This window comes from Quercus lobata, chromosome 4, assembly GCF_001633185.2.
Source record: "Quercus lobata isolate SW786 chromosome 4, ValleyOak3.0 Primary Assembly, whole genome shotgun sequence".
Classification (NCBI taxonomy): domain Eukaryota; kingdom Viridiplantae; phylum Streptophyta; class Magnoliopsida; order Fagales; family Fagaceae; genus Quercus; species Quercus lobata.
Window position 1 is genome coordinate 46349232 of NC_044907.1, and position 112943 is coordinate 46462174.

General features: G+C 35.5%; 6 protein-coding genes and 2 long non-coding RNA genes across 16 annotated transcripts; all 8 read right to left on the reverse strand.

The window, feature by feature from the left end:
* Window positions 1-22779: 22779 nt before the first annotated feature.
* Window positions 22780-25207, reverse strand: LOC115983880 (exopolygalacturonase-like). Of its 2 annotated transcripts, XM_031106731.1 has the most exons (5): window positions 25059-25207; window positions 24532-24840; window positions 23425-23940; window positions 23052-23300; window positions 22780-23007 (listed from the first exon to the last, which is right to left on the reverse strand). In XM_031106731.1, exons 1-4 carry the CDS (start codon window positions 25176-25178, stop codon window positions 23064-23066), a joined length of 1182 nt encoding a protein of 393 aa, XP_030962591.1. In that variant the 5' UTR covers window positions 25179-25207; the 3' UTR covers window positions 22780-23007; window positions 23052-23063. The 2 variants fall into 2 exon arrangements, with proteins under 2 accessions (XP_030962591.1, XP_030962590.1); XM_031106730.1 differs by having other exon boundaries at window positions 22780-23300.
* Window positions 25208-39881: 14674 nt separating this feature from the next.
* Window positions 39882-42309, reverse strand: LOC115983879 (exopolygalacturonase-like). The gene is made up of 4 exons (XM_031106729.1): window positions 42161-42309; window positions 41634-41942; window positions 40525-41040; window positions 39882-40400 (listed from the first exon to the last, which is right to left on the reverse strand). Exons 1-4 carry the CDS (start codon window positions 42278-42280, stop codon window positions 40164-40166), a joined length of 1182 nt encoding a protein of 393 aa, XP_030962589.1. The 5' UTR covers window positions 42281-42309; the 3' UTR covers window positions 39882-40163.
* A 1237-nt stretch (window positions 42310-43546) lies between these two features.
* LOC115985334 (probable ATP-dependent helicase PF08_0048) lies at window positions 43547-44464 on the reverse strand. The gene is made up of 2 exons (XM_031108287.1): window positions 44458-44464; window positions 43547-44250 (listed from the first exon to the last, which is right to left on the reverse strand). Exons 1-2 carry the CDS (start codon window positions 44462-44464, stop codon window positions 43547-43549), a joined length of 711 nt encoding a protein of 236 aa, XP_030964147.1.
* A 12363-nt stretch (window positions 44465-56827) lies between these two features.
* LOC115983878 (exopolygalacturonase-like) lies at window positions 56828-59230 on the reverse strand. 2 transcript variants are annotated; one of them, XM_031106727.1, is made up of 5 exons: window positions 59079-59230; window positions 58552-58860; window positions 57446-57961; window positions 57073-57321; window positions 56828-57028 (listed from the first exon to the last, which is right to left on the reverse strand). In XM_031106727.1, the coding sequence occupies exons 1-4, from the start codon at window positions 59196-59198 to the stop codon at window positions 57085-57087; spliced, it is 1182 nt and encodes a 393-aa protein (XP_030962587.1). In that variant the 5' UTR covers window positions 59199-59230; the 3' UTR covers window positions 56828-57028; window positions 57073-57084. The 2 variants fall into 2 exon arrangements, with proteins under 2 accessions (XP_030962587.1, XP_030962586.1); XM_031106726.1 differs by having other exon boundaries at window positions 56828-57321.
* Window positions 59231-67808: 8578 nt separating this feature from the next.
* On the reverse strand, window positions 67809-72058 carry LOC115983409. Of its 3 annotated transcripts, XR_004090051.1 has the most exons (6): window positions 71869-72058; window positions 71676-71782; window positions 70524-70613; window positions 70060-70197; window positions 69209-69964; window positions 67809-68284 (listed from the first exon to the last, which is right to left on the reverse strand). It is a non-coding gene; the product is annotated as an uncharacterized LOC115983409 (long non-coding RNA). The 3 variants fall into 3 exon arrangements; XR_004090049.1 differs by having other exon boundaries at window positions 67810-68284; window positions 69209-70197; XR_004090050.1 differs by lacking the exon at window positions 70524-70613 and having other exon boundaries at window positions 67811-68284; window positions 69209-70197.
* A 4457-nt stretch (window positions 72059-76515) lies between these two features.
* LOC115987754 (exopolygalacturonase-like) lies at window positions 76516-78919 on the reverse strand. 2 transcript variants are annotated; one of them, XM_031111352.1, is made up of 5 exons: window positions 78768-78919; window positions 78241-78549; window positions 77134-77649; window positions 76761-77009; window positions 76516-76716 (listed from the first exon to the last, which is right to left on the reverse strand). In XM_031111352.1, the coding sequence occupies exons 1-4, from the start codon at window positions 78885-78887 to the stop codon at window positions 76773-76775; spliced, it is 1182 nt and encodes a 393-aa protein (XP_030967212.1). In that variant the 5' UTR covers window positions 78888-78919; the 3' UTR covers window positions 76516-76716; window positions 76761-76772. The 2 variants fall into 2 exon arrangements, with proteins under 2 accessions (XP_030967212.1, XP_030967211.1); XM_031111351.1 differs by having other exon boundaries at window positions 76516-77009.
* Window positions 78920-87495: 8576 nt separating this feature from the next.
* LOC115983407 lies at window positions 87496-91745 on the reverse strand. Of its 3 annotated transcripts, XR_004090048.1 has the most exons (6): window positions 91556-91745; window positions 91363-91469; window positions 90211-90300; window positions 89747-89884; window positions 88896-89651; window positions 87496-87971 (listed from the first exon to the last, which is right to left on the reverse strand). It is a non-coding gene; the product is annotated as an uncharacterized LOC115983407 (long non-coding RNA). The 3 variants fall into 3 exon arrangements; XR_004090046.1 differs by having other exon boundaries at window positions 87497-87971; window positions 88896-89884; XR_004090047.1 differs by lacking the exon at window positions 90211-90300 and having other exon boundaries at window positions 87498-87971; window positions 88896-89884.
* A 2312-nt stretch (window positions 91746-94057) lies between these two features.
* LOC115987688 (exopolygalacturonase-like) lies at window positions 94058-96461 on the reverse strand. 2 transcript variants are annotated; one of them, XM_031111281.1, is made up of 5 exons: window positions 96310-96461; window positions 95783-96091; window positions 94676-95191; window positions 94303-94551; window positions 94058-94258 (listed from the first exon to the last, which is right to left on the reverse strand). In XM_031111281.1, the coding sequence occupies exons 1-4, from the start codon at window positions 96427-96429 to the stop codon at window positions 94315-94317; spliced, it is 1182 nt and encodes a 393-aa protein (XP_030967141.1). In that variant the 5' UTR covers window positions 96430-96461; the 3' UTR covers window positions 94058-94258; window positions 94303-94314. The 2 variants fall into 2 exon arrangements, with proteins under 2 accessions (XP_030967141.1, XP_030967140.1); XM_031111280.1 differs by having other exon boundaries at window positions 94058-94551.
* Between the last annotated feature and the right edge of the window lie 16482 nt (window positions 96462-112943).

The window sequence follows — 112943 nt, forward strand, 5'->3', positions numbered from 1 at the left end:
CTTGGCTTCCACAATGGTAGGTGACTCCCAATAAGCTTCTTCTTCCCTTAGCATTAGTTCCTTGGGATCTACATCCATATAATCTGTAGCTTCTTCTTTAACCTCCATAACTATGGGCTTGTTGGTCACAAGAGCATCCAGGCACTCTATGCCATCCATCCATTCATCAAATAGCTCATCCTTGTCTCTGTTGCCCAAATCAATGGGTTGAGGGAGATGCTCTGGCTCATTTCCTTCAATTCTCTCCCCATTATATTCAGCATTCTCAAGTGTCATGATTCTGAGACTGTGGACCATTAGTTTTTGGTTTAGAGCAGCCAGCCTGGCATCTATGTCATCATCCTTTATAGTATGTAAGGTTAGTGTACTTGGTTTTGACTCATAATACGACCCCAATTCTAGAACCTCTCTTCCATGGTTGTCATACCTAGGGCCAAACCTTAAGCTGACATTGGTGACATCACTCCAATCTGAAAGATGCCCATAGGGATATTCTTTATGATGCATCTGGTTGGCTTGTGCATTTTCCTCTCTTGCATCCTCTAACACATTTATTAACCTATATTGATTACTATTAGTATCGCTCCACCTGTTTGTTTCAGTATCATCTTTAATATCTTGATCATAGTAGTCCACATCACTGTTATATTCCTCATAGAATAGGCCTGTGTCTTCATCTTCTTTATCATTAGGGGGTTCACCCCAATCATCTCCGCTGTATGGGCTATCATAACTTCCGTTACTATTGTCATCACCATTGGTGCTGCTATCATCATCACTATGTCCATTATCAATGTTGCTATTATCACTACTACTATCACTCTTGTCTTCACTTCCATCTTCATAATCACTAAGGGCTGCTCCCCCTTCCTCATCTTCATCATTAGCTCTTAGTTCATATAGGCTCTTTAATGTATGCTGGCAAGCCTCCCAATATTCTTCTTCTTCTATGTGGTAGATATGATCTCCAAGGAGCGTAGTCATGACATAAGGATCCATGTGATCAGCCCAATTAGTAGGGACCCGGGTTGTATCTTCCTTCTTCAATTCCAGATCGTTATTGTGACAATCGAGTAGTATCTCGAAACTGAGCACCATTTTCTTTGTTATAGGATCGAATTTTGGTTCTAGGAATCCCCAATAGTGTTGACTTTCTCCAGCTTTTACAAACTTCCCATTCAGTGTAGGAGTGTAGGGCTTCAGAGGTTTTAGAGGATAAGGGAGTCCTTTTGCTTTGGCTTTGGCTCAGGCCATCTTTCTCATTTTCATCTCTAACAAATCATCATCAGTGGGCTTATAGCCTAGCCCAAAAGGTGGTGTGGTAGTAGGAATTGCCAAGTCTTGAACGGTTGGTTTCTTCACAGCTCTCCCTAGATTCATCCTGGGAAGGTAGTTCCTCCTTCTTATCATTGCTACGACATTGCTGTTACCATAAGGAGTAAAGTCCATTAGGATCTGTTCAACTTCTTCTTCTTCTCTCTTTTCAAAGCCAAGCTTCTCAATCTCAAAGCCATCCAAGGTTAACGGCTCCTTCTTAGAATCAATGCCATAAACAAGTTTAGGCACAATCAAAGTATATCTATAGATGGTCACAATAGCCCTTTCATGTGGAAAACGAACCTTTTGATATAGGGAAGAAGGCACAGCTTTTGTGTCATTGATCCATGGTCGCCTAAGGAGCATATTAAAGCATGAAGCTATATTAAGGACCTGAAAATCCACCTTCTTGACCATCAGTCTGATAGTAAGCTCAAATGTTATGGTTCCCAAGACTTCTCTTCTACTGTTGTCGTATGCCCTCACATGTTAATCTGTAGGCACACAGTCTTCAATGCTCAGGCGAAGGCAGCTTGTAGTCTTCAAAGGACAGACATTCAAGGCACTTCCATCATCTATTAAAACCATTGGTATCATTTTCCCCATGGAATCCACAGTAATATGCAATGGATCATTGTGGTGCTTCCCCTTCTTGATTAGATCCTTGTTGGAATAGAAAATAGTGAGTTCCCTATTTATGGACCCAATCATAACATTCAAATCTTAGGAGATTGTGGTTGTTGGGACTTGGATTTGGTTGAGCAAGTCTACTAGGTTTTATCGATGTTTGTACAAGGCCATGAGTAAACCCTATAAGGATATGTTGGCTTGTGTCTTCTCCAGTTACTTGAGGACTTCATCTTCTTCGGCAAGTGCTTGTTGAGTGGACCTGTTCAGTGCTTCAACTGGGTTGTCGGTCTCTAAATGTAGGGGTTTGAAGTGTCTCCCCCCTTGTAATGTGGGCAATTTTGGTTGAATCATGGGATCAATGTCTCGAGGTTTGAAGTGCCTCCCCTCATTTATGGATGTTTGGTTGTTTTCTTGGGAATCAATGTCTCGGGGTTTGAAGTGTCTCCCCCCATTTGTAGATGTTTGGTTGTTTTCTTAGGGTCTAAAGTTTCTTCCCCCATTTGTGGGTGTTTGGTTGTTCTCTTGGGGTTTGAAGTGTCTCCTCCCATTTGTTGATGTTTGGTTGTTTTCTTGTTCTGGTACTTCATTCCATATGTCATATTTTGTGACAGTAGCAATTGTTCTATCATTAATTCTTCCCACGTCATCATGAAACACTCGGGTAGGTCATAGATCAAGTCGGATGAGTTTTTCTTATTATCTTCTTTGGTCATCAAGCAATTAACCTTTGGTCCTTTCCCAAAATTATGATTGGGCAAGGGATTGTTAGTGATGCTAGGCCTTGTAGGCAGCGCAATCACTTTATTGTCTATTAGGCCTTGAATTGCATGACGAAGGGAGAAACAACGGTCAGTGTCATGACCAGGTACTTGGTGGTAGGAACATCTTTTATTCATATCAAATCCTGAGGGCAAGGGGTTTGGAATTGTTCTTGGGTCTAAGGGTTTCAGTAACCCTTTTGCCTTTAGCTTATCAAACACTTGGCCCATGGGTAGGTACAACTCATGAAATTCTCTCTTAGGTCTAGGCCCTCGGGGTACTTGCACAGGTGCAATGCGTGCAATCAATTGATAAGGATCATTTTTATGAATATTGGAAACCTTTACAGTCTTAGAATTAGATCCTAGATTCTTTCTAAACCTTGGAAGGTCATCAATCTTTATAGTACCATTGTTCATAGCATCTTCAATTTGAGTTTCGGCAGCAATTGAAGCTTTAAAATTAGGGAAATACTGTGCAAACAAATATTTTTGGTATACAGGCAATAAGTTCTTTACAACCATGGCTAATTGTTCTTCTTCACTCGGCCTACTCATCATCTATGCAGCCTTGGCTCTCCATTTGGTAAAGAAAGTAGAGAAGGATTCTTTCGGCTCTTGCTTGGTAGTCTCAAGGTCTCTTGTTGTGATGTCCACTTCTATATTGTACTTGTATTGCTGGTGAAACTCTAGGTAGATGTCCTCCCAACCTCTTGCTCTTGCATCATCTAGGTTGAGGAACCATCTAAGAGTAGCTCCGGTTAATGTGTTTTGGAACATATGAGCAAATACTTCCTCAGTTGCACCTAAGGGCTGCATAGCTCTCATATACATCTTCAGATGAGACTTTGGGTAGCCAGTCCCATCAAACTTGTCTAGATTTGGCATCTTGAACTTGGGTGGCAACCTTGCATTAAGGAATAGGGAAAGAGAATCATAATCCACAAGTTCCTCCATCTTGCGAGCTCTTCTAATAATCTCCTCCATTTTATTCATCCTTTCATTGATCTTCTTCTCATTCTCTATGGCTGGTGGATCATGATCAATATTATCCCCTTTTTGATTACTTTTCAAATTCTGAAGCTGTTGCATTATACAGTTCACTTAATCTGACTAGCTACCATAGTGTTAAGTAGCTTTTGGGTGTTCATGGGTTCTTCTGTGTTTGGGTGTTCTCCATAGTGTTAAGTACCTCTTCTGTCATGTTACTAGGAACTTCAAACTTCTTGTTACTTGAATTGTCTTGGAGGTCAAAGATGGGGTTGTGATGTTGTAGCAGTGGAGTTTCTTCTATACTTGAAGGCTTCAGTATTGTGATGGGAGTGATAGGCTTGGAGCTGGAGCTATTGGCTTAAGTGTGGGGCTTTAGTTCTCTTTGTAGCCTTCCTTCAAATCTTGACTAGATTCTCCCTTAATGACAAGCTTGGTTGGGTTAGTTAAAGCTAAGACCCCATCCACATCCATCAGTCAATCAAAACAAACACACACAACATGCAATGCAATTTTAACCGAGACTGACCTAAGGATAAGTTCTAAGTTATTATGTTGTAGGGTGGGTTTGTTGTTTCATTGTTTCCCATAGCTAGGACGTTACACCTCCCAACTTGTAATGTAATGAACATTGCATTGGTCCAAGCAGCATGGTTTGTCTATTATAGTAAATAGGAAATGATCCAATGACTTTGGGCCATGAGTTGGTGAGTTCGCCACTGGGTACTCGAATCTAGTGAAGACCGGTGATCCATGGTTACTACCACCACAAAATTTTTGAAAGGGGTGCATACATTGTTGTTTGGATGGCACACATTATGACAGTTAGGGAAAGATTTTAACACCCAAAACAAACAACAAAATATCATACACCACAATATTATGCAACATCCCATCAAACATAAATAAACAAACAACAACTATATCATGCAAGACCATGCAAAACAAAGGTACATATTTGGTCACTTAAGTCTAATACGAAGCTTAGCCCTTGACATCCCTAGCAGAGTCGCCATTGTGAAAGATGTGTCCCTTAAAAAATAGATTCGGGTACCTTTTTAGGGCACCTCTCCTTTTGGGTAAGTGGTATGAAGTCTCCACTTATTTTTCTTTATACAAAAAAACTAGTCGGAAACCCGTGCAATGCACGGGAACTTACCTATTTATAATAGACTAAAATAATTTTATAAAATTTTAAATTGATTATGAAACTATACTATTGCGTGAATTGCTCCTATCTTTTTGAGTTACAATTTGATGAATAAGCCATTGCTTGAACATGCAATGGGTTGCAAAAAATCTAGCTAACAAATTTAGATATTGAAAAAAAATAACTAAAAAATTCTAATGTTAAAAACTTAAAATGTCCGAAAGGAAAAAAAAAAAAAATCAGAAAATTTACTGGCACTGCATAGAAATTATTGAAACAAAACAAAATATATATGACTACCAAATAGAGAAATATAAGAGAAAAATAGGTTACCTTCAAGAGAATAATCCATGGTTATAACAGTTGAAATTTGCTAAACTATTTCAAATATTGCAAAACATTGAACCCAAAAATTTAGATGGTCAAACTTTCAAAAGACAATCCAATTCTTCCTAATTGATGAAAAATTTGGTTCAAACATTGTCAAACACTTTGAAGGTGCAAATAATATAGGCTTCCAACATAATCTTTAATTAATAAACAAAGAAGCATGACACCATAAGAGAAAACATAAGATAACATATCGTGCATATACCTTACTCCACAGCTGTGAAAAAATATTCACACAAAAGGAATTGAAAACTTGTACAACAAATGCAATAAGCTACTTCTGATGTGAGACAACCTAGCATACGTCTCCATAAGGTAAAGCTTAAGGTTATATAATCTAAAATAATATAGACTATAACATCTTTGAACCACACAAAAAGTTAGCAAACTTACTACAATACTTGTAGTTATACTATATATTGTAAAGTACTACTCCATCACCAATGAAAGTCATGTAAAATCTCATGGGGCCTGGAAGAACAGACAGCCGCAAGATCACCTCCACCAGACACAAAACAAAAGCAAAAAAAACTTATTCACAAAAAAAGAGAAAAAGTAATAGCAAGCGTACCAAAGAAATTGAAGTTTAGGGTTTTCTCTCTTAGTAGAGATGGACAAAAGAGATTGCTTTAGGGTTTTCAAAGATCTTGTCTCTTATATATATACACACACATATATATATATATATATATATGAGACTCCTGTTAGTACTTTCTCACTATTTAGTTTTAAAAATTAAAATTTTTTAAAATTAAAATGATGATGTGGAAAATTGTGGGAGTTTTAAAGGTTTCGGTTATATATATATAGTTTAGTTTTAAAAATTAAAATTTTTTAAAATTAAAATGATGATGTGGAAAATTGTGGGAGTTTCAAAGGTTTTATAAAATTTTAAATTGATTATGAAACTATACTATTGCGTGAATTGCTCCTATCTTTTTGAGTTACAATTTGATGAATAAGCCATTGCTTGAACATGCAATGGGTTGCAAAAAATCTAGCTAACAAATTTAGATATTGAAAAAAAATAACTAAAAAATTCTAATGTTAAAAACTTAAAATGTCCGAAAGGAAAAAAAAAATCAGAAAATTTACTGGCATTGCATAGAAATTATTGAAACAAAACAAAATATATATGACTACCAAATAGAGAAATATAAGAGAAAAATAGGTTACCTTCAAGAGAATAATCCATGGTTATAACAGTTGAAATTTGCTAAACTATTTCAAATATTGCAAAACATTGAACCCAAAAATTTAGATGGTCAAACTTTCAAAAGACAATCCAATTCTTCCTAATTGATGAAAAATTTGGTTCAAACATTGTCAAACACTTTGAAGGTGCAAATAATATAGGCTTCCAACATAATCTTTAATTAATAAACAAAGAAGCATGACACCATAAGAGAAAACATAAGATAACATATCGTGCATATACCTTACTCCACAGCTGTGAAAAAATATTCACACAAAAGGAATTGAAAACTTGTACAACAAATGCAATAAGCTACTTCTGATGTGAGACAACCTAGCATACGTCTCCATAAGGTAAAGCTTAAGGTTATATAATCTAAAATAATATAGACTATAACATCTTTGAACCACACAAAAAGTTAGCAAACTTACTACAATACTTGTAGTTATACTATATATTGTAAAGTACTACTCCATCACCAATGAAAGTCATGTAAAATCTCATGGGGCCTGGAAGAATAGACAGCCGCAAGATCACCTCCACCAGACACAAAACAAAAGCAAAAAAAACTTATTCACAAAAAAAGAGAAAAAGTAATAGCAAGCGTACCAAAGAAATTGAAGTTTAGGGTTTTCTCTCTTAGTAGAGACGGACAAAAGAGATTGCTTTAGGGTTTTCAAAGATCTTGTCTCTTATATATATACACACATATATATATATATATATATATATGAGACTCCTGTTAGTACTTTCTCACTATTTAGTTTTAAAAATTAAAATTTTTTAAAATTAAAATGATGATGTGGAAAATTGTGGGAGTTTTAAAGGTTTCGGTTATATATATATATATAGATAAGAAAAAAAAATACTAATTAATAAATACATGACTGAATAGTTCCAGTCATTGATTGAATAAAAATTACATATATGGAAAATTGAAAAGTTACATTACTTTGGGTCCTAGTTACAATCTACCAAATATTTACATGGCTTGTTGTCCTAGTTACATTCTACCAAAAAAAAAAAAAAAAATGAAGACAAGGCTAGATCTACTAAACCAAAAACCTAAATCTGGAGGCTAGGTTACGGAATAAGAAGGTGTTAGGCACCCATACCGCCCAAAAAAAGTCTGATCTTCTAGACTTTAGTGACCAATGTACTATGCTATGCATGTCATGCATGATATGTTGAACATGTGAATGAAAAATTAAATCACACAAATTTATGTATGGATGAAATCTCTTCTTTTGTTAAAAAAATCAGATTTGTTTTTATTATTAAAAAATGATTTTGATTTGTCAAAATATCAGATCTAGTTTATGGGATGTAAAAAAAAAAAAGGATTTGTGATGACAAAAATTCAGATCTATTTTGTTATATATAAAAAAAAAAAAAAGTGATTTTTGATGACAAAAATTCAAATCTGTTTTATTATATATATATTTTTTTAAATTTCTAAGAAGAAAACATCACTCATAGTCTAAAATTATGCAATCATGAATTAAAATAAACACAAACACAGTAATACATAATCTCTTTCTTATTTCAACAATTTGCATGTATTAAGAAAATCATATTTGAGAAAAATTTAGATCTGCATCTCATAAAGATGCAGATCTCTTTTTGTTTGAGAAAACTGAGATCTACATCTTAAGAAAGATGCAAATCAGTTTTTGTATTGAGTAAAAATTCAGATCTACATCTTATAAAGATGCAGATCTGTTTTGTTTTAAGAAAAATTCAAATCTATATCTAATAAAGATTCAGACCTATTTTGTTTTAAGAAAAAAATCAGATCTACATCATATAAAGATGCAGATCTATTTTGGAGATGTAGATCTGTCTTGTTTTAAGAAAATAATTGTTCACATGCAAATTTATTGAAATTCAAGAAAAAGATTATAACAATCATATAGAAAATATCATGCTTCACACAAAAGGACAATTAACAATTCATAGATATTTGAAAAAGAAAGATATATAAAATGCATCATCACATCACAAGAGAAGGGTAAAGGAAACAACCTCTTGCATGAGCACACTTTGTTTTTAAGAGGATGTTTTAGGGTTCAAAGAAATTTATTCAATTCTCTTTGAACCTAAAAACCCTAATTTTGTAACAACACTCAGAGAGAGGATACAAAATATGTGTGGTTTAAGAGTAAAAAACGTATGCCTCTCAGAGCATAAAAAAAAGATGCTGAATTATGAGGTTCAGTCTCTATTTATAGAGGCCAGAAGACTCTAAAAAATAGATACGGATGATTAGGGTTTGAATCCAGATGCATCCTTTTGCAAAAAGGTCGAAAAGGGTGTGCCTTATCATCACCTGAAAACTGTTGGGCCAAAGCCCATCACATGAAAATTTGGCCTTATGGCTCTGTGTTCGAGTGCCGTTTGGACTCCTTTTCTAAGATTTTTTGGCTAGTCCTTGTACCTAGACATGTTTTCATCCTTCGTCTATGAATTTTCATCTCTTTTTTGGATAATTCCGGCTTTTTTAAGAACAATTATCTTGTGGATAAATCCCTTAAAATAAATCTTGATAATGTTCAAATTATCCCCAATTTTGTTGTTATCTAATCATCCCTTTTATAACTATGCATGCATCCCAATTTTAAAACACTAATTATCAACCAATCACAAAATTATATAATTAATTTTAATTGTTTGATCAATCGGAATTAATTTAAATTAATAATGTGCGGTCGATTCTTCCTAGACACAATGCATGTTGACCATGCAAACTTGATCATGCGATATCTTTCAATCTGATGGTCCCATTCAGAAACCGGAAACACCGTTGTGACCGTAAGAATCTCAAGATCGTTTTCATGATAATTCGTGCATACAATGCAGGAAAAAAAATTAATGCATGTGATGCAAGAATTATATTTTTTGTATATGGATGGTCACTCCAGTCATCTTCCTTGATTAAATCATGGGTGCAAAATCGAGTGTCTCCACTAAGTATAGCAATAGGGGTCACCCACGTATTGGTACTTGCAGGGTAGAAAGATGATTCATGATCTGTTGGATCCTTTAAAAGGCATCCTCTATTCAGTTCCGCAAGTGAACTTAGTGCCTTTTTTCAACAGTTTGGATAAACCACTTGTGACCAAAGCTAATCCTGGCACAAACCTCCTGATGTAGGAGACCCTCCCTAGGAAACTTTTGAGCTCTCTAATCGTTGTAGGCCTTTCCATTGTTGCGATTGCTGTGGCTTTGGTTGGATCTACACTTATGCCTCTGTGATGTATTAGGAACCCAAGGAATTTTCCAGCAGATACTCTGAAGGCACACTTCATGAGGTTCATGTGTAGTTTGTACTTTCTGCACCTTTCAAAAACTTGTTCCAGTATCTAGAAGTGTCCTGCCTTGGTCTTTGACTTTACCGCAATATCATCCACATAATCTTCCATTTCCCTATGCATCATATCATGGAAGATGGCTGTCATGGTTCTTTGGTATGTGGCCCTTGCATTTTTAAGGCCAAAGGGCATCACAGTGTAATAAAAATTTTCAATTGGGGTCCTGAATGCTGTCTTCTTTGCTTCTTTGACAGTCATGCGGATTTGGTTATACCCACTATATCCATCCATAAATGAAAACATGGAGTTTCCCACAACTGAATCCACAAGGAGGTCAACGTTACACAGGGGGACCTCATCTGTTGGACATGCTTTGTTTAGATTGCAAAAATCCACACAACATTGAAATTGGCCATTCTATTTCTTCACAGGTACTACATTGGAAAGCCATTTGGGGTGCTGGATGGGCTTGATAAAACCACCTGCCAGCAGCTTCTTGACTTCCTGAGTTATTTGAGCTTCTAAATCAGTGTGAAAGACCCTGGCTAGCTGAAGTACTGGCTTGACTCCCGGGTCTACATTAAGAGAATGGACCGCTAGTCCTGGATCCATACTAGGCATCTCATCATACATCCATGCGAATACATCCACATATTTCTTGAGTAACACCACTAACTGCTCCTTTTCTTGTGCTGTTAACTGACTGCTAATAAGGACAGGCTTCTGGGATCCTAGCTCAGGCCCCAGTTTTATCTCTTTTAATTCCTTCTCTGGCGGGATTTTTGCTTCCTTGACTGGGTCCTTTAAGATTTCTTCTTGAGCCATCATGCAATCCGGTGATCCAGGACCCTCCTGCATGATGCATTCAAGCCTTGTGCACCTTCATAAATGATAAATTAACCTTCCTCCGGGTTCTCATACTACCACGCATTCCCGGGATCCTGAGGAGCTAGTCTCCTTCTTTTGCCTCTTTCTATCCAAAAGGTTCTTCAGATCATGGGCACCCCTCTCCTTCTTCTTCTTCCAAGACAGGTGCTCCTAGGGTTTCCAGCGTGGGGCTCTTGTCATCCAGTTCTAACTCGTCATAACACATTGTTTCCACAAATTTCACTTCTCCTTGGTTGAAAGGGTTCAGGTTGGCAGGGATCCTTACAGGCCTCTCATTCAATCTTTCTTTAACACATTGATGGCACGTGGAGGGAATAAGGCAATGCTTGTGGAGCCATGGGCATCCCAATAGAATATGGTAAGAAACCTCTGAGTTAATCACATGAAATCTGGTCAGGCCTACTATTAGGCCTACCCTTAAGGCCAACTGCACATATCCCTTAGTTGATTCTGCTAACCCTCCAAATCCTATTATCTCCATGGGAGCCCCCAGGATCCTCCTTTCAGTCAGGCCCATGGCCTCTAGTGTACTTAAGGCTATGAGGTTGAGTGATAACCTTGTGTCAACTAATGCTCTTCTAATTTGGACACCGTTTATGGTGACCATTAAATAAAGAGGTCTGCGATGGTCTAGATACTCAACTTCCATGTCCTCATCAGTGAAGGTTATTATGTTGGTTGTCTCTAAGTAAGCTCGGTTGGCATAGGATTCTGTTGTGAAATATTCTAATACTCCTGAATCTGCTACTATACTCATGAAAGATTCTGTGGCCATCCTTCTCGCCTCTGGCCCAAATCCCAATTGAATGAATAGTGTTTTAAATTTAGGGATTTTCTGAAGGGTCCTAACTATGTTTGGATGAAAGGATCCTTTAGAATCTTCTGCTTCCGCTGGGTTCCCACAGATCACCACAGCCACCACTCCCTTCCTCTTGTGATTGGGTAAAGGGTTCCTTTGCACCTCGGGTTCCTTCTGAGTGAGCTCCAAGGTTCCCTTCCTAAGTTTCTTGTGAAAAAGCCTACGAAGGGTCTAGCAATCCTTAGTAGAATGCATGACATAATTATGAGTTCTGCAAAACAGCGAATTCTTTCTTTCTTTCTTCCAATCCATTTATCCAAAACATAGTTCAATTCTTTTGCAGTACATGGGATCACAGGTGGTTCCTTGACCATTTTTCCTTTAGGTCTCTTCCTTTTTTCTCCTACTGACGCTGTCATGGCTTGGGGTACTAGCACTCTCTTTGTCCTTATAGTTAATGCGATCCTCTTAGTTCTTTGTAGTAGGTCAGCAAACTGGGTTATATATAGATTTTCAAGATAAAGCCTGTAATCAATGAGCATATTGGATATGCAGGTTTCCAAGAGCTCTTTTTCTTCATGGACTTCATAGCAGTCCAGAGAAATGTCTTCAAACCTTTTGATGAATTGGACAGGATCCTCTCTAGGCCTTTGCCTTACCATTTGAAGGCTTTGGAAGGTGACCTTGTCTTCACCTGGATAGTATTTTACACAAATCCTCTCCATCATCTCGTCCCAGGTCTTGATGGACCCAGGCCTCAAGGTGGTGTACCACGTATATGCTCTGTTCACCGGGGGGGGGGGGGGGGGGGGTGTTATCCCTGATTTCTTAGGTCCTGCCTTCTTTGAGGAGGAGGATCTCTTGTTACAAATCTATCAGCACTTCCACCATTCAAGCCACAGGGTATAGCCCCTGCCTTGTGTGCCTCTGTCCTGAGATGACCTCTTGCTCTTCCAGAGGAACTTCGTTCCTTTGTCTGGAGGCCACTTCATTTTCTTCTACGGGCTTAGATGTCGCAGATGGCACATTGGTACCTTTGCTGTTCCTTGGTCTTAGAGCCATGCTCTCTGTAAAGGGACTATTTCTTCCCTCTCCTTTACCCAATCTCTAGCAGAGTCACCAAAATGTGTGGGTCCTTTTTGGACAATGCCTAAGCCCAAGTAGAAACAAGGACCTCGGGCCTTTTACTTGTTGTTTTAAGGGATTGGGCTTGGTTCACCATAGCTAAATGGGCTGATTGCGAACCAGATGGTGCATAGAACATAAATCCTACAACATATACATGCTAGCAAAAAAGAAATATATGCATTGAACAGTAAGAAACAGTAAAGGGGCAATGTGGTAAAGAAAGACACAAAATAAAAGGTTAAGGGTCCTTAAGACAATATGAAATATTCCATTACTTTCTTAATTGTGTAATACATTATGCTCACTAGGACCTGTTACAAGGTCCAAATAAGTTCAAAAACCACAGACTTAGATGGCTCTTCAGGCCTCTAAGGCTTGCAAAGTTTAAATCCTTTTGAATCCGAGCGTGTTCTCTAGTGGCTGTTTGAGGATACCAAGCGATATTTTCCTCTCTTTTTTTTTTTTTTTTTTTTTTTTTTCCTTTTTTTGAATTCTAACAAAGTTTTCTCAATGATTCTATTCTAATTCACTGTTGCTGAATGCCTTTCACTATTGATTGCTTCCCTTTTTTATAGTGTCATCCTAGAGTTCTTGGGGTACCACTGATTCCCCCCATTTGCTCCCTCAGGTACTAGAACCAATGTAGTGCCAGCAACATTGGTGGCGGGCCCCTTCCTCATTTCTCATAATTTTCTTCTTTTGGTGTTTCTTCCCTAAAAGTCTCTTGCTGACTTTCCATTTTGGGGTGTCCTTTGAAAGCTAACCTTTAGTCCTTCTTCCTTCAAGGCTTCTAAACTTCACATTTTCAGACTGAGCTTTTGGCTGCATTTCCCTTTGTCATTTTTTCCAAGTGAGCTGATTTCTTCTTGCTAGGTTGAAAGTTTCCCAGCCACTTCTCCTCATGGTTCTTCTTTCTGGGTTTCTCGAGGTACTAGTCCTTTATTCATCAATTGTTGGTTCCCAAGCCTTTTAATTCCTTTTTGCATCATTGGGTGGCTGATAAGGACATATAAGTTCTGGTTCCCTGTATTTCTTGGCACTCCCTTTGAACTATCTTAATCCAACCCTGGCTTTAATGCACGTCCCGAGGATCCCGAGTTTCTGGTAGTCCCCAGGTATCCTGGCCTAGTTCCTACCACTGGGCTCTTTAGCGATTTTCTAACCTTGGCGAGCTGGGCTTTTCTTCTTCCCTTCATTTCATGAGTTCTAAGGCTTGCCCATTTGTGGGTTTAGGTTCCTCCTTAAAATCCTTAATGGATTTGGGCCTACCATCTTTTTCTTTATTGTAGGCTCATGTATTTTATTTTCATGGAGTTCAATTCTCTGTGCCATTTTGGGCCTTGGTGCAACATTTTAACTTTTTAGACCTCAACACTAAATTTAAAAAAAAAAAAAAGAAAAAGAAAAAGAAAAAGAAAGGTAGTAGTATTATGGTTGTATTATGGAATGATGTCTTATGGAATGATGTAGTGTTTTTGTATTAAAACCTGGTAGGTAGTAGTATTATGGTTGTCTTATGGAACAATGTCAAGTATTTTGAATGGTTAGGTATTAGGAGTTATGTGTTATGAATGCTTATGTTTAATCACGATAATGTAATACTTGGAAGTATATGAGCGTTTTTCTCTTTTTGGTTATGAATGCTAATGTTACGTACTTTGAGATTATTTTTTGGGTTTTGTTTTATTGATTTGAGTATTTTTCAAACTAGTAACTAACCCGTAAAATAAAAATTACTTATATTTATCTAATTGATGGTAAAAATTCGGACTTAAATGTTTCAATGCTCAAACCATTAGTTCTATAATTCCCCATAATTCAAACATTGGTTTATGAAATATTTTTAGAATTTGGACATTCGGGCATCCTTAACTCTCTCTCTCTCTCTCTAAATATATAGATTCATTTTTCATGTATTTGCAAACTTGAAGACAACTTCACCAAACACCTTCCTAATAATTAAAATTGTCACCAATCATATGTTTTCATTCATTTCAATTTTGTTGGACCCTTTTGTTTTGAAAAGGTTCCTTAAGTCTAAGCCCAATACAATCTTGTGGGTCTGTTCAAGGGTTAGAGGAGTTGTGAGATACTGAGGGATGGAATTGAGCTCAGTCCCACTATGGCCAATTAGGTAGTTCTAAGGATCCAATATGTGCACAAGTAGGTCCAAGAAATCAACAATATAGAAATATATTTGCAGAAATCACCTTGGATTGAAGTACAGCCCCCAAGTAATAATACAAATAAGGGGTACTATTTTTCTGGGAACTTGACCTAAGTTCTATACTCTCTCTATTATTGCCAATTTTCTCACCCTGCTCTTTGCTTTTCTTTCTTCTACTATTTCTCTTTTTCGTACTTTGCTTTTTTTCTTGTTCCTCTTCTACGGTTGATTCCTCTCCGTTTATGCTAATCTTGGTTTGCCTAAAATTACTATTTTCTCCCTTCTTCTTGATCTTGTCGTTTTCCCTTGGACCAAGGCCCTGGGTGCTTATGTTCTCATCTTTGTTCTTGTTTCTTTTTCCTAGGAACCCTTGTCTAAAAGTATTTTGACATGGAAGCTAACTTTCCATGTCAAAATATTACTAATATGTTAAGATTATGCTATTCCTTTTTATTTGTTTAACAGAGTAACAACTTTCCTATTATACATCCAGTGATAAAATTAAGTATATATGTTAAGATTATGCTATTCCTTTTTATTTGTTTAACAGAGTAACAACTTTCCTATTACTTGAACAACTTGGACTTTAATTAAAAAAAGAAAAAGTAAGAGACCAAGCACAATAGATTAATAGGTTTCCAGATATTTAGTTTTCCAAAAATTGGTGATCTCTTTTAACAGTTTGCATTTTGAATTTCTCAACTCCAATTATTTTCCTTGTTCATGCCCTTCAGTTGTTATTTGTATAATATAAACCTAAATGGTCAAAGCTTATTACTTAAAATTAGGACTCAGATTCATTACTTGAAATTAGAAGCTTTTGTTTCTCAAAAAAAGAAAAAGAAAAAGAAAACTAGAAGCTTTATAATGTAGTATCTATAAAAATGTATACTCATAACATTCTCAATTTTCATCAATCTAGTATTCCCAAAATAAGGCTACACTGAACAAGAGGCAATCTAACATAGGCAAATGAATTGCAATCTACACTTACAACCGAGTACAAAATTAGAATCACATATATTACAGCACTTGCAATTCATGTTGATATAAGAGTCTTAGGATGCTCAGGGATTATAAAACTATAACTTGTATATAGAAAAATTATATCTCTCATAATCTGAAATAAATCAAAAAATTAAGTAAATAAGAAAAAGTTTTGAAGAAAAGAAATTGGTGCATAATTATTAACCGTATTTTATGCTATAATTAAATGAATTCAAATTTTAGGTGCAAACAGGAACTAAATCTAACAAAAATCTACCAAACAGGGGAAAAAAAATTCTAACCAAAAAACAATAATCAACAAAACAAAACCCAAGAAATTAAAATTAAGAACAGAAATTCCAATGATTTGCCTTTCCACCTACAAACCCAAAAAAAAAGAAAAGCTAAAAAAAACCCATTAATTTTTTATTACACAGATTGGAATTGAAATCAATCAATGAAAAATGAAATCTACAACTAAATCAAAGAGAGAGTTAAAAAAAAAAAAAAAAAAAAAAAAAAAAAAAAAAAAAAAAAAAAAAAAACCTAAATTTGTACTTGATAAACGCGGAGTGAAACAATTGGAAACCCTTCACCAGGAATGCTCATTCAAGAAGTGTAAAGAAATTGAAGAGACCAAACCTACACTTTGCTTTCTACCTTGATTGAAAAATTAATGAAAACCAAACGAACAATACAAATACCCCAACCATAAACCAAATCCCATTTAATAACCTTAATCAAAATCAAATGTAACCCAAATGCCTAAATTGAACCTATACAACCAAACACCCAAACATAAATCATAGTTATCGCGTAATTTTAAAAATAAAATAAAGAAAACCTTGTAACAGTTCCAGTTGCGTGATGGTGGTGGCTGCCCTGAGATTTATCTCTCTTTCAATCTCTATTACTCTTCGTCTACGGTCTCAGAGTTTTCTTTCTCCCCAGTCCCCACTCCGTGTCTTCTTTGTTTACCGTTCAGCCTAGGTTTTGGGTCTGCAAAATCATGTTCTAAAACTTTTTGATTTCTTATGTCCAATTGATGTTGTGTTTACCGTTCTGCCTCTTTCTCTATTTCTTTCTCCATGTCCTAGGCCTCATTGCCTCTAACTATTTCTATCTCCGTGTACATCGTATTTTAACCGGTTAATTTATATATATATATATATATATATATATAATGAGAGGCTTTCAAATGGTGTCGTAGCATTGCCGAACAACATAATTTATTACTTTTTAACTTATACATGGCAGAATTTTAGATGGGCATTTTTTCTACATAATAGCACCTCCTTAATTGCAGGAAAAGCCTTCTATTATTATATATAGTATATATGATATGATTAGATATAGTTTGTAACACGTGCAATGCACGGTATTTTATTAATGTTAATTTATATGTTATATTTTTGGTTTAAGTTATTTAAACTACACCCTAAAAAAAAAGTTATTTAGACTAATAAAATAAATAAGTAATGACAAAAAAAAAAAATAGTAATATTATATATTAAGTCATCAACAAAAAAACATATTTATATATATAATGTTGGATTAATTTATGCTTCTAGTTTCACCGCAATTATAAACTATTTAATATTGAAAATTGTACCAATCAATTCATCGTTTTTGTGAATTGATAATATCTCACTATTTATTGATTACATATACTAGTGTGTAGCTCCATGCATATGCATGAATACAATTAAAAACAATCACAATTATACATATTTTTTTAGAAGAGGTTCAAATTATACATGCTATTAGCTTACATTTTATTAAATCATATATTTCTAAAATATATAATGATTTCTCATTATATATATATATATATATATATATGATCTAGACTCTTCAGTTTTTTTACACAAAAATGAACTTGCCACAAAAATTAAAAATTAAAAATTAAATGGAACATGTGGCGTAAAATTGAGAATCTAATTAAAATCTAATTGGATTTTCTCTCTACTTAACCTACTAATATATACTAACTTGTAATCCCATGCATATGCATGGATATACTTAAAGATATACAATAAGATGCATAATATAATTTATATATATATATATATATATATTTATATAATTTAAATACTATTGATAGTCATATTTTGTTATCTGTTTAAAAAAATTTGTAACAGTATTATTAGGTATAAAATGTAAATTGTCCATTTAAAAAAAAAATATTATTGTGAAGCACTTTTTTTTTAAAATTTTTTTACCATTCATTTATTCTAGACTCTTTTGTTTTTGTATTTAACAAGTCACTTGGATGAATATTTATAATGTGGTCCTATATTTGATTCTAAAATTAAGAAATAAAACTCTTTAAGAATAAATAATTTAGGACACATGGCGCAAAATTGGAACTCTAATTTGAAATTCTAATTTGAGTTTCTTTCAGTTTCACCTATTATTATTACTATATATATAATATGTCCCACTATTGAAGCATAAAAAATTAACATATAGTAAAATCTTCAATAAATTTAGGGTGATATGGACTAATAAATTTATGTGTTATGTTCCAATTTGATTAAGAATGAAAAAATGGACCACCGCACACTCTTGGTGCGATGGTTACTCTACAAGTACTTATACTTGTGGAGTGTGGGGGGCTAGACTCTTTTGTTTTTGTACTTAATAAGTCACCTGGATGAATATTTATAATATGGTCCTATATTTGATTTTAAAATTAAGAAATAAAACTCTTCAAGAATAAATAATTTAGGACACATGGCGCAAAATTGGAACTCTAATTTGACATTCTAATTTGAGTTTCTCTCAGCTTCACATATTATATATATATATATATATATATATATAATATGTCCCATTACTGAAGCCTAAAAAATTAACATATAGTAAAATCTTCAACAAATTTAGGGTGATATGGACTAATAAATTTATGTCGCAAATTCCAATTTGATTAAGAATGAAAAAAATGAACCACCGCACACCCTTGGTGCGATGGTTACTCTACAAGTACTTATACTTGTGAAGTGTGGGGGCAAGGGCCGGGGTTCAAATCTCTAGGAGGGAGTTTCACACACATATATATTTAGATTAAGCTAGAGTAAAATTCTATCTTGTAAAAAAAAAAAAAAATGAAAAACCAAACCCAATAATTTTTAAAAAATTAAAAGATCCTCAGTAGACCACAACTCATTCTTGACCAAAGTAATCGCTACACCAATTAATACATAGAGTCATAGACGAATAACAAATACAAAGATATGGGTCCGTTTGGATACAACTTATTATTACTGAAACTGAAAGTTGCTGAAATTGAAAACTGAAAACACTGTAGCAAAATAATTTTTAAATGTGTGAATAGTGCTGTGGACCCATTTTTAATGAAAAAGTTGCTAAAAAGTGATGTTTGTGGGTTTCGTGAACAGTAAATGGGACCCACTGCTGTGCACTCCACTGCTTATTTTGTTGTGAACAGTGCATGAGTGGATGAAAAGTGTATAGTGAACAGGTTGAAAAGTCAAAAACAACGGCAGGCAAAAAAAAAAAAAAAAAAGAAACACAAAAACGCAAATGCAGGAATAAGCAGGAATAAGTTGAATCCAAACTCTCACATAAACAAAGCCTTTTGGGAAGCACTTCTAGTATGGATATAATTGGTGCTAGAAATGACTAATAGTGGTTTTAGACAATAAATAACTTTAGAAAATTTTATTTAAGTTATTTACAATACATCCAAACAAAGAACCATGAGCATAGGAAATCTAAGGTGATAGTTATCACAAATAAAACAATTGCAAAGTTACATATATTGAGATTAGAAAGTTAATTACATGTATAATGAAGTGATATATTCAAACTTGAAGGAAAAAAAGTCTACATCAATCAATCTCAATCAAATTGTCTTAACTTCTTTGCTTCAGCTTCCTTCATAATACTGGGAACATAGAGAGCAATGTCATTAGTCATTTCTATAATATTGTTTTTATATATATTCAACTAATAGCAAATATGTTTCAAAAAAAAAAAAATGTAATTTCACTTGAAATTTTAAACACGTTACTCTTTTCCAGATGTCAATATCTATTAGTTAGTTGCTCACCATATTTTGGTTTTTCCCCCCTTTTTTGAGTTTTATATTTTATTTAGTTTTAAACACGTTACTCTTTTCCAGATGTCAATATCTATTAGTTAGTTGCTCACCATATTTTATTTATTTTATCTATAATGTTGTCTTTTTGACTTCTTTGAGTATCCATACAATTGTCTATTTGAATATCTCTTCTATATTTTGCCATAAATATATATGTTCACCAATAGTAATAGGTCATAATGAGGAATTAAAATTATTTTTTTTAAGAATAATTGATTTAATTAATTATGCTATTATATAACCGGCCTATGATTTGTCTATTCAAATCTCTCTTCTATATTTTGCTATAAATAAATATATTTCTACTAATAGTGTTTTAATTATGGTATTAGACTTTCATCATACCGCTAAATAACTTTATATTATAAAAAAAAAAAAACTATAAATAAATTGAAATGTGCCACAGAGCATTATTAGTCCATGTCACCCTAGCTTTATTGAGGATTTTGCTGTATGTCAATGTTTTGTGCTTGAGTAAAGGGACACGTGTCATTGTAGTGTGCATCTACACGTGGGAAGGAAGAAGAGAATTTATAAGTGGCTGGGTTTCATCTACACGCAAAGAGGAAAAAGAGAGTTTGTGGGTAAAAATAGGCTTTGATCTAGCCTTTGATCCACATGTGGTGGGGAGGGTCAGACCATTAGGCATTGATCTGCCTTTAAGCTTTGATATACACGTGTGTGGGGAGGGTCAAACCCTTTAGCCTTTGATCTACAGGTGGGTGGGAAGCTTAAACCTAGGTCATAACGTTCAGGATTGGGCCTTTTGTAAATTTGATCCATTTTTAAAAGATAGTGATTTTATTTTAGAGAATTATATTTGGTCTAATTTTCAAGCTCAGCCAATATTGGATATAGCAGTAAAAATAATTTACTCTAATCTATTAGGTAACAGTTAAAAAAATTTAACGAAAAGAGGTTAAAAAGACTAAATAGAAGCTTAGAGTGCCACATAATAGGCATTGTTTTTAAACCCGAACCGAACCCTCTAGTTCGCACCGGGTTAACCAGGATGATGCTTATGTGGGAAATGACATGGCTAAAATGTGGTACTTTGCTCATGTGGGAAATGACATGGCTTGGACACATGTCATTTCTATGTGCGTCGTAGTAACTTATGGGCTTGCCATGTGGCGTGATTTCATTTGTTGATTGTCTGCGGTTGACACATCATCAAATGGAAATTAACTGGATCACAAATATTTCATCATGATCAATCGGACGAATGCGAATACATCATAATATTTTGATGTCTACAGCAACATCTGTAATAGCTAGCCGAAGCGAGGAGCTAAGGTTCCTAAACCAGCTATGTGTACGAGACCATCGTATAAGTATATAATGTCTTGTAGCATCCTTTAATAGTAGACTTATTGAGTTGGGCTTAGTCTCGTAGTGTTTTTTTATAGTTTGGGTTTTTGCCCAATAAAGTCTTTGTGTGGGTGTGTATATTCCTCACTAAATTGAAAATGTTTCTCCATGAATAATGTCAAACTTGAATCTTGATTGCTTAACTATCCAGTTAATATTTGATTAAATTGATTAAATTATTACTAAGTTGTTGTAAGGATTTAGCCTCGTTTCTTAATATTGTGTTAGAATTGGCCTGTTGGTTGCTATTGCGTTTTGCAAATTGAAGCTTTGTTATTTTCAATCACAATCATTAGTAGTAGCTGAAGTTATGTTTGCCTTGGAATGACGTAACATTCATATTCACAATACATGATATAATAATAATAGATTTCAATAATATTTAAATAGTACGTAAGAAGTACTATTTTTTTGGATATTAAAATAATTTTATTTAAAATGTAAAGGGTGTACAAGAGATTATATCAATGGGGATACCATTATATTTAAAATATTTTTCTTATTTTTCAATTTTATTTATGTAAACTTTATGCATATGCACAGGCCAAGATTGACTAGTTATGATTAATTCGTACTCAATTATCTTTTACCAATGCCAAAAAAAAAAAAAAAAAAAAACCATAAATGTAAATATTTGTCATTTTGAATGAAAATTTTTTAATTTAGGTTTTTTTTTTTTAAAGTAGTAGTTTTAATTTTATAATTTTATAGTTAATAGTAGGAGGATTTGAACCGTGATTCCCTTAATAAATGACAGCATGTTATGTCATTGAACTACAAAATTATTGATAAAAGACAATAGTTAATGCAACAAACCACTTAGGTACCTGAAATCATTTAATTTCGCTGTTAATCATTTGTTAGATTATGCAGATTAATCATCCGAAATTGCTTCATTTTATGCTTTGTTTGTTTCGATGGAAAATATTGTGTAAAGATAGTTTTTCTTATTTTCTAGTGTTTGGTAGTATTAGACTAAATGAGTCATAGGAAAATGATCTTTAGTCAACATAAAAAGCATAACTTATTTTAAGACCACTAATTTTTTTTTGGAAAACAACTCTATCTCACAGCAAGCTAAATAAGGGAAGTTATGAGATTGTTTTCCAACTCATTTAAGGTTGCTACCAAACATAGGAAAACGAGATAGTTTTATGGAAAAGGTTTTTTGAAAAATGACTTATTTTCTAGAAAACATTATTGCTAAAATAAACAGAGCGTTAGTAAGAAAATTAAGTAAGTTTACTAAAATATTTATGTAATTGGTTTTATTTCCTACCTTAATTTCTGCGTTGGTGGTATGATCAACTTCAATAATATGTGTTATATTTTCAAAAATAAAAGTGATTAAAGTTTAGTTGTTATAGAAATCTATATTAAAAATATACAATATTTAGAGAAACAAATTTGAATATATGGTGCCCGTTTTGTGAGTTTTACATCTTACCGTTGTCGAAAAGTATGAGAGCAAGTTAATTTGGCATTAAAAACATGCATGCAGATGAATTGAATGTTACCATGACATGAACACAAGCATTTATTTGGTGAAGAATAAAAAAAATTTACAAAGAGTTTAATAACAATTTTTGTTTTATTCCAAAATATCCCAGCTACAGTAACAGAACAAATACTATCTACAATAGCACTCCAGATCATAGTAGCTTTTAGTAAAAGCCTGAACTCAAACAACTCTAAAAATAACTATCCAACATTCCACAATTTCATTTAAATAAAGAAAAAGGGAACATGATAGACTGAAGTAAATGAAATTCTACTTAATATAGAACTCCTATAACCTATTTGCAAATAGTATTTCCTTATTCCGCATTAGTTACAATAGCTTGGGAGACATTTTATTATTGTTTAGTGGTACAAGCAGGAGGATTCTGCTTGCCCGAAACGGCGGGCTTGACATTAACACAGGTGGAACTAGCAGATCCTCCAGCACCTTTGTATGCGAGATCAATGTCAGCAACCACCACTTGTTGACATGGTACACCGCTACTACAAATAAGCTTCATAGCTTCCTTTGTTGAAGAAGTGCCTCTAATGTTCTTGAAGCTAACATTGCTGATCTTAACTTTCGAGGGAGACTGAAAGCGAAACAAACAAACAAAAACCCACCCAAGAATTTGATATTAGTATCTGTAATTTGATTTTCTTTTTTTAACTTTTAACATCAAAATGAGTGTATATATTTGTGATGTTCATAATAACCTTGCTTGAGCATTGACCATTTGGGCAGTAGCCTTGATCAATGAGGATAGGATTGGCAACATTGTTCATGACAATATTCTCGAAATGTATATCAGAAGCAGTTCCAGGTGTGGAAGCAGGCCATGTTTTGATTCTAACACCATTCGTTGTACTGCTAAGGGTGCCACCAATTACTCTAATTCCTGAAACTGGTTCTTCATTTTGGTACTTTCCAAGACTTCCAACGCTGATACCATGGCCAGGTCCACAAGTTACTTGGTTAATAGTAACATCTTGGGTTCCATCACCAATGGAGATGCAATCGTCACCTGTTCCAACTTTGGCATTGGTGATGGTGATGCTAGATGAATGTCCGATGTGGATTCCATCGGTGTTAGGGCTATTTCCGGGTGCAGTGATGGTAACATCTTGGATTTGTAAGCTCTTACATCCGTAAACGTTTATGTGGAAAGATTTGCTGTCTTTCGATTGAATGTCACTGACTATTGAATTTGTGACAAAATCGAACCTTATACTCTGTTTATGTTTAAAAGTTAGATAAATCAAAACATCAAATATGAACGCCATAGTTTCATTTAAATATTCTCCTAAAAATATTTTCATTCAAATATATTATAGCAAAATGCTGACGCCTCTTTGAACTACTATATTAAAAAAAATTACAAATATATATCAATGAATGTTGTTGGTACTACTTCAACAATATTATATAAAAAATTCTTTCTAGACTGAACAATTTGTCACAAATTGATCTTATATGTGAGTATGATTGGTGAGCTATCACTTTCACCTTTAACCACCACTTTTTCTCCATTACACACAGTTGCACAAGTTAGGGTCATGGCTCAAAAGTTGTGTCCATATTCCGTATATGGACTTTCTCATATATAAATTTTAAATTTTCCTTTTTGGTGAGTTGTGACACCTCACTATATAAAGCTTACGTCAAATTATTAATAATTTGATAATATCCTTAACATCATTAGATGAATAAGTGCTTGAATTAGTATTTCGTGATGGTTAAAGTTCTTAAAGTTGTAGTGTCTGTATATATCTACATAAAAATAATGGAAATTTAAATGCTAATTATTAAGATTGAAATCTTACGGTAGGAAGCATTTTGCAGTCGGACTCTTGGTCACAATTATTTTTTTGCCATGCCGTTTGTCCTTTGCCATCAAAAACTCCACCACCTGACACAGTGAGACTGTCGATATGTTGAAAAGTAACCCAAAAGTCTTTACCCTTGAAGGAGGCAACGTCTGATGGGGCCTCTAGGGTACCCTGAAGGTTAAACTCAATAGCACCTTTGCATGGACCTAACAAAGTCACTAGACCTAGTTTGTATGTCCCTGTTGAAATCACAACTTTACTTCCTGCTACTGCGCACGCAGCTGTCCAAGCTTTCGTCAAAGCCTAATAAACACATTATGAAAAATCAAAATCAGTATATTACAATCATTTTTCATGTTAATGTTTTATCATCTGGTCAAGACACCAAATAGTTTTTAGTATAAGCATAGATTGAACCTAAGTTCTTTTATTTGAAATTAAAAGACTTTACTGGTTAAGTTAACTAGAACCCACTTTACATGTTAATTAGGTATAGTTAACTGCGCTACACATATTTATACCTGGGTGATATCGGCATTAGGCTGTCCTCCATATGATTTAATGTCAAAGACTTGCACGGCATTGGTGGATGCCAAAAACAATAGCAAGGAAATTGTTACAATGCTCAAATTCTCTCCCATTTATTGTTCTTTATCTCTCTGCTATTAACAATTTGTTGTATGGTATGATGGTTTCCCTATTTGGTTTGAAGCTATTTATACTGCAGTACCTGAGCTCATCACCATTAAAGCCATCCAACTGATATTAACTAATTTTATGCATGGTTGCGAAGAAATCTCCTTTTTACACTTCAACTTCTATACTATTATTAGCTTTCATGCTTCCTCCTTCACTAATTAATTAATAGTTTATCGTTATAATCAAACCGTTGATGTCCAGTTAAGAATTAATCAATTTTAGAAACCATGGAAGGATAAATTTTTAACAACTTTATGACTTGAATTATGCTAATAACTCTAAAGGATTATAACATGTCTTTTTCTTGGTCCATTATTCTATAAGATAAGATTATTACTACTATATATCACCCTAACTTCTTAGCCTTCAAATGGCAAGCTCTTAGCTACCTGAAATCTGTTCATTTTCTCCTTGATGCAAATTGAATACTTGCCGTTAGAGAGGGAGGAAAAAGTCTAGAAAAATAACCACCTCCGAAAACTATCCAAATTTAGTATAGGTAGCATGCCTGTCTTCAGTGTAAAATAGGAAATAAAGAAAACACTATATAGGAGAAGCTGAACTCACCTTTTCAATTATTACATTTATCATCATTACTATAATTAGTTTACAGATCCTTGTCAATTATTATATACTAGCCAGTAACCCGTGTAATGCACGAAAAAGTTAGACATAATCCTCTTTGTCTAAATAAGAAATTTGATAATTATGATAACTAACGAACATTTATTATAATCGTAATGCCAAGAATATTGTAGTTGTCACCTTTTGAGTATTTTTAAAGAAAATATTTAGGGTCTAAATTCTCTCTTCTCTATTGCGACTATCGAATTACAAACAAAAGAAATCAACAAATACTTTCAATGGTCTTTCTTTGAATTTAGAAGTTTGAAATTGGAAACGTTTTTTGGTTCTTAATGTGGAGACTAAGATTGTCTATCTATGGGTTTCTAGCATGTAGAAAACAAAAGCTCTGCCGACTTACCCTTCTTAATTATCCAACTGTGAAAAAGTCTTGCAGTTGATCATTACATGTTAGGCTTATTACACATAGTACTTGATGGAACGTAGCAATTATTTCACCATTATTTTGTTGTCATATCATTGTACCATGTTACTCACAAGAAAGAAGAAAACATTAAATGTTATTTGTTTTTGGCTTTTCTAAAGGGAGCTCATTTTATTTGCTTGGCTAGTACAAATTATCAAGTTGTATAATGAGTTTTGTTTTCTTTCTTTTTGTAGGTTAAGACTATTAGGTGATCTATAAAAGAACTAGCAATGGGTTGAGGGAGATGCTCTGGCTCATTTCCTTCCATTCTCTACTCATTATATTTAGCATTCTCAAGTGTCATGATTTTGAGACTGTGGACCATTAGTTTTTGGTTTAGGGCAGCCAAATTGGCATCTATGTCACCATCCTCTACAGTATGTAAGGTTAGTGTACTTGGTTCTAACTCATTATATGACCCCAATTCTAGAACCTCTCTTCCATGGTTGTCATACCTAGGGCCAAACCTTGAGCTGACATTGGTGATATCACTCCAATCTGAAAGATGCCCATAGGTATATTCTTTATGATGCATCTGGTTGGCTTGTGCATTTTCCTCTCTTGCATCCTCTTACACATTTATCAACCTATATTGATTACTATTAGTATCGCTCCACCTGTTATTTTCAGTATCATCTTTAATATCTTGATCATAGTAGTCCATATCACTGTCATATTCCTCATAGAATAGGTCTGCGTCTTCATCTTCTCTATCATTAGGGAGTTCACCCCAATCATCTCTGTTGTATGGGCTATCATAACTTCCGTTACTGTTGTCATCACCATTGGTGCTGCTATCATCATCACCATGTCCATTATCATTGTTGCTGTTGTCACTACTACTATCACTCTTGTCTTCACTTCCATCTTCATAATCGCTAAGGGCTGCTCCCTCTTCCTCATCTTCATCATTAGCTTTTAGTTCATACTGGCTCATCAATGTATGTTGGCAGGCCTCCCAATATCCTTCTTCTTCTATGTGGTAGCGTAGTCATGGCAAAAGGATCCATGTGATCAGCCCAATTAGTAGGGACCTAAGTTGTATCTTCCTTCTTTAATTCTGTAGCATTATTTTGACAATCAAGTAGTATCTCGAAACCGGGCACCATTTTCTTTGTTATAGGATCGAATTTTGGTTCTGGGAATCCCCAATAACGTTGACTTTCTCCAGCTTTTACAAACTTCCTATTCAGTGTTGGAGTGTAGGGCTTCAGAGGTTTTAGAGGACAAGGGAGTCATTTTGCTTTGGCTTTGGCTCAAGCCATCTTTCTCATTTCCATCTCTAACAAATCATCATTAGTGGGCTTATAGCCTAGCCCAAAAGGTGGTGTGGCAATAGGAATTGCCAAGTCTTGAACGGTTGGTTTCTTCACAACTCTCCCTAGATTCATCCTAGGAAGGTAGTTCATCCTTCTTATCATTGCTACGACATTGTTGTTACCATAAGGAGCAAAGTTCATTGGGATCTTTTCAACTTCTTCTTCTTCTCTCTTTTCAAAGCCAAGCTTCTCGATCTCAAAGCCATCCAAGGTCAATGGCTCCTTCTTAAAATCAATGCCATAAACGGGTTTAGGCACAGACAAAGTATCTCTATAGATGGTCACAATAGCCCCTTCATGTGGAAACCGAACCTTTTGATATAGGGAAGAGGGCATAGCTTTTGTGTCATGGATCCATGGTCGCCTAAGGAGCATATTAAAGCATGAAGCTATATTAAGGACCTGAAAATCCACCTTCAATGCTCAGGCGAAGGCAGCTTGTAGTCTTTAAAGGACAGACATTCAAGGCACTTCCATCATCTATTAAAACCATTGGTATCATTTTCCCCATGGAATCCACAGTGATATGCAATGGATCATTGTGGTGCTTCTCCTTCCTGATTAGATCCTTGTTGGAATAGGAAATAGTGAGTTCCTTATTTATGGACCCAATCATAGCATTCAAATCTTAGGAGGTTGTGGTTGTTGGGACTTGGATTTGGTTGAGCAAGTCTACTAGGTTTTATCGATGTTTGTATGAGGCCATGAGTAAGCCCCATAAGGATATGTTGGCTTGTGTCTACTCTAGTTACTTGAGGACTTCATCTTCTTCGGCAAGTGTTTGTTGAGTGGACCAATTCAGTGCTTCAAGCGGGTTGTCGGTCTCTAAATGAGTGTCTTCCCCCCTTGTGATGTGGGCAATTTTGGCTGAATCATGGGAATCAATATCACGAGGTTTGAAGTGTCTCCCCTCATTTGTGGATGTTTGTTTGTTTTCTTGGGAATCAATGTCTCGGGGTTTGAAGTGTCTCCCCCCATTTGTAAATTTTTGCTTGTTTTCTTGGGGTTTGAAGTTTCCTCCCCCATTTGTGGGTGTTTGGTTGTTCTCTTGGGGTTTGAAGTGTCTCCTCCCATTTGTTGATTTTTGGTTGTTTTCTTGTTCTGGTACTTCATTCCATATGTTATATTTTGTGACAGTAGCTGCTGTTCTATCATTAATTCTTCCCACGTCTTCATGAAACACTCGGGTAGGTCATAGATCAAGTTGGACGAGTTTTTCTTATTATCCTCTTTGGTCATCAAGCAATTAACCCTTGGTCCTTTCCCAAAATTGTGATTGGACAAGGGATTGTTAGCGATGCTAGGCCTTGTAGGCGGTGCAATCAGTTTATTGTCTATTAGGTCTTGAATTGCATGACAAAGGGAAAACAACGGTCAGTGTCATGACCAGGTACTTGGTGGTAGGAAGATCTTTTATTCATATCAAATCCTGAGGGCAAGGGGTTTGGAATTGGTCTTCTGTCTAAGGGTTTCAGTAACCCTTTTGCCTTTAGCTTATCAAACACTTGGCCCATGGGTAGGTACAACTCATGAAATTCTCTCTTAGGTCTAGGCCCTCGGGGTACTTGCACAGGTGCAATGCATGCAATCAATTGATAAGGATCATTTTTATGAATATTGGTAACCTCTACAGTCTTAGAATTAGATCTTAGATTCTTTCTAAACCTTGGAAGGTCATAAGTCTTTATAGTACCATTGTTCATAGCATCTTCAATTTGAGTTCCGGCAGCAATTGAAGCTTTAAAATTAGGGAAATACTGTGCTAACAAATATTTATTGTATACAGGCAATAAGTTCTTTACAACCATGGCGAATTGTTCTTCTTCACTCGGCCTACTCATCATCTATACAGCCTTGTCTCTCCATTTGGTAATGAAAGTAGAGAAGGATTCTTTCAACTCTTGCTTCGTAGTCTCAAGGTCTCTTCTTGTGATATCCTCTTCTATATTGTACTTGTATTGCTTGTTAAACTCTCGGTAGATGTCCTCCCAACTTCTAGCTCTTGCATCATCTAGGTTGAGGAACCATCTAAGAGTTGCTCCGGTCAATGTGTTTTGGAACATATGAGCAAGTACTTCCTCGGTCGCACCTAAGGGCTGCATAGCTCTCATGTACATCTTCAGATGAGACTTTGGGCAGCCGGTCCCATCAAACTTGTCTAGATTTGGCATCTTGAACTTGGGTGGCAACCTTGCATTAAGGAATAGGGAAAGAGAATCGTAATCCACAAGTTCCTCCATCTTGTGGGCTCTTCTAATCATCTCCTCCATTTTATTCATCCTTTCATTGATCTTCTTTTCATTCTCTATGGCTGGTGGATCATGATCAATATTATCACCTTCTTGATTACTTTTCAAATTCTGAAGTTGTTGCATTATACGGTTCACTGAATCTGACTAGCTACCATAGTGTTAAGTAGCTTTTGGGTGTTCATGGGTTCTTCTGTGTTTGGGTGTTCTCCCTCTTCTGCCATGTTACTAGGAACTTCAAACTTCTTGTAACTTGAATTGTCTTGGAGGTCAATGATGGGGTTATGATATTGTAGCAGTGGAGTTTCTTCTATACTTGAAGGCTTTAATATTTTGATGGGAGTGACAGGCTTGGAGCTAGAGCTACTGGCTTAAGTGTCGGGCTTTAGTTCTCTTTGTAGCCTTCCTTCAAATCATGACTAGATTCTCCCTTAATGATAGGCTTGGTTGGGTTAGTCAAAGCTAAGACCCCATCCACATCCATCAGTCAATCAAAACAAAAACACACAACATGCAATGCAATTTTAACCGGGACTGACCTAAGGAGAAGTTCTATGTCATTATGTTGTAGGGTGGGTTTGCTGTTTCATTGTTTCCCATAACTAGGACGTTACACCTCCCAACTTGTAATGTAATGAACATTGCGTTGGTCCAAGCAACATGGTTTGTCTATTATAGTAAATAGGAAATGATCCAATGACTTTGGGCCATGAGTTGGTTAGTTCGCCACTGGGTACTTGAATCTAGTGAAGACCGGTGATCCATGGTTACTACCACAGCAAAATTGGTGAAAGGGGTGCATACGTTGTTGGTTATACCCACTACATCTATCCATAAATGAAAACATGGAGTTTCCCATAGTTGAATCCATAAGGTGGTCAACGTTAGGCAGGGGAAACTCATCTTTTGGACATGCTTTGTTTAGATTGCAAAAATTCACACAATATAGAATTTGGCCTTTCTATTTCTTCACAGTCACTACATTGGAAAGCCATTTGGGGTGCTGGATGGGCTTGATAAAACCACCTGCTAGCAGCTTCTTGACTTCCTAAGTTATTTGAGCTTCTAAATCAGTGTGAAAGACCCTGGCTGGCTGAACTACTGGCTTGACTCCCGAGTCTACATTGAGAGAATGGACCATCAGTCCTGGATCCATACCAGGCATCTCATTATACATCCATGCGAATACATCCACATATTTCTTGAGTAATGCCATTAACTGCTCCTTTTCTTGTGTTGTCAACTGACTGCTAATAAGGACAGGCTTCTGGGATCCCAGCTGAGGCCCCAGTTTTATCTCTTCTAATTCCTTCTCGGGCGGGATTTTTGCTTCCTTGACTGGGTCCTTTAAGATTTTTTCTTGAGCCATCACGCAATCCAGTGGTCCAGGACCCTCCTGCATGATGCATTCAGGCCCTGTGCACCTTCATAAATGATTAATTAACCTTCCTCTGAGTTCTCGTACTACCACGCATTCCCAGGATCCTGAGGAGCTGGTCTCTTTCTTTTGCCTCTTTCTATCCAAAAGGTTCCTCAGGTCATGGGCTCCCCTCTCCTTTTTCTTCTTCCAAGACAGGTGCTTCTAGGGTCCCCAGCGTGGGGCTCTCGTCATCCAGTTCAAACTCCTCATAACACATTGTTTCCATAAATTTCACTTCTCCTTGGCTGAAAGGGTTCGGGTTGGCAGGGATCCTTACAGGCCTTTCATTCAATCTTTCTTTAACACATTGATGGTATGTGGAGGGAATAAGGCAATGCTTGTGGAGCCATGGGTGTCCCAATAGAATAGGGTAAGAAACCTCTGAGTTAATCATATGAAATCTGGTCAGGCCTACTATTAGGCCTACCCTTAAGGCCAACTGCACATATCCCTTAGTTGATTCTGCTAACCCTCCAAATTCTATTATCTCCATGGGAGCCCCCAAGATCCTCCTGTCAGTCAGGCCCAAGGCCTCTAGTGTACTTAAGGCTATGAGGTTGAGTGATAACCCTGTGTCTACTAATGCTCTTCTAATTTGGACACCATTTATGGTGACCATTAAATAAAGAGGTCTGTGATGGTCTAGATACTTAACTTCCATGTCCTCATCAGTGAAAGTTATTACATTGGTTGTCTCTAAGTAAGCTCGGTTGGTATAGGATTCTGCTATGAAACATTCTAAGACTCCTGAATCTGCTACTATACTCGTGAAAGATTTTGAGGCCATCCCTCTCGCCTTTGGCCCAAATCCCAATTGATTGAATAGTGTTTTGAATTTAGAGCTTTTCTGAAGGCTCCTAACTGTGTTCGGATGAAAAGATCCTTTAGATTCTTCTGCTTCTATTGGCTTCCCACAGATCACCACAGCCACCACTCCCTTTCCCTTGTGATTGGGTAAAGGGTTCCTTTGCACCTCGGGTTCCTTTTGAGTGAGCTGCGGGGTTCCATTCCGAAGTTTCTCGTGAAAAAGCCTACGAAGGGTTCAACAATCCTTAGTAGAATGCATGACATAATTATGAGTTCCGCAAAACAACGGATTCTTTCTTTCTTTCTTCCAATCCATTTATCCAAAACATGGTTCAATTCTTTTGCAGTACATGGGATCACATGTGGTTCCTTGACAATTTTTCCTTCTGGTCTCTTCCTTTTTACTCCTACTGACATTGTCATGACTTGGGGTACTAGCACTCTCTTTGTCCTTAAGGTTAATGCGATCCTTTTAGTTCTTTGTAGTAGGTAAGCAAACTGGGTTATATATAGATTTTCGAGATTAAGCCTATAATCAAAGAGCATATTGGATATGCAGGTTTCCAAGAGCTCTTTTTCTTCATGGTCTCCATAGCAGTCCAGAGAAACATCTTCAAACCTTTTGATGAATTGAACAGGATCCTCTCGAGTCCTTTGCCTTACCATTTGAAGGCTTTGGAAGGTGACCTTGTCTTCACCTGGATAGTACTTTACACAAAACCTCTCCATCATCTCGTCCCAGGTCTTGATGGACACAGGCCTCAAGGTGGTGCACCACATATATGCCCTGTCCACGGGGGGGCGTTATCCCTGATTTCTTGGGTCCTGCCTTCTTTGAGGAGGAGGATCTCTTGTTACAAATCTTTCAGCACTTCTGCCATTCGAGCCACAGGGTCTAGGCCCTGCCTTATGTGCCTCTATCCTGAGACAACCTCCTACTCTTCTAGAGGTACTTCGTTCCTTTGTCTGGAGGCCACTTCAGTTTCTTCTACGGGCTCAGATGTCGCAAGTGGCACATTGGTACCTTGCTGTTCCTTGGTCTTGGAGACATGCTCTGCGAAGGGACTACTTCTTCCCTCCCCTTTACCCAATCTCCAACGGAGTCACCAAAATGTGCGGGTCCTTTTTGGACAATGCCTAAGCCCAAGTAGAAACAAGGACCTCGGGCCTTTTACTTGTTGTTTTAAAGGACTGGGCATGGTTCACCATAGCTAAATGGGCTGATTACGACCAAATGGTGCACAGAACATGAATCCTACAACACATACATGCTAGCAAACAAGAAATATATGCATTGAACAGCAAGAAATAGTAAAGGGGCAATGTGGTAAAGAAAGACACAAAATAAAATGTTAAGGGTCCTTAAGACAATATGAAATATTCCATTACTTTCTTAATTGTGTAATACATTATACTCACTAGGACGTGTTACAAGGTCCAAATAAGTTCAAAAATCACAGACATAGATGGCTTTTCAGGCCTCTAAGACTTGCAAAGTTTCAATCCCTTTGAATCCGAACGTGTTCTCTAATGGCTGTTCGAGGATACCAAGCGATATTTCCCTCTTTTTTTTTTTTTTTTTTTTTTTTTTTTTTTTTCTTTTTTTGAATTCTAACAGAGCTTTCTCAATGATTCTATTCTTATTCACTGTTGCTGAATGCCTTTCATTGTTGACCACTTCCCTTTTTTATAGTGTCATCCTAGAGTTCTTGGGGTACCACTGATTCCCCCTCATTTGCTCCCCCAGGTACTAGAACCAATGTGGTGCCAGCAACATTGGTGGCCAGTCCCTTCCTCATTTCTCATAATTTTCTTCTTTTGGTGTTTCTTCCCCAAAGTCTCTTGCTGACTTTCCATTCTGGGGTGTCCTTCGAAAGCTATCCTTTGGTCCTTCTTCCTTCAAGGCTTCGAAACTTCACATTTTTAGACTCAACTTTTGGCTGCCTTTTCCTTTGTCATTTTTCCCAAGTGAGCTGATTTCTTCTTACTAGGTTGAAAGGTTCCTAGCCACTTCTCCTCATGGTTCTTCTTTCTGGGTTTCTCGAGGTACCGGCCCTTTATTCATGAATTGTTGGTTCCCAAGCCTTCTAATTCCTTTTTGCATCATTGGGTGGCTGATAAGGACATATATGTTCTCGCTCCCTGTGTTTCTTGGCACTCCCTTTGAACTATCTTAATCCAACCCTGGCTTTGATGCACGTCCCAGGTATCCCGACCCAGTTCTTACCACTGGGCTACCTAGCGATTTTCTAACCATGGCGGCTGGGCTTTTCTTCTTCCCTTCGTTTCACGAGTTCTAAGGCTTGCCCATTCGTGGGTTTGGGTTCCTCCTTAAAACCCTTAATGGATTTGGGCCTACCATCTTTTTCTTTATTGCAGGCTCAAGTATTTTATTTTTATGGAATTCAATTCTCTGTGCCATTTTGGGCCTTGATGCAACATTGTAACTTTTTAGACCTTAGCTCTAAATTTTCTTTAAAAAAAGAAAAAAAAAAGAAAAAAGAAAAAGAAAGTATTATGGAATGATGCAGTGTTTTTGTATTAAAACCTGGAAGGTAGTAGTATTATGGTTGTGTTATGGAACAATGTCAAGTATTTTGAATGGTTAGGTACTAGGAGTTATGTGTTATTAATGCTTATGTATAATCATGATAATGTAATACTTGGAAGTATATGAGTGTTTTTCTCTGTTTGGTTATGAATGCTAATGTAACGTACTTTGAGATTATTTTTTGGGTTTTGTTTTATTGATTCGAGTATTTTTCAAACTAGTAACTAACCCGTAAAATAAATATTACTTATATTTATCTAATTGATGGTGAAAATTTGGACTTAAATGTTTCAATGCTCAAACCAATTGTTCTATAATTCCCCATAATTCGAACATTGGTTTATGAAATATTTTTAGAATTTGGACATTCGGGCATCCTTAACTCTCTCTCTCTCTCTCTCTCTCTCTCTCTCTCTCTAAATATATAGATTTATTTTTCTTGTATTTGCAAACTTCAAGACAACTTCACCAAACACATTCCTAATAATTAAAATTGTCACCAATCATTTGTTTTCTTTCATTTCAATTTTGTAGGACCCTTTTGTTTTGAAAAGGTTCCTTAAGCCTAAACCCAATACATTCTTGTGGGTCTGTTAAAAGGTTGGAGGAGTTGTGAGATACTGAGGGAGGAAATTGAGCTCGATCCCACTATGGCCAATTAGGTAGTTCTAAGGATCCAACATGTGCACAAGTAGGTCCAAGAAATGGAACAATATTGAAATATATTTGCAGGAATCACCTTGGATTGAAGTACAGCCCCCAAGTAATACTACAAATAAAGGGTACTATTTTTTTGGGAACTTGACTTAAGTTCTATACTCTCTCTATTATTGCCAATTTTCTCCCCTGCTCTTTGCTTTTCTTTCTTCTACTATTTCTCTTTTTTGTACTTTTCTTTTTTCTTGTTCCTCTTCTACGGTTGATTCCTCTTCTTTTATGCTAATATTGGTTGGCCTAAAATTACTATTTTCTCCCTTCTTCTTGATCTTGTCGTTTTCCCTTGGACCAAGGCCCTGGGTGCTTATGTTCTCATCTTTGTTCTTGTTTCTTTTTCCTAGGAACCCATGTCTAAAAGTATTTTGACATGGAAGTTAACTTTCCATGTCAAAATATTAACTAATATGTTAAGATTATGCTATTCCTTTGTATTTGTTTAACAGAGTAACAACTTTCCTATTATACATCCAGTGATAAAATTAAGTATATATGTTAAGATTATGCTATTCCTTTTTATTTTTTTAACAGAGTAACAACTTTCCTATTACTTGAACAACTTGGACTTTAATTAAAAAAAGAAAAAGTAAGAGACCAAGCACAATAGATTAATAGGTTTCCTGATATTTAGTTTTCCAAAAATTGGTGATCTCCAATAATGGTTTGCATTTTGAATTTCTCAACTCCAATTATTTTCCTTGTTCATGCCCTTCAGTTGTTATTTGTATAATATAAACCTAAATGCTCAAAGCTTATTACTTAAAATTAGGACTCATATTCATTACATGAAATTAGAAGCTTTTGTTTCTCAAAAAAAGAAAAAGAAAAAGAAATTAGAAGCTTTTTAATGTAGTACCTATAAAAATGTATACTCATAACATTCTTAATTTTCATCAATCTAGTATTCCCAAAATAAGGCTACACTGAACAGGAGGCAATCTAACATAGGCAAATGAATTGCAATCTACACTTACGACCGAGTACAAAATTAGAATCACATATATTACAACACTTGCAATTCATGTTGATATAAGAGTCTTAGGATGCGCACGGATATAAAACCATAACCTATATATAGAAAAATTATATCACTCATAATCTGAAATAAATCAATAAATTAAGTAAATAAGAAAAAGGGATGAAGAAAAGAAATTGGTGCATAATTCTTAACCGTATTTTATGCTATAATTAAATGAATTCAAATTTTAGGCGCAAATAGGAACTAAATCTAACAAAAATCTACCAAACAGGGAAAAAAAAATTCTAACGAAAAAACAATAAACAACAAAACAAAACCCAAGAAATTAAAATTAAGAACAAAAATTCCAATGATTTGCCTTTCCACCTACAATCCCAAAAAAAAGAAAAGCTAAAAAAAACTCATTAATTTTTTATTACACAGATTGGAATTGAAATCAATCAATGACAAATGAAATTTACAAATAAATCCAAGAGACAGTTAAAAACAAAAACCTAAATTTGTACTTAATAAACGTGGAGTGAAACGATTGGAAACTCTTCACTAAGAATGCTCATTCAAAAAGTGTAAAGAAATTGAAGTGACCAAAACTAAACTTTGCTTTCTACCTTGATTGAAAAATTAATGAAAACCAAACGAACAATACAAATACCCCAACCATAAACCAAATCCAATTTAATGACCTTAATCAAAATCAAATGTAACCCAAATGCCTAAATTGAACCTATACTACCAAACACCCAAACATAAATCACAGTTATTGCGTAATTTTAAAAATAAAATAAAGAAAACCTTTACTTGTAACAGTTCTGGTTGCGTGACGGTGATGGTTGCCCTGAGATTTATCTCTCTTTCAATCTCTATTACTCTTCGTCTACGGTCTCAAAGTTTTCTTTCTCCCCAGTCCCCACTCCGTGTCTTCTTTGTTTACCATTCTGCCTAAGTTTTGGGCCTGCAAAATTGTGTTCTGAAACTTTTCGATTTCTTATGTCCAATTGATGTTGTGTTTACCGTTCTACCTCTTTCTCTATTTCTTTCTACGTGTCGCAGGCCTCATTGCCTCTAACTATTTCTATCTCTGTGTACATCGTATTTTAACCGGTTAAGTTATATATATATATATATATATATATGTAATGAGAGGCTTTTAAACAGTGTCGTAGCTTTGCCAAACAACATAATTTATTACTTTTTAACTTGTACATGGCAGAATTTTAGATGGGCATTTTTTTTGCATTACAACACCTCCCTAATTGAAGGAAAAGCCTTCTATTATTATATATAGTATATATGATATGATTAGATATAGTTTTTAACCCGTGCAATACACGGTATTTTATTAATGTCAATTTATATGTTATGTATTTGGTTTGGGCATGGGCCTTTTGTAAATTTGATCTATTTTTAAAAGATAGTGATTTTATTTTAGAGAATTATATTTGGTCTAATTTTCAAGCTCAACCAATATTGGATATAGCAGTAAAAATAATTTACTTTAATCTACTAGGTAACAGTTAAAAAAATTTAACAAAAAGAGGTTAAAAAGACTAAATAGAAGCTTGGAGTGCCACATAAAAGGCATTGTTTTTAAACCCGAACCGAACCCTCTAGTTCGCTCCGGGTTAACTAGGATGATGCTCATGTGGGAAATGACATGGCTAAAATGTGGTACTTTGCTCATGTGGGAAATGACATGGCTTGGACACATGTAATTTCTATGTGCGTCGTAGTAACTCATGGGCTTGCCATGTGGTGTGATTTCATTTGTTGATTGTCTGCTGTTGACACATCATCAAAAGGAAATTAACTGGATCACAAATATTTCATCATGATCAATTAGACGTATGCAAATACATCATAAAATTTTTATGTCTACAGCAGCATCTGCAATAATTAGCTGAAGCGAGGAGCTAAGGTTCCTAAACCAGCTACATGTACGAGACCGTCGTATAAGTATATAATGTATTGTAGCATCCTTTAATAGTAGATTTATTGAGTTGGGCTTTGTCTCGTAGTGTTCTTTATAGTTTGGGTTTTTGCCCAATAAAGTCTTTGTGTGGGTGTGTATATTCCTCACTACATTGAAAATGTTTCTCCATGAATAATGTCAAACTTGAATCTTGATTGCTTAACTATCCAGTTAATATTTGATTAAATTGATTAAATTATTACAAAGTTGTTGTAAGGATCTAGCCTCGTTTCTTATTATTGTGTTAGAAGTGGCCCGTTGGTTGCTATTGCATTTTGCAAATTGAAGCTTTTTTATTTTCAATCACAATCATTAGTAGTAGCTGAGAAAATAGTTATGTTTGCCTTGGAATGACGTAACATTCATATTTACAATACATGATATAATAACCATAGATTTCAATAATATTTAAATAGTACGTAAGTAGTACTATTTTTTTGGATATTAAAATAATATTATTTAAAATGTAAAGGGTGTACAAGAGATTATATCAATGGGGATACCATTATATTTAAAATATTTTTCTTTTTTTTCAATTTTATTTATGTAAACTTTATGCATATGCACAGGCCTAGATTGATTAGTTTTGATTAATTCTTACTCAATTATCTTTTACCAACACCAAAAAAAAAAAAAAAAAAAACCATAAATGTAAATATTTGTCATTTTGAATGAACAATTTTTAATTTAGGTTTTTTTTTTTTAAAGTAGTAGTTTTAATTTTATAATTTTATAGTTAATAGTAGGAGGATTTGAACCGTGATTCCCTTAATAAATGACAGCATGTTATGTCATTGAACTACAAAATTATTGATAAAAGACAATAGTTAATGCAACAAACCACTTAGGTACCTGAAATCATTTAATTTCGCTGTTAATCATTTGTTAGATTATGCAGATTAATCATCCGAAATTGCTTCATTTTATGCTTTGTTTGTTTCGATGGAAAATATTGTGTAAAGATAGTTTTTCTTATTTTCTAGTGTTTGGTAGTATTAGACTAAATGAGTCATAGAAAAATGATCTTTAGTCAACATAAAGAGCATAACTTATTTTAAGACCACTAATTTTTTTTTGGAAAACAACTCTATCTCACAGCAAGCTAAATAAGGGAAGTTATGAGATTGTTTTCCAACTCATTTAAGGTTGCTACCAAACATAGGAAAACGAGATAGTTTTATGGAAAAGGTTTTTTGAAAAATAACTTATTTTCTAGAAAACATTATTGCTAAAATAAACAGAGCGTTAGTAAGAAAATTAAGTAAGTTTACTAAAATATTTGTGTAATTGGTTTTATTTCCTACCTTAATTTCTGCGTTGGTGGTATGATCAACTTCAATAATATGTGTTATATTTTCAAAAATAAAAGTGATTAAAGTTTAGTTGTTATAGAAATCTATATTAAAAATATACAGTATTTAGAAAAACAAATTTGAACATATGGTGCCTGTTTTGTGAGTTTTACATCTTACCATTGTCGAAAAGTATGAGAGCAAGTTAATTTGGTATTAAAAACTTGCATGCAGATGAATTGAATGTTACCACGACATGAACATAAGCATTTATTTGGTGAAGAATAAATAAAATTTACAAAGAGTTTAATAACAATTTTTGTTTGATTCCAAAATATCCCAGCTACAGTAACAGAACAAATACTATCTACAATAGCACTCCAGATCATAGTAGCTTGAACAAAAACAACTCTAAAAATAACTATCCAACATTCCACAATTTCATTTAAATAAAGAAAAAGGGAACATGATAGACTGAAGTAAATGAAATTCTACTTAATATAGAACTCCTATAACCTATTTGCAAATAGTATTTCCTTATTCCGCATTAGTTACAATAGCTTGGGAGACATTTTATTATTTTTTAGTGGTACAAGCAGGAGGATTCTGCTTGCCCGAAACGGCGGGCTTGACATTAACACAGGTGGAACTAGCAGATCCTCCAGCGCCTTTGTATGCGAGATCAATGTTAGCAACCACCACTTGTTGACATGGTACACCGCTACTACAAATAAGCTTCATAGCTTCCTTTGTTGAAGAAGTGCCTCTAATGTTCTTGAAGCTAACATTGCTGATCTTAACTTTCGAGGGAGACTGAAAGCGAAACAAACAAACAAAAACCCACCCAAGAATTTGACATTAGTATCTGTAATTTGATTTTCTTTTTTTAAATTTTAACATCAAAATGAGTGTATATGTTTGTGATGTTCATAATAACCTTGCTTGAGCATTGACCATTTGGGCAGTAGCCTTGATCAATGAGGATAGGATTGGCAACATTGTTCATGACAATATTCTCGAAATGTATATCAGAAGCAGTTCCAGGTGTGGAAGCAGGCCATGTTTTGATTCTAACACCATTCGTTGTACTGCTAAGGGTGCCACCAATTACTCTAATTCCTGAAACTGGTTCTTCATTTTGGTACTTTCCAAGACTTCCAACGCTGATACCATGGCCAGGTCCACAAGTTACTTGGTTAATAGTAACATCTTGGGTTCCATCACCAATGGAGATGCAATCGTCACCTGTTCCAACTTTGGCATTGGTGATGGTGATGCTAGATGAATGTCCGATGTGGATTCCATCGGTGTTAGGGCTATTTCCGGGTGCAGTGATGGTAACATCTTGGATTTGTAAGCTCTTACATCCGTAAACGTTTATGTGGAAAGATTTGCTGTCTTTCGATTGAATGTCACTGACTATTGAATTTGTGACAAAATCGAACCTTATACTCTGTTTATGTTTAAAAGTTAGATAAATCAAAACATCAAATATGAACGCCATAGTTTCATTTAAATATTCTCCTAAAAATATTTTCAATTCAAATATATTATAGCAAAATGCTGACGCCTCTTTGAACTACTATAGTTAAAAAAAATTACAAATATATATCAATGAATGTTGTTGGTACTACTTCAACAATATTATATTAAAAATTCTTTCTAGACTGAACAATTTGTAACAAATTGATCTTATATGTGAGTATGATTGGTGAGCTATCACTTTCACCTTTAACCACCACTTTTTCTCCATTACACACAGTTGCACTAGTTAGGGTCATGGCTCAAAAGTTGTGTCCATATTCCGTATATGGACTTTCTCATATATAAATTTTAAATTTTCGTTTTTGGTGAGTTGTGACACCTCACTATATAAAGCTTACGTCAAATTATTAATAATTTGATAATATCCTTAACATCATTAGATGAATAAGTGATTGAATTAGTATTTCGTGATGGTTAAAGTTCTTAAAGTTGTAGTGTCTATATATATCTACATAAAAATAATGGAAATTTAAATGCTAGTTATTAAGATTGAAATCTTACGGTAGGAAGCATTTTGCAGTCGGACGCTTGGTCACAATTATTTTTTTGCCATGCCGTTTGTCCTTTGCCATCAAAAACTCCACCACCTGACACAGTGAGACTGTCGATATGTTGAAAAGTAACCCAAAAGTCTTTACCCTTGAAGGAGGCAACGTCTGATGGGGCCTCTAGGGTACCCTGAAGGTTAAACTCAATAGCACCTTTGCATGGACCTAACAAAGTCACTAGACCTAGTTTGTATGTCCCTGTTGAAATCACAACTTTACTTCCTGCTACTGCGCACGCAGCTGTCCAAGCTTTCGTCAAAGCCTAATAAACACATTATGAAAAATCAAAATCAGTATATTACAATCATTTTTCATGTTAATGTTTTATCATCTGGTAAGGACACCAAATAGTTTTTAGTATAAGCATAGATTGAACCTAAGTTCTTTTATTTGAAATTAAAAGACTTTATTGGTTAAGTTAACTAGAACCCACTTTACATGTTAATTAGGTATAGTTAACTGCGCTACACATATTTATACCTGGGTGATATCGGCATTAGGCTGTCCTCCATATGATTTAATGTCAAAGACTTGCACGGCATTGGTGGATGCCAAAAACAATAGCGAGGAAATTGTTACAATGCTCAAATTCTCTCCCATTTATTGTTCTTTATCTCTCTGCTATTAACAATTTGTTGTATGGTATGATGGTTTCCCTATTTGGTTTGAAGCTATTTATATTGCAGTACCTGAGCTCATCACCATTAAAGCCATCCAACTGATATTAACTAATTTTATGAATGGTTGCGAAGAATTAATCGATTTTAGAAACCATGGAAGGATAAATTTTTAACAACCTTATGATTGAATTATGCTAATAACTCTAAAGGATTATAACATGTCTTTTTCTTGGTCCATTATTCTATACGATAAGATTATTACTACTATATATCACCCTAACTTCTTAGCCTTAAATGGCAAGCTCTTAGCTACCTGAAATCTGTTCATTTTCTCCTTGATGCAAATTGAATACTTGCCGTTAGAGAGGAAGGAAAAAGTCTAGAAAAATAACCACCTCCGAAAACTATCCAAATTTAGTATAGGTAGCATGCCTGTCTTCAGTGTAAAATAGGAAATAAAGAAAACACTATATAGGAGAAGCTGAACTCACCTTTTCAATTATTACATTTATCATCATTACTATAATTAGTTTACAGATCCTTGTCAATTATTATATACTAGCCAGTAACCCGTGCAATGCACGAAAAAGTTAGACATAATCCTCATTGTCTAAATAAGAAATTTGATAATTATGATAACTAACGAACATTTATTATAATCGTAATGCCAAGAATATTGTAGTTGTCACCTTTTGAGTATTTTTAAAGAAAATATTTAGGGTCTAAATTCTCTCTTCTCTATTGCGACTATCGAATTACAAACAAAAGAAATCAACAAATACTTTCAATGGTCTTTCTTTGAATTTAGAAGTTTGAAATTGGAAACGTTTTTTGGTTCTTAATGTGGAGACTAAGATTGTCTATCTATGGGTTTCTAGCATGTAGAATACAAAAGCTCTGCCGACTTACCCATCTTAATTATCCAATCGCGAAAAAATCTTGCAGTTGATCATTACATGTTAGGCTTATTACACACAGTACTTGATGGAACGTAGCAATTATTTCACCATTATTTTGTTGTCATATCATTGTACCATGTTATTCACAAGAAAGAAGAAAAAATTAATTGTTAATTGTTTTTGGCTTTTCTAAAGGGAGCTCATTTTATTTGTTTTGCTAGTACAAATTATCAAGTTGTATAATGAGTTTTGTTTTCTTTCTTTTTGTAGGTTAAGACTATTAGGTGATCTATAAAAGAACTAGCAATGGGTTGAGGGAGATGCCCTGGCTCATTTCCTTCCATTCTCTACTCATTATATTCAGCATTCTCAAGTGTCATGATTCTGAGACAGTGGACCATTAGTTTTTGGTTTAGGGCAGCCAAACTGGCATCTATGTCACCATCCTCTACAGTATGTAAGGTTAGTGTACTTGGTTCTGACTCATAATACGACCCCAATTCTAGAACCTCTCTTCCATGGTTGTCATACCTAGGGCCAAACCTTGAGCTGACATTGGTGATATCACTCCAATCTGAAAGATGCCCATAGGGATATTCTTTATGATGCATCTGGTTGGCTTGTGCATTTTCCTCTCTTCCATACTCTAACACATTTAACAACCTATATTGATTACTATTAGTATCGCTCCACCTGTTAGTTTCAGTATCATCTTTAATATCTTGATCATAGTAGTCCATATCACTGTCATATTCCTCATAGAATAGGTCTGCGTCTTCATCTTCTCTATCATTAGGGGGTTCACCCCAATCATCTCCGTTGCATGGTCTATCATAACTTCCGTTACTGTTGTCATCACCATTGGTGCTGCTATCATCATCACCATGTCCATTATCATTGTTGCTTTTGTCACTACTACTATCACTATTGTCTTCACTTCCATCTTCATAATCACTAAGGGCCGCTCCCCCTTCCTCATCTTCATCATTTGCTCTTAGTTCATACGGGCTCTTCAATGTATGCTGGCAGGCCTCCCAATATCCTTCTTCTTCTATGTGGTAGCGTAGTCATGGCAAAAGGATCCATGTGATCAGCCCAATTAGTAGGGACCTAAGTTGTATCTTCCTTCTTTAATTCTGGAGTGTTATTGTGACAATCAAGTAGCATCTCGAAACCGAGCACCATTTTCTTTGTTATAGGATCGAATTTTGGTTCTGGGAATCCCTAATAACGTTGACTTTCTCCATCTTTTACAAACTTCCCATTCAGTGTAGGAGTGTAGGGCTTCAGAGGTTTTAGAGGACAAGGGAGTCATTTTGCTTTGGCTTTGGCTCAGGCCATCTTTCTCATTTCCATCTCTAACAAATCATCATTAGTGGGCTTATAGCCTAGCCCAAAAGGTGGTGTGGCAGTAGGAATTGCCAAGTCTTGAACGGTTGGTTTCTTCACAGCTCTCCCTAGATTCATCCTAGGAAGGTAGTTCATCCTTCTTATCATTACTACGACATTGTTGTTACCATAAGGAGCAAAGTCCATTGGGATCTTTTCAACTTCTTCTTCTTCTCTCTTTTCAAAGCAAAGCTTCTCGATCTCAAAGCCATCCAAGGTCAATGGCTCCTTCTTAGAATCAATGCCATAAACGGGTTTAGGCACAGACAAAGTATCTCTATAGATGGTCATAATAGCCCTTTCATGTGGAAACCGAACCTTTTGATATAGGGAAGAAGGCACAGCTTTTGTGTCATGGATCCATGGTCGCCTAAGGAGCATATTAAAGCATGACGCTATATTAAGGACCTGAAAATCCACCTTCTTGACCATCGGTCTGATGGTAAGCTCTAATGTTATGGTTCCCAAGACTTCTGTTCTACTGTTGTCGTATGCCCTCACATGTTAATCTGTAGGCACAAAGTCTTCAATGCTCAGGCAAAGGCAGCTTGTAGTCTTTAAAGGACAGACATTCAAGGCACTTCCATCATCTATTAAAACCATTGGTATCATTTTCCCCATGGAATCCACAGTGATATGCAACGGATCATTGTGGTGCTTCTCCTTCCTGATTAGATCCTTGTTGGAATAGGAAATAGTGAGTTACCTATTTATGGACCCAATCATAGCATTCAAATCTTAGGAGGTTGTGGTTGTTGGGACTTGGATTTGGTTGAGCAAGTCTACTAGGTTTTATCGATGTTTGTATGAGGCCATGAGTAAGCCCTATAAGGATATGTTGCCTTGTGTCTTCTCTAGTTACTTGAGGACTTCATCTTCTTTGGCAAGTGTTTGTTGAGTGGACCTATTCAGTGCTTCAAGCGGGTTGTCGGTCTCTAAATGTAGGGGTTTAAAGTGGCTCCCCCCTTGTGATATGGACAATTTTGGCTGAATCATGGGAATCAATATCACGAGGTTTGAAGTGTCTCCCCCCATTTGTAAATGTTTGGTTGTTTTCTTGGGGTTTGAAGTTTCTTCCCCCATTTGTGGGTGTTTGGTTGTTCTTTTGGGGTTTGAAGTGTCTCCTCCCATTTGTTGACGTTTGGTCGTTTTCTTGTTCTGGTACTTCATTCCATATGTCATATTTTGTGACAGTAGCAGCTGTTCTATCATTAATTCTTCCCACGTCATCATGGAACACTCGGGTAGGTCATAGATCAAGTTGGACGGGTTTTTCTTATTATCCTCTTTGGCAATCAAGCGATTAACCCTTGGTCCTTTCCTAAAATTGTGATTGGGCAAGGGATTGTTAGTGATGCTAGGCCTTGTAGGCGGTGCAATCACTTTATTGTCTATTAGGTCTTGAATTGCATGACGAAGGGCGAAACAACAGTCAATGTCATGACCAGGTACTTGGTGGTAGGAACATCTTTTATTCATATCAAATCCTGAGGGCAAGGGGTTTGGAATTGGTCTTGGGTCTAAGGGTTTCGGTAACCCTTTTGCCTTTAGCTTATCAAACACTTGGCCCATGGGTAGGTATAACTCATGAAATTCTCTCTTAGGTCTAGGCCCTCGGGGTACTTGCACAGGTGCAATGCGTGCAATCAATTGATAAGTATCATTTTTATGAATATTGGAAACCTCTACAGTCTTAGAATTAGATCCTAGATTCTTTCTAAACCTTGGAAGGTCATCAGTCTTTATAGTACCATTGTTCATAGCATCTTCAATTTGAGTTCCAGCAGCAATTGAAGCTTTAAAATTAGGGAAATACTGTGCTAACAAATATTTATGGTATACAGGCAATAAGTTCTTTACAACCATGGCGAATTGTTCTTCTTCACTCGGCCTACTCATCATCTATACAGCCTTGTCTCTCCATTTGGTAATGAAAGTAGAGAAGGATTCTTTCGGCTCTTGCTTCGTAGTCTCAAGGTCTCTTCTTGTGATATCCACTTCTATATTGTACTTGTATTGCTTGTGAAACTCTTAGTAGATGTCCTCCCAACTTCTTGCTCTTGCATCATCTAGGTTAAGGAACCATCTAAGAGTAGCTCCAATCAATGTGTTTTGGAACATATGAGCAAGTACTTCCTCGGTCGCTCCTAAGGGCTGCATAGCTCTCATATACATCTTCAAATGAGACTTTGGGCAGCCGGTCCCATCAAACTTGTCTAGATTTGGCATCTTGAACTTGGGTGGCAACCTTGCATTAAGGAATAGGGAAAGAGAATCGTAATCCACAAGTTCCTCCATCTTGCGGGCTCTTCTAATCATCTCCTCCATTTTATTCATCCTTTCATTGATCTTCTTCTCATTCTCTATGGCTGGTGGATCATGATCAATATTATCACCTTCTTGATTACTTTTCAAATTCTGAAGCTGTTGCATTATACGATTCACTGAATCTGACTAGCTACCATAGTGTTAAGTAGCTCTTGGGTGTTCACGGGTTCTTCTGTGTTTGGGTGTTCTCCCACTTCTGCCATATTACTAGGAACTTCAAACTTCTTGTAACTTGAATTGTCTTGGAGGTCAATGATGGGGTTGTGATGTTGTAGCAGTGAAGTTTCTTCAATACTTGAAGGCTTTATTATTGTGATAGGAGTGACAGGCATGGAGCTGGAGCTACTGGCTTAAGTGTCGGGCTTTAGTTCTCTTTGTAGCCTTCCTTTAAATCATGACAAGATTCTCCCTTAATGATAGGCTTGGTTGGGTTAGTCAAAGCTAAGACCCCATCCACATCCATCAGTCAATCAAAACAAACACACACAACATGCAATGCAATTTTAACCAGGACTGACCTAAGGATAAGTTCTAAGTCGTTATGTTGTCGGGTGGGTTTGTTGTTTCATTGTTTCCCATAGCTAGGACGTTACACCTCCCAACTTGTAATGCAATGAACATTGTGTTGGTCCAAGCAGCATGGTTCGTCTATTATAGTAAATAGGAAATGATCCAATGACTTTGGGCTATGAGTTGGTTAGTTCACCACTAGGTACTTGAACCTAGTGAAGACCGGTGATCCATGGTTACTACCACCGCAAAATTGGTGAAAGGGGTGCATACATTGTTGGTTATACCCACTACATCTATCCACAAATGAAAACATGGAGTTTCCCATAGTTGAATCCATACGGAGGTCAACGTTAGGCAGGGGGAACTCATCTTTTGGACATGCTTTGTTTAGATTGCAAAAATTCACTCAATATCAAATTTGGCCTTTCTATTTCTTCATGGTTACTACATTGGAAAGCCATTTGGGGTGCTGGATGGGCTTGATAAAAACACCTACTAGCAGCTTCTTGACTTCCTGAGTTATTTGAGCTTCTAAATTAGTGTGAAAGACCCTGGCTGGATGAACTACTGGCTTGACTCCCAGGTCTACATTGAGAGAATGGACCACCATTCTTGGATCCATACCAGGCATCTAATCATACATCCATGCGAATACATCCACATATTTCTTGAGTAATGCCATTAACTGCTCCTTTTCTTGTACTGCCAACTGACTGCTAATAAGGACAGGCTTCTGGGATCCCAGCTCAGCCCCCAGTTTTATCTCTTCTAATTCCTTCCCGGGCTGGATTTTTGCTTCCTTGACTGGGTCCTTTAAGATTTCTTCTTGAGCCATCATGCAATCTGGTGGTCCAGGACCCTCTTGCATGATGCATTAAGGCCCTGTGCACCTTCATAAATGATTAATTAACCTTCCTCCGAGTTCTCGTACTACCACGCATTCCCAGGATCCTGAGGAGCTGGTCTCTTTCTTTTGCCTCTTTCTATCCAAAAGGTTCCTCAGGTCATGGGCACCCCTCTCCTTTTTCTTCTTCCAAGACAAGTGCTTCTAGGGTCCCTAGCGTGGGGCACTCGTCATCCAGTTCAAGCTCCTCATAACACATTTTTTCCATAAATTTCACTTCTCCTTGGCTGAAAGGGTTCGGGTTGGCAGGGATCCTTACAGGCCTCCCATTCAATCTTTCTTTAACACATTGGTGGTACGTGGAGGGAATAAGGCAATGCTTGTGGAGCCATGGGTGTCCCAATAGAATAGGGTAAGAAACCTCTGAGTTAATCACATGAAATCTGGTCAGGCCTACTATTAGGCCTACCCTTAAGGCCAACTGCACATATCCCTTAGTTGATTCTGCTAACCCTCCAAATCCTATTATCTCCATGGGAGCCCCCAGGATCCTTCTGTCAGTCAAGCCCATGGCCTCTAGTGTACTTAAGGCTATGAGGTTGAGTGATAACCCTGTGTCTACTAATGCTCTTCTAATTTGGACACCGTTTATGGTGACCATTAAATAAAGAGGTTTGCGATGGTCTAGATACTCAACTTTCATGTCCGCATCAGTGAAGGTTATTACATTGGTTGTCTCAAGTAAGCTCGGTTGGCATAGGATTCTGCTGTGAAACATTCTAAAACTCTTGAATCAGCTACTGTACTCATGAAAGATTTTGCGGCCATCCTTCTCGCCTCTGGCCCAAATCCCAATTGATTGAATAGTGTTTTGAATTTAGGGCTTTTCTGAAGGGTCCTAACTGTGTTCGGAAGAAAAGATCCTTTAGATTCTTATGCTTCCGTTGGGTTCCCACAAATCACCACAGCCACCACTCCTTTCCCCTTGTGATTGGGTAAAGGGTTCCTTTGCACCTCGGGTTCCTTTGCACCTCGGGTTCCTTTTGAGTGAGCTCCGGGGTTCCCTTCCTAAGTTTCTTGTGAAAAAGCCTACGAAGGGTCCATCAATCCTTAGTAGAATGCATGACATAATTATGAGTTCAGCAAAACAACGGATTCTTTCTTTCTTTCTTCCAATCCATTTATCCAAAACATAGTTCAATTCTTTTGCAGTACATGGGATCACAGGTGGTTCCTCGACCATTTTTCCTTTAGGTCTCTTCCTTTTTTCTCCTACTGACGCTGTCATGACTTGGGGTACTAGCACTCTCTTTGTCCTTATGGTTAATGCGATCCTCTTAGTTCTTTGTAGTAGGTAAGCAAACTGGGTTATATATAGATTTTCGAGATTAAGCTTGTAATCAAAGAGCATATTGGATATGCAGGTTTCCAAGAGCTCTTTTTCTTCATTGTCTCCATAGCAGTCCAGAGAAACGTCTTCAAACCTTTTGATGAATTGAACAGGATCCCCTCGAGGCCTTTGCCTTACCATTTGAAGTCTTTGGAAGGTGATCTTATCTTCACCTCGATAGTACTTTACACAAAACATCTCCATCATCTCGTCTAGGTCTTGATGGACCCAGGCCTCAAGGTGGTGCACCACATATATGCCCTGTCCACCGGGGGGGGGGGGGCGTTATCCCTGATTTCTTGGGTCCTGCCCTCTTTGAGGAGGATGATCTCTGGTTACAAATATTTCAGCACTTCTGCCTTTCGAGCCACAAGGTCAAGCCCCTGCCTTGTATGCCTCTGTCCTAAGACGACCTCCTGCTCTTCCAGAGGTACTTCGTTCCTTTGTCTGGAGGCCACTTCATTTTCTTCTATGGGCTCAGATGCCACAGGTGGCACATTGGTACCTTTGCTGTTCCTTGGTCTTGGAGCCATGCTCTGCGAAAGGACTACTTCTGCCCTCTCCTTTACCCAATCTCCAATGGAGTCACCAAAATGTGTGGGTCCTTTTTGGACAATGCCTAAGCCCAAGTGGAAACAAGGACCTCAGGCCTTTTACTTGTTGTTTTAAGGGAATGGGCATGGTTCACCATAGCTAAATGGGCTGATTACGAACCAGATGGTGCACAGAACATGAATCCTACAACACATACATGCTAGCAAACAAGAAATATATGCATTGAACAGCAAGAAACAGTAAAGGGGAAATGTGGTAAAGAAAGACACAAAATAAAATGTTAAGGGTCCTTAAGACGATATGAAATATTCCATTACTTTCTTAATTGTGTAATACATTATACTCACTACGACGTGTTACAAGGTCCAAATAAGTTCAAAAATCACAGACTTAGATGGCTCTTTATGCCTTTAAGACTTGCAAAGTTTGAATACCTTTGAATCCAAGCGTGTTCTCTAATGGCTGTTTGAGGATACCAAGCGATATTTCCCTCTCCCTTTTTTTCTTTTTTTGAATTCTAACAGAGCTTTCTCAATGATTCTATTCTAATTCACTGTTGCTGAATGCCTTTCATTGTTGACTGCTTCCCTTTTTTATAGTGTCATCCTAGAGTTCTTGGGGTACCACTGATTCCCCCTCATTTGCTCCCTCAGGTACTAGAACCAATGTGGTGCCATCAACATTGGTGGCCAGTCCCTTCCTCATTTCTCATAATTTTCTTTTTTTGGTGTTTCTTCCCCAAAGTCTCTTGCTGACTTTCCATTCTGGGGTGTCCTTCGAAAGCTATCCTTTGGTCCTTCTTCCTTCAAGGCTTCTAAACTTCACCTTTTTAGACTCAGCTTTTGGCTGCCTTTCCCTTTGTCATTTTTCCCAAGTGAGCTGACTTCTTCTTGCTAGGTTGAAAGGTTCCCAGCCACTTCTCCTCATGGTTCTTCTTTCTGGGTTTCTCGAGGTACAAGACTTTTATTCATGAATTGTTGGTTCCCAAGCCTTCTAATTCCTTTTTGCATGATTGGGTGGCTGATAAGGACATATATGTTCTCGTTCCCTGTGTTTCTTGGCACTCCCTTTGAACTATCTTAATCTAACCCTGGCCTTGATGCCCGTCCCGAGGATCCCGAGCATCTGGTATTCCCCAGGTATCCCGACACAGTTCTTACCACTGGGCTCCCTAGCGATTTTCTAACCATGGCAGGCTGGGCTTTTCTTCTTCCCTTCGTTTCATGAGTTCTAAGGCTTGCCCATTCGTGGGTTTGGGTTCCTCCTTAAAACCCTTAATGGATTTGGGCCTACCATCTTTTTCTTTATTGCAGGCTCAAGTATTTTATTTTTATGGAATTCAATTCTCTGTGCCATTTTGGGCCTTGATGCAACATTGTAACTTTTTAGACCTTAGCTCTAAATTTTCTTTAAAAAAAGAAAATAAAAAGAAAAAAGAAAAAGAAAGTATTATGGATATGTATTATGGAATGATGCAGAGTTTTTGTATTAAAACCTGGAAGGTAGTAGTATTATGGTTGTGTTATGGAACAATGTCAAGTATTTTGAATGGTTAGGTACTAGGAGTTATGTGTTATTAATGCTTATGTTTAATCATGATAATGTAATACTTGGAAGTATATGAGTGTTTTTCTCTGTTTGGTTACGAATGCTAATGTAACGTACTTTGAGATTATTTTTTGGGTTTTGTTTTATTGATTCGAGTATTTTTCAAACTAGTAACTAACCCGTAAAATAAATATTACTTATATTTATCTAATTGATGGTGAAAATTCGGACTTAAATGTTTCAATGCTCAAACCATTAGTTCTATAATTCCCCATAATTCGAACATTGGTTTATGAAATATTTTTAGAATTTGGACATTCTGTCATCCTTAACTCTCTCTCTCTCTCTATCTCTCTCTCTCTCTCTCTCTCTCTAAATATATAGATTTATTTTTCTTGTATTTGCAAACTTGAAGACAACTTCACCAAACACATTCCTAATAATTAAAATTGTCACCAATCATTTGTTTTCTTTCATTTCAATTTTGGAGGACCCTTTTGTTTTGAAAAGGTTCCTTAAGCTAAACCCAATACATTCTTGTGGGTCTGTTAAAAGGTTGGAGGAGTTGTGAGATACTGAGGGAGGAAATTGAGCTCGATCCCACTATGGCCAATTAGGTAGTTCTAAGGATCCAACATGTGCACAAGTAGGTCCAAGAAATGGAACAATATTGAAATATATTTGACTAAGTTCTATACTCTCTCTATTATTGCCAATTTTCTCCCCTGCTCTTTGCTTTTCTTTCTTCTACTATTTCTCTTTTTTGTACTTTTCTTTTTTCTTGTTCCTCTTCTACGGTTGATTCCTCTTCTTTTATGCTAATATTGGTTGGCCTAAAATTACTATTTTCTCCCTTCTTCTTGATCTTGTCGTTTTCCCTTGGACCAAGGCCCTGGGTGCTTATGTTCTCATCTTTGTTCTTGTTTCTTTTTCCTAGGAACCCATGTCTAAAAGTATTTTGACATGGAAGTTAACTTTCCATGTCAAAATATTAACTAATATGTTAAGATTATGCTATTCCTTTGTATTTGTTTAACAGAGTAACAACTTTCCTATTATACATCCAGTGATAAAATTAAGTATATATGTTAAGATTATGCTATTCCTTTTTATTTTTTTAACAGAGTAACAACTTTCCTATTACTTGAACAACTTGGACTTTAATTAAAAAAAGAAAAAGTAAGAGACCAAGCACAATAGATTAATAGGTTTCCTGATATTTAGTTTTCCAAAAATTGGTGATCTCCTTTAATGGTTTGCATTTTGAATTTCTCAACTCCAATTATTTTCCTTGTTCATGCCCTTCAGTTGTTATTTGTATAATATAAACCTAAATGATCAAAGCTTATTACTTAAAATTAGGACTCATATTCATTACTTGAAATTAGAAGCTTTTGTTTCTCAAAAAAAGAAAAAGAAAAGAAAAATTAGAAGCTTTTTAATGTAGTACCTATAAAAATGTATACTCATAACATTCTTAATTTTCCTCAATCTAGTATTCCCAAAATAAGGCTACATTGAACAGGAGGCAATCTAACATAGGCAAATGAATTGCAATCTACACTTACGACCGAGTACAAAATTAGAATCACATATATTACAACACTTGCAATTCATGTTGATATAAGAGTCTTAGGATGCGCAGGGATTATAAAACCATAACCTATATATAGAAAAATTATATCTCTCACAATCTGAAATAAATCAATAAATTAAGTAAATAAGAAAAAGGCATGAAGAAAAGAAATTGGTGCATAATTCTTAACCGTATTTTATGCTATAATTAAATGAATTCAAAATTTAGGTGCAAATAGGAACTAAATCTAACAAAAATCTACCAAACAGGGAAAAAAAATTCTAACCAAAAAACAATAACCAACAAAACAAAACCCAAGAAATTAAAATTAAGAACAGAAATTCCAATGATTTGCCTTTCCACCTACAAACCCAAAAAAAAGAAAAGCTAAAAAAAACCCATTAATTTTTTATTACACAGATTGGAATTGAAATCAATCAATGACAAATGAAATCTACAACTAAATCCAAGAGAGAGTTAAAAACAAAAACCTAAATTTGTACTTAATAAACATGGAGTGAAACGATTGGAAACTCTTCACCAAGAATGCTCAATCAAGAAGTGTAAAGAAATTGAAGAGACCAAAACTACACTTTGCTTTCTACCTTGATTGAAAAATTAATGAAAACCAAACGAACAATACAAATACCCCAACCATAAACCAAATCCAATTTAATAACCTTAATCAAAATCAAATGTAACCCAAATGCCTAAATTGAATGTATACTACCAAACACCCAAACATAAATCATAGTTATCGCGTAATTTTAAAAATAAAATAAAGAAAACCTTTACTTGTAACAGTTCCAGTTGCGTGACGGTGGTGGCTGCCCTGAGATTTATATCTCTTTCAATCTCTATTACTCTTCGTCTACGGTCTCAAAGTTTTCTTTCTCCCCAGTCCCCACTCCATGTCTTCTTTGTTTACCATTCTGCCTTGGTTTTGGGCCTCCAAATTGTGTTCTGAAACTATTCGATTTCTTATGTCCAATTGATGTTGTGTTTACCGTTCTGCCTCTGTGTACATCGTATTTTAACCGGTTAATTTATATAAAGAGAGGCTTTTAAACGATGTCATAGCATTGCCAAACAACATAATTTATTACTTTTTAACTTATACATGGCAGAATTTTAGATGGGCATTTATTCTACATAACAACACCTCCTTAATTGCTGGAAAAGCCTTCTATTATTATATATAGTATATATGATATGATTAGGTGTAGTTTTTAACCCGTGCAATGCATGGTATTTTATTAATGTCAATTTATATGTTATGTATTTGGTTTGGGCATGGGCCTTTTGTAAATTTGATCTATTTTTAAAAGATATTGATTTTATTTTAGAGAATTATATTTGGTCTAATTTTCAAGCTCAGCCAATATTGGATATAGCAGTAAAAATAATTTACTTTAATCTACTAGGTAACAGTTAAAAAAATTTAACGAAAAGAGGTTAAAAAGACTAAATAGAAGCTTGGAGTGCCACATAATAGGCATTGTTTTTAAACCCGAACCGAACCCTCTAGTTCGCGTCGAGTTAACCAGGATGATGCTCATGTGGGAAATGACATGGCTAAAATGTGGTGCTTTGCTCATGTGGGAAATGACATGGCTTGGACACATGTCATTTCTATGTGCGTCATAGTAACTCATGGGCTTGCCATGTGGCGTGATTTCATTTGTTGATTGTCTGCAATTGACACATCATCAAATGGAAATTAAATGGATCACAAATATTTCATCATGATCAATCAGACATATGCAAATACATCATAAAATTTTGATGTCTACAGCAGCATCTGCAATAATTAGCTACATGTACGAGACCATCGTATAAGTATATAATGTATTGTAGCATCCTTTAATAGTAGACTTATTGAGTTGGGCTTAGTCTCGTAGAGTTCTTTACAGTTTGGGTTTTTGCACAATAAAGTCTTTGTGTGGGTGTGTATATTCCTCACTACATTGAAAATGTTTCTCCATGAATAATGTCAAACTTGAACCTTGATTGCTTAACTATCCAGTTAATATTTAATTAAATTGATTAAATTATTATTAAGTTGTTGTAAGGATCTAGCCTCGTTTCTTAATATTGTGTTAGAAGTGGCCCGTTGGTTGCTATTGCATTTTGCAAATTGAAGCTTTGTTATTTTCAATCACAATCATTAGTAGTAGCTGAGAAAATAGTTATGTTTGCCTTGGAATGACATAACATTCATATTTAAAATACATGATATAATAACAATAGATTTCAATAATATTTAAATAGTACGTAAGTAGTACTATTTTTTTGGATATTAAAATAATATTATTTAAAATGTAAAGGGTGTACAAGAGATTATATCAATGGGGATACCATTATATTTAAAATATTTTTCTTATTTTTCAATTTTATTTATGTAAAATTTATGCATATGCACAGGCCTAGATTGATTAGTTATGATTAATTCGTACTCAATTATCTTTTACCAACGCCAAAAAAAAAAAAAAAAAAAAAACCATAAATGTAAATATTTGTCATTTTGAATGAAAATTTTTTAATTTAGGTTTTTTTTTTTTTTTTAAAGTAGTAGTTTTAATTTTATAATTTTATAGTTTATAGTAGGAGGATTTGAACCGTGATTCCCTTAATAAATGACAGCATGTTATGTCATTGAACTACAAAATTATTGATAAAAGACAATAGTTAATGCAACAAACCACTTAGGTACTTGAAATCATTTAATTTCGCTGTTAATCATTTGTTAGATTATGTAGATTAATCATCCGAAATTGCTTCATTTTATGCTTTGTTTGTTTCGATGGAAAATATTGTGTAAAGATATTTTTTCTTATTTTCTAGTGTTTGGTAGTATTAGACTAAATGAGTCATAGGAAAATGATCTTTAGTCAACATAAAAAGCATAACTTATTTTAAGACCACTAATTTTTTTTTGGAAAACAACTCTATCTCACAGCAAGCTAAATAAGGGAAGTTATGAGATTATTTTCCAACTCATTTAAGGTTGCTACCAAACATAGGAAAACGAGATAGTTTTATGGAAAAGGTTTTTTGAAAAATGACTTATTTTCTAGAAAACATTATTGCTAAAACAAACAGAGCGTTAGTAAGAAAATTTAGTAAGTTTACTAAAATATTTATGTAATTGGTTTTATTTCCTACCTTAATTTCTGCGTTGGTGGTATGATCAACTTCAATAATATGTGTTATATTTTGAAAAATAAAAGTGATTAAAATTTAGTTGTTATAGAAATCTATATTAAAAATATACAATATTTAGAGAAACAAATTTGAATATATGGTGCCCGTTTTGTGAGTTTTACATCTTACCGTTGTCGAAAAGTATGAGAGCAAGGTAATTTGGCATTAAAAACATGCATGCAGATGAATTGAATGTTACCATGACATGAACACAAGCATTTATTTGGTGAAGAATAAAAAAAATTTACAAAGAGTTTAATAACAATTTTTGTTTTATTCCAAAATATCCCAGCTACAGTAACGGAACAAATACTATCTACAATAGCACTCCAGATCATAGTAGCTTTTAGTAAAAGCCTGAACTCAAACAACTCTAAAAATAACTATCCAACATTCCACAATTTCATTTAAATAAAGAAAAAGGGAACATGATAGACTGAAGTAAATGAAATTCTACTTAATATAGAACTCCTATAACCTATTTGCAAATAGTATTTCCTTATTCCGCATTAGTTACAATAGCTTGGGAGACATTTTATTATTGTTTAGTGGTACAAGCAGGAGGATTCTGCTTGCCCGAAACGGCGGGCTTGACATTAACACAGGTGGAACTAGCAGATCCTCCAGCACCTTTGTATGCGAGATCAATGTCAGCAACCACCACTTGTTGACATGGTACACCGCTACTACAAATAAGCTTCATAGCTTCCTTTGTTGAAGAAGTGCCTCTAATGTTCTTGAAGCTAACATTGCTGATCTTAACTTTCGAGGGAGACTGAAAGCGAAACAAACAAACAAAAACCCACCCAAGAATTTGATATTAGTATCTGTAATTTGATTTTCTTTTTTTAACTTTTAACATCAAAATGAGTGTATATATTTGTGATGTTCATAATAACCTTGCTTGAGCATTGACCATTTGGGCAGTAGCCTTGATCAATAAGGATAGGATTGGCAACATTGTTCATGACAATATTCTCGAAATGTATATCAGAAGCAGTTCCAGGTGTGGAAGCAGGCCATGTTTTGATTCTAACACCATTCGTTGTACTGCTAAGGGTGCCGCCAATTACTCTAATTCCTGAAACTGGTTGTTCATTTTGGTACTTTCCAAGACTTCCAATGCTGATACCATGGCCAGGCCCACAAGTTACTTGGTTAATAGTAACATCTTGGGTTCCATCACCAATGGAGATGCAATCGTCACCTGTTCCAACTTTGGCATTGGTGATGGTGATGCTAGATGAATGTCCGATGTGGATTCCGTCGGTGTTAGGGCTATTTCCGGGTGCAGTGATGGTAACATCTTGGATTTTTAAGCTCTTACATCCGTAAACGTTTATGTGGAAAGATTTGCTGTCTTTCGATTGAATGTCACTAACTATTGAATTTGTGACAAAATCGAACCTTATACTCTGTTTATGTTTAAAAGTTAGATAAATCAAAAAATCCAATATGAACGCCATAGTTTCATTTAAATATTCTCCTAAAAATATTTTCATTCAAATATATTATAGCAAAATGCTGACGCCTCTTCGAACTACTATATTAAAAAAAATTACAAATATATATCAATGAATGTTGTTGGTACTACTTCAACAATATTATATAAAAAATTCTTTCTAGACTGAACAATTTGTCACAATTGATCTTATATGTGAGTATGATTGGTGAGCTATCACTTTCACCTTTAACCACCACTTTTTCTCCATTACACACAGTTGCACAAGTTAGGGTCATGGCTCAAAAGTTGTGTCCATATTCCGTATATGGACTTTCTCATATATATATTTTAAATTTTCCTTTTTGGTGAGTTGTGACACCTCACTATATAAAGCTTACGTCAAATTATTAATAATTTGATAATATCCTTAACATCATTAGATGAATAAGTGCTTGAATTAGTATTTCGTGATGGTTAAAGTTCTTAAAGTTGTAGTGTCTGTATATATCTACATAAAAATAATGGAAATTTAAATGCTAATTATTAAGATTGAAATCTTACGGTAGGAAGCATTTTGCAGTCCGACTCTTGGTCACAATTATTTTTTTGCCATGCCGTTAGTCCTTTGCCATCAAAAACTCCACCACCTGACACAGTGAGACTGTCGATATGTTGAAAAGTAACCCAAAAGTCTTTACCCTTGAAGGAGGCAACGTCTGATGGGGCCTCTAGGGTACCCTGAAGGTTAAACTCAATAGCACCTTTGCATGGACCTAACAAAGTCACTAGACCTAGTTTGTATGTCCCTGTTGAAATCATAACTTTACTTCCTGCTACTGCGCACGCAGCTGTCCAAGCTTTCGTCAAAGCCTAATAAACACATTATGAAAAATCAAAATCAGTATATTACCATCATTTTTCATGTTAATGTTTTATCATCTGGTCAAGACACCAAAGAGTTTTTAGTATAAGCATAGATTGAACCTAAGTTCTATTATTTGAAATTAAAAGACTTTACTGGTTAAGTTAACTAGAACCCACTTTACATGTTAATTAGGTATATTTAACTGCGCTACACATATTTATACCTGGGTGATATCGGCATTAGGCTGTCCTCCATATGATTTAATGTCAAAGACTTGCACGGCATTGGTGGATGCCAAAAACAATAGCAAGGAAATTGTTACAATGCTCAAGTTCTCTCCCATTTATTGTTCTTTATCTCTCTGCTATTAACAATTTGTTGTATGGTATGATGGTTTCCCTATTTGGTTTGAAGCTATTTATACTGCAGTACCTGACCTCATCACCATTAAAGCCATCCAACTGATATTAACTAATTTTATGCATGGTTGCGAAGAAATCTCCTTTTTACACTTCAACTTCTATACTATTATTAGCTTTCATGCTTCTCCTTCACTAATTAATTAATAGTTTATCGTTATAATCAAACCGTTGATGTCCAGTTAAGAATTAATCAATTTTAGAAACCATGGAAGGATAAATTTTTAACAACTTTATGGTTGAATTATGCTAATAACTCTAAAGGATTATAACATGACTTTTTCTTGGTCCATTATTCTATAAGATAAGATTATTACTACTATATATCACCCTAACTTCTTAGCTTTAAATGGCAAGCTCTTAGCTACCTGAAATCTGCTCATTTTCTCCTTGATGCAAATTGAATACTTGCCGTTAGAGAGGGAGGGAAAAGTCTAGAAAAATAACCACCTCCGAAAACTATCCAAATTTAGTATAGGTAGCATGCCTGTCTTCAGTGTAAAATAGGAAATAAAGAAAACACTATATAGGAGAAGCTGAACTCACCTTTTCAATTATTACATTTATCATCATTACTACAATTAGTTTACAGATCCTTGTCAATTATTATATACTAGCCAGTAACCCGTGCAATGCACGAAAAAGTTAGACATAATCCTCATTGTCTAAATAAGAAATTTGATAATTATGATAACTAACGAACATTTATTATAATCGTAATGCCAAGAATATTGTAGTTGTCACCTTTTGAGTATTTTTAAAGAAAATATTTAGGGTCTAAATTCTCTCTTCTCTATTGCGACTATCGAATTACAAACAAAAGAAATCAACAAATACTTTCAATGGTCTTTCTTTGAATTTAGAAGTTTGAAATTGGAAACGTTTTTTGGTTCTTAATGTGGAGACTAAGATTGTCTATCTATGGGTTTCTAGCATGTAGAATACAAAAGCTCTGCCGACTTACCCTTCTTAATTATCCAATCGCGAAAAAATCTTGCAGTTGATCATTACATGTTAGGCTTATTACACACAGTACTTGATGGAACGTAGCAATTATTTCACCATTATTTTGTTGTCATATCATTGTACCATGTTATTCACAAGAAAGAAGAAAAAATTAATTGTTAATTGTTTTTGGCTTTTCTAAAGGGAGCTCATTTTATTTGTTTGGCTAGTACAAATTATCAAGTTGTATAATGAGTTTTGTTTTCTTTCTTTTTGTAGGTTAAGACTATTAGGTGATCTATAAAAGAACTAGCAATGGGTTGAGGGAGATGCTCTGGCTCATTTCCTTCCATTCTCTACTCATTATATTCAGCATTCTCAAGTGTCATGATTCTGAGACAGTGGACCATTAGTTTTTGGTTTAGGGCAGCCAAACTGGCATCTATGTCACCATCCTCTACAGTATGTAAGGTTAGTGTACTTGGTTCTGACTCATAATACGACCCCAATTCTAGAACCTCTCTTCCATGGTTGTCATACCTAGGGCCAAACCTTGAGCTGACATTGGTGATATCACTCCAATCTGAAAGATGCCCATAGGGATATTCTTTATGATGCATCTGGTTGGCTTGTGCATTTTCCTCTCTTCCATCCTCTAACACATTTAACAACCTATATTGATTACTATTAGTATCGCTCCACCTGTTAGTTTCAGTATCATCTTTAATATCTTGATCATAGTAGTCCATATCACTGTCATATTCCTCATAGAATAGGTCTGCGTCTTCATCTTCTCTATCATTATGGGGTTCACCCCAATCATCTCTGTTGCATGGGCTATCATAACTTCTGTTACTGTTGTCATCACCATTGGTGCTGCTATCATCATCACCATGTCCATTATCATTTTTGCTGTTGTCACTACTACTATCACTCTTGTCTTTACTTCCATCTTCATAATCACTAAGGGCTGCTCCCCCTTCCACATCTTCATCATTAGGTCTTAGTTCATACGGGCTCTTCAATGTATGCTGGCAGGCCTCCCAATATCCTTCTTCTTCTATGTGGTAGCGTAGTCATGGCAAAAGGATCCATGTGATCAGCCCAATTAGTAGGGACCTAAGTTGTATCTTCCTTCTTTAATTTTGGAGTGTTATTGTGACAATCAAGTAGCATCTCGAAACCGGGCACCATTTTCTTTGTTATAGGATCGAATTTTGGTTCTGGGAATCCTCAATAACGTTGACTTTCTCCATCTTTTACAAACTTCCCATTCAGTGTAGGAGTGTAGGGCTTCAGAGGTTTTAGAGGACGAGGTAGTCATTTTGCTTTGGCTTTGGCTCAGGCCATCTTTCTCATTTCCATCTCTAACAAATCATCATTAGTGGGCTTATAGCCTAGCCCAAAAGGTGGTGTGGCAGTAGGAATTGCCAAGTCTTGAACGGTTGGTTTCTTCACAGCTCTCCCTAGATTCATCCTAGGAAGGTTGTTCATCCTTCTTATCATTGCTACGACATTGTTGTTACCATAAGGAGCAAAGTCCATTGGGATCCTTTCAACTTCTTCTTCTTCTCTCTTTTCAAAGCAAAGCTTCTCGATCTCAAAGCCATCCAAGGTCAATGGCTCCTTCTTAGAATCAATGCCATAAACGGGTTTAGGCACAGACAAAGTATCTCTATAGATGGTCACAGTAGCCCCTTCATGTGGAAACCGAACCTTTTGATATAGGGAAGAAGGCACAGCTTTTGTGACATGGATCCATGGTCGCCTAAGGAGCATATTAAAGCATGAAGCTATATTAAGGACCTAAAAATCCACCTTCTTGACCATCGGTCTGATGGTAAGCTCTAATGTTATGGTTCCCAAGACTTCTGTTCTACTGTTGGTGAAAGGGGTGCATACATTGTTGGTTATACCCACTACATCTATCGATAAATGAAAACATGGAGTTTCCCATAGTTAAATCCATACGGAGGTCAACGTTAGGCAGGGGGAACTCATCTTTTGGACATGCTTTGTTTAGATTGCAAAAATTCACTCAATATCGAATTTGGCCTTTCTATTTCTTCACGGTTCCTACATTGGAAAGCCATTTGGGGTGCTGGATGGGCTTGATAAAAACACCTGCTAGCAGCTTCTTGACTGCCTGTGTTATTTGAGCTTCTAAATCAATGTGAAAGACCCTGGCTGGTTGAACTACTGGCTTGACTCCCGGGTCTACATTGAGAGAATGGACCACCATTCGTGGATCCATGCCAGGCATCTAATCATACATCCATGCGAATACATCCACGTATTTCTTGAGTAATGCCATTAACTGCTCCTTTTCTTGTACTGTCAACTGACTGCTAATAAGGACAGGCTTCTGGGATCCCAGCTCAGCCCCCAGTTTTATCTCTTTTAATTCCTTCCCGGGCTAGATTTTTGCTTCCTTGACTAGGTCCTTTAAGATTTCTTCTTGAGCCATCATGCAATCCGGTGGTCCAGGACCCTCCTGCATGATGCATTCAGGCCCTGTGCACCTTTATAAATGATTAATTAACCTTCCTCCGAGTTCTCGTACTACCACGCGTTCCCAGGATCCTGAGGAGCTGGTCTCTTTCTTTTGCCTCTTTCTATCCAAAAGGTTCCTCAGGTCATAGGCACCCCTCTCCTTTTTCTTCTTCCAAGATAGGTGCTTCTAGGGTCCCCAGCGTGGGGCACTCGTCATCCAGTTCAAACTCCTCATAACACATTGTTTCCATAAATTTCACTTCTCTTTGGCTGAAAGGGTTCGGGTTGGCAGGGATCCTTACAGGCCACCCATTCAATCTTTCTTTAACACATTGGTGGTACGTGGAGGGAATAAGGCAATGCTTGTGGAGCCATGGGTGTCCCAATAGAATAGGGTAAGAAACCTCTGAGTTAATCACATGAAATCTGGTCTGGCCTACTATTAGGCCTACCCTTAAAGCCAACTGCACATATCCCTTAGTTGATTCTGCTAACCCTCCAAATCCTATTATCTCCATGGGAGCCCCCAGGATCCTCCTGTCAGTCAGGCCCATGGCCTCTAGTGTACTTAAGGCTATGAGGTTGAGTGATAACCCTGTGTCTACTAATGCTCTTCTAATTTGGACACCGTTTATGGTGACCATTAAATAAAGAGGTCTATGATGGTCTAGATACTCAACTTTCATGTCCTCAGCAGTGAAGGTTATTACATTGGTTGTCTCTAAGTAAGCTTGGTTGGCATAGGATTCTGCTGTGAAACATTCTAAAACTCCTGAATCTGCTACTACACTCATGAAAGATTTTACGGCCATCCCTCTCGCCTCTGGCCCAAATCCCAATTGATTGAATAGTGTTTTGAATTTAGGGCTTTTCTGAAGGGTCCTAACTGTGTTCGGAAGAAAAGATCCTTTAGATTCTTATGCTTCTGTTGGGTTCCCACAGATCACCACAGCCACCACTCCGTTCCCCTTGTGATTAGGTAAAGGGTTCCTTTTCACCTCGGGTTCCTTTTGAGTGAGCTCCGGGGTTCCCTTCCTAAGTTTCTTGTGAAAAGGCCTACGAAGGGTCCAGCAATCCTTAGTAGAATGCATGACATAATTATGAGTTCAACAAAACAACGGATTCTGTCTTTCTTTCTTCCAATCCATTTATCCAAAACATGGTTCAATTCTTTTGTAGTACATGGGATCACAGGTGGTTCCTTGACCATTTTTCCTTCAGGTCTCTTCCTTTTTTCTCCTACTGATGCTGTCATGACTTGGGATACTAGCACTCTCTTTGTCCTTATGGTTAATGCGATCCTCTTAGTTCTTTGTAGTAGTAAGCAAACTGGGTTATATATAGATTTTCGAGATTAAGCCTGTAATCAAAGAGCATATTGGATATGCAGGTTTCCAAGAGCTCTTTTTCTTCATAGTCTCCATAGCAGTCTAGAGAAACGTCTTCAAACCTTTTGATGAATTGAACAGGATCCTCTCGGGGCCTTTGCCTTACCATTTGAAGGCTTTGGAAGGTGATCTTGTCTTCACCTCGATAGTACTTTACACAAAACCTCTCCATCATCTCGTCCCAGGTCTTGATGGACCCAGGCCTCAAGGTGGTGCACCACATATATGCCCTGTCCACGGGGGGGCATTATCCCTGATTTCTTGGGTCCTGCCCTCTTTGAGAAGGAGGATCTCTTGTTACAAATCTTTCAGCACTTCTACCATTCGAGCCACAGGGTCAAGCCCCTGCCTTGTATGCCTCTGTCCTAAGACGACCTCTTGCTCTTCCAGAGGTACTTCGTTCCTTTGTATGGAGGCCACTTCATTTTCTACTACGGGCTCAGATGCCGTAGGTGGCACATTGGTACCTTTGCTGTTCCTTGGTCTTGGAGCCATGCTCTGCAAAGGGACTACTTCTGCCCTCTCCTTTACCCAATCTCCAACGGAGTCACCAAAATGTGTGGGTCCTTTTTGGACAATGCCTAAGCCCAAGTAGAAACAAGGACCTCGAGCCTTTTACTTGTTGTTTTAAAGGACTGGGCATGGTTCACCATAGCTAAATGGGCTGATTACAAACCAGATGGTGCACAGAACATGAATCCTACAACACACACATGCTAGCAAACAAGAAATATATGCATTGAACAGCAAGAAACAGTAAGGAGACAATGTGGTAAAGAAAGACACAAAATAAAATGTTAAGGGTCCTTAAGACGATATGAAATATTCCATTACTTTCTTAATTGTGTAATACATTATACTCACTACGACGTGTTACAAGGTCCAAATAAGGTCAAAAATCACAGACTTAGATGGCTCTTCAGGCCTCTAAGACTTGCAAAGTTTGAAACCCTTTGAATCCGAGCGTGTTCTCTAATGGCTGTTTGAGGATACCAAGCGATATTTCCCTCTCCTTTTTTTTCTTTTTTTGAATTCTAACAGAGCTTTCTCAATGATTCTATTCTAATTCACTGCTGCTGAATGCCTTTCATTGTTGACTACTTCCCTTTTTTATAGTGTCATCGTAGAGTTCTTGGGGTACCACTGATTCCCCCTCATTTGCTCCTTCAGGTACTAGAACCAATGTGGTGCCAGCAACATTGGTGGCCAGTCCCTTCCTCATTTCTCATAATTTTCTTCTTTTGGTGTTTCTTCCCCAAAGTCTCTTGCTGACTTTCCATTCTGGGGTGTCCTTCGAAAGCTATCCTTTGGTCCTTCTTCCATCAAGGCTTCTAAACTTCACATTTTTAGACTCAGCTTTTGGCTGCCTTTCCCTTTGTCATTTTTCCCAAGTGAGCTGATTTCTTCTTGCTAGGTTGAAAGGTTCCCAGCCACTTCTCCTCACGGTTCTTCTTTCTAGGTTTCTCGAGGTACCAGCCTTTTATTCATGAATTGTTGGTTCCCAAGCCTTCTAATTCCTTTTTGCATCATTGGGTGGCTGATAAGGACATATATGTTCTCGTTCCCTGTGTTTCTTGGCACTCCCTTTGAACTATCTTAATCCAACCCTGGCTTTGATGCACATCCCGAGGATCCCGAGCATCTGGTATTCCCCAGGTATCCCGACCCAGTTCTTACCACTGGGCTCCCTAGCGATTTTCTAACCATGGTGGGCTGGGCTTTTCTTCTTCCCTTCGTTTCATGAGTTCTAAGGCTTGCCCATTCGTGGGTTTGGGTTCCTCCTTAAAACCCTTAATGGATTTGGGCCTACCATCTTTTTCTTTATTGCAGGCTCAAGTATTTTATTTTTATGGAATTCAATTCTCTGTGCCATTTTGGGCCTTGATGCAACATTGTAACTTTTTAGACCTTAGCGCTAATTTTTTTTTTTAAAAAAAAAAAGAAAAAAGAAAAAGAAAGTATTATGGATATGTATTATGGAATGATGCAGTGTTTTTGTATTAAAACCTGGAAGGTAGTAGTATTATGGTTGTGTTATGGAACAATGTCAAGTATTTTGAATGGTTAGGTACTAGGAGTTATGTGTTATTAATGCTTATGTTTAATCATGATAATGTAATACTTGGAAGTATATGAGTGTTTTTCTCTGTTTGGTTATGAATGCTAATGTAACGTGCTTTGAGATTATTTTTTGGGTTTTGTTTTATTGATTCGAGTATTTTTCAAACTAGTAACTAACCCGTAAAATAAATATTACTTATATTTATCTAATTGATGGTGAAAATTCGGACTTAAATGTTTCAATGCTCAAACCATTAGTTCTATAATTCCCCATAATTCAAACTTTGGTTTATGAAATATTTTTAGAATTTGGACATTCGGGCATCCTTAACTCTCTCTCTCTCTCTCTCTCTCTCTCTCTAAATATTTAGATTTATTTTTCTTGTATTTGCAAACTTGAAGACAACTTCACCAAACACCTTCCTAATAATTAAAATTATCACCAATCATTTGTTTTCTTTCATTTCAATTTTGTAGGAACCTTTTGTTTTGAAAAGGTTCCTTAAGCCTAAGCCCAATACAATCTTGTGGGTCTGTTAAAAGGTTGGAGGAGTTGTGAGATACTGAGGAAGGAAATTGAGCTCGATCCCACTACGGCCAATTAGGTAGTTCTAAGGATCCAATATGTGCACAAGTAGGTCCAAGAAATGGAACAATATTGAAATATATTTGCAGGAATCACCTTGGATTGAAGTACAACCCCCAAGTAATACTACAAATAAGGGGTACTATTTTTTTGGGAACTTGACCTAAGTTCTATACTCTCTCTATTATTGCCAGTTTTCTCCCCTGCTCTTTGCTTTTCTTTCTTCTACTATTTCTCTTTTTTGTACTTTTCTTTTTTCTTGTTCCTCTTCTACGGTTGATTCCTCTTCTTTTATGCTAACTAGTATTTAACCCGCGCAATGCGCGGGTTCATTTTATGAATTAGAAAACAATCAGCTTAAAATAGGGAAGGGGTGGATGGTTAGTTGTTCAGATAATGATGTTAATGTGTAGGTGTTCTTCTAAAAGACAGACATAACTTAGCATCAACACATTATCTAGAGAAAATGTTAATTGAAATCTCATAAGTTCTAACTAATTGGTTCAAGGTTTTTTTATACCCTCCTTATCAAGGATTAATAAATTAATAAGTCTTAAACTATCGAAATCTTGCAAATGTCCATAGAGCAATTGGTTTTATGGAAGATATGCTCAATCTGTTTGTTGTGAAAGGTCCTTAAAAGATATTCCTTCAATAATTTAAAAATATAAATATAAAAAAAGAAAAAGGTTGCAATGTTTGGTTGCTAAGAGAATTAATCATAAATTCCAGAATTTAGTTGCTAATATGCCAAATTCATGACACATTAGTGTCTGGATTGGCATAGCAATCAAATTGGTTCATTTTGCAAACTTTAAAGATAACTATTACTTATGAAGCACTACTAATTAATACCACGTTTATGTCCCTTCTTCAACCTGAAATTTTGCCCAAAATATGGAGTTTGGACCATTCATTCAACACACAAAATATCATATTCTCTCTAACAATACCCACATTTACTATTCCACACCATCCAACTAATTGCTTTCACATGTTAAAAACATGGGGGAAATAGCACTAAGTTGAAAATTCCATTTGATCATTGACAGACAGATTTTAAAATGGTCTTTAACCATGATTAGATGTCCATATTTTATTGGTGTAGCAGAATTTTTAGCAAATTTTTAGTCATTATTTCATTTTCATAATGACTAATAAAGTATCTATATATAAATCACTTTCTCAATAAAAATAAGTATCTGCAATCGGCCACATTGGCTGCTGCATACACTATCTACAATTATCTACCATTAATATAAAAGTTTAAAGTATCTAACCCTAGTAATTATGCAGATAGAGTGGAATATTAACTGAAATCTAAGAGATAATCAACTTTGTATAAAAAACATTACACTTTCAGATTTCAAAGTTCTACCATTTCAATCACTCTTCAAAAACAGAACAGGTAGGATGGAAAACAAAAACTGAAAATTAAATTGAATTCTGTATTACACATTCTCTTTCTATTTCTTTGCTTCAAATTCAGGTCCCCAAAAAGAAAGTTATTGGAACCCAATCCACCACTCTTTTTGATCTGTATAACAAAAAAAGTAAATCGCAAGCACATTATGCTGTTAAAAATCAACTTCTCAATTTCATAATGTCTTCCTTTATTTTAACTCAATAAGAAACTTTGTAAGTGTACCATCTTACATAGGTCTAAAGCAAATTTGAGAGAAGCCAGGATGGATGGATATTAGAAAGAAAACATGAGTTCCATTTTGATCATTGAAGAAAATGCAATTCCTTTTATACCCAGTAAACTCTTCAGCCGAAATCAGTAAACAAAAATCATTACCCAAAACAAAAGTTCAATCACCCAAGTTTTTTTTCCAACTCCCATCGACCCCACTCTTCATCCAGCTTATACACTTTCAAATCAACCACTTTGGGACCAAAGATAACAAAAACGGCAGAGTCATTTACATTAGTTCAAGGCGAATTGGGAAACATAACTACATTATTGGCAGACCTACATTCAATCTGAGTTTATGGTTTGGAACATTAAAAAATCTTATGGAGAAACAATAATCACAGAAAAATGTATCATTAAGATAAACAAACAAAGGGAAGAAAAATATCTTCAAAAAACAAAGTAGAGAAACAAACAAACAAAGATGGCGTAAATTGAATGGACGCTGTTTCTTAGGAAGATGCAAAGAGAGGTATTGTGCAAATGTTACAATGTTTCTTAGGAAGATACAGATTCTCACCAAAACTAAATGGAATCATAGATTCTCACCAATGTGTCTTATATTTATTTGATTTAGCACCTCTTGAAAGCAAGGAAAAGCTTTCAAATCACCATAGTGAACGTATTATGTTCTTATAATACAACAAATAACCAAAACAAATAGGGTGAATTGCAACTGTATTCAATTTTCAAAATTACGAATTCTGCAACCCAAAACTACAAAACTTACATAGCAAACAGTGACTAAAATTATTTGATACTTACACGAATGAACATGCTGCTTCCGCATAATACTGATCTTGGACAAAAATAATCTGGCATAACTGAATTCAGAGAGAGAGAGAAAGAATTGTATATCAAAATGGTGTGTGGGTATTCATAATCTTGCAAGTTTAATAAAAATTTGGAAACTTTCCCCTGCGCTCATCAAGCCAACAAAAAATATAAAAAGCAAAAACAAATATATAGAATGTTTGACTATGGCAAAGAAATAAGGAACCAAGCCAACAAAAACTTAGGCATACACTGCCAAAATATATATATATATATTGGCTTCTTCTAATTACCTTCCACGGCCTTAGGATGCTATCTTTTTTAAAAAGTGATGTGCAAAACTTTTCTTTTTAAAAAGAGATGCAAATGATAAATAAAATAAAAAAGAATTCAACACAATATATAACTTTAACAAATAACTCACTGAAACCTTGACCATTAGAAAGAAACAGATATTGGCAAACAAAGAATAGATGAAAAAAATATTTTCAGAAACTAAGTAGGATAAAAATAAATGTATAAAAAGTTCTTAAGAAGCACTTTAATTTATCAATCACAGTACCTTATACCTTTTAGGTTGATGACATGAACAAAAGTGACAACATAACTAACAAAAATTTATTAGGTTATCAATATTTTGCATATTCAAACTTCCTAACAATGGGGAAAGAAATACCCTTTCTTTATCCCAGATTTAGGCCTCTTATAAACTTCATTTTCCTCTTTTTGTAACAATGACATCACCACCTTAACTAAAACAGTTCCCATGAATCAAAATTCTTAAGAAAATCTAAATATCCCCATAAAGTAATCTCCAAAAGGATTATAAGCAGAGCACTTACCTATAGGACTGCTATATTATCAGTGGTATACTTTTTCCTTATTCCCATATCTACATCAGATTGGCTGAAATTACATACATGAATTCTACTTGATGCAAATGCACTGCAAAAAAGTATTGGGATTGGACCATGATTTCCCTAGCACAACAAATCCATATGAGTCACATAATTACAGGAGAAACATTAGTGTATACATAAAGTGCAATATTACAAATAGAACTCAATTTAGAAGTTGCTTTTGGCTCATTTAAAAATTTTCCAAAAAGAATAACTTGCCTTGCTATCAGCCCTATCAGCCATATCTGCAGCTGAATAACATACTACATATCCTTTTGTCTTTCTCTATTAATATTTTTATGTGACTAAGCATTTGTAGTAGTTACATTACCTCAAATTCAAAATATATATGATAAATCATTGTTAGATACTTCTGCAACTTAAAACCATGTTATCACCCAACTAACCTGACATTCTAAATCCAATCCTTAATAGAATTAATGATTGGCCAACCAACTGCAAAGGGGGAGGTTTCTCAACAAACAAAAAAATTAAACCTGCAAAGGGGGAGAGATTATTATCAAAAGCAAATATGTGTTGGCCATCCTTTTAAAATGGGCTGCTCAATTTATTTGTAATCTTCATCTCAATTGAACATAGATCATAATTTTCTTAAACACCTGGAAATGTAATGATTTGTAAACACAATTTGACTAATGGAATTGTAATGATTCATATATCATTATTTTCAGCCTCCTTGAAACTTTCAATATACATTCTCTATGGAAAGATGCACTTACTAATATATCCTTATTAATCTGTCAATATGATTATCTTCTCAAAAATTTAAAATATATACCTAAAGAAGTCATACCTTGAAAATGTACCTTTTCTGAACCTTCAATCCAAGTGATGCAAATGCATCAACAATTATTTAAGATTTCATCTAATAATTAGAATGCAACATACATATGAAAGCCATGAATCAGTGCTTTACTAAAATAGCAAACTATCAATATCACATCCAATATTGTTTATTTGTAAGAAAAATGAACAGTTTAATAACAAAATAAATAAACAATAAAATTGGTATATGGGAGAGTTAGAATTTCTATTAGACTTAGAATGTGCAATAGTGTAAGTATCCAATAGTATTATACTCAAATGTAAAAATTGCCTACTCACTATCCATTTGTATGAGAGGAGGGAGAGCCATTGTCAGAAAAGTACAAAAATACTAAGGAAGTAGAGATCTATCTCAATTTGATAGGAAAACACAAACCCAAGATTCACCTTTCAATCAAAAATATGAACACAAACAAAATATATAAATTTATGAACATAGTCAAAGGTAGTTGGGCAAGTGATATCTAAAGAACTAAAGAGAGATCACAGACCCCCTAAAAGAACATATTATGAAGATCTAAATTTCTAATCTCTTCCACTCATTTATCCTGGTAACCAATTAGAAATAAAATTAAATAAAATACTTTGCACGAGCAACATCGGACATGCATCATTTCCAATGCTTTATCAACTAATTTGAAGATTTAATTGAAATAAACATAAAAGCAAAGCAAAGCAAGCAATAGCAAAATCAAAAACCAAACCCAACATACCGTATTGTCTTCCCAACAGTCAGATGATTCTGGCGAAATCCCATTAAGAGAAAATCACCGTAGCCTCTCTTCTCTTTTAAAATCCAAACCAAATGTAACCCAAATACCTAAATAAAAATCAATCCAACCAAAATTCTCAAAACTAATTCATATTTCATACCTAGATCTAAGAAAGAAAGGGAAAAAAAATTACCGGTGGTAGTTCTCTCTATCTCCGCATCTCAATTCCTGCATGCACCTTTAGGTTACCGGTGCTGGTTCCGGTGGTCTAAGTCTGGCAAGGGATGGTGATGGGCGGCCGCACGAACTCTGTCTCTCCCCTGTATCGCAAGCTTTTTTTTTCTCTCCTTCCTTTTCTCTGTATCGCTTGTGTTTTTTTAGTTGCAAGCTTTTTTTTTTTTAATTTTATTTTAACCGTTTTTTTTGTATACTCATAGAACATCAAACGGTGTCAAGTTGTCAAGCAATATAATTTTTCGCTTCTTACTTGTAAACGTGGCGGGATTTTAAGTGGCCTTTTTTCCTAACGTGACAACACCTCCTTAAAGGCTTCTGCTATTATATATAGTATTAGATTTTGGTTGGCCTAAAATTACTATTATCTCCCTTCTTCTTGATCTTGTCGTTTTCCCTTGGACTAAGGCCCTGGGTGCTTATGTTCTCATCTTTGTTCTTGTTTCTTTTTCCTAGGAACCCATGTCTAAAAGTATTTTGACATGGAAGTTAACTTTCCATGTCAAAATATTAACTAATATGTTAAGATTATGCTATTCCTTTTTATTTGTTTAACAGAGTAACAACTTTCCTATTATACATCCGATGATAAAATTAAGTATATATGTTAAGATTATGCTATTCCTTTTTATTTTTTTAACAGAGTAACAACTTTCCTATTACTTGAACAACTTGGACTTTAATTAAAAAAAGAAAAAGTAAGAGACCAAGCACAATAGATTAATAGGTTTCCTGATATTTAGTTTTCCAAAAATTGGTGATCTCCTTTAATGGTTTGCATTTTGAATTTCTCAACTCCAATTATTTTCCTTGTTCATGCCCTTCAGTTGTTATTTGTATAATATAAACCTAAATGATCAAAGCTTATTACTTAAAATTAGGACTCATATTCATTACTTGAAATTAGAAGCTTTTGTTTCTCAAAAAAAGAAAAAGAAAAGAAAAATTAGAAGCTTTTTAATGTAGTACCTATAAAAATGTATACTCATAACATTCTTAATTTTCCTCAATCTAGTATTCCCAAAATAAGGCTACATTGAACAGGAGGCAATCTAACATAGGCAAATGAATTGCAATCTACACTTACGACCGAGTACAAAATTAGAATCACATATATTACAACACTTGCAATTCATGTTGATATAAGAGTCTTAGGATGCGCAGGGATTATAAAACCATAACCTATATATAGAAAAATTATATCTCTCACAATCTGAAATAAATCAATAAATTAAGTAAATAAGAAAAAGGCATGAAGAAAAGAAATTGGTGCATAATTCTTAACCGTATTTTATGCTATAATTAAATGAATTCAAAATTTAGGTGCAAATAGGAACTAAATCTAACAAAAATCTACCAAACAGGGAAAAAAAAATTCTAACCAAAAAACAATAACCAACAAAACAAAACCCAAGAAATTAAAATTAAGAACAGAAATTCCAATGATTTGCCTTTCCACCTACAAACCCCAAAAAAAAAAGAAAAGCTAAAAAAAACCCATTAATTTTTTATTACACAGATTGGAATTGAAATCAATCAATGACAAATGAAATCTACAACTAAATCCAAGAGAGAGTTAAAAACAAAAACCTAAATTTGTACTTAATAAACGTGGAGTGAAACGATTGGAAACTCTTCACCAAGAATGCTCAATCAAGAAGTGTAAAGAAATTGAAGAGACCAAAACTACACTTTGCTTTCTACCTTGATTGAAAAATTAATGAAAACCAAACGAACAATACAAATACCCCAACCATAAACCAAATCCAATTTAATAACCTTAATCAAAATCAAATGTAACCCAAATGCCTAAATTGAATGTATACTACCAAACACCCAAACATAAATCATAGTTATCGCGTAATTTTAAAAATAAAATAAAGAAAACCTTTACTTGTAACAGTTCCAGTTGCGTGACGGTGGTGGCTGCCCTGAGATTTATATCTCTTTCAATCTCTATTACTCTTCGTCTACGGTCTCAAAGTTTTCTTTCTCCCCAGTCCCCACTCCATGTCTTCTTTGTTTACCATTCTACCTAGGTTTTGGGCCTCCAAATTGTGTTCTGAAACTATTCGATTTCTTATGTCCAATTGATGTTGTGTTTACCGTTCTGCCTCTGTGTACATCGTATTTTAACCGGTTAATTTATATATATATATATATATATATATATAAAGAGAGGCTTTTAAACGATGTCATAGCATTGCCAAACAACATAATTTATTACTTTTTAACTTATACATGGCAGAATTTTAGATGGGCATTTATTCTACATAACAACACCTCCTTAATTGCTGGAAAAGCCTTCTATTATTATATATAGTATATATGATATGATTAGGTGTAGTTTTTAACCCGTGCAATGCATGGTATTTTATTAATGTCAATTTATATGTTATGTATTTGGTTTGGGCATGGGCCTTTTGTAAATTTGATCTATTTTTAAAAGATAGTGATTTTATTTTAGAGAATTATATTTGGTCTAATTTTCAAGCTCAGCCAATATTGGATATAGCAGTAAAAATAATTTACTTTAATCTACTAGGTAACAGTTAAAAAAATTTAACGAAAAGAGGTTAAAAAGACTAAATAGAAGCTTGGAGTGCCACATAATAGGCATTGTTTTTAAACCCAAACCGAACCCTCTAGTTCGCGTCGAGTTAACCAGGATGATGCTCATGTGGGAAATGACATGGCTAAAATGTGGTACTTTGCTCATGTGGGAAATGACATGGCTTGGACACATGTCATTTCTATGTGCGTCATAGTAACTCATGGGCTTGCCATGTGGCGTGATTTCATTTGTTGATTGTCTGCAATTGACACATCATCAAATGGAAATTAAATAGATCACAAATATTTCATCATGATCAATCAGACATATGCAAATACATCATAAAATTTTGATGTCTACAGCAGCATCTGCAATAATTAGCTACATGTACGAGACCATCGTATAAGTATATAGTGTATTGTAGCATCCTTTAATAGTAGACTTATTGAGTTGGGCTTAGTCTCGTAGTGTTCTTTACAGTTTGGGTTTTTGCACAATAAAGTCTTTGTGTGGGTGTGTATATTCCTCACTACATTGAAAATGTTTCTCCATGAATAATGTCAAACTTGAACCTTGATTGCTTAACTATCCAGTTAATATTTAATTAAATTGATTAAATTATTATTAAGTTGTTGTAAGGATCTAGCCTCGTTTCTTAATATTGTGTTAGAAGTGGCCCGTTGGTTGCTATTGCATTTTGCAAATTGAAGCTTTGTTATTTTCAATCACAATCATTAGTAGTAGCTGAGAAAATAGTTATGTTTGCCTTGGAATGACATGACATTCATATTTAAAATACATGATATAATAACAATAGATTTCAATAATATTTAAATAGTACGTAAGTAGTACTATTTTTTTGGATATTAAAATAATATTATTTAAAATGTAAAGGGTGTACAAGAGATTATATCAATGGGGATACCATTATATTTAAAATATTTTTCTTATTTTTCAATTTTATTTATGTAAAATTTATGCATATGCACAGGCCTAGATTGATTAGTTATGATTAATTCGTACTCAATTATCTTTTACCAACGCCAAAAAAAAAAAAAAAAAAAAAACCATAAATGTAAATATTTGTCATTTTGAATGAAAATTTTTTAATTTAGGTTTTTTTTTTTTTTTTAAAGTAGTAGTTTTAATTTTATAATTTTATAGTTTATAGTAGGAGGATTTGAACCGTGATTCCCTTAATAAATGACAGCATGTTATGTCATTGAACTACAAAATTATTGATAAAAGACAATAGTTAATGCAACAAACCACTTAGGTACTTGAAATCATTTAATTTCGCTGTTAATCATTTGTTAGATTATGTAGATTAATCATCCGAAATTGCTTCATTTTATGCTTTGTTTGTTTCGATGGAAAATATTGTGTAAAGATAGTTTTTCTTATTTTCTAGTGTTTGGTAGTATTAGACTAAATGAGTCATAGGAAAATGATCTTTAGTCAACATAAAAAGCATAACTTATTTTAAGACCACTAATTTTTTTTTGGAAAACAACTCTATCTCACAGCAAGCTAAATAAGGGAAGTTATGAGATTATTTTCCAACTCATTTAAGGTTGCTACCAAACATAGGAAAACGAGATAGTTTTATGGAAAAGGTTTTTTGAAAAATGACTTATTTTCTAGAAAACATTATTGCTAAAACAAACAGAGCGTTAGTAAGAAAATTTAGTAAGTTTACTAAAATATTTATGTAATTGGTTTTATTTCCTACCTTAATTTCTACGTTGGTGGTATGATCAACTTCAATAATATGTGTTATATTTTGAAAAATAAAAGTGATTAAAATTTAGTTGTTATAGAAATCTATATTAAAAATATACAATATTTAGAGAAACAAATTTGAATATATGGTGCCCGTTTTGTGAGTTTTACATCTTACCGTTGTCGAAAAGTATGAGAGCAAGGTAATTTGGCATTAAAAACATGCATGCAGATGAATTGAATGTTACCATGACATGAACACAAGCATTTATTTGGTGAAGAATAAAAAAAATTTACAAAGAGTTTAATAACAATTTTTGTTTTATTCCAAAATATCCCAGCTACAGTAACGGAACAAATACTATCTACAATAGCACTCCAGATCATAGTAGCTTTTAGTAAAAGCCTGAACTCAAACAACTCTAAAAATAACTATCCAACATTCCACAATTTCATTTAAATAAAGAAAAAGGGAACATGATAGACTGAAGTAAATGAAATTCTACTTAATATAGAACTCCTATAACCTATTTGCAAATAGTATTTCCTTATTCCGCATTAGTTACAATAGCTTGGGAGACATTTTATTATTGTTTAGTGGTACAAGCAGGAGGATTCTGCTTGCCCGAAACGGCGGGCTTGACATTAACACAGGTGGAACTAGCAGATCCTCCAGCACCTTTGTATGCGAGATCAATGTCAGCAACCACCACTTGTTGACATGGTACACCGCTACTACAAATAAGCTTCATAGCTTCCTTTGTTGAAGAAGTGCCTCTAATGTTCTTGAAGCTAACATTGCTGATCTTAACTTTCGAGGGAGACTGAAAGCGAAACAAACAAACAAAAACCCACCCAAGAATTTGATATTAGTATCTGTAATTTGATTTTCTTTTTTTAACTTTTAACATCAAAATGAGTGTATATATTTGTGATGTTCATAATAACCTTGCTTGAGCATTGACCATTTGGGCAGTAGCCTTGATCAATAAGGATAGGATTGGCAACATTGTTCATGACAATATTCTCGAAATGTATATCAGAAGCAGTTCCAGGTGTGGAAGCAGGCCATGTTTTGATTCTAACACCATTCGTTGTACTGCTAAGGGTGCCGCCAATTACTCTAATTCCTGAAACTGGTTGTTCATTTTGGTACTTTCCAAGACTTCCAATGCTGATACCATGGCCAGGCCCACAAGTTACTTGGTTAATAGTAACATCTTGGGTTCCATCACCAATGGAGATGCAATCGTCACCTGTTCCAACTTTGGCATTGGTGATGGTGATGCTAGATGAATGTCCGATGTGGATTCCGTCGGTGTTAGGGCTATTTCCGGGTGCAGTGATGGTAACATCTTGGATTTTTAAGCTCTTACATCCGTAAACGTTTATGTGGAAAGATTTGCTGTCTTTCGATTGAATGTCACTAACTATTGAATTTGTGACAAAATCGAACCTTATACTCTGTTTATGTTTAAAAGTTAGATAAATCAAAAAATCCAATATGAACGCCATAGTTTCATTTAAATATTCTCCTAAAAATATTTTCATTCAAATATATTATAGCAAAATGCTGACGCCTCTTCGAACTACTATATTAAAAAAAATTACAAATATATATCAATGAATGTTGTTGGTACTACTTCAACAATATTATATAAAAAATTCTTTCTAGACTGAACAATTTGTCACAAATTGATCTTATATGTGAGTATGATTGGTGAGCTATCACTTTCACCTTTAACCACCACTTTTTCTCCATTACACACAGTTGCACAAGTTAGGGTCATGGCTCAAAAGTTGTGTCCATATTCCGTATATGGACTTTCTCATATATATATTTTAAATTTTCCTTTTTGGTGAGTTGTGACACCTCACTATATAAAGCTTACGTCAAATTATTAATAATTTGATAATATCCTTAACATCATTAGATGAATAAGTGCTTGAATTAGTATTTCGTGATGGTTAAAGTTCTTAAAGTTGTAGTGTCTGTATATATCTACATAAAAATAATGGAAATTTAAATGCTAATTATTAAGATTGAAATCTTACGGTAGGAAGCATTTTGCAGTCCGACTCTTGGTCACAATTATTTTTTTGCCATGCCGTTAGTCCTTTGCCATCAAAAACTCCACCACCTGACACCGTGAGACTGTCGATATGTTGAAAAGTAACCCAAAAGTCTTTACCCTTGAAGGAGGCAACGTCTGATGGGGCCTCTAGGGTACCCTGAAGGTTAAACTCAATAGCACCTTTGCATGGACCTAACAAAGTCACTAGACCTAGTTTGTATGTCCCTGTTGAAATCATAACTTTACTTCCTGCTACTGCGCACGCAGCTGTCCAAGCTTTCGTCAAAGCCTAATAAACACATTATGAAAAATCAAAATCAGTATATTACCATCATTTTTCATGTTAATGTTTTATCATCTGGTCAAGACACCAAAGAGTTTTTAGTATAAGCATAGATTGAACCTAAGTTCTATTATTTGAAATTAAAAGACTTTACTGGTTAAGTTAACTAGAACCCACTTTACATGTTAATTAGGTATATTTAACTGCGCTACACATATTTATACCTGGGTGATATCGGCATTAGGCTGTCCTCCATATGATTTAATGTCAAAGACTTGCACGGCATTGGTGGATGCCAAAAACAATAGCAAGGAAATTGTTACAATGCTCAAGTTCTCTCCCATTTATTGTTCTTTATCTCTCTGCTATTAACAATTTGTTGTATGGTATGATGGTTTCCCTATTTGGTTTGAAGCTATTTATACTGCAGTACCTGACCTCATCACCATTAAAGCCATCCAACTGATATTAACTAATTTTATGCATGGTTGCGAAGAAATCTCCTTTTTACACTTCAACTTCTATACTATTATTAGCTTTCATGCTTCTCCTTCACTAATTAATTAATAGTTTATCGTTATAATCAAACCGTTGATGTCCAGTTAAGAATTAATCAATTTTAGAAACCATGGAAGGATAAATTTTTAACAACTTTATGGTTGAATTATGCTAATAACTCTAAAGGATTATAACATGACTTTTTCTTGGTCCATTATTCTATAAGATAAGATTATTACTACTATATATCACCCTAACTTCTTAGCTTTAAATGGCAAGCTCTTAGCTACCTGAAATCTGCTCATTTTCTCCTTGATGCAAATTGAATACTTGCCGTTAGAGAGGGAGGGAAAAGTCTAGAAAAATAACCACCTCCGAAAACTATCCAAATTTAGTATAGGTAGCATGCCTGTCTTCAGTGTAAAATAGGAAATAAAGAAAACACTATATAGGAGAAGCTGAACTCACCTTTTCAATTATTACATTTATCATCATTACTACAATTAGTTTACAGATCCTTGTCAATTATTATATACTAGCCAGTAACCCGTGCAATGCACGAAAAAGTTAGACATAATCCTCATTGTCTAAATAAGAAATTTGATAATTATGATAACTAACGAACATTTATTATAATCGTAATGCCAAGAATATTGTAGTTGTCACCTTTTGAGTATTTTTAAAGAAAATATTTAGGGTCTAAATTCTCTCTTCTCTATTGCGACTATCGAATTACAAACAAAAGAAATCAACAAATACTTTCAATGGTCTTTCTTTGAATTTAGAAGTTTGAAATTGGAAACGTTTTTTGGTTCTTAATGTGGAGACTAAGATTGTCTATCTATGGGTTTCTAGCATGTAGAATACAAAAGCTCTGCCGACTTACCCTTCTTAATTATCCAATCGCGAAAAAATCTTGCAGTTGATCATTACATGTTAGGCTTATTACACACAGTACTTGATGGAACGTAGCAATTATTTCACCATTATTTTGTTGTCATATCATTGTACCATGTTATTCACAAGAAAGAAGAAAAAATTAATTGTTAATTGTTTTTGGCTTTTCTAAAGGGAGCTCATTTTATTTGTTTGGCTAGTACAAATTATCAAGTTGTATAATGAGTTTTGTTTTCTTTCTTTTTGTAGGTTAAGACTATTAGGTGATCTATAAAAGAACTAGCAATGGGTTGAGGGAGATGCTCTGGCTCATTTCCTTCCATTCTCTACTCATTATATTCAGCATTCTCAAGTGTCATGATTCTGAGACAGTGGACCATTAGTTTTTGGTTTAGGGCAGCCAAACTGGCATCTATGTCACCATCCTCTACAGTATGTAAGGTTAGTGTACTTGGTTCTGACTCATAATACGACCCCAATTCTAGAACCTCTCTTCCATGGTTGTCATACCTAGGGCCAAACCTTGAGCTGACATTGGTGATATCACTCCAATCTGAAAGATGCCCATAGGGATATTCTTTATGATGCATCTGGTTGGCTTGTGCATTTTCCTCTCTTCCATCCTCTAACACATTTAACAACCTATATTGATTACTATTAGTATCGCTCCACCTGTTAGTTTCAGTATCATCTTTAATATCTTGATCATAGTAGTCCATATCACTGTCATATTCCTCATAGAATAGGTCTGCGTCTTCATCTTCTCTATCATTAGGGGGTTCACCCCAATCATCTCTGTTGCATGGGCTATCATAACTTCCGTTACTGTTGTCATCACCATTGGTGCTGCTATCATCATCACCATGTCCATTATCATTTTTGCTGTTGTCACTACTACTATCACTCTTGTCTTTACTTCCATCTTCATAATCACTAAGGGCTGCTCCCCCTTCCACATCTTCATCATTAGGTCTTAGTTCATACGGGCTCTTCAATGTATGCTGGCAGGCCTCCCAATATCCTTCTTCTTCTATGTGGTAGCGTAGTCATGGCAAAAGGATCCATGTGATCAGCCCAATTAGTAGGGACCTAAGTTGTATCTTCCTTCTTTAATTTTGGAGTGTTATTGTGACAATCAAGTAGCATCTCGAAACCGGGCACCATTTTCTTTGTTATAGGATCGAATTTTGGTTATGGGAATCCTCAATAACGTTGACTTTCTCCATCTTTTACAAACTTCCCATTCAGTGTAGGAGTGTAGGGCTTCAGAGGTTTTAGAGGACGAGGTAGTCATTTTGCTTTGGCTTTGGCTCAGGCCATCTTTCTCATTTCCATCTCTAACAAATCATCATTAGTGGGCTTATAGCCTAGCCCAAAAGGTGGTGTGGCAGTAGGAATTGCCAAGTCTTGAACGGTTGGTTTCTTCACAGCTCTCCCTAGATTCATCCTAGGAAGGTTGTTCATCCTTCTTATCATTGCTACGACATTGTTGTTACCATAAGGAGCAAAGTCCATTGGGATCCTTTCAACTTCTTCTTCTTCTCTCTTTTCAAAGCAAAGCTTCTCGATCTCAAAGCCATCCAAGGTCAATGGCTCCTTTTTAGAATCAATGCCATAAACGGGTTTAGGCACAGACAAAGTATCTCTATAGATGGTCACAGTAGCCCCTTCATGTGGAAACCGAACCTTTTGATATAGGGAAGAAGGCACAGCTTTTGTGACATGGATCCATGGTCGCCTAAGGAGCATATTAAAGCATGAAGCTATATTAAGGACCTAAAAATCCACCTTCTTGACCATCGGTCTGATGGTAAGCTCTAATGTTATGGTTCCCAAGACTTCTGTTCTACTGTTGGTGAAAGGGGTGCATACATTGTTGGTTATACCCACTACATCTATCGATAAATGAAAACATGGAGTTTCCCATAGTTAAATCCATACGGAGGTCAACGTTAGGCAGGGGGAACTCATCTTTTGGACATGCTTTGTTTAGATTGCAAAAATTCACTCAATATCGAATTTGGCCTTTCTATTTCTTCACGGTTCCTACATTGGAAAGCCATTTGGGGTGCTGGATGGGCTTGATAAAAACACCTGCTAGCAGCTTCTTGACTGCCTGTGTTATTTGAGCTTCTAAATCAATGTGAAAGACCCTGGCTGGTTGAACTACTGGCTTGACTCCCGGGTCTACATTGAGAGAATGGACCACCATTCGTGGATCCATGCCAGGCATCTAATCATACATCCATGCGAATACATCCACGTATTTCTTGAGTAATGCCATTAACTGCTCCTTTTCTTGTACTGTCAACTGACTGCTAATAAGGACAGGCTTCTGGGATCCCAGCTCAGCCCCCAGTTTTATCTCTTTTAATTCCTTCCCGGGCTAGATTTTTGCTTCCTTGACTAGGTCCTTTAAGATTTCTTCTTGAGCCATCATGCAATCCGGTGGTCCAGGACCCTCCTGCATGATGCATTCAGGCCCTGTGCACCTTTATAAATGATTAATTAACCTTCCTCCGAGTTCTCGTACTACCACGCGTTCCCAGGATCCTGAGGAGCTGGTCTCTTTCTTTTGCCTCTTTCTATCCAAAAGGTTCCTCAGGTCATAGGCACCCCTCTCCTTTTTCTTCTTCCAAGATAGGTGCTTCTAGGGTCCCCAGCGTGGGGCACTCGTCATCCAGTTCAAACTCCTCATAACACATTGTTTCCATAAATTTCACTTCTCTTTGGCTGAAAGGGTTCGGGTTGGCAGGGATCCTTACAGGCCACCCATTCAATCTTTCTTTAACACATTGGTGGTACGTGGAGGGAATAAGGCAATGCTTGTGGAGCCATGGGTGTCCCAATAGAATAGGGTAAGAAACCTCTGAGTTAATCACATGAAATCTGGTCTGGCCTACTATTAGGCCTACCCTTAAAGCCAACTGCACATATCCCTTAGTTGATTCTGCTAACCCTCCAAATCCTATTATCTCCATGGGAGCCCCCAGGATCCTCCTGTCAGTCAGGCCCATGGCCTCTAGTGTACTTAAGGCTATGAGGTTGAGTGATAACCCTGTGTCTACTAATGCTCTTCTAATTTGGACACCGTTTATGGTGACCATTAAATAAAGAGGTCTATGATGGTCTAGATACTCAACTTTCATGTCCTCAGCAGTGAAGGTTATTACATTGGTTGTCTCTAAGTAAGCTTGGTTGGCATAGGATTCTGCTGTGAAACATTCTAAAACTCCTGAATCTGCTACTACACTCATGAAAGATTTTACGGCCATCCCTCTCGCCTCTGGCCCAAATCCCAATTGATTGAATAGTGTTTTGAATTTAGGGCTTTTCTGAAGGGTCCTAACTGTGTTCGGAAGAAAAGATCCTTTAGATTCTTATGCTTCTGTTGGGTTCCCACAGATCACCACAGCCACCACTCCGTTCCCCTTGTGATTAGGTAAAGGGTTCCTTTTCACCTCGGGTTCCTTTTGAGTGAGCTCCGGGGTTCCCTTCCTAAGTTTCTTGTGAAAAGGCCTACGAAGGGTCCAGCAATCCTTAGTAGAATGCATGACATAATTATGAGTTCAACAAAACAACGGATTCTGTCTTTCTTTCTTCCAATCCATTTATCCAAAACATGGTTCAATTCTTTTGTAGTACATGGGATCACAGGTGGTTCCTTGACCATTTTTCCTTCAGGTCTCTTCCTTTTTTCTCCTACTGATGCTGTCATGACTTGGGATACTAGCACTCTCTTTGTCCTTATGGTTAATGCGATCCTCTTAGTTCTTTGTAGTAGTAAGCAAACTGGGTTATATATAGATTTTCGAGATTAAGCCTGTAATCAAAGAGCATATTGGATATGCAGGTTTCCAAGAGCTCTTTTTCTTCATAGTCTCCATAGCAGTCTAGAGAAACGTCTTCAAACCTTTTGATGAATTGAACAGGATCCTCTCGGGGCCTTTGCCTTACCATTTGAAGGCTTTGGAAGGTGATCTTGTCTTCACCTCGATAGTACTTTACACAAAACCTCTCCATCATCTCGTCCCAGGTCTTGATGGACCCAGGCCTCAAGGTGGTGCACCACATATATGCCCTGTCCACGGGGGGGCATTATCCCTGATTTCTTGGGTCCTGCCCTCTTTGAGAAGGAGGATCTCTTGTTACAAATCTTTCAGCACTTCTACCATTCGAGCCACAGGGTCAAGCCCCTGCCTTGTATGCCTCTGTCCTAAGACGACCTCTTGCTCTTCCAGAGGTACTTCGTTCCTTTGTATGGAGGCCACTTCATTTTCTACTACGGGCTCAGATGCCGTAGGTGGCACATTGGTACCTTTGCTGTTCCTTGGTCTTGGAGCCATGCTCTGCAAAGGGACTACTTCTGCCCTCTCCTTTACCCAATCTCCAACGGAGTCACCAAAATGTGTGGGTCCTTTTTGGACAATGCCTAAGCCCAAGTAGAAACAAGGACCTCGAGCCTTTTACTTGTTGTTTTAAAGGACTGGGCATGGTTCACCATAGCTAAATGGGCTGATTACAAACCAGATGGTGCACAGAACATGAATCCTACAACACACACATGCTAGCAAACAAGAAATATATGCATTGAACAGCAAGAAACAGTAAGGAGACAATGTGGTAAAGAAAGACACAAAATAAAATGTTAAGGGTCCTTAAGACGATATGAAATATTCCATTACTTTCTTAATTGTGTAATACATTATACTCACTACGACGTGTTACAAGGTCCAAATAAGGTCAAAAATCACAGACTTAGATGGCTCTTCAGGCCTCTAAGACTTGCAAAGTTTGAAACCCTTTGAATCCGAGCGTGTTCTCTAATGGCTGTTTGAGGATACCAAGCGATATTTCCCTCTCCTTTTTTTTCTTTTTTTGAATTCTAACAGAGCTTTCTCAATGATTCTATTCTAATTCACTGCTGCTGAATGCCTTTCATTGTTGACTACTTCCCTTTTTTATAGTGTCATCGTAGAGTTCTTGGGGTACCACTGATTCCCCCTCATTTGCTCCTTCAGGTACTAGAACCAATGTGGTGCCAGCAACATTGGTGGCCAGTCCCTTCCTCATTTCTCATAATTTTCTTCTTTTGGTGTTTCTTCCCCAAAGTCTCTTGCTGACTTTCCATTCTGGGGTGTCCTTCGAAAGCTATCCTTTGGTCCTTCTTCCATCAAGGCTTCTAAACTTCACATTTTTAGACTCAGCTTTTGGCTGCCTTTCCCTTTGTCATTTTTCCCAAGTGAGCTGATTTCTTCTTGCTAGGTTGAAAGGTTCCCAGCCACTTCTCCTCACGGTTCTTCTTTCTAGGTTTCTCGAGGTACCAGCCTTTTATTCATGAATTGTTGGTTCCCAAGCCTTCTAATTCCTTTTTGCATCATTGGGTGGCTGATAAGGACATATATGTTCTCGTTCCCTGTGTTTCTTGGCACTCCCTTTGAACTATCTTAATCCAACCCTGGCTTTGATGCACATCCCGAGGATCCCGAGCATCTGGTATTCCCCAGGTATCCCGACCCAGTTCTTACCACTGGGCTCCCTAGCGATTTTCTAACCATGGTGGGCTGGGCTTTTCTTCTTCCCTTCGTTTCATGAGTTCTAAGGCTTGCCCATTCGTGGGTTTGGGTTCCTCCTTAAAACCCTTAATGGATTTGGGCCTACCATCTTTTTCTTTATTGCAGGCTCAAGTATTTTATTTTTATGGAATTCAATTCTCTGTGCCATTTTGGGCCTTGATGCAACATTGTAACTTTTTAGACCTTAGCGCTAATTTTTTTTTTTAAAAAAAAAAAGAAAAAAGAAAAAGAAAGTATTATGGATATGTATTATGGAATGATGCAGTGTTTTTGTATTAAAACCTGGAAGGTAGTAGTATTATGGTTGTGTTATGGAACAATGTCAAGTATTTTGAATGGTTAGGTACTAGGAGTTATGTGTTATTAATGCTTATGTTTAATCATGATAATGTAATACTTGGAAGTATATGAGTGTTTTTCTCTGTTTGGTTATGAATGCTAATGTAACGTGCTTTGAGATTATTTTTTGGGTTTTGTTTTATTGATTCGAGTATTTTTCAAACTAGTAACTAACCCGTAAAATAAATATTACTTATATTTATCTAATTGATGGTGAAAATTCGGACTTAAATGTTTCAATGCTCAAACCATTAGTTCTATAATTCCCCATAATTCAAACTTTGGTTTATGAAATATTTTTAGAATTTGGACATTCGGGCATCCTTAACTCTCTCTCTCTCTCTCTCTCTCTCTCTAAATATTTAGATTTATTTTTCTTGTATTTGCAAACTTGAAGACAACTTCACCAAACACCTTCCTAATAATTAAAATTATCACCAATCATTTGTTTTCTTTCATTTCAATTTTGTAGGAACCTTTTGTTTTGAAAAGGTTCCTTAAGCCTAAGCCCAATACAATCTTGTGGGTCTGTTAAAAGGTTGGAGGAGTTGTGAGATACTGAGGAAGGAAATTGAGCTCGATCCCACTACGGCCAATTAGGTAGTTCTAAGGATCCAATATGTGCACAAGTAGGTCCAAGAAATGGAACAATATTGAAATATATTTGCAGGAATCACCTTGGATTGAAGTACAACCCCCAAGTAATACTACAAATAAGGGGTACTATTTTTTTGGGAACTTGACCTAAGTTCTATACTCTCTCTATTATTGCCAGTTTTCTCCCCTGCTCTTTGCTTTTCTTTCTTCTACTATTTCTCTTTTTTGTACTTTTCTTTTTTCTTGTTCCTCTTCTACGGTTGATTCCTCTTCTTTTATGCTAACTAGTATTTAACCCGCGCAATGCGCGGGTTCATTTTATGAATTAGAAAACAATCAGCTTAAAATAGGGAAGGGGTGGATGGTTAGTTGTTCAGATAATGATGTTAATGTGTAGGTGTTCTTCTAAAAGACAGACATAACTTAGCATCAACACATTATCTAGAGAAAATGTTAATTGAAATCTCATAAGTTCTAACTAATTGGTTCAAGGTTTTTTTATACCCTCCTTATCAAGGATTAATAAATTAATAAGTCTTAAACTATCGAAATCTTGCAAATGTCCATAGAGCAATTGGTTTTATGGAAGATATGCTCAATCTGTTTGTTGTGAAAGGTCCTTAAAAGATATTCCTTCAATAATTTAAAAATATAAATATAAAAAAAGAAAAAGGTTGCAATGTTTGGTTGCTAAGAGAATTAATCATAAATTCCAGAATTTAGTTGCTAATATGCCAAATTCATGACACATTAGTGTCTGGATTGGCATAGCAATCAAATTGGTTCATTTTGCAAACTTTAAAGATAACTATTACTTATGAAGCACTACTAATTAATACCACGTTTATGTCCCTTCTTCAACCTGAAATTTTGCCCAAAATATGGAGTTTGGACCATTCATTCAACACACAAAATATCATATTCTCTCTAACAATACCCACATTTACTATTCCACACCATCCAACTAATTGCTTTCACATGTTAAAAACATGGGGGAAATAGCACTAAGTTGAAAATTCCATTTGATCATTGACAGACAGATTTTAAAATGGTCTTTAACCATGATTAGATGTCCATATTTTATTGGTGTAGCAGAATTTTTAGCAAATTTTTAGTCATTATTTCATTTTCATAATGACTAATAAAGTATCTATATATAAATCACTTTCTCAATAAAAATAAGTATCTGCAATCGGCCACATTGGCTGCTGCATACACTATCTACAATTATCTACCATTAATATAAAAGTTTAAAGTATCTAACCCTAGTAATTATGCAGATAGAGTGGAATATTAACTGAAATCTAAGAGATAATCAACTTTGTATAAAAAACATTACACTTTCAGATTTCAAAGTTCTACCATTTCAATCACTCTTCAAAAACAGAACAGGTAGGATGGAAAACAAAAACTGAAAATTAAATTGAATTCTGTATTACACATTCTCTTTCTATTTCTTTGCTTCAAATTCAGGTCCCCAAAAAGAAAGTTATTGGAACCCAATCCACCACTCTTTTTGATCTGTATAACAAAAAAAGTAAATCGCAAGCACATTATGCTGTTAAAAATCAACTTCTCAATTTCATAATGTCTTCCTTTATTTTAACTCAATAAGAAACTTTGTAAGTGTACCATCTTACATAGGTCTAAAGCAAATTTGAGAGAAGCCAGGATGGATGGATATTAGAAAGAAAACATGAGTTCCATTTTGATCATTGAAGAAAATGCAATTCCTTTTATACCCAGTAAACTCTTCAGCCGAAATCAGTAAACAAAAATCATTACCCAAAACAAAAGTTCAATCACCCAAGTTTTTTTTCCAACTCCCATCGACCCCACTCTTCATCCAGCTTATACACTTTCAAATCAACCACTTTGGGACCAAAGATAACAAAAACGGCAGAGTCATTTACATTAGTTCAAGGCGAATTGGGAAACATAACTACATTATTGGCAGACCTACATTCAATCTGAGTTTATGGTTTGGAACATTAAAAAATCTTATGGAGAAACAATAATCACAGAAAAATGTATCATTAAGATAAACAAACAAAGGGAAGAAAAATATCTTCAAAAAACAAAGTAGAGAAACAAACAAACAAAGATGGCGTAAATTGAATGGACGCTGTTTCTTAGGAAGATGCAAAGAGAGGTATTGTGCAAATGTTACAATGTTTCTTAGGAAGATACAGATTCTCACCAAAACTAAATGGAATCATAGATTCTCACCAATGTGTCTTATATTTATTTGATTTAGCACCTCTTGAAAGCAAGGAAAAGCTTTCAAATCACCATAGTGAACGTATTATGTTCTTATAATACAACAAATAACCAAAACAAATAGGGTGAATTGCAACTGTATTCAATTTTCAAAATTACGAATTCTGCAACCCAAAACTACAAAACTTACATAGCAAACAGTGACTAAAATTATTTGATACTTACACGAATGAACATGCTGCTTCCGCATAATACTGATCTTGGACAAAAATAATCTGGCATAACTGAATTCAGAGAGAGAGAGAAAGAATTGTATATCAAAATGGTGTGTGGGTATTCATAATCTTGCAAGTTTAATAAAAATTTGGAAACTTTCCCCTGCGCTCATCAAGCCAACAAAAAATATAAAAAGCAAAAACAAATATATAGAATGTTTGACTATGGCAAAGAAATAAGGAACCAAGCCAACAAAAACTTAGGCATACACTGCCAAAATATATATATATATATTGGCTTCTTCTAATTACCTTCCACGGCCTTAGGATGCTATCTTTTTTAAAAAGTGATGTGCAAAACTTTTCTTTTTAAAAAGAGATGCAAATGATAAATAAAATAAAAAAGAATTCAACACAATATATAACTTTAACAAATAACTCACTGAAACCTTGACCATTAGAAAGAAACAGATATTGGCAAACAAAGAATAGATGAAAAAAATATTTTCAGAAACTAAGTAGGATAAAAATAAATGTATAAAAAGTTCTTAAGAAGCACTTTAATTTATCAATCACAGTACCTTATACCTTTTAGGTTGATGACATGAACAAAAGTGACAACATAACTAACAAAAATTTATTAGGTTATCAATATTTTGCATATTCAAACTTCCTAACAATGGGGAAAGAAATACCCTTTCTTTATCCCAGATTTAGGCCTCTTATAAACTTCATTTTCCTCTTTTTGTAACAATGACATCACCACCTTAACTAAAACAGTTCCCATGAATCAAAATTCTTAAGAAAATCTAAATATCCCCATAAAGTAATCTCCAAAAGGATTATAAGCAGAGCACTTACCTATAGGACTGCTATATTATCAGTGGTATACTTTTTCCTTATTCCCATATCTACATCAGATTGGCTGAAATTACATACATGAATTCTACTTGATGCAAATGCACTGCAAAAAAGTATTGGGATTGGACCATGATTTCCCTAGCACAACAAATCCATATGAGTCACATAATTACAGGAGAAACATTAGTGTATACATAAAGTGCAATATTACAAATAGAACTCAATTTAGAAGTTGCTTTTGGCTCATTTAAAAATTTTCCAAAAAGAATAACTTGCCTTGCTATCAGCCCTATCAGCCATATCTGCAGCTGAATAACATACTACATATCCTTTTGTCTTTCTCTATTAATATTTTTATGTGACTAAGCATTTGTAGTAGTTACATTACCTCAAATTCAAAATATATATGATAAATCATTGTTAGATACTTCTGCAACTTAAAACCATGTTATCACCCAACTAACCTGACATTCTAAATCCAATCCTTAATAGAATTAATGATTGGCCAACCAACTGCAAAGGGGGAGGTTTCTCAACAAACAAAAAAATTAAACCTGCAAAGGGGGAGAGATTATTATCAAAAGCAAATATGTGTTGGCCATCCTTTTAAAATGGGCTGCTCAATTTATTTGTAATCTTCATCTCAATTGAACATAGATCATAATTTTCTTAAACACCTGGAAATGTAATGATTTGTAAACACAATTTGACTAATGGAATTGTAATGATTCATATATCATTATTTTCAGCCTCCTTGAAACTTTCAATATACATTCTCTATGGAAAGATGCACTTACTAATATATCCTTATTAATCTGTCAATATGATTATCTTCTCAAAAATTTAAAATATATACCTAAAGAAGTCATACCTTGAAAATGTACCTTTTCTGAACCTTCAATCCAAGTGATGCAAATGCATCAACAATTATTTAAGATTTCATCTAATAATTAGAATGCAACATACATATGAAAGCCATGAATCAGTGCTTTACTAAAATAGCAAACTATCAATATCACATCCAATATTGTTTATTTGTAAGAAAAATGAACAGTTTAATAACAAAATAAATAAACAATAAAATTGGTATATGGGAGAGTTAGAATTTCTATTAGACTTAGAATGTGCAATAGTGTAAGTATCCAATAGTATTATACTCAAATGTAAAAATTGCCTACTCACTATCCATTTGTATGAGAGGAGGGAGAGCCATTGTCAGAAAAGTACAAAAATACTAAGGAAGTAGAGATCTATCTCAATTTGATAGGAAAACACAAACCCAAGATTCACCTTTCAATCAAAAATATGAACACAAACAAAATATATAAATTTATGAACATAGTCAAAGGTAGTTGGGCAAGTGATATCTAAAGAACTAAAGAGAGATCACAGACCCCCTAAAAGAACATATTATGAAGATCTAAATTTCTAATCTCTTCCACTCATTTATCCTGGTAACCAATTAGAAATAAAATTAAATAAAATACTTTGCACGAGCAACATCGGACATGCATCATTTCCAATGCTTTATCAACTAATTTGAAGATTTAATTGAAATAAACATAAAAGCAAAGCAAAGCAAGCAATAGCAAAATCAAAAACCAAACCCAACATACCGTATTGTCTTCCCAACAGTCAGATGATTCTGGCGAAATCCCATTAAGAGAAAATCACCGTAGCCTCTCTTCTCTTTTAAAATCCAAACCAAATGTAACCCAAATACCTAAATAAAAATCAATCCAACCAAAATTCTCAAAACTAATTCATATTTCATACCTAGATCTAAGAAAGAAAGGGAAAAAAAATTACCGGTGGTAGTTCTCTCTATCTCCGCATCTCAATTCCTGCATGCACCTTTAGGTTACCGGTGCTGGTTCCGGTGGTCTAAGTCTGGCAAGGGATGGTGATGGGCGGCCGCACGAACTCTGTCTCTCCCCTGTATCGCAAGCTTTTTTTTTCTCTCCTTCCTTTTCTCTGTATCGCTTGTGTTTTTTTAGTTGCAAGCTTTTTTTTTTTTAATTTTATTTTAACCGTTTTTTTTGTATACTCATAGAACATCAAACGGTGTCAAGTTGTCAAGCAATATAATTTTTCGCTTCTTACTTGTAAACGTGGCGGGATTTTAAGTGGCCTTTTTTCCTAACGTGACAACACCTCCTTAAAGGCTTCTGCTATTATATATAGTATTAGATTTTGGTTGGCCTAAAATTACTATTATCTCCCTTCTTCTTGATCTTGTCGTTTTCCCTTGGACTAAGGCCCTGGGTGCTTATGTTCTCATCTTTGTTCTTGTTTCTTTTTCCTAGGAACCCATGTCTAAAAGTATTTTGACATGGAAGTTAACTTTCCATGTCAAAATATTAACTAATATGTTAAGATTATGCTATTCCTTTTTATTTGTTTAACAGAGTAACAACTTTCCTATTATACATCCGATGATAAAATTAAGTATATATGTTAAGATTATGCTATTCCTTTTTATTTTTTTAACAGAGTAACAACTTTCCTATTACTTGAACAACTTGGACTTTAATTAAAAAAAGAAAAAGTAAGAGACCAAGCACAATAGATTAATAGGTTTCCTGATATTTAGTTTTCCAAAAATTGGTGATCTCCTTTAATGGTTTGCATTTTGAATTTCTCAACTCCAATTATTTTCCTTGTTCATGCCCTTCAGTTGTTATTTGTATAATATAAACCTAAATGATCAAAGCTTATTACTTAAAATTAGGACTCATATTCATTACTTGAAATTAGAAGCTTTTGTTTCTCAAAAAAAGAAAAAGAAAAGAAAAATTAGAAGCTTTTTAATGTAGTACCTATAAAAATGTATACTCATAACATTCTTAATTTTCCTCAATCTAGTATTCCCAAAATAAGGCTACATTGAACAGGAGGCAATCTAACATAGGCAAATGAATTGCAATCTACACTTACGACCGAGTACAAAATTAGAATCACATATATTACAACACTTGCAATTCATGTTGATATAAGAGTCTTAGGATGCGCAGGGATTATAAAACCATAACCTATATATAGAAAAATTATATCTCTCACAATCTGAAATAAATCAATAAATTAAGTAAATAAGAAAAAGGCATGAAGAAAAGAAATTGGTGCATAATTAAATGTATTTTATTTAAAATGTAAAGGGTGTACAAGAGATTATATCAATGGGGATACCATTATACTTAAAATATTTTTCTTATTTTTCAATTTTATTTATGTAAAATTTATGCATATGCACAGGCCTAGATTGATTAGTTATGATTAATTCGTACTCAATTATCTTTTACCAACGCCAAAAAAAAAAAAAAAAAAAACCATAAATGTAAATATTTGTCATTTTGAATGAAAATTTTTTAATTTAGGTTTTTTTTTTTTTTTTAAAGTAGTAGTTTTAATTTTATAATTTTATAGTTTATAGTAGGAGGATTTGAACCGTGATTCCCTTAATAAATGACAGCATGTTATGTCATTGAACTACAAAATTATTGATAAAAGACAATAGTTAATGCAACAAACCACTTAGGTACTTGAAATCATTTAATTTCGCTGTTAATCATTTGTTAGATTATGTAGATTAATCATCCGAAATTGCTTCATTTTATGCTTTGTTTGTTTCGATGGAAAATATTGTGTAAAGATAGTTTTTCTTATTTTCTAGTGTTTGGTAGTATTAGACTAAATGAGTCATAGGAAAATGATCTTTAGTCAACATAAAAAGCATAACTTATTTTAAGACCACTAATTTTTTTTTGGAAAACAACTCTATCTCACAGCAAGCTAAATAAGGGAAGTTATGAGATTATTTTCCAACTCATTTAAGGTTGCTACCAAACATAGGAAAACGAGATAGTTTTATGGAAAAGGTTTTTTGAAAAATGACTTATTTTCTAGAAAACATTATTGCTAAAACAAACAGAGCGTTAGTAAGAAAATTTAGTAAGTTTACTAAAATATTTATGTAATTGGTTTTATTTCCTACCTTAATTTCTGCGTTGGTGGTATGATCAACTTCAATAATATGTGTTATATTTTGAAAAATAAAAGTGATTAAAATTTAGTTGTTATAGAAATCTATATTAAAAATATACAATATTTAGAGAAACAAATTTGAATATATGGTGCCCGTTTTGTGAGTTTTACATCTTACCGTTGTCGAAAAGTATGAGAGCAAGGTAATTTGGCATTAAAAACATGCATGCAGATGAATTGAATGTTACCATGACATGAACACAAGCATTTATTTGGTGAAGAATAAAAAAAATTTACAAAGAGTTTAATAACAATTTTTGTTTTATTCCAAAATATCCCAGCTACAGTAACGGAACAAATACTATCTACAATAGCACTCCAGATCATAGTAGCTTTTAGTAAAAGCCTGAACTCAAACAACTCTAAAAATAACTATCCAACATTCCACAATTTCATTTAAATAAAGAAAAAGGGAACATGATAGACTGAAGTAAATGAAATTCTACTTAATATAGAACTCCTATAACCTATTTGCAAATAGTATTTCCTTATTCCGCATTAGTTACAATAGCTTGGGAGACATTTTATTATTGTTTAGTGGTACAAGCAGGAGGATTCTGCTTGCCCGAAACGGCGGGCTTGACATTAACACAGGTGGAACTAGCAGATCCTCCAGCACCTTTGTATGCGAGATCAATGTCAGCAACCACCACTTGTTGACATGGTACACCGCTACTACAAATAAGCTTCATAGCTTCCTTTGTTGAAGAAGTGCCTCTAATGTTCTTGAAGCTAACATTGCTGATCTTAACTTTCGAGGGAGACTGAAAGCGAAACAAACAAACAAAAACCCACCCAAGAATTTGATATTAGTATCTGTAATTTGATTTTCTTTTTTTAACTTTTAACATCAAAATGAGTGTATATATTTGTGATGTTCATAATAACCTTGCTTGAGCATTGACCATTTGGGCAGTAGCCTTGATCAATAAGGATAGGATTGGCAACATTGTTCATGACAATATTCTCGAAATGTATATCAGAAGCAGTTCCAGGTGTGGAAGCAGGCCATGTTTTGATTCTAACACCATTCGTTGTACTGCTAAGGGTGCCGCCAATTACTCTAATTCCTGAAACTGGTTGTTCATTTTGGTACTTTCCAAGACTTCCAATGCTGATACCATGGCCAGGCCCACAAGTTACTTGGTTAATAGTAACATCTTGGGTTCCATCACCAATGGAGATGCAATCGTCACCTGTTCCAACTTTGGCATTGGTGATGGTGATGCTAGATGAATGTCCGATGTGGATTCCGTCGGTGTTAGGGCTATTTCCGGGTGCAGTGATGGTAACATCTTGGATTTTTAAGCTCTTACATCCGTAAACGTTTATGTGGAAAGATTTGCTGTCTTTCGATTGAATGTCACTAACTATTGAATTTGTGACAAAATCGAACCTTATACTCTGTTTATGTTTAAAAGTTAGATAAATCAAAAAATCCAATATGAACGCCATAGTTTCATTTAAATATTCTCCTAAAAATATTTTCATTCAAATATATTATAGCAAAATGCTGACGCCTCTTCGAACTACTATATTAAAAAAAATTACAAATATATATCAATGAATGTTGTTGGTACTACTTCAACAATATTATATAAAAAATTCTTTCTAGACTGAACAATTTGTCACAAATTGATCTTATATGTGAGTATGATTGGTGAGCTATCACTTTCACCTTTAACCACCACTTTTTCTCCATTACACACAGTTGCACAAGTTAGGGTCATGGCTCAAAAGTTGTGTCCATATTCCGTATATGGACTTTCTCATATATATATTTTAAATTTTCCTTTTTGGTGAGTTGTGACACCTCACTATATAAAGCTTACGTCAAATTATTAATAATTTGATAATATCCTTAACATCATTAGATGAATAAGTGCTTGAATTAGTATTTCGTGATGGTTAAAGTTCTTAAAGTTGTAGTGTCTGTATATATCTACATAAAAATAATGGAAATTTAAATGCTAATTATTAAGATTGAAATCTTACGGTAGGAAGCATTTTGCAGTCCGACTCTTGGTCACAATTATTTTTTTGCCATGCCGTTAGTCCTTTGCCATCAAAAACTCCACCACCTGACACAGTGAGACTGTCGATATGTTGAAAAGTAACCCAAAAGTCTTTACCCTTGAAGGAGGCAACGTCTGATGGGGCCTCTAGGGTACCCTGAAGGTTAAACTCAATAGCACCTTTGCATGGACCTAACAAAGTCACTAGACCTAGTTTGTATGTCCCTGTTGAAATCATAACTTTACTTCCTGCTACTGCGCACGCAGCTGTCCAAGCTTTCGTCAAAGCCTAATAAACACATTATGAAAAATCAAAATCAGTATATTACCATCATTTTTCATGTTAATGTTTTATCATCTGGTCAAGACACCAAATAGTTTTTAGTATAAGCATAGATTGAACCTAAGTTCTTTTATTTGAAATTAAAAGACTTTACTGGTTAAGTTAACTAGAACCCACTTTACATGTTAATTAGGTATAGTTAACTGCGCTACACATATTTATACCTGGGTGATATCGGCATTAGGCTGTCCTCCATATGATTTAATGTCAAAGACTTGCACGGCATTGGTGGATGCCAAAAACAATAGCAAGGAAATTGTTACAATGCTCAAGTTCTCTCCCATTTATTGTTCTTTATCTCTCTGCTATTAACAATTTGTTGTATGGTATGATGGTTTCCCTATTTGGTTTGAAGCTATTTATACTGCAGTACCTGACCTCATCACCATTAAAGCCATCCAACTGATATTAACTAATTTTATGCATGGTTGCGAAGAAATCTCCTTTTTACACTTCAACTTCTATACTATTATTAGCTTTCATGCTTCTCCTTCACTAATTAATTAATAGTTTATCGTTATAATCAAACCGTTGATGTCCAGTTAAGAATTAATCAATTTTAGAAACCATGGAAGGATAAATTTTTAACAACTTTATGGTTGAATTATGCTAATAACTCTAAAGGATTATAACATGACTTTTTCTTGGTCCATTATTCTATAAGATAAGATTATTACTACTATATATCACCCTAACTTCTTAGCTTTAAATGGCAAGCTCTTAGCTACCTGAAATCTGCTCATTTTCTCCTTGATGCAAATTGAATACTTGCCGTTAGAGAGGGAGGGAAAAGTCTAGAAAAATAACCACCTCCGAAAACTATCCAAATTTAGTATAGGTAGCATGCCTGTCTTCAGTGTAAAATAGGAAATAAAGAAAACACTATATAGGAGAAGCTGAACTCACCTTTTCAATTATTACATTTATCATCATTACTACAATTAGTTTACAGATCCTTGTCAATTATTATATACTAGCCAGTAACCCGTGCAGTGCACGAAAAAGTTAGACATAATCCTCTTTTTCTAAATAAGAAATTTGATAATTATGATAACTAACAAACATTTATTATAATCGTAATGCCAAGAATATTGTAGTTGTCACCTTTTGAGTATTTTTAAAGAAAATATTTAGGGTCTAAATTCTCTCTTCTCTATTGCGACTATCGAATTACAAACAAAAGAAATCAACAAATACTTTCAATGGTCTTTCTTTGAATTTAGAAGTTTGAAATTGGAAACGTTTTTTGGTTCTTAATGTGGAGACTAAGATTGTTTATCTATGGGTTTCTAGCATGTAGAAAACAAAAGCTCTGCCGACTTACCCTTCTTAATTATCCAACCGTGAAAAAGTCTTGCAGTTGATCATTACATGTTAGGCTTATTACACACAATACTTGATGGAACATAGCAATTATTTCACCATTATTTTGTTGTCATATCATTGTACCATGTTATTCACAAGAAAGAAGAAAAAATTAATTGTTAATTGTTTTTGGCTTTTCTAAAGGGAGCTCATTTTATTTGTTTGGCTAGTACAAATTATCAAGTTGTATAATGAGTTCTGTTTTCTTTCTTTTTGTAGGTTAAGACTATTAGGTGATCTATAAAAGAACTAGCAATGGGTTGAGGGAGATGCTCTGGCTCATTTCCTTCCATTCTCTACTCATTATATTCAGCATTCTCAAGTGTCATGATTCTGAGACTGTGGACCATTAGTTTTTGGTTTAGGGCAGCCAAACTAGCATCTATGTCACCATCCTCTACAGTATGTAAGGTTAGTGTACTTGGTTCTGACTCATAATACGACCCCAATTCTAGAACCTCTCTTCCATGGTTGTCATACCCAGGGCCAAACCTTGAGCCAACATTGGTGATATCACTCCAATATGAAAGATGCCCATAGGGATATTCTTTATGATGCATCTGGTTGGCTTGTGCATTTTCCTCTCTTCCATCCTCTAACACATTTAACAACCTATATTGATTACTATTAGTATCGCTCCACCTGTTAGTTTCAGTATCATCTTTAATATCTTAATCATAGTAGTCCATATCACTGTCATATTCCTCATAGAATAGGTCTGCGTCTTCATCTTCTCTATCATTAGGGGGTTCACCCCAATCATCTCCGTTGCATGGGCTATCATAACTTCCGTTACTGTTGTCATCACCATTGGTGCTGCTATCATCATCACCATGTCCATTATCATTTTTGCTGTTGTCACTACTACTATCACTCTTGTCTTCACTTCCATCTTCATAATCACTAAGGGCTGCTCCCCCTTCCTCATCTCCATCATTAGCTCTTAGTTCATACGAGCTCTTCAATGTATGCTGGTAGGCCTCCCAATATCCTTCTTCTTCTATGTGGTAGCGTAGTCATGGCAAAAGGATCCATGTGATCAGCCCAATTAGTAGGGACCTAAGTTGTATCTTCCTTCTTTAATTCTGGAGTGTTATTGTGACAATCAAGTAGCATCTCGAAACTAGGCACCATTTTCTTTGTTATAGGATCAAATTTTGGTTCTGGGAATTCCCAATAACGTTGACTTTCTCCATCTTTTACAAACTTCCCATTCAGTGTAGGAGTGTAGGGCTTCAGAGGTTTTAGAGGACAAGGGAGTCATTTTGCTTTGGCTTTGGCTCAGGCCATCTTTCTCATTTCCATCTCTAACAAATCGTCATTAGTGGGCTTATAGCCTAGCCCAAAAGGTGGTGTGGCAGTAGGAATTGCCAAGTCTTGAACGGTTGGTTTCTTCACAGCTCTCCCTAGATTCATCCTAGGAAGGTAGTTCATCCTTCTTATCATTGCTACGACATTGTTGTTACCATAAGGAGCAAAGTCCATTGGGATCTTTTCAACTTCTTCTTCTTCTCTCTTTTCAAAGCAAAGCTTCTCGATCTCAAAGCCATCCAAGGTCAATGGCTCCTTCTTAGAATCAATGCCATAAACGGGTTTAGGCACAGACAAAGTATCTCTATAGATGGTCACAATAACCCCTTCATGTGGAAACCGAACCTTTTGATATAGGGAAGAAGGCACAGCTTTTGTGTCATGGATCCATGGTTGCCAAAGGAGCATATTAAAGCATGAAGCTATATTAAGGACCTGAAAGTCCACCTTCTTGACCATGGGTCTGATGGTAAGCTCTAATGTTATGGTTCCCAAGACTTCTGTTCTACTATTGTCGTATGCCCTCACATGTTAATCTGTAGGCACAAAGTCTTCAATGCTCAGGCGAAGGCAGCTTGTAGACTTCAAAGGACAGACATTCAAGGCACTTCCATCATCTATTAAAACCATCGGTATCATTTTCCCCATGGAATTCACAGTGATATGCAACGGATCATTGTGGTGCTTCTCCTTCCTGATTAGATCCTTGTTGGAATAGGAAATAGTGAGTTCCCTATTTATGGACCCAATCATAGCATTCAAATCTTAGGAGGTTGTGGTTCTTGGGACTTGGATTTGGTTGAGCAAGTCCACTAGGTTTTATCGATGTTTGTATGAGGCCATGAGTAAGCCCTATAAGAATATGTTGGCTTGTGTCTTCTCTAGTTACTTGAGGACTTCATCTTCTTCGGCAAGTGTTTGTTGAGTGGACCTATTCAGTGCTTCAAGCGGGTTGTCGGTCTCTAAATGTAGGGGTTTGAAGTGTCTCCCCCCTTGTGATGTGGGCAATTTTGGCTGAATCATGGGAATCAATATCACGAGGTTTGAAGTGTCTCCCCTCATTTGTGGATGTTTGTTTATTTTCTTGGGAATCAATGTCTCGGGGTTTGAAGTGTCCATTTGTTGATGTTTAGTTGTTTTCTTCTTCTGGTACTTCATTCCATATGTCATATTTTGTAACAGTAGTTGTTGTTCTATCATTAATTCTTCCCATGTCATCACGAAACACTCGGGTAGGTTATAGATCAAGTTGGACGAGTTTTTCTTATTATTCTCTTTGGTCAACAAGCAATTAACCCTTGGTCCTTTCCCAAAATTGTGATTGGGCAAGGGATTGTTAGTGATGCTAGGCCTTGTAGGTTATGCAATCACTTTATTGTCTATTAGGTCTTGAATTGCATGACGAAGGGCGAAACAACAGTCAGTGTCATGACCAGGTACTTGGTGGTAGGAACATCTTTTATCCATATCAAATCCTGAGGGCAAGGGGTTTGTAATTGGTCTTGGGTCTAAGGGTTTCAGTAACCCTTTTGCCTTTAGCTTATCAAACACTTGGCCCATGGGTAGGTACAACTCATGAAATTCTCTCTTAGGTCTAGGCCCTCGGGGTACTTGCATAGGTGCAATGTGTGCAATCAATTGATAAGGATCATTTTTATGAATATTGGAAACCTCTACAGTCTTAGAATTAGATCCTAGATTCTTTCTAAACCTTGGAAGGTCATCAGTCTTTATAGTACCATTGTTCATAGCATCTTCAATTTGAGTTCCAGTAGCAATTGAAGCTTTAAAATTAGGGAAATACTGTGCTAACAAATATTTATGGTATACAGGCAATAAGTTCTTTACAACCATGGCGAATTGTTCTTCTTCACTCGGCCTACTCATCATCTATACAGCCTTGGCTCTCCATTTGGTAATGAAAGTAGAGAAGGATTCTTTCGACTCTTGCTTCGTAGTCTCAAGGTCTCTTCTTGTGATATCCACTTCTATATTGTACTTGTATTGCTTATGAAACTCTCAGTAGATGTCCTCCCAACTTCTTGCTCTTGCATCATCTAGGTTGAGGAACCATCTAAGAGTAGCTCCGATCAATGTGTTTTGGACCATATGAGCAAGTACTTCCTCGGTCGCACCTAAGGGCTGCATAGCTCTCATATACATCTTCAGATGAGACTTTGGGCAGCCGATCCCATCAAACTTGTCTAGATTTGGCATCTTGAACTTGGGTGGCAACCTTGCATTAAGGAATAGGGAAAGAGAATCGTAATCCACAAGTTCCTTCATCTTACGGGCTCTTCTAATCATCTCCTCCATTTTATTCATCCTTTCATTGATCTTCTTCTCATTCTATATGGCTGGTGGATCATGATCAATATTATCACCTTCTTGATTACTTTTCAAATTCTGAAGCTGTTGCATTATACGGTTCACTGAATGTGACTAGCTACCATAGTGTTAAGTAGCTCTTGGGTGTTCATGGGTTCTTCTGTGTTTGGGTGTTCTCCCTCTTCTACCATGTTACTAGGAACTTCAAACTTCTTGTAACTTGAATTGTCTTGGAGGTCAATAATGGGGTTGTGATGTTGTAGCAGTGGAGTTTCTTCTATACTTGAAGGCTTTAGTATTGTTATAAGAGTGACAGGCTTAGAGCTAGAGCTACTGGCTTAAGTGTCGGGCTTTAGTTCTCTTTGTAGCCTTCCTTCAAATCATGACTAGATTCTCCCTTAATGATAGGCTTGGTTGGGTTAGTCAAAGCTAAGACCCCATCCACATCCACCAGTAAATCAAAACAAACACACACAACATGCAATGCAATTTTAACTGGGACTGACCTAAGGATAAGTTCTAAGTCATTATGTTGTAGGGTGGGTTTGTTATTTCATTGTTTCCCATAGCTAGGACGTTACACCTCCCAACTTGTAATGTAATGAACATTGCGTTGGTCCAAGCAGCATGGTTTGTCTATTATAGTAAATAGGAAATGATCCAATGACTTTGGGCTATGAGTTGGTTAGTTCGCCACTGGGTACTTGAATCTAGTGAAGACCGGTGATCCATGGTTACTACCACCGCAAAATTGGTGAAAGGGGTGCATACATTGTTGGTTATACCCACTACATCTATCCATAAATGAAAACATGGAGTTTCCCATAGTTGAATCCATAAGGAGGTCAACGTTAGGCAGGGGGAACTGATCTTTTGGACATGCTTTGTTTAGATTGCAAAAATTCACACAATATCAAATTAGGCCTTTCTATTTCTTCACGGTTACTACATTGGAAAGCCATTTGGGGTGCTAGATGGGCTTGATAAAACCACCTGCTAGCAGCTTCTTAACTTCCTGAGTTTTTGGCTTTTCTAAAGGGAGCTCATTTTATTTGTTTGGCTAGTAGAAATTATCAAGTTGTATAATGAGTTTTGTTTTCTTTCTTTTTGTAGGTTAAGACTATTAGGTGATCTATAAAAGAACTAGCAATGAGGGATGTAAAAAACACATGTTTTACATCCTCAAACATTATTTTATCTAATTTACTATCCTATTTTATAACTCATCCTACGTCCTAGTTTCTATTTTTACATATATCAAAATAAAATAATTTAAATTACACAATCAAATAATATTAAAATAAAATCTATTTTCTCTCTTCTCTCCCATCTCTCTATTCTACCCAACAACTATTTGCCACAGCTACCCACCAACATCATCCAAAACCCATAGACTCAGCAAAACACCAAGACCCACCACCATTCACATGGAAAACCATTGAGAACCAGCCAAAAACCCTATACCAAACCCACCAAACCACCACCACAACATCGCCAAACATCATAATAAACCACAAAACCCAAAAAATCAACCAAAACCTGCCAATCAAACCTTGATCAACCACCACCGAGTATCACAAGAAACCACCAAACCCATGCCCACCCAAAGGCAGATCAAAACGACGCCCATCAAACCCACCCACCATCATCACCACCATCACCAAGACACTCCTTCACAACAAACCCACCCATCATAGAAATCACCACAATTGGCACCTCCACTAGCATCATGACCTATTAAACCCACCCACCTTTGACACTACCACACTCTTCATGCTGATCTCCACAAACCCACACTCTCCACACTGATCCCCACTGCTCCACACCCTCCATGCTAATCTGAGAAAAATGGACCGAGATAGAGAAAGAAGGGAGAACAAAGTAGAGAAAGAGAGGGAGGCTAAGATATGAGAGAAGAAAGTCTGGGAAAGAGAAATGGGCCCAGAGGGTAATAAAATAATTTAAATCAAGTTTGCAACCAACTAAAATGAGTTTGCAAATGTACCAACTTATTGTAGCGGGGTTGCAAATTTTTTTAGATATAGCAACCCGGCTGAAGCATGTTTTTAAGGGTTTAATGACTATAATAGCAACTAGAGGTATTTTACACCCCCAAATGCTAGTGCTCTAAGATTATTTGATTGCAGAAACTTGACAAGGATCTTCTTTAATTGCACAATGTCACATGCTTATAGGAAAACTAGATGTATTGACATTCTAGCTGAAATGAGAGTTGTACAAAGAACTGGCCTCCTTATTTTGAATGACCCAATGCCTATGATGGAAAGTTTTCTTGCTTTTGACAAAACTGAGTTTTTTTTTTTTTTTCTTCTTTCAGTATTTAAATGGTTGTTTCTAATTAATATTATGAACATGTTTAACAAAAAAAAATTTCCAATAGTGTATTTTTATTATTCTACACTTTAAATATTATTTCATTCTAATTATATTATAATTTTATAGAATAGACTGTAGATAGTTGTTCTTTTATTTGTCACACAAATATTTGCTATAAAATATGTATACGAATATGAAAAACTTAAAATGAAAAAAAGATTAGAAGAATTAGTTGGAAAAAAAAAAAAAAAAAGAAGAGCTCTTTATAAATTTGTTACTAGCAATAACCAATATATAATAGAAAATTTAGGTGAAAATCTGATAATGATAAATAAAATAAAATATTAATAGAAATGAGTTGGAAGATAACAATGGAAATAATAATAAAGTTAAAATTCATAAAATCTTACATGAATATGTGATAGGAAAGATAAAGTAGATTACCTAAATTATCAATTGAAAAAGAGATGCTAGAGGAATTTGAATATAGAAACTTAATTAATAATTTTGCATCTCAAAAACAAGAAAAATAGATTAAAAAATTATATCTATATATCTATATCTATATATATATATATATATATATGTATAAAGTTAATAATATTTAATAAAAATCTAAATAATAAAATAAGCTCCTCTATCATTATTGCCTTTTGCCCTAAGATATCTTGAGCTAGCCATTCAATTATATTAGCTAGTTCTCCCACGGCGGAAAACTTGAGGTTCCTATTAACAATAAGAGGAAAAAAAAGCGAAAATACCATTTTGGTTCCTACATTTTGACCCTATTCCCATTTTGATCCTTACTTTTTAATTTTACCACATTTAGTCCCTAAAATCAAAAACAATCTCATTTTTATCCCTACCATTACCGCACTAACAGAAATTGTCTACGTGGTAGATGAAGTGCACTGTTGGTACAGTAAATACCAATGAGGCCATTAAAATAATATTTTAAAATTTTTATTTAAACATCCATGTCAGCATACAAAAGAAAAAAAAAGAATTAAAAACAAAAAATAGATTAATTCATATTTAAGTTCCACTTTATCAAGAGAACATAAGAACACAACCTCTTTATCAAGAACACACAAGAACACAAACCCAAAAAATTTGTTGATACCCATTTTCATGACACATTTTCTACAAGCTCGACTCAATCGAGCCCAACCTCATTATGGGCTCAATTCATGTATCATATCATATTATATTGACCCAAGCCCATGTGACATATGGCGGAAATTGAGGAAGTGTGGTTTGGAGGGTATGGATTGGTTTCTTTTGGAACTTTTACATTAGCCAGCCCATGCATGCTACCAAGTGGGCAAGGGACACTAGTAGTACCTCAGGCTCATGGAGGAAGTCCTGTACCCAAAATTTTCATCTCAAAAGAGCTTTCATGCTTTGGCTAACTGGGGCCCAAAATTTCTGCTCAAACCCATTTTTTCCTTCAAACATAGTTGGTTCCCATTGGTGAACTCCAGCTGCTAGCCCTCACTTAAGTAAGCCTCCCAATGGTCTGAAACAACTGAAAAGGGGGGAGCCAATAAGGGTTTAGTCAAGAATTTCCCTTAATGATAATAAAAGTAAGCCTTCCTTTTATCCAAAAAAAAGTAAACTTGAAAATTACTACTTGCTTAGCACCTTGGGGTAGCCTTTTCTATTGACAAAAAGTCAGTTATTAGTAGCACCCGAAACTCAATATAAAACTTTCCCTTCAGCTCCAAAACCAACAAACTACGTTCTACCCATAAAGCTGAAACTTTAATGCAAAAGCCCCTTTAGCTAGCTAACATTCTCACAATTTTGAAACTTGAGGGTGGAAATATGGATATAGGAAAACCTCCTTTCTCTTCCTCACAACCTCTCTCAATTTTATTTTCTCTTTGACTATGGGTCGAAGTTCCAAACTTGTTCTGTTTCTAAACATTTTCATTATTTTTGTTATTGGCAATTTGATTTCTCTCTTGTTAAAGCACCATTATCGTTTATTTACTAAGTTGAGTTGTTTTTGTTTTTATTTTAATTATTTGAATGTTTTTGGGCTTTTTTTTATGTGGAATAGAATATTTAAATCCATGTGTCATGATTTAATTGGGTCAATAAGTAAAAGATTAATGGAGGTATTCCAATTAAAACAACCCCTAACATTAAGGAGAGGGAATCAAAATTTTGAAACTTTGGTGGACAAAATACTTTAGAGGGGTGTTTTGTACTTTAGGGAAAAGTCACTATTTAATCTTTTTGTTGTGAGGGATATGTGAGGGGGATCTGGATCCTCTCCACTTCCCTTCGAAATGGAGAGTATTCATTTTACGAACAAGATCAATTTGAAATGAATCTTAACCACAGTAAGTAAACTAATGTTTTTTTTTTTTAAATTAATAAACTGTGTTAACTCTACTACAATCAAATTTGATATTTCCGTCTCATTGGGCTCTTTGCTCCTTTCCGTTGAGTAGTTTATAATGGGTGGAGGTGATGAATGCTGATTGGCTGAGGCTAGTGGTCACGATGGTAGGCTGTTGATGATGGCCGGCCGATAGCCTTGGTTTGAAGCTTAGCGTATGTGTTTGTTTCCCAAAAAGTGGGTTCATCTTAAGTTTTAGGGGAAAAATTGGGTTTGTCTACATATAAGGTGGTTTCTCTTTTTTCTTTTTTTCTTTTTTTCCTTTACCCTTCCAAGTTTATAATCTTTTGATTTTTGAAATTACAAGAAACAGAGAACTGCTTTCTAGTACTAATAAACCACTATGTGATGTGAAGTGGCAATTTGGTATTTTTTTTTTTTTTTAGAATTCTTAGGGGCTTCACAGTTGCTCTCAAAATTGAGAACCCATTAAAGAATTTCCATTCATTGTAGGAAAAGAATGAATCTTTGGATCATTGTTGATTTCTAATAGTAGTAGCACAAACAAAATAATTCAAGGCCCTTTTCCCAATCCACTGTTATTCATGATGACAACTTTCAACACACATTGCCCAAAGAAATAGTAGAATCAAATCCATGAAATGAATGTATGTCCAACTCTCTCACCGTCTTCCACTCATTGATAGTGCAACATTAAAACATGATGTGGGCAAGTGCGTATGCATGTGTCTTATAATGATTTAAAACCACGGTAGAATACAGCTCTACATTGTGCACCAAATATTCTCTCTACTTATATACCCAAAACAAAAACTATCCAACCAAATTGCCCAAACAAAAATCATATTTAAGCCCCTAATTAAAAATAAAAAATTACCCTTAGCAACTTGATGGTGGTGGGAGGCCAGTATGACAGAGGTGGTAGCCCCTTAGATTCCTCTTTCTCTCTCTTACAAATGCTTTAGTGAAACAGTATGTTTCATTAAACAATCCACAACATTTTCATGTCTCTCTATCTCTCCCTAGGCTCTTATCTAGTTAGTTATTACTATTATTCATTAATTATTATTATTTTTTCTTTTGTTTTCAATACTAAAACCGTGGGTATGCTAAAAGACATGAAAGAGAGAGAATTGTGTGGTGTAAGCTTAGACAATTATTACTGTTATGAATGTATGTATGTATAAGCAGAGACCTCATGACCATGAAAATCAAGTAATTTGTGTTGTATTCACATATTGCATACCATGAAATGAATGTATGTCCAACTCTCTCACCGTCTTCCACTCATTGATAGTGCAACATTAAGACATGATGTGGGCAAGGGCATATGCATGTGTCTTATGATGATTTAAAACAATGGTAGAATATGGTTTTACATTGTGTATCAAATATTCTCTCTACTTATATACCCAAAACAAAAAATATCCAACCAAATTACCAAAATCAAAATCATATTTAAGCCCCTAGTTCAAAAAAAAATTACCCCTAGTGGCTTGATGGTGGTGGGAGACCAATATTACGAAGGTGATGGCCCTGTAGATTCCGCTTTCCCTCTCTTACAAATGCTTTATCAATCTTAGGTTTTTTTATTATTTATTTTAGTAATAGTGAAACAATACGTTTCATTAAATAATCCACAATATTTTCATGTCTCTCTATCTCTCCCTAGGGTCTTATCTTGTTAATTATTACAATTAGTCATTAATTATTATTATTTTTGCATTTAATACTAAAACAGTGGGTATGCTAAAAGACATGAAAAAGAGAGAAATGTGTGGTGAAATCTTAGACAATTAATGAGATAACAGTAATAATAAGTTAATGTGAAATTTTTGGTAACAGTAAAAATAACTTAATAAAAAGACGTAAAAAAAATCTACATGCGAAATTAGAGTGCCATACGGAAGGACCTCATGTGCTCTCTCTCTCTCTCTCTCTCTCTCTCTCTCTCTCTCTCTCTCTCTCTCTCTCTCTCTCTCTCTCTCTCTCTTTATATATATACATATACACTAACAATAAACACGGTAGAAATTCAGATAGGTATTTTTCCTACATATCAAAACCACCTTAATTATAGAAAAAAAGTATCTGCTATTATATATGGTATTAGATATAGTTTTTATATATTTGGTTTAAGTTATTTAGACTAATAAAATAAATAAGTAATGACAAAAAAATATAGTAATATTATATATTAAGTCATCAACAAGAAAAACATATATATATATATATATAATGTTGGATTAATTTATGTTTCTAGTTTAATCTCAATTATAAACTATTTAGTATTGAAAATTGTACAAATCAATTCATGGTTTTTGTGTAGAGAGGATAAAAATTGAGATAGACGGATCCGTTCAACAAAGGTTAACCATAGGTTATTGTATTAAGATAGTGGTCGGTCAAAACGTATAGACAAGACAATAGGCCACTCCTCAGACAAAGGAAAAAGGTAGATGGATAGACCCTCCACAGTGGATTGGTTCAAATTGATCTGATGCAAAAGAGACAGGTGGTAGAGCCACATGGCAACTACATGGCCTAAGTGGCCTAAGTGGTCTCCAAGAAACCTTAAATGGAAACATCTTATGCCCTACAATTAACCCTAATCAACGAAATCTCTATGTGGAAAAATCTCGTAAAATACGTGAAGATCCTCCCCATAAGGAAAGATCTTCTTCGCCAAGAAAACAAAGGTCGATTCTACAGTACTATAAAAAAAAGGCCCTCAAAAATCAAGGTACGCATAATTTACCCAAGCTTTGACACTCTAGAGTTGTGAACATTCTCTAACTTAACCTTCAGAGGGTATTTGGTTGGTACCACACCAGTACTCTCTATAAGGTTTTCTTCTTCTTTGTTACGCAAGTTTTGTCTAGAGAATGTAAGGACTGTGTAGCTTGCTGGCAATTTTCAACATCATCAGTTGGCGCCATCTATGGGCAGGAGAAGCAATAACATTAATTCCCAAACAAAAGTTGTAAGGTACTCACTCGCTCGATGGCAACCAACAACAATAATGGAAAGGAGCCATGCACTACTACCCTTGAAAGACAAGTACAGACCCTAGATGTGGCGGTAGAATGCCTTACTAAGCAAAACCACAACTTGGAGGAATAGCTGCGCCAAAGGGATGCTGGGCCCAACAATCACGAAGAAGAGCAAGAGGACACTAGTGCCAAAAGGAGGGACCAAGAAGGATCGAAAGGCAACAATACTCCAAGCAAAAAAGAGCAACAAGATACCAACTGTCCATCCATCGTAGAAACAGCAGCACCATACATAGTCGCAGAGATGCAGATGATGAAGGAGTGGATGGACTTCATGATGAACACCCTCAGAGGGTGGGTGTCAAGCGACCTTGATGAGTTAGTCCACCGGATAGACTCGTCTTTTTCTACACCCGTCACTTTGTTCCCCCTTCTGCTGAAGTTTCGTATGCCACAAGTAGAAGCCTACAATGGATCAAAGGATCCCTTGGATCAACTGGAGTCATTCAAAACCCTCATGCACTTGCAAGGGTTAGTGGATGAAATCATGTGTCGAGCCTTCATGACCACACTAAAGGGTCCTACAAGGGTATGGTTGAACAAGTTTGATAGGCCAAGAATGTATTGACTCCTTGTGATATATTAATTAATTAATTAGCCAAGTTTGTCAATTAATCAAATTAACATGCAATGTACGTGGCAGCACAAACAAATCACCAATTAAACTAAGTATGCAACGAAAATTAAATTGACATGGTGATTTGTTTACGAATGGGGAGAATCTACACAGCAAAAACCCCACCGGGTGATTTTAAGGTCACTACTCTCGAGAATTCACTATTATCACAACAAGTGGTTACAAGTAAAAGAATCCCAATACCTTATACCAACCTATAGTTGAACCCTTACCCCAATACCCAATTGGACTTGTTCTGTAGTGACAATCTCTCCTTTCAATGCACGGTTCCTAGTACATGACTAACCAATAGATGCGCGGATCCCAGTACACGACTTAATCTCCAACTTGAGAATGATGTTGGCTGCTGAATGTTCAAAATGTGTATAAAACACCAATGAACGTTTAGACACCTAAATTACAAATTACCAATTCAAGCTTATTATCAAACTATGTATGTGCGGAATATGAACATAAGCTAAACACAGAATTGATAAAATAATCTAAACCAAATAAAATCACCACAGCAGAAATTAAATGGCAAAGATGAAGGGAAGAGAGATGCAAACACAAAGACAACATAGCGATGTGTTATTGAAGAGGAAACCAAAGTTTTCGGCGTAAAACCTCTCCGCTGCCCTCCAAGCTGTCAATAATCCTCTAAAGAATCAAGTTTGGATATAAGAATAGTAGAAAACCCTCCAAGCCTAATCTACCCAGTGTATCTAAGCCCCCCAAGCTCCTACTCCAACAAGGTTACGTCGAACCTTTGTCTTCTCTAACTTACCGGATTCCGCTATAGCCCATAGCATCAACCAGTATCAATTAGTCCCTTCCTAACTGCTTCCCAACAATTTGGCTAATGAACCTCTCAAGGATGTAACAATGGAAAGGGTGAGAGTTGAGGAATTTGAAGAGTCACTTTGTAAAGATTATGGATGAGTCAATCTTGTTTTTCTCTAGGGTTTCTCTCTTAAAATTCTCTCTGGAAAGTCTTAATATTTTGTGGGTATAAGGGTTATATATATTAGAGTGAAAAAGGAATGCGAAGAGTCAGTTTTTAAAAACAGAGTGGACTGGCAACTTGGCCTCGTGACTTGATTGAGTTGCGAGTCCAAGCCGTGAGTTAACTAAATGGCCAGTCTAGACTTTTTGTCCTGTAGTGCTACAGCTGGCATGACGGTTTAGCTTGGCACTTGGGGCACCAGAAATTATTCAATATGAAAAATACTTAGGGTTACCATCCTTGGTGGGAAGAATCAAGAAAGCAAGCTTCAATTATTTTAAGGAACGTGTGTGGAAAAAATTGTCGGGCTGGAAGGAGAAACTCCTATCACAAGCTGGAAAGGAGATCTTAATCAAAGTAGTCGTCCAAGCTATTCCAACCTACACTATAAGTTGTTTCCAACTTCCCTTGGGGCTTTGCTCAGAAATCGATAGCCTGATATGAAGATTTTGGTGGGGTCAGAAAGGTGAGCAGAGAAAAATTCATTGGGTGAAGTAGGATACACTCTATCTCCCAAAGAAGGAAGGTGGTATGGGCTTTAAGGAACTACCACCTTCAATGATGCTCCCTTGGCCAAGCAAGCTTGGAGATTACTTCATAATAAGAATTCCCTCTTTTATAAAGTCTTTAAAATGAAGTTTTTTTCCAAATTGCAATATTTGGGAGGCTCAAGAATCTAGTACTGGCTCACATGCTTGGCATAGCATTCTAAAGGGAAAGGATGTGCTATGAAAGGGGGCAAGATGGAGGGTTGGATGCAAAGAGGCAATTAGTATTTGGAATGATGCGTGGTTGCCATCACAGGATCATCCACGAGTCCTCTCTGATATGGTACCATATTTTGAAGATGAGAGAGTTTCTGACCTCATCAATCCGATCACAAGAACATCGGACTTAGATTTAGTGTGTGGATTGTTGTCACCTAATGAAGCTGCCTTGGTCCTCAGCATCCCTTTGAGTCGCACCCCAGTAGAGGACAAGATCATTAACCCTTCACCCTATCAAGAATTTATACTGTAAACTCGAGCTCAAAATTTCTAGCAAAACTAACTTCTATATGGGTTCCTTCAGTTAACACACAGCAGCATAATGAAGTATGGAATCAGATTTGGGGGCTCAATGTCCCCAACAAGGTGCGAAACTTTATGTGGCGAGCTTGCAAAGAAGCCATACTAGTGAAGCACAACTTAATGAAGAGGAGGATCTTATTAGAAGACAAGTGTGAACAATGTGGGGTTGGGACCGAAACGGTAATTCATGCATTATGGGAGTGCGCCATGCTAGACAATATTTGGGACGCTATTCCAAATTTTGAAGATCGAAGATAGCATGGCATCTTAAATATTAGAGACCTGCTCAGACTAGTTCATGAGAAACGGAAAAATATAGACCTCATGGCCATGGTGATGTGGACGATATGGGATAGGCGAAATCAAATCCGAGTAAGCACAAATGATTTTCCCAAAGCTCAAGTTCTCCAGAAAGCATCTTAGACCCTTACCACTTTCCAATAGAGCCAATACTCCCTTGGTAAGCCTTCAACAGTCATTCGACCCTAGCCCCATGTTCAATGGAGTCCACCTCTGGTGAATTGTCTTAAACTGAACTTTGATGGGGCAGTTTTTCTGATGCTGGCCAAGGTGGGTCTGGGAGTGGTAGTTCACGATTGCCAAGGAAAGGCTATAGCTTCGCTGTCAGAGCAAGCTCCTCTGCCATTTTTGCCAGTCATAATCGAAGCCATGGCAGCAGCAAGGGTGATGTCCTTCGCACAGGAACTTGGTATTACAGAGTTCATGCTTGAAGGTGATTCGGAAGTGGTAATAAATACTCTTCGAAGTAAGGAAGCATCCCTATCTTCTTTTGGCCATCTTCTGGAGTCTACCAAATCCTTACTAGTTACCAGTAAATGTATTGCTTTCTCTTATGTTCGTAGAACTAGTAATAAAGTAACCCACAACCTAGCTAGACATGCAAGACATATTAGAGGTTTGTCGGTGTGGGTGGAGGATGTTCCACCGCACCTCTATGATGTACTATTTGTTGTTCCCAGGTGATTTTCAATACAAGTAGTAATCTTCATTCTCAAAATATATATATATATATATATATTTTTTTTATCTTAACTTTATTGGTTGGAGTAATTTAAAAACTGCAACTTGAGACCAAAATTCTTTAATTGTCAATATGCCAAAGTTGAAAGTGAAGAACCAATAGGGAGTTACCTAATCACTTCATCTTCTTATTGTACAAATTGTGTGGTGACTAATACCCACTAAAACTTAAGTCTGCAAGAACTCTGTGAGCTTTCAAATAGTCATCCCTATGACAAATAAGAAATGTGAATTTCATAATCATAATATAGATCCAAAAGCCAAACAAGTAGATGATAAGAAAAATTATCAAAGCATTCA

Bases quoted from the DNA above. Each gene is read 5' to 3' on its own strand.
- LOC115987688 (XM_031111281.1), bottom strand. From the start codon at position 96,429: ATGGGAGAGAACTTGAGCATTGTAACAATTTCCTTGCTATTGTTTTTG. The intron at 96,092-96,309 runs GTATAAATATGT...TGTGTTTATTAG, and splicing joins CTAATGCCGATATCACCCAG to GCTTTGACGAAAGCTTGGAC. The intron at 94,552-94,675 runs GTTATTATGAAC...TTTCGCTTTCAG, and splicing joins ATGGTCAATGCTCAAGCAAG to TCTCCCTCGAAAGTTAAGAT.
- LOC115987754 (XM_031111352.1), bottom strand. From the start codon at position 78,887: ATGGGAGAGAACTTGAGCATTGTAACAATTTCCTTGCTATTGTTTTTG. The intron at 78,550-78,767 runs GTATAAATATGT...TGTGTTTATTAG, and splicing joins CTAATGCCGATATCACCCAG to GCTTTGACGAAAGCTTGGAC. The intron at 77,650-78,240 runs GTAAGATTTCAA...AAACATAAACAG, and splicing joins ACTGCAAAATGCTTCCTACC to AGTATAAGGTTCGATTTTGT.
- LOC115983878 (XM_031106727.1), bottom strand. From the start codon at position 59,198: ATGGGAGAGAACTTGAGCATTGTAACAATTTCCTTGCTATTGTTTTTG. The intron at 58,861-59,078 runs GTATAAATATGT...TGTGTTTATTAG, and splicing joins CTAATGCCGATATCACCCAG to GCTTTGACGAAAGCTTGGAC. The intron at 57,962-58,551 runs GTAAGATTTCAA...AAACATAAACAG, and splicing joins ACTGCAAAATGCTTCCTACC to AGTATAAGGTTCGATTTTGT.
- LOC115983879 (XM_031106729.1), bottom strand. From the start codon at position 42,280: ATGGGAGAGAATTTGAGCATTGTAACAATTTCCTCGCTATTGTTTTTG. The intron at 41,943-42,160 runs GTATAAATATGT...TGTGTTTATTAG, and splicing joins CTAATGCCGATATCACCCAG to GCTTTGACGAAAGCTTGGAC. The intron at 41,041-41,633 runs GTAAGATTTCAA...AAACATAAACAG, and splicing joins ACTGCAAAATGCTTCCTACC to AGTATAAGGTTCGATTTTGT.
- LOC115983880 (XM_031106731.1), bottom strand. From the start codon at position 25,178: ATGGGAGAGAATTTGAGCATTGTAACAATTTCCTTGCTATTGTTTTTG. The intron at 23,941-24,531 runs GTAAGATTTCAA...AAACATAAACAG, and splicing joins ACTGCAAAATGCTTCCTACC to AGTATAAGGTTCGATTTTGT. The intron at 23,301-23,424 runs GTTATTATGAAC...TTTCGCTTTCAG, and splicing joins ATGGTCAATGCTCAAGCAAG to TCTCCCTCGAAAGTTAAGAT.